The 123,364-nt window shown below is 36.4% G+C and overlaps 11 protein-coding genes and 2 long non-coding RNA genes across 17 annotated transcripts; 4 read left to right on the top strand and 9 right to left on the bottom strand.

Annotated features, from left to right (window-relative positions):
* Positions 1-25,715: 25,715 nt before the first annotated feature.
* HP6 (histidine phosphotransfer protein 6) lies at positions 25,716-26,956 on the bottom strand. The gene is made up of 5 exons (XM_086242310.1): positions 26,885-26,956; positions 26,628-26,758; positions 26,333-26,476; positions 25,909-25,981; positions 25,716-25,772 (listed from the first exon to the last, which is right to left on the bottom strand). The coding sequence occupies exons 1-5, from the start codon at positions 26,954-26,956 to the stop codon at positions 25,716-25,718; spliced, it is 477 nt and encodes a 158-aa protein (XP_086098436.1).
* Positions 26,957-30,837: 3,881 nt separating this feature from the next.
* FAD5 (fatty acid desaturase 5) lies at positions 30,838-33,025 on the bottom strand. Its single transcript, XM_086238885.1, has 5 exons — positions 32,226-33,025; positions 31,961-32,101; positions 31,702-31,842; positions 31,469-31,575; positions 30,838-31,290 (listed from the first exon to the last, which is right to left on the bottom strand). The coding sequence occupies exons 1-5, from the start codon at positions 32,832-32,834 to the stop codon at positions 31,095-31,097; spliced, it is 1,194 nt and encodes a 397-aa protein (XP_086095011.1). The 5' UTR covers positions 32,835-33,025; the 3' UTR covers positions 30,838-31,094.
* A 161-nt stretch (positions 33,026-33,186) lies between these two features.
* PIFI (post-illumination chlorophyll fluorescence increase) lies at positions 33,187-37,362 on the top strand. Its single transcript, XM_086238886.1, has 8 exons — positions 33,187-33,454; positions 34,379-34,511; positions 34,824-34,908; positions 34,992-35,070; positions 36,279-36,392; positions 36,473-36,585; positions 36,776-36,886; positions 36,988-37,362. The coding sequence occupies exons 1-8, from the start codon at positions 33,346-33,348 to the stop codon at positions 37,102-37,104; spliced, it is 861 nt and encodes a 286-aa protein (XP_086095012.1). The 5' UTR covers positions 33,187-33,345; the 3' UTR covers positions 37,105-37,362.
* Positions 37,363-42,967: 5,605 nt separating this feature from the next.
* LOC147287037 (phosphatidylcholine:diacylglycerol cholinephosphotransferase 1-like) lies at positions 42,968-45,029 on the bottom strand. The gene is made up of 3 exons (XM_086241837.1): positions 44,445-45,029; positions 43,861-43,998; positions 42,968-43,482 (listed from the first exon to the last, which is right to left on the bottom strand). Exons 1-3 carry the CDS (start codon positions 44,838-44,840, stop codon positions 43,162-43,164), a joined length of 855 nt encoding a protein of 284 aa, XP_086097963.1. The 5' UTR covers positions 44,841-45,029; the 3' UTR covers positions 42,968-43,161.
* A 7,140-nt stretch (positions 45,030-52,169) lies between these two features.
* LOC147287036 (SNF1-related protein kinase regulatory subunit gamma-like PV42a) lies at positions 52,170-54,826 on the bottom strand. Its single transcript, XM_086241475.1, has 3 exons — positions 54,271-54,826; positions 53,366-53,720; positions 52,170-52,683 (listed from the first exon to the last, which is right to left on the bottom strand). The coding sequence occupies exons 1-3, from the start codon at positions 54,768-54,770 to the stop codon at positions 52,357-52,359; spliced, it is 1,182 nt and encodes a 393-aa protein (XP_086097601.1). The 5' UTR covers positions 54,771-54,826; the 3' UTR covers positions 52,170-52,356.
* A 718-nt stretch (positions 54,827-55,544) lies between these two features.
* Positions 55,545-67,571, bottom strand: LOC147287035 (topless-related protein 4-like). Its single transcript, XM_086241916.1, has 26 exons — positions 67,473-67,571; positions 67,122-67,213; positions 66,652-66,831; positions 66,461-66,574; positions 64,581-64,739; positions 64,274-64,454; positions 64,059-64,182; positions 63,081-63,196; positions 62,553-62,721; positions 62,324-62,433; positions 62,157-62,226; positions 61,870-61,943; positions 61,615-61,710; positions 61,446-61,541; positions 60,657-60,784; positions 60,306-60,540; positions 60,046-60,210; positions 59,871-59,969; positions 59,492-59,635; positions 58,504-58,614; positions 58,187-58,366; positions 57,939-58,067; positions 57,728-57,823; positions 56,836-57,024; positions 56,366-56,532; positions 55,545-56,290 (listed from the first exon to the last, which is right to left on the bottom strand). Exons 2-26 carry the CDS (start codon positions 67,199-67,201, stop codon positions 56,098-56,100), a joined length of 3,405 nt encoding a protein of 1,134 aa, XP_086098042.1. The 5' UTR covers positions 67,202-67,213; positions 67,473-67,571; the 3' UTR covers positions 55,545-56,097.
* A 3,842-nt stretch (positions 67,572-71,413) lies between these two features.
* LOC147287034 (putative disease resistance protein RGA1) lies at positions 71,414-75,241 on the bottom strand. 5 transcript variants are annotated; one of them, XM_086241920.1, is made up of 4 exons: positions 72,295-75,241; positions 72,112-72,180; positions 71,867-71,953; positions 71,414-71,733 (listed from the first exon to the last, which is right to left on the bottom strand). In XM_086241920.1, exon 1 carries the CDS (start codon positions 75,235-75,237, stop codon positions 72,331-72,333), a length of 2,907 nt encoding a protein of 968 aa, XP_086098046.1. In that variant the 5' UTR covers positions 75,238-75,241; the 3' UTR covers positions 71,414-71,733; positions 71,867-71,953; positions 72,112-72,180; positions 72,295-72,330. The 5 variants fall into 5 exon arrangements, with proteins under 5 accessions (XP_086098046.1, XP_086098045.1, XP_086098044.1 ...); XM_086241919.1 differs by having other exon boundaries at positions 72,112-75,241; XM_086241918.1 differs by lacking the exon at positions 71,414-71,733 and having other exon boundaries at positions 71,874-71,958.
* A 5,010-nt stretch (positions 75,242-80,251) lies between these two features.
* TMM (Leucine-rich repeat (LRR) family protein) lies at positions 80,252-81,731 on the top strand. The gene has a single exon (XM_086242335.1). The coding sequence runs from the start codon at positions 80,351-80,353 to the stop codon at positions 81,689-81,691; it is 1,341 nt and encodes a 446-aa protein (XP_086098461.1). The 5' UTR covers positions 80,252-80,350; the 3' UTR covers positions 81,692-81,731.
* A 3,405-nt stretch (positions 81,732-85,136) lies between these two features.
* On the bottom strand, positions 85,137-91,998 carry LOC147287032 (cellulose synthase A catalytic subunit 1 [UDP-forming]-like). Its single transcript, XM_086239130.1, has 14 exons — positions 91,786-91,998; positions 90,891-91,086; positions 90,611-90,792; positions 90,317-90,401; positions 90,045-90,231; positions 89,451-89,717; positions 89,019-89,364; positions 88,626-88,763; positions 88,414-88,539; positions 87,714-87,926; positions 87,347-87,611; positions 86,788-86,981; positions 86,303-86,653; positions 85,137-86,127 (listed from the first exon to the last, which is right to left on the bottom strand). Exons 1-14 carry the CDS (start codon positions 91,864-91,866, stop codon positions 85,540-85,542), a joined length of 3,219 nt encoding a protein of 1,072 aa, XP_086095256.1. The 5' UTR covers positions 91,867-91,998; the 3' UTR covers positions 85,137-85,539.
* Positions 91,999-95,503: 3,505 nt separating this feature from the next.
* LOC147287031 (uncharacterized) lies at positions 95,504-97,208 on the bottom strand. The gene is made up of 4 exons (XR_015121659.1): positions 97,009-97,208; positions 96,876-96,921; positions 96,351-96,422; positions 95,504-95,710 (listed from the first exon to the last, which is right to left on the bottom strand). It is a non-coding gene; the product is annotated as an uncharacterized LOC147287031 (long non-coding RNA).
* Positions 97,209-102,902: 5,694 nt separating this feature from the next.
* LOC147287030 (uncharacterized) lies at positions 102,903-104,607 on the bottom strand. The gene is made up of 4 exons (XR_015122089.1): positions 104,408-104,607; positions 104,275-104,320; positions 103,750-103,821; positions 102,903-103,109 (listed from the first exon to the last, which is right to left on the bottom strand). It is a non-coding gene; the product is annotated as an uncharacterized LOC147287030 (long non-coding RNA).
* A 5,101-nt stretch (positions 104,608-109,708) lies between these two features.
* LOC147287029 (uncharacterized) lies at positions 109,709-110,185 on the top strand. Its single transcript, XM_086240871.1, has one exon. It carries the CDS (start codon positions 109,709-109,711, stop codon positions 110,183-110,185), a length of 477 nt encoding a protein of 158 aa, XP_086096997.1.
* Positions 110,186-115,056: 4,871 nt separating this feature from the next.
* Positions 115,057-120,069, top strand: LOC147287028 (PTI1-like tyrosine-protein kinase At3g15890). Its single transcript, XM_086242030.1, has 4 exons — positions 115,057-115,533; positions 116,424-116,571; positions 118,759-119,021; positions 119,095-120,069. Exons 1-4 carry the CDS (start codon positions 115,490-115,492, stop codon positions 119,702-119,704), a joined length of 1,065 nt encoding a protein of 354 aa, XP_086098156.1. The 5' UTR covers positions 115,057-115,489; the 3' UTR covers positions 119,705-120,069.
* The last annotated feature ends 3,295 nt before the right edge of the window (positions 120,070-123,364 follow it).

Here is a 123,364-nt window from a genome sequence, read left to right as displayed (position 1 = left end):
CGAATCTGGCCGGGACACATGGGAGGGAGGAAGACCGACTCGAGTGGGTATATATGACTTGGTTGCTTTTAATGCAACCGAGGAGTTTCCTGGGTTTAACTCGAGCGAGTTGCTTGTTTGTTGGGACCTGGGACACATACGTGAGCTGTCTGATTTTGATCGGTGGAGTTGATTATTTGATTGGCTTTGTGCATGGTGCTTCTCTCTAGTAACGTCGATTGCATACCCCATTTTGGTCTCGTATCCAGCTCTCTCTTTAATAAAAGTTGGGAGGGATCCACATCAATTGGGGTACTGTGTTTACGCAGTTGTGTTTGATCTCAGGCATTACTCATGCAAAAAATCAAAATGATTTGGTGAGATGGTTGCAAATAGGATAAAGCATAAATATATATACAGGCTTTATGGCCATAATTATGATATATGTGTGGTGCATGCATGGCTGCAGACTCACACTGTCACTTCAGTTCCTCACTTATAATTCGTTATAGGATACAGCAAAGGCCCCGCGTCCGTACGAATGAAATTGTGTGTGTGTGTGTGTTTTTTTTTTTCATTTATTAATTAACTTAAAATTTACTCTAATAAAAGAAGATTGAGTGCAATTTGTTAAACCAAATGATCATTAATATATCATGAAACTGTGTTTATGATGCACAATATCATCCATTAATAGGAAACTTTTGTGGGGGCGGACACCGCCAGATCCCGTTTTTAACTCTTTTAGATTTAGATCAGTTTATCTTTTCTATTTCTTTTAGATTTAGAGGAGTTTATCTTTTTTATTTTAGAATATATATATTTTTTATTCTAAGGTCTATTTAATTACTACAAAAATAGTCTCCATACTATAGATGTTCTCCATCAACTAACTATTAATTCGAGCATCTTCAATAATCAGGTTCGATCGATTTATAGTTTTATATCTATTTTTTAGAACATATTTGAAATCTTAAATGAAAAAAATGTTTACTTTTTTTTTAGTTGGTTCAATGATGAGTGCTACTTGAGGTGCTAGCTAGCTAGGCAATAGAATTGGAATCTCAAATAGAACTTTGCCATTCGAGATGCTCTCATACATAATTTTGAGGCTCAACTTCGTATATATACAAATAGTACGCCGACCCCATTCAACGATTCAGATTTTTTGAGGAAAACATGTGATTTTATTCAACTAATATCATAGTGCACAGCTTCATTTAGCATTCGATCAGGCTATTCATAGTATCATATAGGGTTTGAGATTTTAAATAGTAATTAGTGTACACATAGCACCCCAGATTTTAAATAGTAATTAGTATCATATAAAAAATTTCTCCATTTTTGAGTTCATATTTGAAAATAATTTTGAAACTCCGGCAAAATAGCACCCACATTTTCAGTGTATTTGAGCATGGTTTTGGACGTTGGATTTCAATCTCTATGAGAAAGCACTCCACTCTTTCAGTGCGTTGGAGATGCTCTTGCTAATAAAATTTTGAAGACAAATTTCAAAGAATATCTATAAGAGTGACGCTAATCCCATTAGAAATGGTTTTTTTTTTTTTTTTTGGGACGAATCCCATTAGAAGTGTTATATATATATATATATATATTCATATATCAGACATTATTGACCAGAAAGAATCAGACATTATACATAGAAAAAAATTTAGAATTAAGGTTAAGGTTATAGTTATTTTGGAAGTATCGGTACTCGGTAGGTGGATGTGCAGGGGGTTTTCTTAATATCTTTGTAAGGGACCTGGACTCTGGACAGTGAACTAGTGCTTTTTTTTTTTTTTAGTTTTTAATATTAATTTGGGGAAAGTAAGAAGTTTGGTGATGCGGCAACATCTCAGCTATTGAAGAAAACTGAAAGGCTTGGATTAAAAGCCTGGTATCAGTCTGGTATATTTTGCCTGGCAGAAGATCCAGGTCCTTTTGTAAGATGGGAAAAGTAGGCCAGTGAGTGGAAGTGTGGAACGAATAGATTGGGATAGTAATAGGTTCGCTAATTTCAAATGAAAAAAAACATCGTGTCAGCTGATTTGAAAATGATAAGAATGTATGTGTAATAATGTTGAGAGGATAATATTTCTATTTTTTTAATCGCGATAATATTTCTATATTTGAGAAAATATAACTTTACATACACAATAAAATTGAAGATCTTAAGAATTTTGATTGGATGTTCTAATTTTTTTCATGATACTATAGCGTAAGCAATACATGTGTAAGGCTCAATGACGTCTATGTATTTGACTTAATTGACGTCACACATGAAGGCTTCGTTTGAGATTGTGGTGGAGGACCCAAAAACTGTTGTGCATGACAATTCTCAATCACCTACAACAATTTTGGTGTTTGGTAAAAAAATTAAAAATTATTTTTCCCTACAATTCTCAACTCCCTACAACAAAAACAGAAAGCAGGTTTCTAGGTGCTTTTGAACGCTGCAGTGAATCACAACAATAATGGATATTTTATTTTACCCATAATACCCTTATTGATTTCTATAATTTTTATTTGTTTATTTTAAATTTAAAAATATGTTCATTGTTAGTTATATTTTATATTGTGATAATTAATTATAATATTTTATTTGTACGATTAAAATTATAATATACCTAAAAAATAACAAATCAATAAAAAAGTTATGACTGTTAGACAATCACAACTCGATATAACCATATTTTTAAAGTTTGTACCTAAATTGAAATTTAGTACTAAAGTGAAATGACATAAATGTTTTGGTATGTAAAAATGAAAAAATATTACAATTTGGTACCTAAAGTCAACAGACCTTATTATAAACCGAAGGTTGACCGTTGATTAAAGGTTTTTGTCATAAATCACTTGAATAACAATTTTACATGAAATTATACACAAAATTACATGTGCATTATTATGTTACATTCAACTATTACATCTTTCTGTATATATATAGAAAAAATATATATATAATATATTCCATGATTGTGCATTAATTTTTTTTTTTTTTTTTTGGTAAATAATTGTGCATTTTTTTATGCAAGAAAGTATTATTTAAATTAATAGGATTTACAAAAATCCTATGTTTTTGTGGATTAATATTCTAATCTTACTAAAGTGTTTGCCATCGTCTATATAGCTCAAGGTCTTGGACTTTTTCATTTCAATACTATTAGGGTTATCAAATTGTTCATAAATGATATATACCTCAGGGATCGTCACTACCCAAGGCAGCAAAATGAGCAGGCTTTTTAAATGTATGGGTTCCTATGCCTCGTTTTTTTTTTTTTAAGGCCTATGCTTATTTTGTCAAAGCATAACAAATCACATGTAAAACTTAGCGATATATACATACACCTAATTATTTTCAGGTTCAAATGTCTGGAACTTATTAATTTATGAACTCAATTCCGATTGATCGACATATGAGGTTGATCGATGTGTATTGTACAATTTACACTGATAGAAACTTCTTGGTGCAATATATTTTTTATTTTTTATTCCATTCCCGAAAAAGCTGCTTACTCTTGAAAGTAGAATCGTTATTACAGCTTAGATTAAGATTTTGATTGCTCTAAAATTAATTTATCTAAGAGTTACAATTTTAATTCTATATTGATAAATATGAACCGATTCGTATGAATTTAAGGTATGCCAAATTTTCAATTATTGATTGATCGGCGCCTACATCCGTATAATTGGTCTGTTTTTTTTTTTTTTTTTAATCTAAAGTTTAAATTGGAATGTCACATCCATGACAAGGCTGTGATATCTTTTCTTATCAACTAGCTAGTACGAAATTACTAGTGCTCGATCAACTACCATGTGACCTTGTTTCCACCTAAACTAATGCTATCATCTTTCACTGTATTCAAAGATGAAGGAAACATACATAGGAATATATATGAGTTGGTGAAACAATTAATACTCAATTGTCAAAACCGTGATCGACTACTAGTACTTCACAAAAATTCAATTCTGGTAACCTAGCCTTTTAAACACTCAAAAACAATGACAACATCAGTAGTACATCTATTTAAGTCATAAATCAAGATTCAATTGTGAAAATTCTATATTTTAGAGAAAGAAAAAAATGAACCCGTCAATATTTAATAATAAAAAATGTGATGAATAACATGAGATCACTGTAGTATATAAATTTTGCAAAACATAAGAAAATAGTGAAGAGAATGTTCAGTCGACCTCTGATGAGCTCCAATGTGGATCCAGATGTAAAACTAGTACGGTTCTATTATTTGATTTGAACCAATGACTTTAAGCCTATTTCTTAGGGTTTTCAAATAGTATACACGGTTGATCTATTTCCACCCCGAAAAGAAAAATGCCTTGTCTTGTAGTTGGGATTTGATTAATGCTCTAGCTTGGTCACAAGCTAGCTGATAGCCCGACCAATCCAAATCAATCTGAATTGATTGGTTTGTTTCTGTTGGTTTATACTTTATGGTTCTTGGCTTGATTCAGGTTCATTTGTATTGGAATACAACTCAAAGATAACGTACATGTCAATTTTGGAAAATAGTTTCTATGTCAATATAGTGTGTTTATACCCAGAAATAAAGGTCTCCATGTCGAAATTTCTCCTTAAATTAGAAACCACAACTAGATTCCACACAACATGAATCACTGGTTTTCCTCAAGAGTAACACCTATTGATAAGCCAATATTTGTAGCCCATCAAATATGAAAAAATGTTTGGCCAGGTAAAGAGCCATTCCTCCTTACTAGTCAATCATAATTTGACACATATTTAATTTTTTTTTATCATTTTTAATTAATGATTGATTTTTTTATAAAATAGAAGAATTCCTCCTGATGAGTAAGGACTAAGCATTGTTTAACTCATGTAAAAATATGAGAGAATAGAAGAATGATAAGTTAATATATATGTGTCAAATTGTGATTAGTAAAGAGGAATGACTCATTAACCGATACACCACTACGTGGTGTAACCAATTCAACGTGTCATAATATGGGTGAATGTTATTAATGATATACCCTACTATTATAAATATATCGTCCAATAATACCCTTACATGTTGAATTGATTATATTATGTAACTGTATATCTGATACACCCAATCATATTTCCATTATAGTTAATTAAGTAGCCAAACATTATTCAACTGATAAAAAACATGAGAACGGATCAATAAAAGATTTAAGAGAAGCTCTTGTGGCTGGCCATATATCCAAATGACTGAAAATGTGTAGGCTTTTGATCTTTAAAATTGGCTGGGTTATAAGCATTTTCTTGTATGAAAGAATTTGTATCATGGAAAGCAGCACCGGCTCTCCTTCTAGCCTTGTGGTTAAGTGCTTGCAACAATCCACATGGTTAGAGGTTCGAAAGCTGGTGGTGTGTGCTGTGTGGTGAATGGTGGTGGTGTGTGTTGATATTAATGAGGTATTCTAAAATACCTCTGTTTTATTCTGGATTTGTTTTTCACATTTTTACTCTCTTTTTTTTTTGGTCAAAACATTCTTACTCTTTTACAGTTTTACCTCTCCATTTTTAATTCATGGATCAGTCAAAATTGGCCACGTTGTCATGGATCAGTCTGCTATCTTGTCAGTCAAAATTGGCTAAATTGTTATGTAGTTGGGCTTTTATTAGCATGGTCCCAAACTGATAACCCAATCCATATCAATGGGAAATTGATTGGTTTGTGTTGGTTCAGTTCTTAGCTTGATTCAGGTTCATTTGTAATGAAATCATTGAAATCTAACTGGTCCCGAACCTTTTTCGACAATAAAGTAATTAATATATTTCCTTATAGTTTAATTAACTAACTAATATTTACCTTCAAAATTCAATTTAAATCTCTCATTATAATCCTTCTATCTAAATGGATCACAAAGAATTACTCCAATAAATAAATAAATAAAGCTTTGTTTTTTGGGTTACAATAAAGCTTTAAATAATATGGAAATAATAAAAAAGTTTTTGGATATGACCGTAATATCATAGTGTTATCAATTATAGTTATAATATAAGTTAATGATGAATTTATACTTTTATGATATAGTATTATTAAATATGCATGTCTTATATAATAAGTTGATTAATAACATTATATGGCAATGTTACACTCACACCAAAAAATTACTCAAAACTATACCTTAAATTTGGAAACCCCAACTAAACTCCCACAACACGAATGAACTTTTTTTTTTCCATTGGTCAACTCAGTTGCATTCAACTTATGTATTTATTTTTAGGCATAAATTCAATTTATACACATAACTATATAAGCTATTTCAACGGAGTCCATGAACTTTAAAATATTTCAAATATACACTCGATCTATTATCTAAATTGAAAAATGAATTTCTGTCCATTGATTCGTTGAGAGATCAGTTAAATGACAGCTTGGCTTTTACTGACCGGGATTACTTGACGACGTGGCACTATCTTAGCAAACATTTCCCGCCGAATGAGCTACATGGGCCCACAATTTAATAATAATAGAGAGAGTGAGAGTTTGTGGGCCCGTGTCAGGGGTTAGGTGGACCCATGTTGCTAATTTCCAGCCAAATAAGCGACACAGGTCTACCTAACCCCTGACACGGGTCCACAAACTCATTATCTCTTTCTCACTCGTTGAACACAAGTGAGAGATTTATATTCGAATTTGGGAGAAAACGTGATGTTTTTTGGAAACTAAATGGTCAGAAGAGCGTTCGACGAGCGGGAAGGAGGTGATGGGTGTGTGGGCCCGTGTCAAGTGAACATGTGTTGCTCATTTGGCGGGAAATGTATGCTGAGTTGGTGCCACGTCGCCAATTAATTCCCGTTAGCAAAAGCCAAGCTGAGATTTAACTGATCTCTCAATAAATTGATGGACGGAATTTCACTTTTCAATTTACATAATGAATCAGGTGTATATTTGAAATATTTGAAAGTTCGTGGACCCCGTTGAAATAGCATATATAATTATGTGTTTAAATTGAATTTATGCCTTATTTTTAATTTTATTTATTACATCGATACCCAGACTTAGAGCTTAAGCTTCTTCTATGAATAACATTTAAACTAGAGCTCATGGGAACCCATTTTCAATTCCAAGTAATTGAAATCAAACAAACATGATATATATATATATATATAGGGATTTTCTCTAGAGAGGATGTCCGCATTTTTAAATTTTGCGGATGTGTAGACTATCCGGTCGACAGGTGCTATAGCAAGTTCACGACGATCGGATAGTCCACACATCTGCAAAATTTGAAAAATGCGGACATCCTCTATAGAGAAGGATTGTATATATATACAAGCTCAGTCAGGTGCGGGCATTCGCACGTTCGCACCTAGTGTCGAGCACTCGGTGCAACGCTCGACCATTGTAAAAAACATGCTACCGAGCGCTCGGCAGCACGTTCGCACATCCATTCGTCCGCACCTGATCGAATATGTATATATATATATATATAGGACAACGCTTGGTAGTTGGGTCCTCATGTTTGAGAACCAACCTTGTTCTCATGGCCAATTAAATGAGCTCTACCATGAGAGAGAAAAGAGAGTTGAAATGGTGGACCTCATCATAGGCTCATTTGATTGATCATAAAAATAAGATTGGTACTCAAACAGGAAGACCCAAATATTGCTCATATATATATATAGATTTTTGAGATTAGTCTAAATACCGAGGGAGATCCAAGATGAGGAAATACATCGTACTAGGATTGACATAAGTTAAAGGTTCCAATCTTCTCAATATAAGTAAACATAAAAAAATATTTTAAAAAAATCATGGAGACTCAAGGTCTCATGCATGTGTACAAAATATGTAAGTGGGTCACGTATCAAATTGTTGAACTTCATTTGATTCAAGGGAAGGAGAGATCAAACTTGGTTGTATGAGAGCAAATTTTATGGCTTTTCTAACCGGGTTATCCGAGTAACTGCTCATTTGATACTTTATGTTTCATGATATAGAATGAATGTTTTAATTAAGAAGCATAGAATCTCATATCTCTCAATAGGGGCTTGGGCCTATAACCTATGTAAACTTGCTTTATTGCTCTCATATTTGTATTCTAACATCAAGACTAACGCAAGAGAGCGTATAGGAACCCATTATTGGATTGAAGCCCACGACGTACTTATTCCATTTTCATAGAGTGCTTAAAGAGTAATTCTACCACGTATTTAAAGGCTCAACTTGTTCTTATGACCAAATTAGAATTTTTTTTTTTTTTACCTTAATTTAAATATTTTTATAATATAAACACTCAATTGAGTTTTTTCTTTTAGATCAATAAAGGACATTGTTTTAGTTATAAACTTATAAGTGCATAATATGGCGGAAAATATATAACGAAATCCTATTTCGATCAGTCCAAATAAAATAACATAACATAAGTATATGAATTTCTACTAAATTTTGTCACGTATATATACATATACATATACATATCCAATGCCTCTATGCCTTGAACTTCTTCTTTTTTGGGGTTGAAGGGTGAAACTATGCCTTACATTGGAAAACTGAAAGAGGACCAGTATTATGTACGTAGCCTAGATGATACAGAACAAGAGAGAATGGATCATTAGCAGATTTACAAAGAAGGCCATGTCATGTGGCAGGCCCATATCCAAATGGTCGAATGTATATAAAGATATTTACAAAGAACTGACTTTCATTCTGGCCTAGTGATTAAGTGCTTGCATGAAACCTTAAGGGCAAGAAAACTTACTAGTATTTTACCCGGATGTGCTTTTTTTTTTTTTCTTTCACCTATTTACTCTTTTACTTTTTGGTAACTCATGCAACTGTCCCTATTATAAAATAAACTCGAGACAATCTGCCAAATGGTTGCCGATTTTCTCTCCTAAAATTTCACCACAGCTTTCTTTTTCATCCTTTGTCAGAACTCGATCATTCTACTTTTGAAAAGACTTAACTACATGGCCAAAATTTCCCCACAACATTTTCTTCACCCACCTCTTGTTTGTTTGTGAATTCATGATTTTCATTTCCAAGCAAACCAAAACATCATTATTAACATTTGTAAACTTGCCTTATTGCTCTCATATTACTTTCTTTGTTGAAATATCAAGACTAACACAAGTGTATATAAAACCCATTATTAGATTGAAGATAATGACTTATGACTATTTCTTATGGTGCTTAAAGGGTAATTCCACCACTTATTTGAAAGGCTCAACTGGATTCAACTCATGAATTAACCCACTATGAATTTACTTCATTTTATGTGGGCAAGTTAAGAGAAAAAAAAAAATGGGCTTGTCATGTATTTGGAATTTATATACTGCAGAGAGTACGTACCTATGCATAAAGTAAACAAAAATTTCTGGTAATGAAAATTATGGGGAAGTTGGGGGACCGCCTTTTCCTCAAGTTTAGTAGAGCCTAATGGGGTCTCTCAACAAGCAAAATAAAACCAATCCAGTGGGCTTGTAATGAAGAAAAGAAATTAACAAAATCATGAACCACTGATCGATGAAATCTAACCTATATTCTTACACGCAGATGCTATGCACAATTGTTTTCCTACTGATGTTGGGCTTGTAATCCAGTGGGCTTGTGTTTACGTTATGTTTTCCTAGTTAGCTAAGGTTTATTGTTTCCCTATATAAGTTTAAGCTTTAGGTTGTAATAATAGACAGTTTTCTTATCAATAAATTTGTGATGGCCGCTCCTAGAGCCCCCTTGAGGCTCCAATTGATGGAAAGACCTGGGGAACGTGTATATTGCGCAGTGGCGGACAAAGAAACCACAGACTTCCTACTCGGACTTGTTCATATCACTCTGGGAGGCCTAGCAACAATGCGGCCTGAAGCCAATCAGGGGTCTTTCGGAAATTTGCTACGGAGCATTGGTTCTTTGGAAGAAGCAGGGCAGCTAAACCCAGGAGTCGCCGCCAATATATCAAGAATAAATATACAGGCGCCACCCTCAGTGTCACAGACACTCCCAGGAATCGAAAGCCAGGAACTTTACATTTGTTGGTGCTGCAATAAAAATGCGGCAAAAAAAATTGGGAATTCAACCCCTGTAGCCGCAGCACTCTACACCATGTGCGCTGAATGTAGAAGTCCCATGAGTCACCGTCTCACACCTTTTCCGGCCGCAACCGAAGGTTTTGTCAAGGAGGGTCAGTACATTGTGAGGGACGACCTTCGCATCAAAACTCTGGATATCGCTGATATTGTTGCTGTGTGCGGTGGCCAGAACGGTATTGTTCCACGAAACGTGGACATCGGAGGTCCCGAGGTAATGGTTAATTAGCTTTTAATTATGCTGTTTTATTGTATTATCTGTTTTGTTTTGTAAAAAGGCATTATCTTTAATTTTTGTTCTTTGTTCAAATTAGGCCGTTGAATTAATCTGGAATGTACTTCGATCAGACACCGTGTTGAGCGACACTTTTATTCCCAACGCCGCAAGAGCATGCAAAAGAAGAGCAAAAGAAGAGCCCAGAGCCTAGAATTTACAACATTTGATTTGATTACCCTTTTGCTTACATTTTCGATTTAGTTTTTCATGAAAATTATATTTAGGGTTGAGAGACTAGAGGGCTGTGAATTACACACACAAGCAAAATTTGTATGCAGTTTTGATTAGATCTCTCTCTCACTTTTGACATGTAATAAGAGGAATTAATGTTTTGAATACCTTTTTGCACTATCAATTTGGTCATATATGTACCATCCATTAAGCATTAGCTTACCAAATTCGCAATGTAAAAGTGACAAAGTAAACAAAACCCACAATACTACCAAACCTTCCAAAATGTCTTACATGTTGCAATTAACAATACAACATTATGTAATACGTACCTATACATTACTATAAATTAATAATGTCACTGCCCCATCAACATAACGTACCATTGGCAAAAATAGACCATATGTAATTTGTATAGACCATATCATCATGTATTATGTACCTATCATCATGTATGTACAAAAATAGACCATATGTAATTAGTATAGAAGAAACCTCACCCTTAAATTATTGGTTAACAACTTAACATGATAACCTGTAGCCTCCTCATGTACGTACAAAAATAGACCATATGTAATTAGTATAGAAGTAACCTCACCCTCAAATTATTGGTTAACATCATAAATGACAATTGAGGGATGGAAGTTAAAAGTTTCAAATTCGCAATCTTTTGAAACTATAGCTTTGATAGCAATATAGCATATATGTTACACAGCCACTTCACTCTTAAATTATGAAAAATAAATCAGCAAACAATTTACATCATACTAACAAACATGCATGACCCCTCTTGAGAATAATTTGCATATCCCTATGATAGGGCCAGGCTTGTGTAACGGTAGAGAGAGAAAGAGAGAAGAAGGAAGAGAGAGAGAGGAGAGAGAGATAGAGATAGAGAGAGAGAGAGAGAGAGAGAGAGAGAGAGAGAGAGAGAGAGAGAGAGAGAGAGAGAGAGAGAGAGAGAGAGAGAGGGATACCACAACTAGTATCCCTGGGGCAGGTAAGTCCCTCTCCCCACTCATATGTGTGAAGCATATCCTACTTTTGTGACATGAGATCGCACATCAACTGTATGTCCCGCCAAAGACTCGGACTATAAACACTGGAGAATCAGACTACACAAGCAAATTGACCAGGAACTGGAAAGAGACAACACAAAGCTTGGACCATTGAAATGCTGCTTGTCCCTGCCTTGAGATTCAAAACAGCTATAGCATACATACCACATACAATATTCATCAGGTCTCTACTTCTTCTCTAGCCGCTTGCTGGTTTCATTTTCATGATGCATATAAATCATGATACTTGTGATTGTAATTGGAGATGTGGGTATGTTTGTTTTTGTTGTAGTTGATGTTTAGGGAGTGTTGGATGAGCAATTCTCGCAGCTGCAGCAGCTCCAAGATGAGAGGTCCCCAAACTTTGTTTCTGAAGTCTCTTAAGAAATCTCAGAGGACTATTGTGATACTCTGCTCCTCATACAACTGATTAATGCCACTGATCACGTCAAAGTTTAAGTACCAATATGGATTACAGAATTTTGAAATCTAGTCAACCAATCAACAAGTTTGAAAACTCTACCAAAACCTAAAATTAATATAGTTAATTTTTTAAAAGAATTTTGCATCAACATTTATAAAGAACGACAGTTTGAAGAGTATTTAGTTCATTAATAAACCATCAACAGTTCTGCACATCCTATAAATAAACCATGCAAGAGTTATATACTCGCATTTTCAACATGCATACTATGACTTATAAGCGTATGTACAATTTACCCACACTATAAACAAATTGTTTAACAGGGTTGACTAATATATTTGAGGACAACATCAAATCAAATGGTTGGGTATGGACAATTTAGTTTCGTAAATTCAAGAATCTTGCGAGAATTCGCAAGTGAGGCATGAAGTTAACAGAAAAGCTATACTTTAAATAGTTTTGGACTTTTAGTAATATTTTTACAATATAGAAAATATAAACTAATAATATTTTTAGACTTTTTTGCAATGATAACATTTAAATAGAAACCTAAAATAATATCTTCAATTCCAAATGAATGATATATAAAAAATATTTTATTTTATAATTTATAGAAAATTAAGATTAAATACCAAATATCAATAGTTTTTTAGTAAAACAGCAAAACACTAATTTTTTTTAGTTTAGGTACTAACCTAGAGTAAAACATTTTGGATTAGGTCACAAATCTGTTTGTTATACAGTTGTGACTATCGAACAGTTACAGTTGTAATTGTCGAACAGTCACAGTTGTGACTATTTAAAATTTATAAAAAATCAAACTTTTTAAGGGTTTCATAATTTTGATTTATGTTTGGGGGATGAAGTCCTATAACCCAAAGACTAAACATTAAAGTTTAAGCCTTGCAAATATTGAAAAAACAACAAATCAATAAAAAAGTTATGATTGTTAAACAGTCACAGTTCGATATAACCATGTTTTTTAAAGTTGGTACCTAAACTGAAATTTAGTACCTAAAGTGAAATGACATAAATGTTTTAGTAGTTGAAATGAAAAAACATTATAATTTGGTACCTAAAGTCAATGGACCTTATAATTTATTATATTTCAAGTATCAGTATGCCTATAAATACATTGCATGTATTTGAATATCACAAGTGGTTAAGTGGTATACTGAGAATTCACACTTTGACTCTTCTCAACAGCAAATTGGTCAGAGAAGAACCACGATTAGGCGGCATCGAGGCGATGCCTCCAAGGATCAGATGGAGTAGCCCTAATAAGAAATTGGTAGCATCTCTGTCAGCAACCGCACAGTGGACTCTATCCCCAAGTGTTTCCATCAACCGGAGCCTGAGAGCGGCCATAGGATTGGTCGGGGTTTCTGGGTTTTTGGGTTTTCTTGAGAAAATTTTTGAGATTTTCTCTGGAAGATTTGTATGATTTTCTCGCGTGGGCCGAGTTTGAGCATTTGGGTATAATTGTATTTATAAAAGGCCTAAATGGGCAAATTAAGACCAAAAAAAAAAAATTGTAACGGACAAATGACAGCGTTAAGATTTCAAATTTTTACTGCTTTTTTATAATAGTATTGTGCGTGTTTGAGAGAGAGAGAGAGAGAGAGAGAGAGAGAGAGAGAGAGAAATAGATTTAGTGTTACAAAATCTTTCCAATGTAACAAAATCTTTACAATGTAAGTCTCAACCTGGCCAACTGACTCTTTTTTTTTCTTTTTTTTTTTCAAACGGGCTAACTGAATTTCATATCTCTTAAAAGTGACAAAGTAAACAAAACCCACAATACTACCAAACCTTCCCAAATATGTTTACATTTTACAATTAATAATACTACATTATGTAATACGTACCTATACATTACTATAAATAATGACGTCACTGCCCCCATCAACTTAACCATTGGCAAAAATAGACCATATGTAATTAATATTAAGCATATCATCATGTATCTATCATGAATGTAACGTATCTATCATCATGTATGTATAAAAATAGACCATATGTAATGAGTATAGAAGTAACATATATCACCCTTAAATTATTGGTTAACAACTTAACATGATAACATGCAGCCTCATCATGTAATTAGTATAGAAGTAACTTCACCCTGAAATTAATTATTAGTTAACATGATAAATGACAATTGAGGGATGGAAGTTAAAAGTTTCAAATCTGCAATCTTTTGAAACTATAGCTTTGATAGCATATATGTTAGACAACCACTTCACTCTTAAATTATGAAACATAAATCAACAAACAATTTACATCATACTGACAAACATGCATGACCCACTCATATGTGTGAAGCATATCCTACTTTTGTGATATGAGATCGGACATTAACCATATGTCTTGCCAAAGACTCGGACTATAAACAGTGGAGAATCAAACTACACGTGCAAATTGACTGGGAACTAGAAAGAGGCAACACAGAGCTTGGTCTATTGAAATGCTCCTTGTCCCTGTCTTGAGATTCAAAACAGCTAGCATACATACCACATACAATATTCATCAGGTCTCTACTTCTTCTCTAGCTACTTGCTGGTTTCATTTTCATAATGCATATAAACATCAACATCTCGGCGAGAGAGAGAGAGAGAGAGAGAGAGAGAGAGAGAGAGAGAGAGAGAGAGAGAGAGAGAGAGAGAGAGAGAGAGAGAGAGAGAGAGAGAGAGAGAGAGAGAGAGAGGCGAGGTGGACAGTGCCAATGGGTATGGCTGCCGCCGAAGGTGGGTCGGGCTGGGTGAAGAGGGGGTGCGATCTGCACCTCCTCTTCTTTTTTCATTTTTCCTTCTTTCTTATTTTTTTTTGTTTTAATCTTTTTTATTATTTGTTTCACGTTCTCTATGTTTTCTAAATCAACCCAAAACATTATTTAACCGTTTTCTGAATTTACATTATATAAACTGGAAATTCCATTTTGCATTTTACAAAAATTATTTTCTCAATACGGCAACCAAACACATTTTTAACATGTTTTTGAATTTGTAAAATGAAAAACCGCTTTAGAAGACGTTACCAAACGCGGCCTTAAGTAATGAGGTATTCCAAAAGCTGATTTACTCTGATTTTTACTTAGTTACTCTACAAATGGGTCCCGATTTTATCTACATAAATTCCACCACAACTTTCTTTTTCATCTTTTGTCAACAACTCATTTTACTCTTCTCCTTTTTTTTGATCAAATCATTTTACTCTTCTTCAGTTCATCACCACTTGACTCTTGTTTGTGTTGTGAATTCATGATTTGATTTCCAAGGACAACAAATTAAATATCATCATTAACTCCCTCCATTTCTAGACAAAATCTTCTTCGAATCAACCAATTCAAGAATATCACATTTACAACAATTTTGGCCAAATTGTAAATGAGAAAACTACATGTCCTACATTGAATCAAATATTTATCATTTTTTTTTTCACATTGGGGGGTTGCAATGGAAGCCACAAGTTTCTGTATTTTGCTTTTCTTTTTAGGGTTAAGCATAGTGGAAGAAAGTATGGGTAGTTTGGGAATATTGATGAACTTCACTTGATGCTATTTCAAGGCATAGAATGAACGGATTTCAAGCGAGCATAGAATTTTTTTTTTTTGGCGTGAAACAAGCATAGAATTTAATATCTCTTAATAGGTTTTGGCCTATGTAAACTTGTCTTATTGCTCTCATATATATATTCTTTGCTGAAACATAAGACTAACACAAATACACAATGACTTGTGAAAACCCATTATTGGATTGAAGGCAATGATTTGTGCCTATGTCTTAGGGTGCCTAAAGAGTAATTCTACCACCTTTCAAAGAAAAAACAAAAAAGAAGAGAAATTCTACCACTTATTTGAAAGGGACATCTCATGCAATTCGATCATGACCTAGCTAGCCCACCATGAAGTTACTGCATTTCATATGAAGTTACCGCAACCTAAGGTCTTTTTTCGGCCATAGAGTTTACCCAATGTCAGAGTTTGAATTTACAATAAAAATCGGTTTGTCAAGTTTCTACAATCCAATGAGCCTAAAATGAAGAAAGAAATTTAACAAAAAAAAAAGCAAGTGAGAATTATTGAAATCACTTATGTATATAAAACGTTTATGTACATTTTCTTGAAAAATATTGTTCTTATGTCCCAAAACTACAATATTTTATGCCTTTATTTAATAATCATTCTAATATAAACACTGAATTCTAAATTTTAAAAGAAATTGTATTAGCTACAAGTATATAATGGGTCTGGCAAATATAAAATAGAAGTCATATGTCACTTCAAATAACAGAACAAAAGCATCGATCAGAATTTCCTCTATCTCTTATACACATACATGATACATGCATGCACACAGCACATACCTGGTCATAAAATATCTCATGCTATTGTGCCTTAAGATTTTCTTTTCTTCTTTCTTTTGGGCCTGAAACTGTCTTACATTGGGAAACAAGAATTACTGGTTTGTGATCAGTATTTGTAGCCAAAATGATATAAAACAAGAGACAATGGATCAAGAGCAGAATGCAAAGAGGGCCTTGTAGCAGGCCCAAATCCAATGTTCGAAATATGGTTTTATGGTATAAAATATTTGTTTCGCACAGATAGACACTGGCCTTCTGTCTAGCCTTGTAGTGAAGTGCTTCCAACTTAACTCATGGTCATAGGTTCGAAGACCGGTACTTCTTCTAGAAGCCGAACTACATCAAAATCATTGATTTGATGAGATCTCTGTTTTTACATTGATTCTCTTTTCACCAATATTCTTTTTTTACTTTTTGATAAGTTACACCAACGATATCAAATTGCATTCTAATTGAAGAGAGATTCCAAATTTTGGTTCAGGTTTTTTTGAAATTACAATTCGTCATTGTGAAATTTCAAGTCCCTTTGAAATTATTTTCTCACAAAGAGCCAAAAAAAAAAAAACCAATGGAAGGGAAACGGAAACCCAACATCCATATAATTTCCGATAGAAAGAATCAAAAAGGGAGATTTCTACTTTTCCCATCCAACCCTTCTTCTTTCCCTCTGCTCAGCAATAATAGTTCCCTTTGTAAGAAATTAATGGACTTACGCATTGTTCTTAATACCTTACCATTGCTTAATTGACAAGCAACAGAATTATTAATCAATACCAAGACTGTAAGCACAATCCAGCAAGGATTCCTAATCCTAATTGGATAAAGAAGACTCGGTTGACTACAGGCCTTTATGCATAAGCAAAGTTATATTCAGAATAGGATTTATATATGAGTTACATTAAGATAGAATTGCTAGAATCCCTTAATGGAAGGGACTAGGATTTCTCTGATTTCTCTATATAAGTAATAGTCCCCAGTCACACAGGAATCAAGTCATATTTCTAAGTTCCATTGTGAGAGAGGCTTTCAGTTTCCTGGCTGTGCTGACTGGAAGATTATTGCTGCACAACATCGTATTCAGACCCCCTGCATCATGTCGACATCTGGTTAGCTATTTCATATATGATGTGTTTACTTATTGATATAACAATGATACAATGCTTGAATCTGTTCATTACTGGTGTATGCTTACAGATGTTGGAAATACTAACATGTGGTATCAGAGCAATCATACACCAATTCAAGTTTACAGTATAATCATTGTTTTCAGTTTTAGTTTAATCAAACATAACTGTATTATTAATTTTTCTTTATGTATTTAAGTTTTGCCTGCTACATTTATTTCTTGTGCTGTAGTTGGTTTCGATTCTGGATGAATTTTTCCATTGCTCAAATTTTATATTGTTACTCAATTTCATATGTTATTTTGTGTGCATATACTAACACCTGATTTTTCCTGGTTCTGAGTATAAAATCAATTGTATGTACACTGTATTATATTACAATAGCAATTATATCCGCTGCAGAATTGTCAAAGTTCTAACAATTCTATTTAAGCATGTGATCTGGTGCTTACTCATTATTCTCATAATATCAGGAAACACAAATACTCCTATATTATGAGCACTATGATTAACACGAAAGCATCACCAGATTACTAAACAGTAGTTCTGCAATTTTAGGTGTTCTAATTTTTTTTGGATACTTAAGATTGCAAAACTAACATGCTTCAGTCTTCTTATGGGATCAAATTTCTTTTGGTTTTGTTTCTGTTAAACAAATTGCAGACACAAAGTCAAAATAAATGATCTTATAAAAGGGTGGAAGCATGATTCATGATACGAATTCTTGGCTGCATGCTCAACACAAATATGATCATGTAGCCAAAGAACACTTGCAGTACAGGGCATATATTTTCACACGAAATATATTATGATCAATTTATAGTGATTTTTGATTTATGCAGCATCCATGAGTTTCTCCAACATTGAGCCACTGAATGGACATAATTACAAAAAGTGGAAGCAAGACATAGAGATTGTCCTGGGGCTCAATGATTTGGACATGGCACTTAGGGAGAAACAACCAGCTGCACTTACAGCAACTAGCACTGCAGAAGAAAAACTTGAGTTTAAGAAATGGGAGAAAGCAAACAGGATGGCACTACTAATTATCAAAAGGAACATGGCTGATATTGTCAAGGGAGGAATTGATGAGAACGACAGTGCAAAGGCTTATTTTGATTCCATTGGGGAGAAGTACAAGGAATCAGAAAAGGCTGAGACAAGTAACCTGATGGCTGCATTAACAGGAAAGACCTTTGATGGCACTGGCAGTGTAAGGGAATATATTATGTCATTGATTGACATTGCAGCAAAGCTAAAAGCTTTGAAAATCCCTATTGCTGATGAATTTATTGTGCATCAAGTGTTAATGACCTTACCAGATCAGTATGAACACTTGATCTCCATTTATAGTGCACAGAAGGAAAAGTGGACTTTGAATGAACTCATTGGCATGTGTGTTCAAGAGGAAGAAAGGAGCAAGAAAGGAAAGGCAGTGGCAGATGTGAACTTTGTGCAGAGGACCAACAATGGTAAGAAATTTTTCAAAACCAACAAAAGGGACTTCACGAAACCTAAAGGTGCACCAGACAATGCAAGCAACTCAAAATCCACTCCTGATGGCCTCAAGACAGTGAAAACCTCTAAGTCTAAATGTTTTCACTGTCATAAGGCTGGCCATTTTAAGAAAAATTGTGAGAAGTGGAAAGCATGGATGATTAAGAAAGGTAATCCACATTGTTTTTACTTGGAAATTAATCTTGTTGATTCTCCTATTAATTCTTGGTGGTTAGATACAGGCTCACCCATTCATATTGCAAATTCTTTGCAGGGTATCACAAGAAGGAGGACACCAAGGAAGGATGAAGTCAACATCCGAGTAGGCAATGGAATGCAAGTAGCTGTCAAGGCTATAGGAGTTGCCAGCATTAGATTAGGATCTGGTCTTGACTTAGAATTAGATGAAGTTTTTGTTATACCTTCATTAAGAAGGAATTTGGTTTCGGTTGTTAAGTTGGTTAGGAAAAATTATGAATTTATCATTAATAAAGCTGGTTTGCAATTTTCTCTTAATTCTTCCATTGTTGGTACTGCTGCACTTGTTAATGATCACTGGAAATTAGTTTGTGCTGAACACAATGAAGTAAATGATATTAATATTTCATCTGCTGTTAAGAGAACAAGAAGCAATGAAAATTCATCAGTGTTATGGCACAAACGACTTGCTCATATATCCAAGGAAAGGATGCAGATTTTGATTAAAGAAAAACACATTCCAAACCTTGATTTTTCTGATTTTGGAGACTGTATTGAGTGCATCAAAGGAAAAACAACAAACTCCAGAAAAATAGGTGCTAACAGAAGCCATGAATTACTTGAAATAATCCACACTGACATTTGTGGACCATTTTCTTGTAAAACAATATGCAAGAACTCCTATTTTATCTTGTTTATTGATGATTTCTCAAGGTATTGCACTTTGTACCTTATCTCCGAAAAGTCACAGGCACTTGATTTCTTCAAGATTTTTAAATTAGAAGCAGAAAAACAACTTGGCAAGCAAATAAAAATTGTAAGGTCAGATCGAGGAGGAGAATTCTATGGCAAGTACAGTGAAACAGGGCAAAGTATGGGACCTTTTGCTAAGTATTTACAGGAAAATGGTATTCAGGCACAATATACAACACCAGGCACTCCACAGCAAAATGGAGTTGCTGAAAGGAGGAATAGAACCCTCATGGAGATGGTAAGATGTATGATGTGTACTACTAAACTTCCAAAATTCCTATGGGGAGAGGCCTTAAAGACTGCTAATTATGTGACCAACAGAACTCCAAGTAAGGTACTAGACAAAACCCCTTTTGAGCTTTGGACAGGAAGAAAACCAGGCTTGCTACATCTACACGTATGGGGATGCAAAGCAGAAGCAAGATTGTACAATCCAGATCAGAAAAAGCTAGATGCCAGGACAACAAGTGGTTTCTTCATTGGTTACCCCGAAAAATCTAAGGGATACAGATTCTTTTGCCCATCCAATTCTACTAGAATAGTAGAGACAAACATTGCAAAGTTTATAGAAGAAGCAACCTCGACAAGTGAATCTGCAGTGAGAGATTTTGAACTAGAAGAGGTTAAAAGTGATCAACAACCACTGAATGCTTGCTTACCACTTTTCAGATCAAAATTTTTTGGTACCTACAATTCAGACCACCTTGGAACCACAAGCTGCAGTGACGACTGAAGCAGCCCAGACTGAACCACAAACACAAGTGAATACACAACAAAATGACAATGACATTGAGCAACATACTGAGGACATTCCTAGAAGGCAATCTACCAGGCAAAGGAAATCAGCCTTGTCAGAGGATTATGTGCTTTATTTACAAGAAATCGATTTTGATGTAGGAGAAGAAACTGATCCTAGAAACTTCACACAAGCAATAAGCAGTACAAACTCACTGAAGTGGCAGGAAGCAATGAAAGCTGAGTTAGACTCGATGCAGGTAAATCAAGTATGGGAATTAACTGAAGTACCAAAAGGATTTAAACCAATTGGCTGCAAATGGATTTTTAAAACAAAGAAAAATCCTGATGGTAGCATAGAGAGGCATAAAGCAAGGTTGGTAGCAAAGGGGTTCACTCAAAAGGAAGGGATAGATTACACTGAGACATTTTCTCCAGTCTCAAGTAAGGATGCTTTTAGAGTCATTATGGCTTTAGTGGCACATTTTGACATGGAGCTGCACCAGATGGATGTTAAAACTGCGTTTCTGAATGGGGAATTGGAAGAAGAAATATACATGACTCAACCTGAAGGTTTTATAAAGGATGGACAGAATCATCTTGCTTGCAAATTAAGGAAGTCAATTTATGGACTCAAACAAGCATCAAGACAGTGGTATGTCAAGTTTGACTCAGTAATCACAACTTTTGGTTTTCAGGAAAATTCTGCAGATGAATGTATATATCTCAAATTTAGTGGGAGTGATTTCATCTTCCTAATTCTCTATGTAGACGATATTCTACTAGCCAGCAGCAATAAGAAACTCTTACATGAAACCAAGGACTTCTTATCAAATAATTTTGAAATGAAGGACCTTGGTGAGGCATCTTATGTTCTTGGGATAGAGATCAAGAGAGATAGAAAGAATTTTCTGTTGGGATTGTCACAACAAGCTTACATTAAACGAGTTCTTAAAAGATTTGACATGGTGAATTGTAAGTCAGGAGATTCACCAATGTCGAAAGGGGACAAATTTAGCAAGAAACAATGTCCCACAAATGAACAAGAAATTTTGTTCATGAAAGATAAACCTTATGCATCATTGGTTGGGTCCATAATGTATGCTCAGCTTTGTACCAGACCCGACTTGGCTTTTGCAGTAGGTATGTTGGGAAGGTATCAGATAAACCCAGGACAAGCTCACTGGGTTGCAGGGAAAAAGGTGCTCAGATATTTGAAAAGGACAATGGATCACATGCTGGTGTTCAGAAGGGTAAAAGACTTAGAGTTAATTGGATATTCTGATTCAGATTTTGCAGGATGTGTGGACAGTTTAAAGTCCACAACTGGATATGTATTCATGCTTGGAGGAGCAGCTGTCTCGTGGAAAAGTGTAAAACAAACATTAACCACAACATCCACTATGCAGGCTGAGTATGTAGCAGTGTATGAAGCAGCAACACATGCCATTTGGTTGAAGAGTTTTATGCAGGAAACAAAAATTATCCAGTCAGCATCTAATCCTATAAGGATTTTCTGTGATAACAGTGGGGCAGTCAATTTCTCTAAGAACAGTAAAAGGACATCCAAGTCTAAGCACATTGGAACAAAGTTTTTGATGGTAAGAGAGAATGTCAGAGCAGGAGAGTTGCAGATCGAGTATGTAAACACTAAAGAGCAGCTGGCAGATCCATTTACTAAAGCCTTAGCAGTAGGAATCTTCAAACAACATGTGATCAACATGGGAGTATTGGAGGATTTAAAGGCAGCAATTCAGTGGGAGTTTTAGTTATAGTGGGAGCATCCAAAAGTTGTATAATTTCCAAGTTTAAATCAGCGTGATAGTTGATTTCCTGCAGTATCAGTAGTAAATGCAGAACAATAAATGCCATTGGTTCAATTTTGAACATTTAAGTCAATTATGTTGTGTTAAGGTTGAACTGGTATAATCATGATTTCAGTTTTTGCTAGTTCAATTTTAATGCTTACATATAATTTTCATTTTCTGTTAAAAGTTCTAACAGTATTCATGTTTGTTGGTGTAATTTTCTATAGACTACAGACAATAACATTGTTATTCAGGTTATACCATATATGATAAAAGCATAATGTTTTTCACATATGCATATAGTTATCTTGCTTTTGAGTTTCAGAGATATTGTATTAAGGATAACAATATCATATAGGAGGACCAAGTTTACAAGTTAAGATACGACTAAGGCACTGGTATCTTGTAAACTAAATATTATACTTTGCTGATGACTTTGTCAAGTACAGTTGCGAATGTCAGTGATTATAAGGAGTTTGAGCATTTTTTCATAGCTCTGTTACACCTTGTAGTCTGATGTTTGACGATGTACTTAGACATAGTTGAATTGAGTCTAGTTTTGTAAATATTCTGAGCGCTATTGCAGATTGCTTGAAGTGATGAGTAAGCATATTGGTTAAGAACAATGCTTGTCCAAGTGGGAGAATGTAAGAAATTAATGGACTTACGCATTGTTCTTAATACCTTACCATTGCTTAATTGACAAGCAACAGAATTATTAATCAATACCAAGACTGTAAGCACAATCCAGCAAGGATTCCTAATCCTAATTGGATAAAGAAGACTCGGTTGACTACAGGCCTTTATGCATAAGCAAAGTTATATTCAGAATAGGATTTATATATGAGTTACATTAAGATAGAATTGCTAGAATCCCTTAATGGAAGGGACTAGGATTTCTCTGATTTCTCTATATAAGTAATAGTCCCCAGTCACACAGGAATCAAGTCATATTTCTAAGTTCCATTGTGAGAGAGGCTTTCAGTTTCCTGGCTGTGCTGACTGGAAGATTATTGCTGCACAACATCGTATTCAGACCCCCTGCATCATGTCGACATCTGGTTAGCTATTTCATATATGATGTGTTTACTTATTGATATAACAATGATACAATGCTTGAATCTGTTCATTACTGGTGTATGCTTACAGATGTTGGAAATACTAACACCCTTGCCATACCACTTTGGGAGCCAAAGAACATAACACAACCAAACTTAACAAATAAGATAAAGTAATTGCAAACCGGGTAGAGCCAAATCAACTCTCACTGTGTGAGATTCTATTGATGTGAAATTATTTCATTCTTTGTCGTCAAAATCTCTCTCAAATTTTGGGCATAAATACTATGACAACTGATAAATATTTGGTAGTATTTTACCTGTTAGAAATAAAAAAATAAAAAATTAATAGATAAATGAAATTTTATCACCTTAATCGATATTCAAAAAATTTGTATTTGGTTTGCTGCCTGTATCGGAACTCGGAAGCGATGACATTTACATTGGTCTGTGTCTTTTTCTACTTTTTTTTCTTTCTCATGATCGATTATTGGATATGCATATATCTCAGACAACCCCCACCCATGAATCAAATATGGAAGGAGGGTAAAGGACCAGGGAAGTCAAGTAAAGTGCCATTGCCCTTTGGTTAAAAGACATATCCCCTCTCCATAAGTACATATAAGTATAATACATCATAATTAAAAAGTGACTGAGGAGAGTTCCATTCAATACCATATCATAATTAGAAGTGGTATGAAAAATTACACTTATTTTAAAAGTTCAGATATTATCATCTAGCTAGTTGAATATATTATTGAAAAACTCTTATCATAATTACGAAGAAAGAAAATTTTGAATATTTTCTAATAACTGCTGTATGGTAAACACATATAATCATTTTTTAATCGCATTGGTATGGTAAACATATAATTAAATTTTAATGGCGTTGATATTGACGGGTTCACATTTTTATTATTACCATAAAAATTTTTGATCCATAGATTATTTTGTATGCCATATTATTTAGGCTTATTTACACCATTGTTCCCTGTAAGATACACTTTTTCACTTTGTCCCCTGAAACTTAAATCCTCTCAGTTTGCCACCTGAACTTCACAAAGTTATTGCAAAAGACCCTTTGCCGTTAACTCTGTCAATTTTTCCGTTAAAATAGCTGACGTGACACCTATATGGCATGAGTGAGACTTTTTTTTAGTTATGTAAAATCCATGTGGACAAAAAAAATAATTTTTAAACTAAAAATAATAAGATCCATGTCAATTTTTTATAATTTTGCTTGTCTACATGGATCTTACATAACTAAAAAAAGGTCTCACTCATGCCATATAAGTGCCATGTCAGCTATTTTAACGGAAAAATTGACAGAGTTAACGGCATAGGGTCTTTTGTAACAACTTTGTGAAGTTCAGTGGCAAACTGAGAGGATTTAAGTTTCAGGGGACAAAGTGAAAAAAAGTGTATCTTACAGGGACAACAGTGTGAATAAGCCTATTATTTATTTGAAACTTGAAAAAGGTTAGTGGAGGCTGTGGAGCATTCTAAAAGTACCACAGTTGGATGAGTGTATCAATCAAGCAGCCGCACATTTATCTGGCTAAGCAGTGCGAGTACAGTAGTACTCTGGCTGGGTGTGGAAACTTGGTCCACATTTTTGACTGCACTCTGTATGCTCAAAGATAGAGAAGCTTTCCCAGCTGACACATTGACAAGGCTCTCTTATTGAATTGATTGACTGATAGATTGAACCATCTTATCATATTAAAAACAGCATTCACAAAGCTAAAAGTACCATTCCCCAATTGATAGTTGGCCGGGCAAGATAAATATTTGCTCATTCAACTCAGATATTTTAAACTCATTATAACATGGATACGATGCTCAGAATCAGCAACAGCCACATATGAATATATGATATATGCATTTTCATTCAAAATTACAACCAGGCAAATTCATTCATTCATTCATTCATGCAGTACGTACAGGTGGGTAGATAACACCAAACAGTAGTGACATAAATTAACCATGCATGAAGCATGAAGCATGAAACATGATGATCATGAGCTCCATCTAACATCTAACATCTTTCTATTTTTCTTCTTCAGCAAGTACTGCAAGTACTACTAGCTCCTACTGCATGCCTAGTGCTGCTGCCTACTTGGGGTCATCAATATATATGCTTGGTTTTGAGCAAAACCTGAAACAACCAACAAGCTAGCTAGATGGGTGCATGGGGTTTAAATTAAGGCTCTCTTACTGCTTGCTTTAATTATTCTGCATTGGGTACCTAACCCCAGCTGCCAACACTCTTTGTTGCTCTATCTGCATTGTCAAACCAGGATAACAATAATTAATAAGAAAAGATGCTCATGCTCTTACAATCAGTTCTATATATATACATATGTGATCATTTTTCGATAACGGATCATTGGTGCTACTTTAATTAGTTTGTACTTACTTGGAATAATTCATGCAATTTGTTCTTGAGGTAGCAATATTCATGCTCTAGCAGCTCTAAAGCTCTCAAGCACCTACGTACACAAACCAACCCACACATATAAATATAATATCAAATACCTTGTTGGCTAGCAATATTCATGCTTTTTGTGAAATATATATAATATAATAATGTCTGTCATGCTATAATGTCAATTTGTACCATTGATTATTCAAATTTTTATTTTAATATCGGACTAAAATTATCATTTTGATAATATAACATGGCCTAAATAATTAGTTATTACTCATTAATAATTAAAAAGAGAGAGTTAAGGATATTTGAGAAGAGGAAGTTATGTTTGAGAGGAAGTGGGAAAGGAATGAAATAATTAAATGTGGGAAAACACGAGAAATGAGGAGAAGAAAAGGGTGACCAAACCGACCCAGCACGGTTGTTGTGCTCAGAAGCAGCGCGAAAAGCAATGCATACGTTTCTGAGTCTCTTGGCACCTATGCTTGAGCTGCTTCCCATGAACTGATTCAAATGGATTCCCACTTTCTTGTAGTCCGAAAACTCCCTATCCATCCTGCAACGCAACTCATCTTCATCATCATCATATTCACATTCATGGTCATCACCAACCCATCAACCCAAAAAGCCCCATTGCCCCATTATTCAGATATATACCAATTCACCAACCAAATGACTGAAAGAGAGAGAGAGAGAGAGAGACTCACAATAGTCCTCTGAGATTTCTTAAGAGCTTCTCAGACTCATGGAAGTATATGTTGACAACTTCAGAAACAAAGTTTGGGGAGCTCTCATCTTGGAGCTGCTGCAGCTGCAAGAATTGCTCATCCAACACTCCCTAAACATCAACACAAGAACAAAAACAAACATACCCACATCTCCAATTACAATCACAAGGACTACGATTTTATATGCATCATGAAAATGAAACCAGCAAGCAGCTAGCTAGAGAAGAAGTAGAGACCTGATGAAAGAGCATTGCGAGCAGACGATTCATGTCTGCTCGCAACTGATCAGCAGTCCCCAACCCCAACATCCACACTGGCAGACCCGTCTTGGCTAAACACGAACTCAACCCCAACAACAAACAAACAAGGAAATTAGAACCACAACCGCAACAATTAGACTTTGTTTGCTTCACCAGCTTCTGGGTTTAGGGTTTTGGTGCTCTTGCTGGGACTTAAATACCACCTGGGATTTAAAGGTTGGTGCCCACATTAAACAAACAGTTTATATTCAATTCAAATCAAAGCCTGAAATGAATAACATAACATAACATAACAGTGTTGTGGTTTCACAATTCACAGAGCGTGCAATGTGGGACATACCGAGGCGAATGTGGGGTATCAACCGGACCAGCCTACAAACCACAAACCCAATTCAGTAATTAAAACCCATTCAGACCGAGTGAGACTGTGAGTGTGAGGTGAGGGAGGTGGTGACCTGCTGTCCCCGTAACCAGTCACCGCGCATGCTGTCTGTTCTGCCAGGTTGGTGCGGCGGTGAAGCCTCACTCCCACCCGACAACTGCCTGCAGCCGGTAACTTGTCAGTCACTCACTCACTCCATTCCAGACACCCATACTATAACAACAAATTTAATATTTAAAAAATCAAATTGAAAGAAATGCAAACTACCTTTTTGGTTTATTTCCTTTTCCTTTTTTAAAAAATTAGTTGGTTCACATTTTCCCGTACTCTTTCTGTCTCTTTCTTGAGAAAACGTTGGCTGGTTGTTGTGCTCTTTTTGGGTCACTGCTACCTCTGCAGAATTGGAGTCTGCGATCTGCAAGTGAGACTTGGGAATGGGAGGTGAAACTTGAAAGAGTCCCCCGGTAAACAAGGCTATGAATGCACATAGAAAAAGTACGTTACCATGTGTATGGTACCAGTACCACCCCCAACAGTTATAATGTCATGCATTTTATTTGTGCAAAAAAATTATATTTGAATAAAAACGCATGCCGGGTATATTAATTAGGACCACATCATATACATGGTATGACTACTCCATTGAAAAATCTCTCATGCACATCTATTAGTGACAAATACAAATCTGGGCTTGATAGTTGGCAAAATGGGTAATGTTTGAGTTGGTTAATACTTAATAGTGCTCAACTCACTAAATTTCGTGTACTAAAATTTATTCACTCAAATATTAGTATATTACTTTATCCTTTATATGGGAATTGAAGAATGGGATTTGTAAGAGCATGATGAAGGGACTTTTGAAAAGGGGGTGATGACTGATGGGTATTGGCCCCCAGTCAGTACTCAGTAGCATGAAGCACACAATTAAAGGCCATCACCTCATTTTTGTTGTTTTCTTATTGCGTCACTTTATTTGTAGGAGAGAGAGAAAAGAGAACCACTCGTATATGCATCACTCGTATATGCATGTTGGTCCATTTGATTTGGCTAATTAGTTTCTGGTGATCTTTTTTAAAGTTGTAACTGGATCTTCTCTTTCATGTTCATTAGCTACCAATGAATTTCAAATTTCATAAAACTCCAAAAGTGTATATGATGCCTCTTTATTTTTTGGACCTATACATAATGCCGTAATGACTGCAAAGCTTTTTCAATAAATGTGACGGATGGTAATTATTTCAGTTTTTTATTTTGGATCCCCTAAATTAAATAAAAATTTTGAATTACCTAATAAAAGAAATATTACCAAACATTTCTCCCCTAAAATAAGTGGTAACATTAATGTGGTGCAATTCAGGATTCACTATTTCTTATCAGGTATAGTGACGCTTTATCCCTGTAATTTAACGTGGATGGATTGTTTTCGTGAATGGTGTTAGTTCTACTTCTACAAAGAAAAGAACTGAATGCACCAAAGAATGCCACCAAAAAAAAAATATATATAGACAAGGTACTATAAAAATGCAATGGACCATTCTAATGTTCACCCTTTTTCCTCTGTGTGTGCCTTCCAATTAAAGTTTCATTAAACTTTAATTAAGAAAAGGGTTTTATTCATTCAATGAAACTATAATTACCAAAACAAAACGGAAGAACAAAAGAGAATATATATAATTATTTTATGTTGCATATACATGTGTCTCGAAATGGTATACATAGTTTTTAGTTTTTACAAAGTGTGCACGAACCATGCATCCTATATAACCTAGATTATGGGTTAATGCTATTTTTATCAGAGAAGCATGTTAATTGATTAATTTGTTAATAACTACCTCGGATTGCTCACATGGAAAGCATGCTTTGACGTAAGCAAACTCTATCATATATTATTTAATCTTTGGATAGTACTTAGTCTTGTTAGATTATACCAAATTGGATTTTATAATTAGTTTCATCTATGCATAAATTATTTGGATTTTCTGCTTGTTTTATTTCTATTTATTTTAATTAATTGTTAAATAAAAAAATGCTAGTTACGAAAAATCTTAACTCCTGGAAAACAAAGCAAGGCATGAGGCAAATTATTATAGTTTCTCGTCTAGAACAATGTAGAGTTTTTAGCCTTTTTTTTAAATAAAAAATATGAGGATTTGAAACGGTTACACGACTTGATTCTCCTCAAGAACAATCATAATAGTATTTTATAGAGGCCTTCCTTTTTTTGAAAAATGAATTACATAAATTTTATTTAATTTTCGGAGTTTTTTTGTTTTTGTAAAGATATCTTTATTTTTACTTACCAAAAAAAAGATATTTTTATTTTTAGGAATAGAACCTTATGTTGTTTAGTTTGTTGGTTTAGTTTCCATTTTAGCAGTTTATTTTGTAATTTGGTTGTACTGTTTGGGCTTTGCCTTTATTAATAGAAGTATATACTACATTCCCTGGCCCAAAAGAGGAATAGTACGTACTAACATCACTCCCGAATCTCTGGTTCTTTTATAGGCAATGTTAATCTTGAGATACAAGAAAATTGGGATGATAAAAACTCTACAAGTACTTATCATTGTGCAGCCAATATTGTATATTGTATGAATGTGCAACACACCCTTTTGTACTGCTAACTAGCATGCCAACATTATTTATCACTTTACATGCCAAAATTAATCACTTTACAATACAATTCCAAATGCAATAGAATTAGAGCCTAGCTAAACCCATGAAAGCATTAGAAATGAAGAAAAAGGCATGCTTTTGCTTTGTATTGACGTAAGCAGAGCATTGGGTGAGGAACAGAAAATGCTTCTTTATAGGAAGCACTTTTTATGGGATTACTTCCCCCATGAAAACTTTAGCTTCTAGGTACAGAAAATGCTTCTTTATAGTATATAATATTTAAGCATAGACTTTATAACCATATAATAAGGAATTAAGGACCATGCTTCTTGTTCTCCCGTGCTTATTTAGTATGACCTTTATCCATTCAAGACACATTCTTCTTTTTTGTCTTATTACTAAAACTTTTTACACTTTCAGCTTTCAAGTACAAAAAGATTCCTAATTTCCCAATTAGTTGATATCGATAATAGAGCAAGCAACATATTACCTAGTGTACCTAAGCTTAGAGTACCACTTCATCAGAAAGCCATTGGGGTGGTCATTAGGGGATTTTATATTATAATAGAAATGAAACTCATTGCTCGAGATAGTGAAAAGTTCAATGATCCCTGTAGTCTACATGAATGATGAATGACACTCTTTTCTTTTGGAGTTGAAACAAATTAAATTGACCTATATTGGTACTCAAAATTGTATCACTTAAGACTCATCCATTTTGGGACGTATTAAAGAAAGAACAATGCTTGGCCAAAAACAAAAAGAAAGGACAATACTTAGGTAAATTGAGTACCAATCTTGTACTCAACAACAATCAAATAAATAAATGAGATCCATCATGAGAGAGAAGATAATAGATCTCATCATAAACTCATTTAATTAATTAATTACCCGAGCATTCTTCTTAACGACATAAAAAAATTATTGTATGGATGAATAATATCTCTCGTAATATTTACTTGAGTCCTTTGGACTTTAGTTAAAAAATGAAGAATATATATGCTTTTTCTTGAGTCCCTTTGGACTTTAGTCAATACTCAAACACACTCATGATCTACAAGAAACTCTGGCTGACTGAGTAACAACTGATCTGATGGTCATTAAAGGAGTCAACTTCAGGTTCAGCTGCACCTGAAGTTGAGCATGAACCTATCTGAAGCATGCTTTTAAATGGTCTACAAGCTTCCTTTAATTTAAAGCCATCCTTTGTTTCTGGACCTCTGTTGGTACCTTCACATCAGTTGCCAATCCAATAGCTTGGAGAAATCTCACAACATACCAAGTCATGTCAAACTGCCACCAATCCAAGCCATGTCTAGCTGAGTACTCAAAAGCATGGTGGTTGTTGTGCCAACCCTCTCCAAATGCTAGTAATGCAACCCACCTGAACAAATCAAGATTCTAAGAATAAACCATCTAACTAGGCAATTCAGCTCAAGAATTCTTGAACCTTGCCCAAATCCATGAACAAAAATGGGTGGATTAGCTACCAAAGGGTCCCACATAGACAATTATCCAACCAATTAGGTTGAGAAAATGCACAGAGATATAGATAGTAGTACCAATTGTTCCTGGACAAGTCACCAGTTCTCCATGCTTGCTTTCCCCAAACATGGCAAGCTGAGTTAACCAGCCAAGTAATGTGGTATACCCAAATAATCCTCACACCCTGCAATAGTAATTTGCAAAACGTTGATGTCTATGACTGTTAGATAATTTGAGGAACAAAATAGCTATCTGAACCAAAACTGGATGGGAGAGCTTTCAGCAAAAACCAAAGGACCATCATCCTTACCATTCCCCAAACTAGGAAAGGGAATCCTCCCATTGCATATAGTAGGACTCCAAGAGCAATAGGGTGAATAATGTAAGTTCTCTGAAAGAACCTATAGAAGGGCTGCTTCTCTAAATCTCCAACATTATTTGCTTCACCACACTGCAAATGTCAAATTAAACTAATAAAACTACTATATTTCATAAAGAACACATAGACTGTATCTGTATTTGTATAAAATCTAATGAAGAAAAAAAGAAAAAGCAACAGAATTGCATACCCTTTCAGCCACAGAATTAGTATCAAAGAGCCAACTCATGTGACTGTACCAGAAACCTTCAGTTGGGCTATGTGGGTCTCTCTCAGAATCACAAAATTGGTGGTGGTACCTATGTGTACTCACCCAATCAATCGGGCTCCCCTACAAACCCAAAAGCACAAACAATCACAGAACAGAACCATAAAGCTTCAGAAAAAAAATAAAATAAAATCTTTAAAAAAATAAAATGTTTTCTTCCTCACAATCAAATTCAAATTGCACCCACCTGAAGTGCTTGAACTCCACAATAAGCAAACAAGTACTCAAGCCACTTGGGGAGCTTGAAACTCCTGTGTGAAAGATTCCTATGAAATGACAGAGTGATACCAAATAGACCAGTCACAACATAAAGTGACACTGCCACCCAAAAAGCTCCCCAATTGAATTGAAAAGGTGCAAAAAGGCTGAGCAAATGCATTGCCACCACAACACCAGCTGTGGCAATATCCATTGAACTCCATTTTCTCCCCTTAAACACATTCCTAGGCCTCTTCACAATGACATCTGACAATAGAATTCTCTTGTACTTCACTGGCTCTGGCTCTGGCTCTGGCTCTGGGTTTGGTTCTGTGGTTTCTGCCAAAGCTGCATTGGCAACTATTGTTGGTACTGCTCTATTAGAATTGGTAAGCAAATGGGTGAAGAGCTTTGTGCTTGTTAAAAGCTTATTGGGTTCTGATTGTTTTGAATCATTATGAACAAAATTTAGGATCTTGGGACACTGAGGTAGCTGCCGGAGACCCAATACAGGCCGTCCTGGCCGGTGAAACGTGCGGTGAAGAGGGAAACAATGGTGGGTTTTGGGATTGGATGGTGGTGATTTGATCAAATCCATGGAGGAGGAGGCTTGAGTAGTTGTGTGGTTTGATACAGAATAAAGTTTTTAACAAAAACTAGCAAATATTTTTTTAAAATAAAAAGAATGTACAGAATTTGGGTTGGGGTTTCTGGTGGGGTAAGGGGTTCGTGACTTTGTGGTGGAGTCAAATTTCTTAGATTTTGTTGAAATCTAATTGTGGACTGAAAATGAGAGAAAGAGACAAGAAAGAAGGATTAGATAAGGCGGCGTTTTGGGTTTGGGCTTTTGGGCTGTGTTCAGATTGTGAGGTAACGAGGTTGTATAGGATCCAGATATTTTTTATCCCCATTTTAGATTTTTTTCTTTTTTGGAATCTCTGAAATTTGTGTCTGTAATTGATTGGCTTCCTATTTGTCTTTTTATCTTCATCTAAAGCTCTCTTTTTTTCTCCACTGTATTCTTGCCCAACTGATGAGTTAAGCTACAACTTTTTCTTTCTTCTTGGTGTGTGTATTGGCAGTTGGAGCAAGCAAGAAAGGTGTGATTCATGGCGGCAACAAATGGGTCAGTCTTTGCGTCTGCCACCCAATCTTTTCAGACCACCAGGCCATCCATCTTTGGCAGCAAAGCAAGTCCACCTACTTCAAACACTCTTGGTGGGTTATCCTTCTTTGTCTCTGCTAGTGCTTCTAATTATTTGGTTTTCCTCAAAGAAATGTGGATAGTGTGCACTATAATTATTCATGGGTTGGTGTCAAAAGCATGTGTAATGTGTGATTTCTGGAAGAGTGCTTGTCAAAAGCATCTGTATTGAAGTTGTGTACAAGCATCTCTTGCTAGTTTGCTACTCATAATAATTTTAACTTACCTTGGAGGGATAGCAATTAGAACATTACTTTTGAAAGCAGTTTTGAAGTGGGTCTGTGTGCATGTTTGCCTGTCTTTCAAATGATATCATTTATCTTATCTATACCTGAAATTTGAAAGAGAGATAACGATTAGTGTTTTTAACCTTACCTCAATCTCTTAGGTTTAGATGCCATTATAAATTCATCTAATATCAGCCCAATTGCTTGCCTATGATAAAATAGAAGAACAACAGGCCAAAAAGAAACTCAATTTACTAACCATCACAGAGTTTATCTGAATTTGAGCAGGTGTAATTGTTTACTCTTTTTTTTTGTTTTTTCTGTTTGTGAATGCCATATTAAACATGTTGCTATGTTCTTGATGCACCCGATTCTTCATTTCTTCTAACACAGTTTACTTTCCGTTTTTGATAAATATTACCATTTATCAGTTATTCCCTTCCTAACATATGACATTTAAACTTTGGAGATCATTTCATAAATATTTATAAGTATCTTGTATCTTCATTTGAGATGAGGTTTGGAGTTGTATTTTAATCCTCTGCATCGCAATAAATTTATGTTTTCTGTTCAAATCATTGCATCATAAGACTTAAGTTCAAGTTGGACAAGTGATTAATCCAATGGTCGTACCTCAATAATTGATAACAAAATAGCATGAGACTTTGTTTTAAGACTTCAAATGCATAACACTTCTACAATCTAATGCAGCTAGCAATTTTTGGGGTTCTTCATTTCCAAGGGGCCCTTTAAAAGGGAAGAAAGTTGTCAAGGTCAATGGGAAAGTTAGTGCTGCAGCAACTGTTGCAACTGTTGCAACAACTCCCGTGGAGGAAGTCAAAGAGTATGATTTTTTTTTTCTTTTGGGTAGATAGTATGAGTTTTCAATGTCCTTTAGCTGTAATTGCACAACTATATTCACTTATTATTAGTATTAATATAAAATCTTGAATTTTTAGTCCTTTTGAGCTAAAAATAATGAAATGAAGCATCCTCTGATAAAGTGTCATACAAGCAGCATGCTGAGGTTGAATTAACATACTGCTGGCCATGACCAACTGGATTTCTCTTTCTATCAAAACATTTCTTTGCCTCTTCCTTAAGAGGCTGAATTGGAATCATGTTAAGATTAAAAATGTAAACTCCCTTTTTTCAGCTTCTCACTTCCCTCATGGGCCATGTTTGAACTTGGGAGGGCTCCTGTATATTGGAAAACCACGAACGGTCTTCCTCCTACGGCTGTAAGTATGGCATTGGCGCAGAATTACTTGGGTTTTCTTAATTGTCATTTTCTTACAATAAATTCAATCACAAACTTTTGCAGGGTGAAAAGCTAAGGATTTTCTACAACCCAGCCGCAAATAAACTTGTTCCAAATGAAGAATTTGGGATTGCCTTTAATGGTACATTTCAATACACCATGTCCATGTGACCTATGAGTGCAAACCATATTATAGTCTATAGCTTCTTTTATAGATAGTAAATCATCCAATATAAAAATGGGAATTGGAAAATGTTACTTATCTTGAATTCCTTTAAAGCCTTATAAGATCTGAGCAGTTTTTTGTATTATATAAAATTCATTTTACTTGGTTAAAATACCCTGGAAAATGCAAATGAACTATGTTTTTGTTAGTCTAATATACGGGTGGGTGCATTCCCTAATAAATTAAGCTTTTGGGGTAGAAGGGTAATCTGATAGTTCTGTGTTTGAAACCTCTCATACCCACTCCCCTATCATTTGTTAACTATGTGCTATGTTTGCATCTTCACATTCCGAATGAGGCCCTACACGTTAAGTTCTTGTTTTACTACAATGGTAGTCTAAAACTAACAACTCCTTGATAAGTTCCTTTTCTTTCAGCATTGTTGTTCCCTCTTCTCTTCACCTATGGTTATAAGCTTTTGAACTACAATAGTAGTCTAAAACTAATAAGTCCTTGATATTTTTTTTTTTCCGTTCAAGCATTGTTGGAACTTCTGGGCTCCACTTATGTGCCATGGGCCCATGAGGGATTTATAACAATGCTCAAATTAATGATTTGGAGTATTGTCTTGGCTCCTTGTGATGCTTCTACGGGCTTTGGGGCTTCGAAATTCTCCCACATTTCAGTTACTTTATTCATGTTTTTCTGCTAGGTTACCCATTTCCTCACAGATTTAACTTTTGGAATACATTGGTAGTAAAACTATTAACTCCTTGATAAGGCCTTGTTTTTTTTTTTTTTTTTTTCAGCATTGTTGTTCCCTCTTGACTTCACTTATAAGCCATGAGAGATTTGTAAGAATGCTCAAATTAATGGTTCGGAGTTTTGTCTTGGTTCCTTGTGCTGCTTCTTTGGCTTTGGAGCTTCGAAATTCTCCCATATTTCATCCCCCCCGTGGCAACCTTCTTTTTCATTGTAAAGCTGATGTCCAGAATTTCATAATCATGTTTTAGTATATGAAAAGGGGCTGCAAGAGTACTCAACTGAATATTTCAGTATTGTAACTCATTGATTAGTTATGCACTTCTGGTTTTGGGGTTAAAAAGCACAGTTGGATTCGCCTCTGCTTTTGCAAGTGTTAAGTCACCCTTTCATTCCTTTTGACTTGGTTGTATTCTTCACAGGAGGTTTTAATCAGCCTATAATGTGTGGTGGTGAGCCAAGGGCAATGCTTAGGAAAAGTCGAGGCAAAGCTGATTCCCCAATTTATTCCATCCAAATATGCATTCCCAGGCATGGTTAGTATCCTTCAGTTAATTCACCTTCATTTCTTGGCCATATAACTTTGTTTCCTAACAGACAGTTCATCATTCTCTAGCTCTGAACTTGATCTTTTCATTTACAAATGGAGCTGATTGGGATGGTCCTTACAGACTACAATTTCAAGTGCCTAATGCTTTGAAAAACAAACCAATTGAATTCTTCAATGAGGTAAGAAATAAGACATTCAGTCAAATTTTTGAATCTGCTATATTCAGCTTCAAATTGTTTCTTGTATGGTGCTTAAAGCCAAGTTCTTGGTTAAAGGATAATGAACAAAACTGAAAGCATTCAAAAAAATTTTTTTTGCTGTAATTGTATGACCATCCTGAAAGTACTTAGAAGATGCATTTTATGGCAGGGTCTAACAGAAGAGTTGAGTAAAGATGGTGCATGCGAAAGAGCAATCTTTCCTGATACAAGCGTTGTTGTAACAAGATGCACTTTAATGGGGAATTTGACTGTTAAAGGAGTAAGCATTTTGTCTACATTCTCAACTTCATTCTTTTCTTTGTCCCAGTAGTCCCAGTGTTAAAACCATTTCTAAATTTAATGGATGGAATGCCATTGCAGGGTGATCGTTGCAACCTTAATCTCGTACTGGGCTGTACAGATCCGAGCTCACCCCTATATGACCCTCTAGCCAATGTAGATGATGGATCATGCCCAATTGATCTGGATTCTGAGTAGCATTGTGCATTCGGTACCTGCTCATAGTCTCACGCGTAAATATATCATGGTGTGTAATACTATGCGGTGTCAATGTAGTCTGGAAAGGCATGTGTTGAGGCATGGTGATGGAAACTTCTGAATTGTTGCTTTTATACTAGTCATAGTTGCAATCTCATCCATGCCATTCAAGTTAGCATTTTCTTCACTGTCTTGCTGCCACTTGCTGCTGATTTCCTAAAGAAATTTGAATGTATACTAGTTGGATCCCAACATGCACACATGGGTTTTCAACTTTCTTTTTATTTTTTCAAAAAACAAGGAGATTTAAACATAAAGATCTATCACTTTTTCATTCCACCCTAATGCCACTTGAATTAGAGTTCATGACCCAACATTTTCTACTTGAATGTCAATTATAGACTTGTGAGACCCATAATCATAGGCCATAAGTGAGAGTACTGGACTAATGTGTAGGAAATTTTGTTGGGTTAGATGGGATGTGATTGACACAGAGTCCAGAATGATAGCACGAGTACTAGAAAATGTAATATGGGAGAGTAATTGTGGTCCAAAAAGCTAGGAAGGATATCATTTTACTGTACTCGTGGCCATAAAGTGTAAAGTGGTGGGTCATTGGCATGGTTTTGTGTTGATTTGATATACATTCTTGGAGCATCTTCCAAGAGTGTTCTACTAAATTGAGCAAAAATGACGAGAAAATTATTTTGATTAACTATGGAAATTTTACTTCAACAATATTCTCTATTTTCTTTATTTAAAAACATCAACTAAATTCTCACCAAGGCTAAAAACAAAGGAAATTCTATTAACTATTTTCTCTCTCCTCCGAGCCATATTTAGCTAGCCGAAAAGTAAATTCTATAATAGCTAAGTTGATAGCTAATTTGTTGGAGCAGGTTCTTAAGACAAAATAATGGCTAAGAATAATGGTTTATATAATCTTTTGGACATGCTCTTAGTTCTTTTCTAACAATTTAAGTTTTTTTATTATAACTGTTGTTTAAAATGATACCATAAGAATTGTAGTTGTAGGTCCCGTTCAAAACCTTCAATTATCATTCTGACTTCCTTATTGATTTGCAAGGTGCAGGAGTTCCATTGTGATGGAGAGTGTTAACTCGGCTTCATAATTCAAATTTTTAAAATCCAATAAATGTCTAGTTCTTAGATTGAAGAAAAGTAAGCTGGGAAGTTCTTTACAAATAACCAAATCACATGAATTTAATCACTCGCAGCAAGGAATTAGGCATGTAAACAATATGATGCAAGCTAGGAAGTTCTTTACGAATAGCCAAATGACATGAATTTAATCACCTTGCAACAAGGACATCGGCATGTGAACAATGTGATGCATGTCATTTCTTCTTTTGATACTCCTTTAATGTTAGGTTCTTATTTCTTAAACAACTAAGGTTTAATGTGAAAATCTGACCAGCTTCTCCTTTACCCTTCTCATATACATAAATAAATGCAAGCATAGTGTGATGGTCATCTGTTGGAATAATAATCCAATTTCTCTATTATTATTCTCTTGAAACCAGAAAGGCAGTTTGCGCCCTTTGAGGCATTTGTCAGTTGTAGCCTTTTGAGGCATTTATGTTGGTTGGTTGGGTGCTGTATCCAGCTTCCTATTTGTACCAAGAGAGGCCCCTGTTCTCTCTATGACATTATTGAGTTTTTGTCTCTGTATGGAATATCTCCAGCTGAACCACATAAATACCTTTGTCGATCTTTGTTAGCTTAAATAGCTTCCTATTTTCTACATGGTATCAGAGCAATAAGATTCTTAAGGATCCCCAGTTATTTCTTCTGATCAAGTTCAAATGGAAGAATATCAAAGGAAGCTTGCCTCTGCTTCATCTTCCTCAATAGTCTGTGAGCAACAACCTTTCAAAGGCAAACGAATCCAAGTATCTTGTGATCATTGTGGACAGGCACGACACACCAAGGACAAGTGTTGGATTCTCCATCCACACTTGAAACCAAAGTTTGGAAAAGTCAACAAAACAGTGGGAATTACTACTAGTTCTTCAGCTTTAATAAGCCAGCTCACACAGCTACTTCAACAGCTTAAAAAAACTGAGAATGACACTTCTGAGGTTTACACCTCTTCTCTTGCGCCAGGTATTTTTCAAGCTTTTTCTTCTATTTCTCATAATGTGAAGTCTGACATCTGGATTGTGGACTCTGGAGCAACGGATCACATGACCAACAATAAAAGCTGCCTCCAAAATTTCCATACTACGAATCAGACAGTTTCTGTTGCTAACGGGCATTCAGTTCCCGTTCTTGGTCGAGGAAACATCAACCCACTTGGCTTTTCAACTACTGAAGCTCTCTTTGTTCCCTCTTTTCCTTTTCAATTACTATCAGTGGGGAAGCTAACCAATGAGCTAAACTGTGATGCAATTTTTACTCCACATTCTGTGATCTTTCAAGATCGAGTCACCAAGAAGAAGGTTGGTGAAGGAACTTATTCCAATGGTCTGTATTTGCTGAATCAGCAAATAAACAACTCAAGAGTTTTTCAAGTTAATTCTCAACAAATGGATAGCTTGTGGCATCAACGCTTAGGCCACCCCTCAGCTCGTGTTTTGAATTCATTGTTTCCCTCTCTAGAGTCTAGCTCTGCTAGTTGTGAAACCTGTCACTACTCCAAACAAGCACGACTGCCCTTTGCACCATCATCATCCACCACAGAGAAGCCTTTTGATTTAATTCATGTTGATTTATGGGGACCAGCTCCTGTTGATTCATTTGATGGTTTCAAATATTTTGTGATCTTTGTGGATGATTTCTCACGTGCAACCTGGCTGTATCTATTAAGATCAAAGAATGAAGCTTTCATTTGTTTCAAAGATTTTCATCATATGATTCTCACTCAGTTCAATGCGCCTATCAAGGTTTTAAGATCAGACAATGGGACAGAGTTTTTATCCAACAACTTCTCTGCATATCTAACTGAACATGGGATAATGCATGAAACAAGTTGTGTAGGCTCACCCCAACAAAATGGGGTGGCAGAAAGAAAAAACAGAGATCTTCTTGAAAAGACAAGATCAATTATGATTCAAATGAATGTTCCAAAACGTTTTTGGTCACAAGGGGTTCCCACTGCAACTTATCTCATCAATAGGCTTCCAAGCCGCATTCTGGGATTTAAGTCACCACTTGAGATCATTAAAAAGCGAAAGCTGAATTTATCTCATTTACGAGTCTTTGGCTGCCAATGCTTTGTTCATATTCAAGCTTCTCACAGAGATAAGCTAGAGCCTCGTGCCACCAAGTGTGCATTTCTTGGATACTCTTCTACTCAAAAAGGATATAAATGCTATGATCCAATCAACAAGAAGATTATGATTTCTCGTGATGTGATCTTTGATGAAACCAAGTCTTTCTTTGTGAAAACGCAGGAGATTGAACCTCAGGGGGAGCATTCCTTTGATCAAGTCCCATTGCCAATCATTGATGAAAGCTCCATGTCTTTACAACATAATCAAGGGGAAGCAGAACCACTAAGTCCTATTCCAGAAAATATGCATCAAGAAGCTCGTATCTCTAGTACATCTTCTAATGAAGGAGTAAGGAAATCAAATAGAATCAGACAACAGTCAACAAGGCTCAAGGACTTCGTTACTTATCAAGCTGCAAGGTACCCTATTGATATGTACCTTTCTTATGCTAATCTTTCAACTTCTCATGCTGCTTTTGTGAGCTGCATTAACAATACCACAGAACCAACAAGTTTTCAAGAAGCTGATACACAAACCATTTGGAAGAAGGCCATGAAGGAAGAATTGCAAGCTCTTGATGATAATCACACCTGGACTATTGTCAAGATTCCAAAAGGAAAAAGACCAGTGGGATGTCGTTGGGTTTACAAAACAAAATTTAACAGTGATGGGTCCATTGAACGACACAAAGCAAGGCTTGTGGCTAAGGGATTCACACAAACTTATGGGGTTGATTACAAAGAAACGTTTGCTCCCGTTGCTAAAATGAACTCTGTTCGTGTTCTCTTGTCCATTGCTATCAACCATAGTTGGTCATTACATCAAATGGACGTAAAAAACGCTTTCCTGCATGGAGAATTAGAGGAAGAGGTCTACATGACGATTCCTCCAGGACATCCTCAAGAAAACCAAAGAGGAATGGTTTGCAAACTTAACAAAGCTTTATATGGATTAAAGCAATCTTCACGAGCTTGGTATGCTAAGCTTAGCTCGGTTCTTGAGAGTACAGGATATAGACGAAGTAGTGCTGACTCCTCCTTGTTTGTTAAGAAAAGAGGCTCAGGAACTGTGGCTGTTCTTATTTACGTTGATGACATCATCATCACAGGAGACAATGAAATGGAGATAGCCAGGTTAAAGTCCTTTCTATCCAAGAAATTTTCTATTAAAGATTTGGGTCCTCTAAAGTTCTTCCTCGGTATAGAAGTTGCATCTTCCAGCAAAGGCTTATTCCTCAATCAGAGGAAATATGTCTTAGATCTCCTCAAGGAAACTGGAATGCTTCAAGTTAAGCCCATTGCTAATCCAGTTACCAGCAAAGGTAAACTTGATTTGTCTGGAGAGTTGCTAACCGATGTAAGCAAGTATCAACGAATTGTGGGAAGACTCATTTATCTCACAATCACTCGTCCTGACATCACCTTTTCCGTAAGCCAAGTAAGCCAATTTATGCATGCTCCTCGTACTTCTCACTGGACAGCAGTAAAGAGAATCCTTCGTTTTTTGAAAGGCTCTCCTGGTCAAGGAATTTTGATGAAGCATCATGGGCATTCTGAGATTAAAGGTTATTGCGATGCAGACTGGGCTGGAAACCCAATTGATCGCAAATCTACAACAGGATTTTGTATGTTTGTTGGAGGAAATTTGGTAACTTGGAAAAGCAAGAAACAAACTGTTGTTGCTCGATCCAGCGCTGAAGCTGAATACAGAGCAATGGCCTCAGCTTCAAGTGAGTTAATTTGGCTTCAATATCTTCTCAATGATTTGGGAATCAGAAAGTCTCTTCCTATGAAGTTGTTCTGTGACAATCAGGCTGCCATTCACATTGCCTCAAATCCTGTTTTCCATGAAAGAACTAAACATATTGAAGTGGATTGCCACTTTGTCCGTGAAAATGTGCAGGCGAATATTATCAAATCTGCATTTGTGAGAAGTGGTGAGCAACTTGCAGATATTCTCACCAAAGGAGTTCCCACTAACCAGTTTCAACAACTTATGTTCAAGCTTGGGTCTGTCAATCTTCTCGCCCAAGCTTGAGGGGGAGTGTTGGAATAATAATCCAATTTCTCTATTATTATTCTCTTGAAACCAGAAAGGCAGTTTGCGCCCTTTGAGGCATTTGTCAGTTGTAGCCTTTTGAGGCATTTATGTTGGTTGGTTGGGTGCTGTATCCAGCTTCCTATTTGTACCAAGAGAGGCCCCTGTTCTCTCTATGACATTATTGAGTTTTTGTCTCTGTATGGAATATCTCCAGCTGAACCACATAAATACCTTTGTCGATCTTTGTTAGCTTAAATAGCTTCCTATTTTCTACATCATCTGATTTCAAAAACAATTTAAGAATTAGTGCACAAGACTAGAAAGTAATCAACAAACTAAGAATGGGATCATTGAAAGTTCTTTCACAAAGAATAAAAAAAAAAAAAAAAAATTGCATCCTAGAGGAAGAAAAGAAAAGAAGAAAACTATTTGAATCATCTTAACTAACCACATTGCGGATGTATCTATCTAATAGAAGTAAGATGGGTCCTACATGAATGGATCCCACTTTTATTAAAGAGATGATCCACAAGGTGCTTAGTTGAAATGATCGCAAATCTCATAGCATTGCTCAAGAATAATAAATAGAAAGGGAAAAAGCATTGGACAACAAACCAACCACATTGAGGTCTCTCTCAGTATATGTACACTTTAAACACCCTAGTTCTAGTAGGCTAGCTACTTTCCTTTCATCATAGAACTCACTCTTCCACGTTTCAAAACATACCCAAATTCCTTCCTACCCCAAACTATCTATCTGCCATTGTTTTTCTCCATCTGTTTAGGGAAACAAAGCCTCTTTGGTTGCAGTTGTTGTAGTTGTAGCTGCTTTTCTCTTGCTTTCCTCATACTTGCCAGCCAGAGAATCAAAGAGAATACCAGCCCCAACCCCCACTGCCAAGTCTATTGTGTAGTGGCCTCTAGTCCCCAGCAACCTCACTGCCTGCAGCACATTGAGTGCATCAAATGTCCATGCCAATTCCCACCTCTGCATTCTTCTCATGTCTAGGGATGCAATCACAGACCCTGCTACATGCCCAGAGAAGAACAAGAAAAACGATACATTCCCAACCGGGAAGTCCACTCCTGACCCCAAAAACCCCTGTCAACAGAAAATTTCAATCACAATGCCCAAAATGTGAGATTGGTTATTGACAAATGTGGGATGCAAGCATGTTTGGAAGTGCATTTAGAAGTGTCAAATATGCTTTCATATAATTAAAACCAGTTCATTTGACAAAAATAACTAAAAGTGGTTTTTGGCTTTCCTTTCTTCAATGGGCGGAGTTAGCTTAGCATATATGTTAAGCACTTCCAAACAAGCCAACAATGTTACGAAGCACTTTTTATAGCGTTTGACAAAAATAATTTTAAAAGTATTTTTATTCACTCCAATGTAACAAAAAAATGTTAATTTCTTTCATGAACACTGCCAAACAAGCCCAAAAGCACTTGCAAACAAGGCTGCATTTGGGTTTACCTGAGGCAATGGGAGTTGGGTGGAGTAGCCAAGGATTCCCCTGCAAGTGAACATGAAGAGGGCTGAGATTGTGGCTCTTGGGCGGCCCTCTATTAGCCACGTCCATAGTATATATGTTGTCTGCATCCCCACAAACGCCTAGAAACACACACAAACCGCCATTCAATTTTGCAGAACTAAATGTGGCAATTAAATGCAATGCAGTCCGAAATCCAACGTCCCAAAAAAAAAAAATCCCAAATTTATGAAAGAGAATCAATGGCTTTGAAATCTAGCTACCCCAAATTTACCAAATGCAAATGCACAACAAATTGACCCACAATACCCAAAATGCACATAAATGTAAATGCAGCCCCGTCTCAGAAATGTGATTGTTGTTTCTTAATATGACAAAAATCAAATTGCCCAGAAGGCCAAAGCTGCCACATTGATTAAATTAATATAACAAGACAAGACAAGCTAGCTAACCCAGAACAAGAGGGACAAAGAAAATAAAATAAAAAACAAAACAAACCCAGAAAATAAAACAATGAGAATAAACCAAAACGAAAATGAAAATGGAAATGCAGTTAATTATATAATACCGTGTTGAGAGCAGCGAGCAAGGTATTGAGGTTGGGCTGGGAAGCCAGGAGGAGGTGGAGGGAGCGCGTGGTGACGAAGCCGATATCGAAGGGCGGCGACGACGACGGCACCATGCGGAGCGTGTACTCCACGCCCATGAAGAAGAGGAGCCCCAGGGCGAAGACGCAAGGTACCCAATGGTGCCTCGCCACGTGGAGCACGTCATGCACCGTCCACGTCATGAAGGAGGCCTTGGCCTTGAAGCTGCCGCAGTAGCCATTGACCAGGTTCTTAGACTTCATCGCAGCGTCCTCCTGGTGGTCCGGCTGGTGGGTTGTTGTGTGAACGACGCCAAGGGGTTTGCCGTTTAGGGCCCTTTTGTGCCTGGGCTTGAGAACCGAAACGGCGCCGTTCATTGTGGGATGATATAATTAGGAAAAAAAAAAAAACAGAAGAAGCAAGATTGTGGGCGAAGAAGGGGTGTGGATGATACTATTTAGAGTGAAATACAAAGGGTGAAGGGGTGGCGGAGTTACCAAAGAAATGTACAAGTGATGGGTTGGTACTTGGGAGTAGGAGGTTTTGGCCTTTGGAAAGTGTGTGCGTGTGACTTGTGAGAGTTGAAGTGAGATATGAGAATGTGTGAGTGGGAAAGGAGAGGGTTTATGGTGTAAAGAGCACACGTGGTGCTCAAGCATTGTCACGTGTGACTTGTGAGACTTTTACACTCGTGTATTAGATTTTTTTAGGGTTAATTTTATTTATATACCTTAATTATACATCACTTATCAACTGGGTACCTCTGATTCAAAAACTTTCATTCGGGTACCTCAACTTCAATATTTCGTCAACTTAGTACCTCCGTTAGGAAGACCGTTATATGCATACGTAGCGCTGACGTGGCACACGCAGACCCCACCATTAAATATTGACTTGGCATTTAAAAATAGCCACCTAAACCAAAATTAATAAAAAACTAATAAACCTTTAAAATAATATAATATATAAAACTTAAATAATTGAATTGAAAAAGAAAAAAAAATGGAAGCCCAAACACCCAGCAACACCACCGAACCCCCCTCCTCCGTCGTCCCTGCCTGGGGTCCGAAACACCAGGGACTCGCGGACCATGCCGAAGAGGTCTTGCATCGTTGTTAGGGGCTTTTCGGTCGGTTTCTGCAGCTCAGTGGTGAAGCTGTGCAGAGAGCAACGTTAGGATTCTGTGAGTGTGTGTGTGTGTGTGTGTGTGAGAGAGAGTGAGAGAGTGAGAGAGAGAGAGAGTGATGCGGCTCGGGTATGCGCTGGGCGGGGCGGGAAGGGGCTGCGTATGGGTTGGGTTGGTTTTCGGTGGTGATGTGGGGTCGGGGCTGGGGTAAGGCAGAGAGAAAGGAGAGGGACGAGGAGAGGCACGAACTGCTAGTGGCAGAGAGAAAGGAGAAGGACAAGGAGAGAGAGTGAGGCAGAGAGAGATCGAGTAAGGCAGAGAGAGAAAGTGAGGGCCTGGGGTTGGGGCTAGGGGTTCGGAAGGACGCAGGGGGGAGGGTGGCGGTCGGTGAGAGAGGCAGCAGTTGGGTGGCTGTGCAGGGGAGGCGGAGGTGTTGCTGGGTTTCTGGGCTTCCTCTTGAATGATGGTTAGTTCTTGTTTTTCAAATCAACTTTGATTTTAGCTAAAAAAAATTTTGGGGAAGAAAAATCGATTTTGGAGATGGGTTTTGGATGTTTGATGGTTTTGATTGATGGGTTTTCCTTAAATAATTAATTTTTTCAATCTTGGCAATGAGTTTTTGGTTTCTGTTTGGAAGAGTTTGGGAAAGAGTGGAAGAGAGGTTAGGGTTAGGTGGGAGAGGGGGTGCGACGGGACAGGGGGTTTGGGTTTGAGGTGGGGGGGGGTGGCCTGTGTTTGGGGGGGAGGGGCGGGGAAGGTGGAGGGGGTGGCCTGGGTGGGGGAGGAAGGAGGTTGCTAGGTGGGGGTTGGCTTTTTTTTTTTTTTTTTCAATTTTATATAATTTTAAGGGTTTTATTGATTTTTTTATTATTTTTTGTATATGTGTCTTTTTTTAAAAGACAAATCAACGTTTAATGGTGGGATCCGCGTGTGCCACGTCAGTGCCACGTATGCAGATAACGATCAGACTAACGGAGGTACTAAGTTGACGAAATATTGAAGTTGAAGTACCCGAATGAAAGTTTTTGAACCAGAGGTACCCAGTTGATAAGTGATATATAGTTGAGGTATATAAATAAAATTAATCCATTTTTTTACTTCACTTTCTTCCATGTTTAGCTCATTAATTAAGGAAAATATCTTGAGGGGTTATAGATCTATGAAATCGGCTCTTTAATATAAAAGTGTGATTCATTCGGATGAGTCTTGATAAGTAGATTCTACATGTATTAAAGAGGTGGGTTGGTCGTCAATAAAAACAATCTAAAATAAATAGAGGTATTTGATAAAAAAAAAAAAAAAAAGTTAGTAATAGATTAGGCAAGCTGTTAATTAGGTCAATCCAAGACGGATTTGATATATTAATTTGAATTCAAGACAACATGCACATAAGTGAATTTCAAACTACTAGCTAGCAAGTGCGAAGCTAAGATTATAGTTTGGGGTGGGTCATGGGCTTTCAGGCTGTTGAAGAATGAAGTTGGTCTTATTTGGTTGAACTTTTGGGTGAGTTATGGATTGATTCACTCTATTTTCACCAACTACAGGCTACAGCCCAGGTTAGTGAACATGAAGTTTAGCCACTGTCTATAGAAGTTGATACAAGTGTACCATTCCAATTTGGAAAATGTTTGGGTCACCCCTTGGGGTACCCCAAGGTCACCCCTTCCCCCAAAATAACAATTTCGGTAATGTCGGCGCATGATCGGAACCGTTCACTTTTAGATCACCTATTATAGATCATCTATGCAAAAAATCAAATCAATCGGAAATCGTTTGGTTATATAACTATTGTCAATTAAGTAGAAAAAATTGATGGTTTTCAATTAAAAGTAATTTTTTGACCAAACTGTTGATTTTCTCTATTTAATCAACAACAATTATATAATCAAACGATTTCTGATTGAGTTGATTTTTTGCAGAGATGATCTATAATAGGTGATCTAAAAAGTGAACGATTCCAATCATGCGCCGGCATTACCAAAATTGTTATTTTAAGGGGAGGGGTGACTCAAGTATTGTCCTTCCAATTTCCAAGTAACATTATCTTATAATAAATTAATGACAGAACAACGTGATCATCCAAATTTAGGACCGACCTTATATACTTGATCGGAATTCGAGACACTCGTTCAACTCGTTCAACTCAGGTCCCAATTGAAGCTTGGATTAGACTTGTAAAAGTGACTCAAACGTGATTGGTCGGACCCGAGCCAAACACTACATATAGATATAATAGATAGGAGATAGAAATTGTGAGAGGCTGAGAGCAATGTGTAATTTGGTTTTCATTTTTTGGTCAGGCAGTTTGGCACGTGGACGGTGATGCAGCTTTTGGACCTTTAATTTGGTACCAAAATTAGTTTACTTTGCCACGTAAGCTCACAGAACTCCATGGACAGTTGTGCACGCGCGTCTGATGGAGCGTGAGGAAACAAACCATGCGTGGATCAATCTGGGAGAGGCATCCAACGTTGTAAACTTCATTAATCCCATCATTTGCATGTCAATCACCGTCCATGGCTGAGAACGCTTCCAAATTACGCTGATTTGCAATGTGTGGGTCCCACTTGAACTTCAGATCTAAGAGGACCTTTCATGAAAATAACACATTTTTTGTGTTGAGTTCATACAATAGTGATTAAAAGGGCCCAAATTAAAGAGTTTGATCTATAGACACTAATCAAATCAATAACACTAAAGGAGAAAAAGTATATACACGCATGACTCATATGTCAATAACACGAATCAAACCAATATGACATAACAATTTCCTAGTTTAGTATAAATAAAAAAGTTCAAAGTGAATCAAGTTGTTGAACAAGTAAAATCTGCCATATGAATTGATATTCAAAAAAATTGGGATTGTTTTTGGTATATACGTATATGCATATATGTAGTCTAACTGTATCTGTGTGTTTGGATAAAGAAATTTAACTCGGTATTTCATTAAAAGTCAGAATTTGAGAAATGAAAATCTCCAATTCCCTTGTTTGGTCTCATTAACAGGAAAATCTTAGAATTCTATGCGGAAAAAAATTATGAAATTTGAGAGTCATAAATTCTGATTCCAAATTCCACCTAAATAGGTGTCATTTCCAAATTCCATGACATTTGAGATTTTAAGAAAAAAGACCCACCCACCACAACCACCATCCAGACTTGGATCCTTTACCAGTTTTTTTCCTACTAGACTATATCTGACTTTTGATCTCAGCTCTCTAATAATCATTTGTGACTTAGATCTTGCCACATTTACAAACTTTTTTTTCCACAAATAATATTAAGAAATTAAAAGGTTAGAAAAACAAAAAATCATAAAACCCACTGCCCACCCATCTCCACCCACGCCACCTCCAACCACCCTCATAACCTCCTCCCCTTTCTTTTTCTCTCTTATTTCTCTCTCTAAACTCTCTCTCACTTCCCTCCACCGACAGCCGTTGCAACTTTGCCATTCTTTTTTTTTTTTTGGTAACAGTTACGATTGCGATTGGAATATGTTGGGCTAATCTTTATTTGGTCTGCCATTTGGGATTCCCATCAATCTGATCCCAACCTGATTTCCAAGTTTATTATAAGAAAATGCAATTAATGGAGATGCTTTGTAATGTCCTAAAAACAAAATAATAATAATAATAAATAATAATAATAATAATAATAATAATAAATAGATAAATAAACATTGGGCTACATTTCTAATGTTTGATCTTTAGCTCAATTTTCTACAACATACAAAGCCCAACTTGAAAAAAAAAAAAAAAGAAAAAAAAAAAAAAGGAAGAAGGGATAACAACCAACGCCATCAGCCTTCTCAAATTAGAACACCTAAGCCTTGATCAAGGGTGATGATTCCTTTAGAGGGATGAGTCCTTATTTAAATAATGATTAGGTTCATCTCCTCTTAACTGAAAACATAAGCCAATTAGACTATAAAGTATGCTTAAGAATACTCTTGAGTAACAAAATTGAACAGAGGAAAAGAAGAGAGCGAGAGAGAGAGGAAGAGAAAGAGAGAGAGAGAGAGAGAGAGAGAGAGAGAGAGAGAGTGAGTGAGTGAACTGGAAAGGGACAGAAAGGGGAGGGAAGAAAATTGAGAAGGTTAGAGTTCAAAGTTAAACTCCATCTTTCTTGGTTGTTTAGACTTTGTTTAAATAATTGAACTAACATCTTTTAGTCTCTGTGTTTTTCTTTTTACTGTAGGAATCACAAGTTTTAGCCTCTTTTTAACTCCAAATGACAGGAAGGAAGGTGAGCTCAAGGAACCTTGGGTGTCCTTAGCAAATTTTCTTTTGAAACTTTTATTTTTTAAATTTTGTTTATACCTCTTTGTTTAATATTGTTAAACTAAAATTAGGTCATTTATAACCTTATTATAGCCATAGGAATAAGTTTTGAGGGTTGAAAATGAAAGAAAATGAAAAACCAAGAAAAATGAAAAATCTGGAAATTTTTCCAGAAAATTCGCATGTTCGTATGGTCTCCTTTCAAGCCTTATAACTTGAGTTTTAACCGTCCGTTTTTCATGTTCTTTATATGTTTTAAAGAGGGGATGTAGAGCTTTAAAACAAGTATAAGTTTGCTCAATTTGGTAAAGGTTTGATAGGTCAAAAGTCGAGTAAAAAATGAGATAAAAAAACTGAAAAATCTGGAAAATATGGGCTGTTTTAAATAGACGATGAACAGTGACCAGCCAGCCACCCCACTCGCACCGCCGGCGCGTGGTGGCGCGTGCGGCTGTTTCCGGCAACCGTTTTTGCCCAATTTTCACCCTCATTCTCTATTTTTCGATATGAATCCATTGGTACAAGTTTCGCGTCAATCCGACACCTCTAAGTTAGAGTGTGAGTTACATTCTCTTTAAAAAGAGAGTGAAATAAATTTAAATTTAATTAAGTTATATCTAAACTATATTTTTTAAACTTTTTAGACCCGAACACATAGGAACGGACCAAGAAGGAACTTGTGCTCAAGAAATTAAGGTAGGGTCTCTATTTCCCCAATGATTGGACTATATTACAATTAATCCTTGTGTCATGTTGTGTGATTTATTTTCTTGTGATAATTTATCTTTATTACTTGTGATGTTATTTCTTCATTAAATGTATCAAGTGCATTCTATTTGTGAATAAGCTTTTATTATTAATATTGTGTGTGCACTGTGAAATTCCTAAATCTGTGATACACTCAAATTGCGTAAGGTTAAATTATTATGCATGTACTATTTAATTTCTCTATACATGCATTAATGTTTATCTTTACATGCATAATCATAAGTGCATAAGGAAAGTGTGATTGTGAACAAGGTTAAAAAAAATGATTAATTGAGACACCAAGAAGAGAGGGAGATGAACTTGGTGGTCTCGTGATTTATTAGAGACACCATGGAGAAAGGGAGATGTACCTGGTGATCTCATGATTTGTGGAAGAATTATTGAAGAAAAAGTGGAATTAATTATATTCAAAATATTTGGGCTTAAGGGACGGACGAGTGTTGGCTCATACTTGGGACATTCGGGGCCACAGTGGAAGGATGCACGGTATGGGACGTGTAGGCCTGTTTGTCTTGGGTATGTGTCAACGGAAATGGTTAAGGAGTGAGTACACACATTCTCAATGCATATAATAGAAATCATTATCTGTATTTTTTTTTTCTTTTACTGAGACATTGATTAAATGTGATAACTAGCCATGAGGGATCACTATACCCTACTGAGCCTTAAAAGCTCACACCATAATAGATCGTGCAGGTGATGGAAATATGACCGATGATGTGGAATACCCAAGGAAAATTTAGAGAATTTTCTGAAGTACTATGTTTTGTTTGGTTACCAATACATTGTAATATATAAGAAGATGAACATCTAGTATGGTACTCTTGGAACAGTAGTTTTAAATAAAGTCTATTTTTTTATTTTCACTTTACTTAGTTTCTTCAATTTTTTTATATTATTTTCTTTTCTTTTCACGTCTTAATTGTAGAAATAATTTTATTAATCTGCGATTAGGACGTAAGTCACGCTTCACTTCTAGATATTAGATTTTATTCAGGATTGGGGCGTGACATGCTTTTTTTGTCTTTGGTTGCTAGGCTCTTGGAATTGGAAAAAAAAAAAATCAATCTTGTGAGGGAATTTTAATATGCAGAGAAGAGATGGGGAGTATATAGAGAGAAGAGAAGAGAGAATGGAAGAGAGAGACGAGTGTGGTCGGAGACTCAAAGGGAGGGGAAGGTGGTGGCGTGGGTGGGTAGTCGGTGGGGCTTTAATTAAAATTTGTAATTCATGTCATTTACAAAATTCTATATACATATATCAAAACAATAGAAAATGTAATTTATAGAAATTTAAATAACGGAGTTTTAAATTCTATCATTTATAAATTTCTGTGAAAATTAAAATTCCTTCATCCAAACTTACTGTATAAGTCGGACCAAATTAAAGTTACAATAAAGAAATAAAATTTTAATCGTCTGATTTTTTTCCCATTAGAATCTTTTGGGGTGAGTTGATCTTTTTGGCTGGTCCTTAATTATGTCCAGTATTTTGGCCATGAGATAAGATTAACACAAAGATATTAGTAGAAAACATAAGTTACACAACATATATGTATACACTTGAAGTGGATCTCATAGTGTTTTACATAGTAGCATCCATTGCTGAGGAAAACATAACATGTATATACAAACACTCCAAAAGTACGTACTACACAAAACCAGCCCCTCCTGAATGGCTACAATATCACATATATTCATTATTTCAGGGGTTTCATCCAGACAAAAGTGCGAGCCTCAACACCCTGATTATGTCTGTGAGGGAAATGAGCCCCATGAGCAAACCTTGTTGATCCACAACCCAAACTCTGTGCACATGTTTGGAGACCACCTTGTCGATCACTTCCCCAAGGGACGACTGAGCTTGACATGTCACCATTTCCCTTGCTGCTGGATTGGATGCTGCAGCCAATAGAGGGCTTGCTGAAACAATCTCAGTGAACTCGAGAGCGGTCAAAGGCAGCCATGTTTGCAGTGTTACAAGGTGGCAACCCCTCAAATCTGTTGCAGAAAATGTTCCTATAACCCTCCTGCCTCTGCCCTGCAGTTCAAGCCAAGGAATCGCATGTATTAATTAGTAAACCCTTTTACATAATGCTTCAAGAAATTATCAAATTAACAAGAAACTTAAGAGCTTATTTTCCTGATAGATCAGCACTATCATCACCGTTTTTATAATGTTATTATGTCCAAAATCACCTTGTTTTTCTTTTTGGTACAATGGCGGCAAAATCACCTGGTTTTGGAGTTTAACTTATTGAACAACACTACTAGAGTTACCAGATTTGTCTATCTATATCAGTATATTAGTATCTTAATTGTTATAAGGTTCAAAATACGCCTATATCTGAACAATATATTAATAAGGTTCAGAGTAAGTCTAGATTGAAAATAACTAGTGAAGTGTTGTGATATATCATTCAGTAAATTTGTTCAAGTATCTTACTTGTTATAATAGACATTTTAGAGTACAGGCCCAAATCTAAATATTTAAAGTAATGTAGCGCTATGATAGCTCATGAAATTTGGTGAACCTAGCACTATAGTAAAATGAAAATTTTCAAGCCAAAGACGATTCAATGTGTCTAAAACAACCTAATTTTAGACATTAGCATGATATCGCTCATAAATATATGACCAGTGATCCGGATCGATATCTCAGCTCACACAGAGACACATGTCAAGCCAATTAACATCAAATGATGAAGCTGAAAGAGACGTACATTTACAAGCTGGTGTTGGTCTTCTTCATTCACATCTGAAGTTCTAACAATCGGAACAGCATTGAGCAGAGCAATCCGCATGCACTTGATGGCATCTATGACCTTTGCGCGATCAGTAATGGCATAAACTCTCTCTGTCACCGCTCCCAAATCAGTTACAGTTCGCGATATGATGCCATCTAGCTCCGCGGAGGCATGTTCCTTGAGAAACCTCATCACATCCATCTGGGTCAGCATTCTATAGCTGGAAGCAGACTCTACAAGCTCCACTCCAGACACATTCTCCATGTGGCTGTCTACTGGTACCATTGCTCGGTGTATTCCTTTGCTGAACACTTCCATACAGTCTATGATGCTGAGTACATGGGAGTCAAAAACAGAACATTTAAAATGATGATGCTATTTGCCACAAGAGTGTTGCTATTTGAACCCTACACCGCCTCACATAGATAAAACTATTTGCACTACATTTTTGGTACAGTTGGTTGAGAGTTTGAGACTGCCTCTTTAAATTGGGACCCCATGTTGAAACAGATAAAACTATTTGTATTACAATTTTGGTACCACATACGTGAGTACCTAATAAGGTTGAGACTTAGAACACTATTTATACTACATTTTAGTAGAGCACTATATCTCTAATATAGGTGAGGTTAAAGTAGGCCCCTTTATTTGTCAGATATGCATAAAAAGTGATACATGTGACAGAATTAGACGGGATCCATGTACAAAAAAATGTGACAGTGTCTCACATTACTAGAGATAGAACTCATATAGGTGAGAGAACCCACATAATTAAATAAATCTCACTTGTGTTAAAAAAGTGAACTAATAATTAGATTACATACAAAGAAGCTAGAAATTAATTAACTTGTATTGTGAGCTTAGAGAGAAATTTAAGTCACCTTGTGTTGGGGTTTAGAGTCCACAAACTAAGACCCTCAGGGCAGTGCCCTATGATCGAGGACACCGGGACCGCCATCTTCTGATCAAGATCAAACCCAGCTGGATGATCCCCATCGTTCATCAACTGATCATCATTCCCTGCAATGTGAGCCAAGATGTCAAGCATGGTGACCATCCCTATATAGTGCTTCCGCACAGTCCCAGTGTGCTTGTCAGCTTCCATGATCATCGACCCGCCGGCTCCGATCCACTGGCCCGGAGGCGCCGCCACAGGAACAGCCAGCACATGGTTGGCCACCTGCGTGTTCATGGTGTCGGCCAGAGACGCCGTGTACGGCACCTCCACGAGCCTGCGCTTGCTTGCCATCAAGTCCCCCACCTTCTTGTCTCTCAGCCGTTGATTGCTGCCACTCTCAGTTGACTCAGAGGGCTGCTGGTGGTGGTGGTGGTGCTGCTGCTGCTGCATGGTGGCGGTGCTGTGCTCCTTTGTTTGCTGCATACTTGACTGCTTGATTTGGGAAGGAAACTTAATTGGGAAAGTGAAAGAGAGGGAGGTGTCGTAGTTGGTATATATATATATGATATATATGTAGACGGTGCTTGGAGTTGCTGCTACGTGTCAAAGCCAGGATTTGCCGCAGTTTCATGCCTATGTTTCGGTAGACACGTTATGGGAAAGGATAGGGCTTGTGGCATAACACGTGGGATATGGACAGATGCTACTACTTTCCTTTGAGAAGAGTCCATCTATTCTACTGAAATTGACTAATTTCTAAAAACTCACGATAATCATATAGTTTAATGGCACCCAGACTCTCTTTTGTCATTTTGTGGACGAAAGTCTCTACACGGACAAATACTTTTCTTTTAAGAGTCATATGCACATCAGGACACATTTTTATTTTTGGTCAAGTCATTCTGCTTGTCCGGCTTAACTATAAGGAAGGAATTATTATCTATGAGGAGAGCCATGATTAAATTAGTGAGCAAAATTATTCTATCAGTTAATGTATTTTCTTTTTCCTCTGATGAGGGCATAGGAATATAGGATTACAGGGGAAAAAAAAAACTGTGGTACACCCTACAAGGCATAAAAACTACTACTTTTTAGCCTTTAAGGTTAACAAATCAACTTTCCACTATTAGAGTATAAACTTTCCGCCATTAGAAATAGATGTACATCATACAACCACCAAAGATGTGAGTAATAGAAAAGAAACCCCCTCCAATTGATGACATATGCATTAATTTTAACATTCATTAGACCAGGAAATCATCATCATGGCAGGAATTCTGGAATATAAAATAAGAATTCAGGGATGGATGAAGGCCCCCTCGGCTGTAGCAGGAACATATGACCTTTACTATTGTTGTTCTTCAATACCTCAAATGGTATTGAAGAAAACTCTATTCTCCAATCACCTAAATATTGATTTAAAAATTGTTGAAATGGAAAAATTTGGAAAAGAAGATTTTACTTTTTCGCTGTACAATCATAGCTAAGCTCTGTAATGGCCAAATTCATTATTCTAAAGTAGAAACTAGGAAAGGCAAAGTACTCAAAGTCAGCCCTAACAGCTGCTGCTCTCGTCCTAATGTCTCTTCTATGTGATATGAATACCTCTGTACCTTCTCTCAATTTGGTATGTATGAAGGGAATTCCCCAGAATGTAATCACCGTTCATATGACCCTAGCTGAAACCTATCCACCGAACCTAAACCCTACACTGAAACCTAAAAATTTGTAGCTCTCCTTGAATCAAAATATGAACAGTGTTCATGTAAGGCATCAATTCGGTCATTTGTTGTATGCCTGAAGATCACTATCACCTTGGCAGTTGATCTGAACCACCCGCAGAGCTGGTGCCAGGTCCTCCGTTCTCAACTGGAGGCGCAATACCCCACTTTCCCTCTGATTCCAGTGGCTCCATAACGACGACTCCACCATCAGTAAGTCCAAGTGCAAATTGATTAGGATCAGATGGATGAGCTGCAACTACTGCTGGGTATACCTTTGTGCTGTCGAATAATTGAATAATCAGTAATAAGATGTCTGTGTGTGTGTTTAAAGGCTGCAGTAACCATATGACATACCTGGGAGTAGAAGGTATATATGCAGTAGGGTTTATCCGACATCTGAGTCGAAGCGTGGAGGCAGTTAGAATGCACACAGTTGCATCTTCAAAGCTCGCATAGATTGACTGGCTATCACATGAATATGTAGCATCTGTGATAGGACCGTTACATTCTCGCGGCACCCACTGTCACACCCAAAAGAATATTAGAAACCTCAGAAACAACACAAACAAAGTTGTAGCTATTCTTCAAACATTAGAAGATAAAATCTGAAACTTTATGCTGGTTATCCTCTATTGAAAAAAAAAACAAAAAAAAACTTGAAGCAGGCATTGTTCATGAAATGGTTCAATAGTAAAGCATTTCTATGATAGTGAAGTTAAATATGAGATACAAGATTGATGAGTAACCAAACATTAGATATATTTAATAACTGAAAATAAAGACAATCAGCCAAGAATAAACAAAGAAAAGAATGCCCGACAGACCTGCTTAAGGCACTCCAATTTCGGTGCTTCATATATGGCAATCTGAGTTTCATGTACAGCCAGCAGATGCATCTGATCTTGGTGAAATTGAACACGTGTCTGAGCAAGAGGTGTAGCCACACGGCCATTTGGCATCTGCAAGAACTTACCCGCCTGCTTTTCCCACCCATCCAGACTCCACACACACAGCTGAAGTAGAGTAGAGAAAATTTATCAACAATTCTTACTTCAAGCAACTCCACTGACAGGTATAATATATGCACAACAAAAGAAAAGTGGAAAACATTCCTCTTTCAGGTAAATCCTGCAAGCTCAGGTTATCGACAATATTGAATACATAAAGATGAATAGAAAATTACATATTCTATTGCCTATTGTGAATTTGGACAAATCTAAGCCACATGGCATAATTCACTGAGATTTTAGAAAAGTTGCTTCATGAGCTTTTATCCTAATAACAAAATCATGTAATGCCATCTTTTCACAATAAAAACAATCTTGGCTTAATCTACTAATAAATCTAGATAACTAGGCAATTTGGTATGATGATCACCATATTTTCAATTACTCTGTAGAAAACAACTACTAACATATTGAAGATAAAAGCTGCAAGAATTATAAGGATTAGCCTCCCTTCTCTACCAAACTATTCCATTGGAACAAATTTCTCTGATCTTATAGTGGGACTTGTCAACTTTGCCCACTTTCTTGTTCTTAAAGGCAGTAACAGCTACTTTACAAGCCAAAACATCCATTATTTAAAGCTCATGATACCACATTTTTTGTGATATATTTAGATTATATTTTTGTACTTATGCACGTGGGCACATGCACATACACACGCACGCAGAGGCAGAGCATATTTGTCCTTTCGTAGTGGTAAATAGCATACCTGAGAATCTGCTCCTGATGATACAAGAACATTTAGAACATTGGAGAAGGCTAGGCCAGTTACTCTCTTCTGATGACATATGATCTTTTTCTTGACCTGTGCAAAACATAGAAAAAAAAAAAAAAAAAAAAAAAACAGCTTCAAGGCTATTTAAAATTTGAAATGTACTAAAATTTCACACAAATCCTAAGTCACAGTTCATGATAAAGACCTCGTCAACTCGGACATTGTAGATTTGAATTGTAGAATCCTCCATGCCCATGGCAATTATGTTATTGTCCTGTGGATGGAAGGCAAGAAATGTTGCTGCAGGTGGTGGGGGCATAAAGGTTGTCATCGTCTGCAATTTTAGTAGGGGACAACATGGAGTTTATAAAATGAAGCAAAATGATCGGTCAAAGGATTACAACATGTAGCCCAACCAATTGTACACAAGGTACAAGCCTAATACACCATTACCTTGAATGTCATCATATTAAAAAGAGAAATTTTCCCTCCTGATGCTGACACAGCGTAAGAATCATTCTTTGAAAGAGCAAAGCAAGGAACAGAATCTTCAAGATTTGTATCAATTACTTCATTAGCCATCAATATTCCACTGGAAGGTTTCCATAAAAGTGGTGGCACAGTAACAGTTGCCTACAAGAAAAAAACATTTATACAGGAAAGATTATGGAAAAAAGAATTAAAAATGAAAAACAACTCATGGAAGATCAATGAAAAAATTAAAACGGAAAAGCTCAAAGAAAGATGTTGCCATAAAAGAAAACCCATACTTTTCCCGAAACATTCTGCTCATTACTCTGCCATTTCCAAAGTTTGTGCACCCCACTATGTGTCAAGGCCAATATAGACCCTCCTGAATTTGCATATATCAACCTAACAATCTGAATTGGAGAATAAAACATTTAAAGATGGAATACAAAAGCAAAAAACAAGTAATACATCATTCTATTTCACCAAGAAACATTTTTTGCCATATTGTAATTTGTAACCCTTAAAAACATTTCTAAAATTGAACTAGGCCTGAAAGCATTTCCTGTATTGCATTCCGTACACCATCCTCTCAAACCTCTAAAGACCCTCAGTGCCTAAACTGAGGTTGAAACTTGCTAAAAGTGGAACTGAACTATTTCTTATCATCATGAAAACTTATCAACTCACTTTGTACATAGAGATGACTCTTAAATGATAGAACTCAAAGAGAACGTACATATATGGGTCAATATATTCATACATAGTTACTGGTCCATGCACCAGGTTCATAGCATAAAAGGAAGCAAAAAGATTATTTTAGAATATGAAATTCAAAAAATTCAATTAGATACTACATCATTCCAAAATAAAACCAATAAAATGGAAAGAGTTACTACATCCACAGGCCAACAAAATCAAGCAGCTATTTTTTTTTTTTTTTTTTTTCCAAAAACATTCAAATTTACTTAAACTAGGAGTTGGATTTGTAAGTTTTCCAAAGATCAAAAGAACATTTTGTATCCTACATAGCAACAAATTAATATAAATAATTGGGTGTGTTTTAACAAATACTATGGTTGGAGGTACCAAAGTAATGAAAACCAGGTGGCAGGCATGCAGGGAAGCATATTCTGATATTCATTCAATGTAAGGATAGGTGAGTATGCTATACCCAAAGTTACCTTTACTGATGGACTTAGACTTGCATAGCTTAAAAAAATCAAAGGATTACCAATTTATTAAAGAATTTAGACCTTCAAACACATATGGCTATTAAATGATACTTACTCTATTTGGCAACCGGCTATCAGGAAGCAGTAGGGAACGAAGAAGAGGTGCTTCATTAATTTCTGTCGGCTTCCAAATTTTAGATTTCGCTAATTCATCAGCAACCCTAGGATTCACGTCTGCCAAACTTCGTCCATCTCCATTCTAAAAATTTTAAGAAGTTAATATTTGCTGACCTCCAAAAAAACTACAGATCAAATACGAATGTAAAGCATGTGCACAACATCAAAGTATACAAAGACTGTCCAGTAACAACTAACAATAATGCTTTTCGAAATCATGCAGAATTTACAAAGGAACATCACAGTTATGCCCTTTTTTCTTCTGTCGCGATAAATTACATCCCAGTTATGCACTTGAAAGAATCATCAAAACTTACCAGACCAACCACCATAGTCATTGATTGGCTTCTATCTGCAATCCCATTGTTTGTTCCAGGAGCAGAATTGGAAGCATTAAATGTGCCAATTATGGGTCCCTGCAGCATAAGTTATTCATTAAACAAGGCTGTTGACATTTTCGGTCACTTGAAAAATCTGAAAGAAACAGTTTACCTTCGCAGAAGTGCCAGAAGCAATCCTGGAGGCATCGACTGCACGATTCTCAACAGAACGCAAAAGTCGAACACCATCGGAATTTGCAAGTACTTTAATACCATTATCACTTGTTGAAACAGCTAGCAGAATTCCTTCCTTGTTAAATCGTACACAAGGAGAAGCCTAACACATATTAAAGGTAAAAATTGCTTCAACTTCAACAAGAATATTGAAATATGACAATGTAAATCAAGAAGATAGCCCTCTGTGGCCATTACCGGTAATCCACCCTCTGCATCAATGGTGGTCAACAGGTTTACATTGTCCATGTCCCAAAATTTGATTTGAAACTCATCACCAGCAGCCAAGAATCGGTTCTTGGTCGTATCAAACCGCACGACCCCTGCAGTCCGCTTCCCAAGCCCATTATATGTTCGCTTGACAGCCCCCTCACTTTCATTCCATTCCACAATGTATGACTCTCCTTCTTTACTTGTCCCACATGAGAAAAGCCTATATTTTGCATTAATCATAGGAATATTTGAGTAATCAAATAACGGTGTTGAAGGATTTACAAGAGCAAAAAAAAAATTAGAACACTGGATGAAAAAACAATGATAACATAGTACCTTGTTCCGTCAGCACTATAGGCCATTGTTGTGCAAGAATGGCCTGGAGCATCATAATCAACTCTCGAACCCACGTTATCATACAGCCATGCCTTGATTTTCCCATCAACGGATGTTGAGAATAGGAACTGATGCAGAAAAGAAAACATTCACCGCATTAAAACTAAAAACTGAAAATCAAAGGCGAGAAAGATGTCTAAGGACCAAAAACAATGGTTATGTTCGGGTAAAGTATGATTTGTATTACCCATGTTTTCAAATAGAACAGTTTCCAAACAATTCAGAATAGCACAAAATTACCCTTCTGGTTAAATAGAATGACAGGCCAAGTCAGCTGAAAGAACAAATAAAACAATTAATTTCTTCAATTTTTTTCTTTATTTGCAGGGGAGCATAGAGAAAGCCTCTTCCACAACCACAGCCTATTGGTAAAGTAGGACTGAATACAACATTAGGAAAGAATTGCCTTCATGTATTTCTTTCTCCATATGCCAATGGCATTAAAAGAATTTCTCTTTTTTTTCAGACAAAGAAAGAAAAGGGGAGAGCACAGAGAGTTTGTGAAAACCACAAAATGGTTTCCTTTCCTTTAAAAATTTCCCTACGCATACCAGTGCACAAATGCTAAGGTTAATAGGAAAAATGCTCCATGACCTTAAAACAAGACTAGCCAATAGAAGTAACCTTTCAATGCCTCTAAAAAATAAACAGAATAAACTGAAACCAAATACTTCAAGAAAAGCAATAACTGTCAAGGGTAAACATAACAGAAATAACCAAAATAAGTACCTGAATGTTTTCCTTCTGGTGTGGGCACACACAATAAACTGGTGCTTCATGGCCTTCAAAAATATACTGCTTATTACCAGTGCCGGCATCCCAGACCTGCAGAGAGATGAAACTTTATGATTGCAGGCCTTTCAATTAGCAGTGAAGGAAGATGATGAACAAACCAAACCTTAATAGTCTTGTCCTCTCCACAACTTATGATGCACAATTGTTTGTTTACATGAGAGAAAGCGAGATCATTAACATTACCATGATGAGCATCAATCTGTCAGAATTTCATTAAAAAACTCTAATCAGCATAGAGTTAGACAATCGTAAAAGAAACTAACAGTAGAAGGCCAAGAAAAACCTGTTAGAAATCACAATTTTAGAATTCCTAATAGTCATGTATATGAAATAAAAGAAAAATAGAGATAAAAAAAACCTCTAGGTGGTTCCGTAGATCATCACCTCCATGATAGGAATATATGTGCACTACGTGCTTGGAATATGCAATACCTGAAGTAGAAGTTTGGGGGGGAAAAAATATGAGCAATGACCTTATCTGTGAACTTCAACCATTTTCCCCCTACTTAATTAAGGAAACATCTATCTGACCCATGTCAAAAGTTGTAAGTTATTTTTTCTCATGTACGTACAGCATTTAGATACAAGTATTCTATCAATATAAAAATAAAATGAATATTGAGAAGTAAATCCCCTTGACTATACCAAAAAGGGAACCATCAGGACTCCAGATCACACGATTTACTGAAGCAGTGTATTCATTGGCCAAAGATGCCTATCATATGACATGAAAAATAACATTAGCCTTATGGTTGGTCCTTTGTTGTCCAAATGAACGATGGAAAAAGAACAATAAATCAAGTGAATTAAACCTGCAGAGCCATTGAACATGCAGCAAGGTCCCAAATCTTGAAATTCCGAAAAAGGAGCCTCTCCCTGCTGCCTACCTCCCAAATTGTTATATCACCAATATTTGTTCCGGCTGAAAATGGAAAGGAAACAAAGAATAAAAATTCAATCCAGAAACCATGCAACAATTAGACTTTGACCGGAGATAATAAGATCCAAAGAGAATAGATTCATTAAGCAGTATGAGCAAACCAAGAAGCAAAGTCCGTTGAACTGGGTGAAAATCCATGCTCTTGACAGCAGAACCCTGATTCAAATTGACAACAACAGTCTTGGGCAAGTCCTCAGAAGAGTAAAGGGTATGGGCATGGCTGTGGCCAGGATATGTGATTGGAAAGACACTAACGGGCATATTATTGACCTGAAAAGGGAAAAAAGGGAGGTCATTGATTATTTTGGTGATGATTTAGAAGATGTAAGATAAGAAAATTCAAACTGTGAAGGCACAAAGGAGATAGCAACAAATTTCTAGTTTCTCCAACAATATTGCACATAAAAAAGGCACACTTACCAATTTTGGCATAAGCTAGTTTCAGAATCTAATTTCAGTGAAAAAAAAGTGTGACAAGAAAAAAAAAACAAAGCTGATATGCTCACCAAAAAAAAAAATCTATAAAAGAGATTACTAAAAGGAATCATAATCACTTTATAGATTGATGTTACAAAGAGTGAGGCCACATAAAAATTAAGAGAAAGAAAATAAACATATTGATAAAATACCTCATCTGATATCCCAAAACCTCTTGGTCTCTTGAGCACATGTTCAGAATCTGCAGTTTGATAGCCCATTGCCGGATTATTAGTGGGAGGAGTCCTAGGGTGCTTTAGCAAAGATGCTACCGATATTGAATAAATGCAAAAAGGAATATAGGACTTAGTTGGAAAAGTGAAATTGGAATGAAAAGAAAACTAATAATGAATGGATGTTCCTCTTCCTCTTAAAGAAATTCAGCTGACATATTCAAAAGCAATATGAATGGATGTTCTACACTGTACAACGTCAAGTCAGATCCTAGATGTAGAAATACAAGAAGGTAGATCCCTTCAGATGTTCTACACTGTACAACCTATCTCAACACCAAACTTCTCAACTAATTCCTAAGTAACTCAAGGTCACCAAATGTCACCAATAAACCTAAGCAAGATATGGACCGCCAATTAGTTTCATTTAGAAGTTTTCTTGATGGTAAAACCTCCCCACATCAACCTCAAAATTTTCACTCACCCTAAACCTCATGCGCAGGTTGGAACTTCAGCAACACTACAACCAATGTCAATGCAATGAAGATTTTTGACATATTATTTCTACAAACTTACATGGCATAGAATTTAACGAGCAACATCAAAGCCACTGAATTAGAACCCATAGGGTCAATAATATGGGGTTTTTTATATCTCTATCAATAAAGCATGGGTTGAATTTAGAGGGAGATAATATTACGGGAATTCCATCACATACTGCTACATCGCTATAGATTTCCAATTACTATATTTAAAAAACTCTGTATATGTTTGACATTTACAATTGCGTAATGACTTGTCTAACCGAAAAACAACTTAAATATCAAATGATATGCATCTCATACCAATTATTCTGCAGCATTATAACTTTCCCTAGTCATATAGCACCATTAGTAATTTAGCCATAACTTCAGAAAAAATAGTATAAAGAAATTAACTATACAAAAGCAATCTTACATGTATTATTGGGTGCAGTTACACCGACTGATCCAGCAGAAACTGTTTGGTGTGGCACAGAGGATGGGTTAGCCATCCAGCCAGCGAGAGATGTTGTAAGAGGTGCTGGTGCAGGATGAAATGGCTGAAATCACATATAGTAATAAACATACACATAAGATTTCCACAGAAAATACTTCCTTGTACACCAAACTTATGTTTTTCTATTGACTTACACCATGAGCACCTATCGGTGGGAAGCCACCTACTTTAGGAATGGAGCCCATTAAAGTGTTGGGTACAGGGGAAGGAGCATGAAGAGGAGGATTTCCTTGCCCACACGTATGATCCACAAAGAGGGTTTTTATGTCAGGGTTTGCCTTAGGACTCTTGCAAAGTTGATGCTGCCAATTTAAACTGCAAGAAGAAAGATAACAACAGCAATGACTTCAGATGGAAAAAACAAAAAAAAAAAATTATTCCCATTAATTTAATTGAAAAATAAAAAAGAATGATTATACAGATAACTCTTGTTAAAATTACCTTTGATTGATTAAAGTCCTCAGCCTTGAGTTCTTAAAGCTGGGGAATTGAAGCTTATCACGGAAAAGTGGATTTGCCTCAATCAGCTTTTTTACTTCAGTAAGCATTATAGTCCTGGCAGACTTAGTATCACCATATTTTGATAGTTGCTCATTCTCCCTGGTTAAAAAAGAAGGTTACAAATAAACGTCAAAAAAATAATATTAAAGAACAAAGCACATTTGAAAAAACAACTAGGCAAAAAAGGAGCACATTACAAAACTTTTCGAGCAAGCATAATTCAAAGTAAGCACAAAATCCAAGGTACTTGTTGCCTTTCACCATGTCAGGTAAGAAAAAGCATTGTTATATGTAACAATGATGGAAGAACAAATGACTTACATCCTCATCAAGTCGTCATTTTAGGTCGATAATTCTTTTTCTATTGAAAAAATGTTTTCCTTCTCAAATATTTTAACATTTAATCATTATTTGTCAGACTCAATCATTGTCTATATTTGGGTAGCAAGCTACAATAAGCAATGTTGCCCACTTTGGTTTTGAATCCACAAGAAATAGCTAAGAAACAGCAATTACAATATGCAACAAATAGACGCCAAAACAACTTAAGGTGTCTACTATCCAAGCCTAAAAAATCATATTAAATACAGAGCATTAAGCACATACTTAACGTTAATTATTGATGACCCCTCCTTCATTCATTTTAGTTTCTTCCCATGCCAGAGCCCTGGAAGAGTGCTATGATTCTGCGCTATCGTGTCTAGCGCTTCAGAATTTGGCATTCAAAGTGTATAGAGATGGACACAAGTTAAATTATTTCATTCAAAACTCAAGTCAAGAGAGCCTGAATGCCAGCTATTTCAGGTCAGCAACCAAAATTTTGGCATTAATATTTTATTAAAAATGAAATCCAACAATCTGCAATTGAAATCACATGATTCTCACTTCTCTATAACTCTCAATTTCAATGACCCAGTGACTCCAATTCTTTCTATCTCTGTCATAGCTTCCTTAAGAATTATAAATATTTCCTACTTGGTCAAAAAACTGAGTTTAACAAATAGTGACAGACTTTATGAATGAAAAATTCAAGGCGCAAATAGGATACACTTTTCCATGTTTGGTAAGTGCAAACATAGAAATGGAAGGTGGGTTTCCCATTCCCGTGGCATCCAAAACCCACAAAACGGGGTTTTGCATTCCCAAAGGAGGAGGTGGGTTACCCATTCTTATTATGTACTAGTTTTAACTTTATAATAAATGAGAATGACAGTTATACCCGTATATTTATATTTCCAAAAAATAAATTCCATTGGTATCCTGATAACACCATTTCAAACATTAGAAAGACAATGTTGCATCCCATGGCCGGGTTTCTGGAAACCCTGGGAACCTTAAAACTACATTTGTAATTAATTATGTCTCCTAAGTAAGTGTGTGTCATCTTTTTATTAAAATTGATCTAGAGTTTGCTACTGATGAATTTTGAGACTATACAAGACTTTTCTTCTAAGGACCTCACCTTGCAAGTACAAACACTGCATAATAGTCCCAGTTTCTACAAATTACAAATAAAAATCATTACAAGAATCTATGTGAACCATCCAACTAATATAAATTAGTGATATAAATTAAAAATCATTACAACAATCTATGTGAACCATCCAACTAATATAAATTAGTGATATAAATGCACCAACTCTGTCACAGTACATTCCAAACTAAGAAAAGTAATTTCCCACATTCTTTGCCTGCCCGTGTCTCATATTCAGTAACAATCAATTATCCCTGGAATTGTTATGACTTATTCTACAAGAACATAAATTAGACACCACAACCAAATAAATCACAACAGTTGGAACAAGAAATCCTCAACTCACCTGAAATTCCCCAATGTCAGAAGCAGCGTTATTTCCTTAAAAATATCTTCATTAAATGTTGAAAACGCTTTCAAATCCTTCACAAGAATCTCGACAGCTTTAGCATGGTCATGGCTGCGTACAAGACAAAGTTATTACTAGGAGATTTCAGTCCATAAAAGTATATGGTACAAATCAAACAAAGAGCTTACCTGTCAAGTGCCTCGAGGTATTTTTGCTTCCGAATCTCAAAGAAAATCTTCATTGAGTATCTATTGTCATCAACCTTAGAAAACCCAGATAGGTACTTCTCCACCTCATCCCATTCGCCATTGGTCACAATCTCCTCAAAATACCTCATGTTGAAGTAAAACCCTGACTCTTTCTCCAACCTTCATTCAATCACACGTACACCATAAGTTAAAAAAAAAAAAAAAAAAAAAAATCATACAAAATAACTCCACTACATCATAAGTGAACAATATAATTTCCATTTGCTCTCTTCTTCCAAAATAGTGAAAACACAAGGCAGGAACATTATCTTCCTGACTTACCTTCATTTTCCTCAATTTTCTTGGCAACCAAGAAAGGCCAAAAAACGGCCTCCAAGAAATTAACAAACAAACACACATTTAAAATGAACGAATACACAAAATAGCAAGAAAAAAAAAAACACACTCACTTGTGAACAGTCTCTTTGAATTTCTCTTCGTCCAGGAACTGAAGTATGAGAAAAACGAGCTCTCTACTCAGCGACGTCATCGTTGCCGTTACCTGCGATCAACGGAACCAAAAAACCACCAAAATTAGGGTTCTAATTCCCCCTAAATTTCACTCACCGGTCCGATTCCTCAATTCTGAGTTCCAAATGCCACCGCCAAACAAATCACTCATACATACAGAGACAAACAAATATATACAACCACAAAACCAATATATATATATATATATATGGACACACACTCTAATACCTTTACACGCATATTTATACAACATATATGCATATAATATGTGAGTGTTTGTGCATATTTACCTTTTCTTGGTGAGAGTTGCAGATCGCGACTGAGAGAGAGAGAGAGAGAGTTGAAGATACAGAGACCGAGAAAGGAAGGTTTTGGGGGGTGGGTGGGGTTTTATAGGTGCGTCTCTTTCTCGCCTTCTCTCTCTGTGTGGGTGCGTGGGTGTGGGGTTTGCTTTGTCTTTATTGCTATTTATACGGAAAAGTTATTGTCAGAAATGAGCGTCGTCGTCGAGGCATATACTCTTCTCGCAAATTTCCATATATCGGTGGTTGCGTTGCCTGCCTAAGTGGCATTTTGGAGCAAATCTTTGATTTTTTAGGAGTCGGAAATCGGAATCTTTAGTGTGTTTTTTTGTTGGTCATAAGGAATCTCTTAAGTGTTATTTTTTTTTTGCCAGGAGGAATCTCAAGTGTTAAGTTTTGTACATTTGAGCTAAGATTTTAACAATGAGTTTGTACGATGAAGTTTGAAAATGCTAAGCAATTTTTTAGAATGACATAATTTTAAAAATAAAATATAAAGTTATTTAGTTTAAAAAGATTGTTGTTTGGCTAATTTATTTTGCACGATAAAATTTAAAAGTAATACAGGTGGTAGTGATTGTGGTAGAGATAGGATGGTGGTGGTACTGACAACAACAATGGAAGTTGAGATTATGATAATGATAACAGTGGTATGAAGGTAGTGCGGGTGGTGATGGTTGCAGTGATAGCGATGGTGACAAAGGTGTGGTGGTGGCGGCGACAACAATAAGGGTGGTGGTAATATCAAATATGTGATGTCATTGAGGGTGGTCATGGCGGTTTTGGTGTGGAGGTAGTGGCAGTGGTGTTGGTAATGACGATAGTGGTGGTGATGGTAGTGGTACGTGAGTAGTATTTTAGAATTTTGAAAATGATACCTATTTAAGAGCAATTTAAAGTTATAATTAGCCTTTAAAATTCCACAATTTTCCGCACACAAAAATTTAAGAATTTTTAGTTAATAATACTAAACAAAGGAATTGGAACTTGTCATGTATCAATTCAATTATGACTTTTAATGAAATCCCAAGTTTAATTTCTTCATATAATAACACATCTCGGATTTATAGATTTATAAATATATATAATATTTATGAAGTTTTTTTTAAGGAATAGTATTCGTTAAACCGTTACTTTAGGCAATTTTTATTTTATTAAATATATAGTTCATATTAACAATCTAATTAACAACGTAACATGTCATATATATATGTTAGGAAAACATTATCATATATACAAGATATTGTGTACTTTCTCAAAATAAAAGAGTGTGTGTAATGTTTAGACTTTAGACACAATATATAGATCGAGTACTTAATTTACACACATACCTAAGCTAGCTTACCGAAATATTGATATATAACACGTAATGAATAATATCATCAGCTTAACAACTTCATTCTGCTCCACAAAAGTAAATTCAGCTAATTTACGCTTAAAATATTAATTAATTAAGAGAGAAACCATTAATATTTGGTGAAAATAAATTCCAAAAGACAAATAAAAACAAAGAATAAAATAAGTTTGATCAATGATAGAATGAATAAATTATAAGTTTGCAGAAGTTGAAAACTCATACCCCAATTCCCTAATTTATATCTTAAGTTTTTGAAAATTTTTACTCATATGGAGATTGACAGACCAAAAAGCCTCAAAATTCAAGGATAAACAAAGCCATCAATGTTCCATTCAAGAGCCAAAGCTATCATTCTAAGCACATGCAAGCCCATACTCTTTTCTCAGTGGCGGATCCAGAAACATTCTGCTATGGGGGCAAGATTAAGTAGCAGGTTCGCAGCAGCCAAGCAGGGCAGGGCCAGCAGCAGCAGCCGCCGTGTCGCGTCGCGTCGCGAGGGAGAAGTAGCAGGTTCGCAGCAGCCAAGCAGAGCAGGGCCAGCAGGTGTCGGCGCTGGTAGAGGAGCAGGGGCGTCGCGTCGCGAGGGAGAAGTAGCCAAGCAGAGCAGCCGAGCAGGGCTAGCAGGCGTCGGCGCGGGTAGAGGAGCAGGGGCGAGTGGGCCACAGTGGTTTCAGAAATTCAGAATTCAGACCAAGTTTCAATTTTTGTCATTCTATGATGTGTGTGTGGCTGCCTGGCTGGTACTCAGAGGTTTAATTAACTTGCCAAAACGACGTCGTTTTGGCAAGTTTAGAATTCAAAAAACAGCATACGCATCTCACGTGACCGTTTACAGCTTCATCTTCCTCATCATTTTGTTCTTCATTTCTGTCAGCCATTTTCACAAACACTTGCGCCCTTCTCTTGCCCCTCTGCCTGCCACTGCTGCCAGTAAGTTCATGGGGTCAAAAATTTCTCTCAAGCCCAGCAATTCTGGGTTCATGGGGTCAATTGACCCCATTGTAGATCCGCCCCTGTCTGTTCTAGAATATCAACCATGGTTTTTTTATTTTCTGACTTTCATTTCAAATATTACAGGTTATAAAAGCGTTGGGTTTTAGAAAATAACCTCCACTCTAGTCGCGGATGGCTGTGTCGGAATTGAAGTTACTTTGGCTTGGAGAAGAGAAGATAAGAGAAGAGAAGACGTACTACAGAAGGTACTTTTAGGGTTCTATTCGGTGAATGTGAAAATTTTCTTTACGTTGGTAAGTTCTATTTTGTTTTTTTGTTTTTTGAAAAGAAAGACACATATATAATTGGTCCATATAAGTAAGGGTGGACAAGGAGGTGCTTCGTAGGGGTAGATCCAAGTATTGCCTTTCCACACGTAGTTTAGTAAAGAGTTAGTTACATCTACACCTTCTGAGATTTATTATATTTTCACATATATCCCTAGAGTTTCAAAAATTACACATACACCTCCTGAGGTTTCAAAACTATTGCATATAACCTTCTGCACAAGAGAAAAAAAAATAAAAAATATATATATTTGTATTGAGATTTGACCTTACACCTTGAGTAATCTTATTAGGCTATTTAACCCCTTAGTATGTCTTTTGTATAATTTCTCATCATTTTTCGTCTCACTATAGGGGGTTATATGCAATAGTTTTGAAACCTCAGGGGTTGTATGTATAATTGTTGAAACGCCAGGGAGTGTATGTGAAAAGACGATAAACTTCGGGGGGTGTAAGTGTAATTAATTAACTGTTTAGTGAACTTAATAATGACCATATTGTTATAATCTCTACTACTTTGCATGGCTGATAATTTCTTGATTTCTTCAAATTATTGATTTTTGAATATACAAAATCAATGGCCCACCATATAAATCTCTACATTTTATGCATGCCTAATGTTGTACATTATGCATCAATTTGGTCATTACAAATTTTTGAATCAATTAAGGAGGTATGATCTTGATCCAAAAAAATGATTATTACACAATTTTTTTTTTTTTTTGGGTCTGAGATTATTACACAACTTAACATGCCCAAACATATTCACATGACCTCAAACTTTCAGTTTAATTGCCATTATAGCTTTATAGCAAAATTTAATTGGACTTTCGGTAAAACAGGGATAAAAACTAATAGAGGTAAACAAAGTAAAGTGATCACTTCCACTGAGATCTGATGATTACTAAATATGAAGTCTTTAGTAACGAATTGTTTAGGAATTCAATGAACCTCTCTGAAAATGAAATATACATTAAATTATTAAAAGCGCCCCTAACTCACTAGGTAAGTGATACAAACCAGTTAATCCATGCAGCAGGGGATTCTCTATCATATGGAAAATTCGTAATTAAAATTATATTCATTACAGATTTGGATATGAAACTAGAATTGCACCTCCTAAAACTATTAGGGGATTCAAAAATTAAATCAAGTAGTGTACCTTTCAACGAGAAAAGTATATACCGCATGCAGATACATATAAATTAAGATCATCAAAAAATGATTCTAACCCAAATAGGTAGCATGAAATTTATATACTACTGAAATTATTTGTACAAATTAATATCTGTGAATGTGCAAGTACATATTTCCTCTTATCAGCAATAAGAAAAACATTAAATTAATACTCCTTGTGAGGGGCTGGAGGGTAAAATACAAGAGAAATGATGAAATCCTGGAGGGTGCTAATAATTACAGTTTATGTACAGATGGAGTTAACACAAGACAGAGAGTTCAATTGGGCATACGACTCATACTACAGTGCAGAGGTCAACATATGACAAGAAAATCTTGAAATAAGTTGATGATGATCGAATTCAAATGAGACTTTGGGGTCACTGAAAATCTGGGGCCGCTGAGATAAGAAAATCCCATGATGTCAAACCCATGGCTGTAGTAACAAATCTAGAATTAATTGACAATAAACGAGCTAGCAAGTGCAATTTCAAACCATTAAACATATATATTACATAAATATATAGGCATTACTAGAGATAGTGATGACATATAATTAATTAAGTTACCTGTAAAGTTTAGGTAAGAGCTTCATCATCAATCGGTCAAATTAATGGTGCATCAATCAGTTCACTTGTTGATAAATGAAAATCTTCCTGCACTGCATATGTATCGAATGCGTTTCTCAAATTAATCTCAAGAATTTACTCCTAATTCTACAGCAATTAGAAGATGCAATTAATTAATGGTAGCCAGTCTTAATTATGGCAATAAGTAGTTCAAGTTAATATATACAGAGAGGTATTGAACTTACCGACATATTACACAGCATCTCATTCATCAGCTTGACAACTCCAATCTCCTCCACAGAAAGGAAATTCAGCTAATTTACACATAAAATATGCAGAGGGAAAACAAAAAACAAAACAAGTTTGATCGATGATAGAATGAATAAATACATAAATTAATATAAGAGCTTAATTATTTAATTAATTACCAAAAAGAAGAGGAGGATGAGATTGCTGGGACGAGTTCAGCTAAACTCTGCATTCTCCTTGGCTTCGTGGTCTTGCTGGATCCAAACTCCGTCTTTTTGAACAGTCTTGTAATCGATTATGATGTTTGGAATGTGAGAAATCTTGGGCCACTCCTTTCCTCTGCCTTTCTGGCATCCTGCTGCTAGAATGTCGCAATCATTGATGCTCAAATTCTGCAGTGGTGTCTTCCGTAGAAACTCTGGCAGTGTTTGTAGGCTAGAGCAGCGGTACATTTCTAAGGAAGAAAGGCATGGCATTATTGTAATTTGAGAATCCTCCTCCTGCCCACCTGCCATTACTTCCCACTCTTCCCATTCCGCCATGTACTTGAATACAAGTTGTTTCAAATTTGGGAATAAAACGAGTGACGACGATGATGCCCTGCTTTCTAATTCTATTCTTGACAACCCAAATCCCACCTTTCTCGCATAATGCAAATGCTCAATTCTCAGCCATTCAAGGGACACCAATTTCCCCAAAAGAGTCACAACTTCACAAGAACCCCAATGGATCCGAAGCCTTGTCAAATTGTTTAAAGACATCATCCAATTGGGAGACGGTGTGGTGCCACTGTAACCAACGATATCTAAACATTCCAAATTTGGATTTGGTTGTAAGGCATTCAGTATTTTTTCATGGGTGTCGGGCAGCTCTTCTCCATCAAAATGAAGTCCCAAATAGAGAAGGTGTTTCTTATTCACCAATTGTGCTTTCTCAGCATCACTCGCATCTTTCACATTCCTCACAATTAAAGAAAGACGCCCCTGAAGCTGGTCCATGTTTCTCAGATCACTTAAGTTGAATGCTTCCTTGTCCTCATCACCATCAATTTCAAGCTCATCTAGCGTTCGCAGACTTGTTAACCTCCCAATCCCTTTTGGCAACTTCAATCGATAACTTCCAGCAACATGAAGATGCTTTAAGTTAATCAGCTTTCCCATGGCCTCAGGTAAGGTTTCCAGTTCACCGCAATTAATAAGTCGCAAAGTTTGCAGATTGAATAAATTACACACAGTGTCAGGTAACTTCTTCAAACCTGTGTTATTAGATAACTCTAGATACCTCAAGTGCACCAACTCACCAACCTCCTCTGGAACTTCTTGGATGGAGTTGTCACTCAGATTCAACGTCCTAAGACATTTCAATGGTAAAAACAACTCTGGGCCAAAACTAGTAATTTTTGAATTAAAAGTTGCGAGAGTCCGCAAACTTTTGCAATTCTGAAAAGAAACAGCAAGTGGACCCTCGGGTGCAAACATTAAGGAAAAATGACGAACCTTATCACCCGCCAACTCCATACTCTCATAGCCACCCTTAAACTCCATACTAAGGCATTCATTCTTGGTCAGAAATTGTAGAAAGTCATGCACAATATCATGCATTTTGCACCTTATAGTTATTCCATCATTCTCATCTTTCTTAAAATCTTGGAAGAAAGATCGCATTGACAAGTTATCAAAATACATTTGACCTACTATTTCCTTCTCTTTGTTTCCATTTGAATTAAGAAAATTTTGTGACATCCACAGTTCAATCAAATTGTCTTTCTCAATCACATAATCTTTTGGAAAAATTACACAATATAAAAGACAACGTTTGACCGTTGAAACCAAATCATAATAACTTAGTAACAATGGTTGGAATACTTGTTTCTGAACCACATCTAACTTCCATATTTTACTATTCAAAACATCTAGCCATTCTCTCCTTGTTCTCTTATAGCGCATGAGACCACCTAATGTCTTCGCAACAAGAGGCATGCCCTTACACTTTTTTACAAGTTCTTCACCAATATCTTCAAACACTTTGGACTCATCTCCTACCCTATCACCAAATGCAATGTGATAGAATAATGACCTACAATTTTGATCACTCAACCCCGTCAAACGGATACTATGAGTAGCTGCACCCATCATCCTAGCTACCTCATCTTTTCGTGTTGTCACCACTATCCTACTACCTATAGCACCACTTTGCAAAGGTAGCTTTAACTTATCCCACTCATTATTGTCTTCGGCCCACACATCATCCAAGACAAGGAGGAACTTCTTTCCCTTAATGTTTTCATCAATACATTTCAATAAAGATTCAAACTCATTTGAATTTAGAATACTATCATATTTATTGAGACTTTCAATGATTGCTTTTGCAATCTTGATCTCATCAAATGGGTCTGAGACACAAACCCATATTCTAGTGTCAAATTGGGTTTTCACCTTCTCATCATGATAGGCCAATTGGGCAAGAGTTGTCTTGCCAATTCCTCCCATCCCTACGATAGGGATGACAAGGGGGGCTGTACTTCCTTGACTACTCTCACTCAACAATTTGCTTACTAATATTTCCTTTTCGTCTACTCGACCAAATGTCGTATCGACAAAAGAAGTGCTTTTTGGTCGTTCAAGTTGTTCACTACCTCTTTTTGCGTATTGAAAGTTATAATTTTGTCTTTCACTAGCAATCAAAGATAACCTTTCATTTAGTTCCTTTATCTTATGACCAATGTCATAACGAAGAATTACTTGACTACTGACTTGGCCAAAATAAACCCAATGGGCAGGAATGCAGAAACATACCTGCTTCTTTTTAGCAACATGAGCATTTCCAGCTTCTTTCTCTTCTCTCTGAATACGTAGTTTCAGGATTTCAGTGTTCCACTCGTCCAACACGTCGTCCATCTCGTAGGATACTTCCTTCAAATTATCCAGCCAATATCTCACGTCAGCCTCCTTCACTTGCCTCTCCTCTGCATTCTGGAGCACAGCTTCAATAGCTATGAAATTGCTAGTGAGCTTTGCAACTTCTTTCTTAACATCCACGACTAGTTTCACCTTTTGTTCAACCTGTTGACCAATGATCGAACCCAACTGTTGCACTATTAGGGAAATGAACGCTTCAGCCATTGTTAACGTTCGAAATGAATTGATAGTGGGAAAAAGAAAAAGGAGCGATATGAAATGCAAATGATCACACAATATTTGGAAAAACAAGAAAGTAGTGTTGGTTTGCAGTACTAGAGTTATTCTCCCCAACCAGTTTTATAGTGATAAGGTTGAAGAATATTAATTGCTTCGATCAATTGCAATTTCGGCATCATAACTAATTCACTCTTAGCGATCAACAAGAATGGAATGCATTCCTTACTTGTTCCTTCTTTTTTTCTTTTCATTTTATTCCTTAATTATCACTTTTTTTTTTTTATTCATTCCTTCTTCTTTTGCACTTTAATCCCTCACTATTCTTTTCAATCAATAATTGATAAGGGAAAATGATTGACGGTTGATATACACAAAACAGATTGACAGTCCAAAGAAAAAGCAATCAACTCAGTCATTGTGGATCGATTACATCCAAAAAATAGTCATTGACATGGTTTTTTGGTACATTTACTTGTGGAGTATTATATACCATTAGAAGAAATTTATACCCACAAGCTCAAAAAAAAAAAATAAAACCTTTTTTTTTTTTGCCAGGGAAAAAAAAAACCTTAAAAAAAATGATTGTAATTGTATTTGTAAGTCACTAGCATGAATGCTAATTATGTGGACTGGTAATTTCAAGATTGTTTGAACTTTCGATTAAAAGGTGGACTGGATATATAAATGTGTGTTTTTAGTATATAGTAAAGTCTACAATGGGCTTTTTTAATAGTAACTATATTCTTTTTCATGTTGTTTAGTGTCGAAGCATCCTCCCAACAACCCCTTATTCAAAATATTATTTATATTTTATGGAATACGTACTATTCCTGATTACCTGTAGTGAAATTTAAGTCCACATGTTGTTTTCTAATAAGCTATAACATAAGAGGACTCCCTAGTTTTATAATAACAAAACTGTAAGAAGTTTTCTTGATGCTTTTCTTTCTTTGGTGGGACATCTGCATATCTTTGCTTAAGCATCTCCATTATTGGATGCTGAAAACCTTGAGAAAGAAAAGCACCATGTTCCACACATAGTTTAGTGAATTTAACAATGACCATATTGTTGTAATCCCTACTTTTGTTTGGCTTGCTTTCTTCAAATTATTGATTTTCTAATATACAAAATCAATGGCTCACCATATAAATCTCTACATTTTATGTATGTCTAATGTTGTACATTATGCTTCATTTTCGTCATATATATAAATTAACCATGTATGGTAGCATGAAGTACATACTGAAATTATATGTACAAATACATATTTTGGGAATGTTTAAGTACATATTTCCTCTCGGCAATAAATAAAAAAAATTTAAATATTCCTTTTAAATAAAAGCGAAATGATGAAATCCTGGAGGCTGCTAATTAAAGTTCTTTAAGATTATGAATTTATGAAATGCTTAAGCATTGAACAAGGTTACAAAACACAAAGACTTGGATGATTTTTCCTTACTGTACACACAAGTCAACATGTATGACAAAAAAATCTTGCTGAAAGTGAGACTTTGGGGTCACCTCGATCCACTCTTCTCCCTTTCCATGGGCATCTATACTTTTTCCATTCTCAAATCTCAAGAATGGAATTGTATTCTACAGCCAATTGAGAAGATTGGCATCTATACTTTTACTTAATTAATTGGATTGCAGCAAGAAGATGCGATTATTTAATAATTAAACAATGGTAGCTAGTCTTATTTAATTATGGCACATGATCGATGATGATTGGCCTATATATAGTCATGTTTTGTTACTTTAGCCTATATAGTCATGGTGTATTTTGTTACATGTTGAATTTCATTAGCACATTTTGCTTTTTTTCTTTTTTTTTGTCAAAACACATTTTGCTATTTCACATGCTGGTTAGTTGTTGGACTGATGAAAGGCCGCTTTGGCTTTCAAATACTGTGTATTCTGATTTGACTGAATAATAAAACTCCAGCATTTTCCTAAAATAAAAATATCCAGCGAATTAGAAAAATATACATAGGACTTGTTATACGAATATACTTCTATAAGGAAATAATTAATCGGTGTTGTGCATTTTAAGAAATATCTTATATATCTATATATATAAATCAATAAAATCTTGACAAAAAAAAGTAAGAAAATGATTCATGAATTAGGGTTTGAGTATTAAGTTTTGGTTTATATATTGTGGTTCTTGTAAGGAAAGAATTTATAGGCTAATATACCCTTCCAAGCCTCTATGGATTAGTCTCATGAAAATTGATAACTCTTTGACCGTGGAAATTAAGTTGAGTACTGCACAATGAATAACAGTTCTTTGAATTTTTCTTTTTCTTTTTTATTTGCTGAATAACAGTTCGAATGACCTAATACCTATGACATTACTGCATTTGTATTTTTCTTTTTTTTTTCTCCAATTAAAATTTCTATTTATCTTTTTTTCAATCTGGAATTTGTATTTATCTTGGAGTTCAAAGAAGATTGTGTAGTGGGAATTCAATTTGGGACTTATTCAAAATTATTGAGAAAATTATCATTATATCAATATATAGTTTTTTTTTTGAGAATAAGGCAAATCATTGTATTAAAACAGCCGAAAAGGCAGAGAGAATACAAAATATGAGCCTAAAGGCTTACAAGAAAACAAAAACCCACAAAAGTGGAGCAGAAAAGCCCACAGAAATTCGAAGATCTCATAACATCGGCATCGAGCAGATACTATAGCCATCAAACGGAGCCAGAGAGGCACCGTAGGAATTAGCGAACTAGTCGCGTTTGGGTTCACGATCCTACCAACATCTCTAAGTCGAGGCTGACAATAGCGCAAAGTGGCGGATGTGGCAATAGTAACCGGTGGAAATATGACCGGTACCGGCGAAAATAGTGACTCCCTAACACCTTGTGATGAGCGCCAGAGAAAACCTGAAAGCATCAAAACACAAAACAAACCAAAACAAACAAAATCTGAAAAACTCTCACGAAGAGAGGTGGAAAAACTCTCACAAGGAGAGATGAAAACACTCTCACTTATTGGGATGAGAGTATCCCAAAGGACAAAAATAAAAACACAGAAAAAGGAAAAGAAAAACAAAAGAGAGAGGGGCGAGGGGAGGAGCAGTCTGTGAGAACACAAGGGCCGCCCCTCCCCCATGGAGAGGTTAAGGAGAGGAGAGAGTTTTTCTTTTGGGATGGCGGCTAGGGTTAGGAAAGTGCTTAGTTAGTATCAATATATAGTTAGTTGGTAATATTACAACTACACTTGGATACATAATCGATGATCGAGTACATTCAGACCGGAAAAAAAAAAATGATAAGTACATGACTATAGACGCTTAACTTTACAATTTCACTTGCTCATAAAATGTTTGTTTTTAATCTTTTTACAGTATATAACTATATATAGAACAAGTTGTAGTGGTTTAATCCGGCCTTTTAATCTTTTTAATGGTAGGGGGTAAGTCCGTAAGTAGATGGTTGTGTTCTACAACTTCTACTTCTACATCATAATGGCCCACTAATTGATTGGAGCTAGTAATTGTGGAAATGGGTTTGGGTCATTACATTAGTCCATTTTATGTTATAGCCCTCTTTTTCTATTCTAGCAGCTTGGCACACATGAAGCTCATGGACGTGCAACACTATTGCGATTTTATACATAAAAAACATGTATAAAAAATAGGGAATTATGTAGCAATCTTACCTTAATTTGTCCAAATATGGCCTAAGTTAACCCAAAATTGTTTAGAAAGTGGGTGGTTGAGCGACTAGTGGCCAACTCAGGTTTAATATCCAATTTCCAAAAACTCCATTTTTATTTGGTAACCCATATACGTACACACTAACACACACAACAGAGCACAAAAGCATGCTTTTGATAAAAGATGGGTATTCATTTTATTTTCTCCAATAATGTATACCCCATCAAATACTGCTCATTATTGGGGTCTAAATTATGTAATAACATGGTTTTAAATGAATAAATAAAAAAGTTCAGATGGTTTCTAAGAGAGAATGAACCCACAAACCAATAATATGCCTCATTTAAATTAATTTTTTTGTTAAATTCATCACATAAAATACTGAGACATCATTTAAAATCTCTAACACTGCTGATTTTTATTTGACCAGAATATCCTATGTTCTGCCGAAGTCTAACATACAAACATCACATTCACAAATGTTTCACATAATCCTCAAATAATAAAATAAGAAAACAAACAGACAAACCTTTATTCTCCCAAAGAATATATAGTTTAAGAATTAAAATGAATCCCCACTCACTCCCCCATCCCCATGTGTTTCTAATTCTGCTGCTTTGAAAAATTGATATTGAAAAGAAAAATGACAACTACTGAACCAAAAATAATTTGAAAGACAAAGCAAACAAGGCCAAAGAAGATGCCACAAGGGTGTGGACAGTGGATAAAAAGACTATGCCTTCTTTGCTCTCTGAAAATCCTGTCTCTGTTTCGTTCTCCCCTTTTCATCTTCTTTAGCAGTTCGATCAGCTTTAACTTTTCTCTCTCCCCTCCACTCTGCAACAAGCTAGAGAGAGAGAGAGAGAGAGAGAGAGAGAGAGAGTTCAGGAAGACCCAGAAGAAGAAAGAAGCTGAAGGAGCTCAAAAAACTAGTAGACGAAGAAAAAGGAGCTGATTTGGGTTAGTGGGTCATTTTCTGCCTGACTAAATTAGAAGCAGGTTCGTTTTTATTGGTGGGTTTGGCCATGGCTTTTTGCCCAATGTTTTGTATATATTTCTGGGATATCATCAAAAGATGGTATTAAATTCTGCTAGAACTTGTGGTTAGAAACTAGAAAGTGAATTGGAATTCAGTTACCATGAAATTAATTTACCAGGTTGATGAGCTGATCGAGTCAGTGTGTGTAAATCCCGTGAAGCTCATTAATGCTCAAAAAATTCCATGTACATTTATTTTCCACTCTCCCATTTCCCGTGAACCCATAAATATTCCATACACAAACCAACCTCCTTTTTTGTCACTTAATAATTACCTCACCCACCAACCCGACCCGGATCCCATTAACTCCGATCCGATTCAGCCTCATATATAATCAACAACAAACCCACAGCACTCAATCCCATAACTAGTCCTAGTTTTCTCAAAATGACACTCATTTCCTCAGCCCCCAAAATGTTTCTACCACCACTCTTTCTTCTATCTTTCATGCACTTTTGGCTGCTGGCCACCCCCTTCACAGTCATTATGTCGGATTCGGGCGTCCCGGGGGCCCTCGTGGATGGCCCGCAAACCGGGTTCTCCATGAACAAAAAGGGGATCCGAACCGACACCCAGGAGCAAGAAGCGGTGTACGACATCATGCGGGCCACCGGTAACGACTGGGCCACCGACATTCCCGACGTGTGCCGGGGCCGTTGGCATGGCATTGAGTGCATGCCCGACAAGGACAACGTGTACCACGTCGTCTCCCTCTCGTTCGGGGCCTTATCCGACGACACCGCCTTCCCGACCTGCGACCCAACCCGGTCCCATATTTCACCCTCCATCACAAAACTTGCTTATCTTCGAACCTTGTTTTTCTACCGTTGTTTTAGTTACAATCCTCAGCCAATCCCGACGTTTTTGGGGCAATTGGGTCCCACACTCCAAACTTTAGTGCTTAGAGAAAATGGGCATGTGGGTCCCATTCCTATTGAGTTGGGCAATCTCACCCGTTTAAGGGTTCTTGACCTCCACAAAAATAATCTCAACGGTTCAATTCCGGTATCATTGGGCCGGATCACCGGTCTAAGGTCGTTAGACTTGAGCAGCAATAGACTAAACGGTTCAATCCCCAATTTCACCTTCCCAATTTTGAGCATTTTTGACCTGAGCCAAAACCTTCTAGTGGGCTCAATCCCACCCACCATTGGAGCCTGCCATGCCCTAATCAAAATGGACTTGGGCCACAACCGACTCACCGGCCTGATACCCGACTCCATTTCCGGCCTAGGAAACCTCATGCTCATGGATTTGAGCTACAACCACCTCATGGGTCCAATTCCCATCTGGCTTAGAACCTTAATTTCCCTCCAAACTTTGATCCTCAAAGGAAACCCAATGGGCCCATCACCAGTTCCTAGTGATGGGTTTGATGGTATGAAGGGACTAATGACCCTAATTTTATCAAACATGAATTTGCATGGTCCTATACCTCCATCTCTAGGTCACTTGCCAAGCCTTCGTGTGCTTCATCTTGATGGTAACCACTTGAATGGTTCAATCCCAATTAGCTTTCGAGAGCTGAAAGGTCTTAGTGAATTGAGATTAAACGATAACGGGCTAATTGGGCCAATCCCGTTTGGGAGAGAAATGGTTTGGAGGATGAGAAGGAAGCTTAGGCTTTATAATAATTCTGGGCTTTGTTACAATGCCAATAGTGGGTTGGAAGACAATTTGGACTCTGGCATTGTTGGGCCATGTGACACACCAAAGCTCGGTCCATGAAGAATCAATGTGTATCATCATCTGGTACAGTTTAGAAATTTTCAGTTTGTGTTGAGCTCTAATTTTTTTGTAACATAAAATAGGCCATGTATTGTACAGTGTAATGTATACTACTTCTGGGTATCCCATAAATAAGTTTGATACTTTAGTTGGGAAATTAAGGAGCTACTTTATGACTGTTTAGTCTAAGAATTACACACCGTCTTTCTTTGTTGGAATAAATTTAATTAAATTTAAAATTCAAGGACGTCAATTGATTAATCAAAAAATATACATAACCCTTTTTATCAAAATCAATTAGTATGTCAGTAGCAAAATTCGATTCCCTTAAAACATGCATTATTGAGTATTGAGTAAAAGAGAAAGACAATGCCATCAGTGACACTACTACAAACTAGCAAACAAATTGAGAACAAATAATGCATACATGAAATCCAAGAATGGCAGCGCATCCTTCTAGAACTGTCACTCCAAGTACTACAAACCTTAATCATCAACTTGCATATTTCCATGTCTTATATATACAGCCAATTTCTCAAAAAGCTCCATTCAAAGGTTTGTCTTCTAGGACTCACCAAAACCACTGCCACTCTGGTCTGACATCAATCATTGGTGGGTCATGAATCATGATCTACTTAGTAAGATAATTGGATCATAATGTCATGGATAGGCTAGCAATCTCAACCGGTTGTTCTTATGTTAGATGATGAAATGGTCGTCACTCATTCACAACCCGTTAAGATAACGAGTCGTATCAGTGCCAACCCGCAAAACTCATTAGATCCGTTAAAAATAAAGGCATTTAAGTAATTTTATCACTTAACAAAAACAACTCACCTAAACACTTCGCAGCCGCTCCCTCTCTAGCTCTCTCTCACTGTGCTCTTTCTTTGCCAGTTACCACTTACTAGTAGTCTGCTTGGGCGCGTAGGGGTGGGTGCGAGAGGGGCTGGGGGAGTGCCGTGTGCGGGGGGTTGGGCTGGGGAGGGAGGATGCCGGATCGGGGGGGAGAAGGGGAATTGCCGGAAAGGGGGAAGGGGATAAGGGGGATCACTAGAGGGGGGAGGAGGCTGGATCTGGGGGAGGGAGTGATGAGTGATAAATTTTTATTATTTAAATTATTTCTAACGGGTAAAATGGATTGGGTAATGTATACCCGTTATTTTTCAGGTCGTGTTTGGGTTGAAATTTTTGCCACTCGTAGATTAACGTATCGGGTTCACCTGTTAACACTAACGGGTCATGTCGAGTTTTAATCCGAACCCTCAAAACACGACTCATTTGTCAAGTCTAATATTGAAGCATTCAACCCATAAATAATTAGTTGTGGTAAGAGAAGCTCGTGACATTATACATGGTATCATAAGACTTTACATGCCTAGTGTAAAATATACACTCAACATTTACTTTTTAGTATTATTTCATTCAACAAGAATGAAGTTTTTTAACCTCCGAAAATAAGTAATTTTCATTTTAAAACATTTCACCATAAAACCCGAAAGATTAAACCAACCATGTTTTTGTTGCATTTTTCCGTAAGTTTACATTCATGTCCATGCACAAAGATAGGCCTCAGAGTCGCCAAGCCTGACTCCCCCACATCAAAGTCCCCATCTCAAAATGATTTTATATAATTTTAGTTTAGCTATTATCTATTGGGTTCTGTTATTTTTTTAATTTTATTGATCAATTATTTATTGGTAGAATCTTTGGTTCTGTTACTAGCTTTAGCGCATACCATCTTATTCCAACCACTTTGGCCTATTCTATTACCTATTTGATGTTTCTTCTTTGCTTAGTTTTGTAATTTCCATCACAAAAAACAGTCGAGAAGGGCTTTCATTTTAAAATGAAGGCTTAATATGGACAATTAAAAAGTTAAAAAATCACTGCTTTCAACCATCTGGCACAAATAGAATGGTCAATATTGTGTAAACCAATAGCTAATAGTCCCCCAATAGTGTGCAAATTTCACATTTCTAAACCTAACATGCACTCTGCCAGAAGAAAACAAGAAAACAAAGCAAAAAAAATTTCCATATTGATATTCCAAAATGAGAATTCGAATTTGAAACTTTAGTTATAAAGATAAATACTTTTAATTACTAAAGTTATAAGTCCCAAAAAACTATATAAACAAATTGATTTGTTATATAAATTCTTTTTGCTACCAATATTAGGAGCCATGATCATAGGCCACCTTAGGCCCACAGGTGACTTTGTCTATGCACCATGTTGGTCATTAGTTCTGAGCTTATGGCCACATCTTTTTGGGTAGCAAGAAAAGAAAAAAGATAGGATTATGAATTATGGGTATTTTGAAAATATTGATGGTTGGGTAAAAGATGAATGGGGTAGAACCGTAGAAGGATAAGATGACTATAGCATCCTCTTCCTTACATAGAGCTACTTTCTCTCCCATTCCTAATGAAAATGAGATTATCCAAATATCTCATATAACTTGGTAAATTTCACTAGCTAGCTAATAGCTAACTAGGCCCATTTATTGTGTTTTTAATAGTCAATTCCTTGTATATGAATTATAGTCTTTTTCAATTAGTGGATATGAAGTCATAATCCTTACAATGACTATATTAAAGCAATTAATACCACATTTATGCAAGAGGCTCTATAAGGTGTCAAACTAATAGGCACCATAGTGTCATGTCTATATCATTTGGGAAATTATGGTTACAGGTGACACACCTACTATATATTAAACATTTTAGTACTGTGGGAGTGGGACATTACCATTTGAAAATTATTTTAAGTTTTTAAAATTATTTTTTATTAATTTTTTGTACACTTGGCAAGCAAGGTAATGTCCCACTCCCACAGTACTAAAATGTCCCACTCCCATGAAAAACAAAGGCCGATAGTAGAAGGTGTTCTCCTTATCCTTATGTAAATGACTAAATGTCATGTATCTACTCTTATTTTCCGCTGAAATTTCTACACACCCTAAAGTTATTTTTCTGAACAAAATTTGGTAAACAATCTATTAAGTGAACCATAAAATGTTATAAAAGACATGTTTTTTTTTTCAATATTTGCAAGGCTTAAAGTTTAATGTTTAGTCTCTAGATTATAGAACTTCATCCCCCAAGCTTAAATCAAAAGCATTAAACTTTTATAAATTTTGAATTTTTATGAATTTGAAACAGTTACAATTGTATAGTAAACAAATTTGTGACCTAATTCAAAATGTCTTGCTCTAGGTTAGTACATAAATTTTTTTAAAAATAATGTCTTGCTACTTTACTGAAAGTCAATATTTCATGCACATTGAATCTCATATTATTTCGGTCAAAGAAAATATAATTATTTTTCTAAAAAATAAAATTCAGTTTAAAAAACAAACCAGATTGTCAGCCACTAAAAGATTTTACAGATTTTATAGAAATTGTGTTGAATGAATAATAACAGTGATATAATTCATATAGGCTTGTCAGGTGAAAAGAATCTTGTATTCAATTGTAGTTCCATCATGAGAACCCATAATAAGATTACATAGAACAAAACATACTCTGTCCTATCAGAGACCAAGTACTGCAATAAATAAATAAATAGCTCCTATATCCTCTCTTGACAACCATGACAATACTGCACAACAATGACTCAGATCAAAGTTCAAGAAACCGGTATTTCAGTATGGACTAATAATAAACACTTGTCAAAGGGACAACAAAAAAGATACACAAAGGGTTCTCAATTTTTCACCCACCAGACTCCGTTTTGGCCATGGAGACCGCCCATAGAAGTTCTGCAGACGACTTGATTTCTTGTTATATACACACACAGGTGGAGAAAGATGGTGTTTCCATGAAAAGATTATCTTCGAAATTGAACTAACAATTGATGCCACATTGACCTTTTGATGCAGCTTTTGTGGCGTCAGATGTGAAGGGGTCGATGCGCACCCATAGCAAGGAAAATATTGAAGCAAGGAGAATAGACCACACGATGACAATTGTGGGGGTACGATTTTGTCGACCCAATAGACCCTTCAGGAATGGATACAGATGTGCAATGACCCAAATGGCGAAAAACAGTTTGCCGAAGAGTGGACCCCAAGACTGGTATCCACTGTTTACGGCATATGAAACACCAGCCACAATACCTATCAAGTTCACAATAAGAACTGTGGTTGGAGGGATGAGAAGTGCTGTCCATTTGAACACATAAAGCTCTGCAAAATCCCCATCCTCGTCGGATGCCTTTGATGTGACAGTGAAGTTGGTATCAATCCCTGCAAGAACTTTTAGGAGACCTTGGAAGACAGCAAACAGATGAGCGGATGTGCCACCAATGACCCAGAACTGTTCGTTCCTCCACCAGTCATCAATGCTGACTCCACTCCACCTCAGCTCAAGAATTCCAGTTGTGAAAATGGAAACAAAGAGGAGGATAAACCACATGCTAGCAAAGTTGCTTATCTGCATAAACATTCAACAGACTCATTGGATGTAAAAATCTAGAGTGTCAAAAGACTAAAATTGAAGGGGAAAAGGTCTCATGGACAGCACATTTTTGGTGCACTTCAAAGAATCATTTAATATATACTTTTTTGTTTCTTTTTTTGAGTAAGATTGACACAGAACTAGTACTTACCTCAGGAATGATGAACTTCCCTGTGAGAAGGCAAAACGCAGGAAGCAAACAGTATGCAATCAGAGGTATAGATGTGAGGGGGTAAACAATGGTGTTGATGTATGCAATTCTCTCCAGAAGCCTCAACCTCCCATTGTAGCCATACCATATGGGGCAATGCCTGCTGAGCAAAATTTCAATCGACCCCAGGGCCCACCGAAGCACCTGGTTCAAACGATCAGAAAGATTGATAGGAGCAGACCCCTTAAATGCTGGGCGGGGAGGCATGCAATAGATTGATATCCAACCACGGGCATGCATCTTAAACCCGGTTAAAATATCTTCGGTCACAGAACCATAGATCCATCCAATCTGGTGACAAAAGAAGAAAATGTTCAATTACTGTGAAACAAAAATCACGTCCATCTAATAGGTGTAGATCAATGCTAAATATTTTATTTAGAGGAATGAGAGCTGCTAGATGCTAAATTGCTATACTAACTTACCTCTTTTCCCCATTCTGTCTTGTCTTCATATCCACAACTAATAACATGTATGGCTTCCTTCAAAAGAGTTGCAGGATTGGTTGTAGGCGGAATGCCTCCTTGTTCCATGAAGGTGGCTGCAATAAAAACTGGAGATTGACCAAAGCGCTTCTCTAAGCTCTTCTGAGACATAAGGGACCTCTCCTCATCATAACCTACAGAATATGAACAATCTAGTTAACAATGCACAGCAGGGATGCAGTAAAAACATCATTTCGATTTCGCTGTCAAATTGGTCAATATCAAATCTCAAATTAATAATTTATTTTTAAAAAGTTTTATCAAACAAATGGAATTGTTTACGAGGCTGACATTGGATCCAGAAAAAAAAAAAAAAAAAAAAAAAAAAAAAAAAAAAAAAAACAGAAATCTTTAAAAAAAAAAAATAGATGTTAGAAGTTTCTTGAATGCATGCAATAGACCCACCCTAATTCATAGATAAAGCAGAACATCAATATAAGTTGTAAGATGTTTGGAGGGAAAAACTTAAAAATTAAATATGTTAATAACAATAAACAACCTTCAACACCCTCCTCAATGTCTTCCATATTGAAAATGGGAATGGTGGATTCAGTTCTTTTAACTGCCCTCTTCTTGTCAATATACTTTTTATTGCTATGCTTTCCCTTCTTTCTTGAACCACAACAACTCTTGACGATAATGTTTGGTTGTAAATCTTCCTCGGTCAAAACTGGATCATACCCATATAGAGCTTGCCTGTTGAAACAGCAACCAGTTCCCACATAGACTGGACCCTGGATGCCATCCAGCCCTTTCAAGTTGATCTGCAAATAAAACGAAATAAGAACGAATTTTACTAGCCTAAGCACAAAATGTCGCATTGAGTGATATTTGTAATTGGTAATCATAAACCAAGTAGCACTTACATCGAAGAAGACAATGTTGCGATTGGCATATCGATCGTGCAAATCAATGCCATCAAAACGTTGTGGGAACTGTACATAGCAGGTCTTCTTCCCATAAGCTGGGTCCATCATGAAACACATGGCTTCCTTAAGAGCTTTACTGTTATTGAAGTAGTGATCACAATCGACATTCAAAAGATATGCACCATTTGTCAAGACAGCTGAAACTCGAATCTACATGGCACAAGGTGAAACAAGTTAGAATCAAAATGGCTTTGGCAGAGACTGCAAATCATCAGGGAACTGATCTTATCTAACAAAACCTTGTTTAAGAGATGTTGACTTTTTATTACCATAAAATAAGTATTTACCAACAATTTATTTCACCAAGCCAAAAAATGTCAGTAACCCTCCAACAATGTAGTTGGTCAAGGAAATATTGAGGACCCTAATTGGTCAAGGAACTACTGAGGATCCTAATTGGACAAGGAAATATTAAGAAGGGTCCTACCAGAGTGGTCTTAAAAAATGCTAGTGGTGTACATAGACCCCACATTTTTGCATTAATACTAGTGTATATCATCCAAAAATGGATGATTTTGAGCTGTTATCCAGCTTTAACAGAAATAATCCAGTAATCAAAATACAGTTCCAATTAAGTTGAACCACTGGCTACCCAGAAATAAAAATTAATCTAAAACAATTTCAGAGGATAACAAACCAATGCATTCATTGCTCCAGCTTTCTTGTGATGCTGGAAGCCAGGTCGCTTCTCACGAGAAACATAAACAAGTCGAGGCAGTTCATTTCCATCAGTATCAAGGCCCCCACTGTGGCCTAAGAAGACCTGTTTTTCCACATATAGAAAATTAAAATTATTATAAGAGCAAGAAGAGGCAGAAACCTAAATACACTGGATGAAAATGTGAGTACCTGGATCATTCCCGGATGATCCCTGGAATTGTTCCCAGGCCATGGAGTCCCATCCTGCATTGTCCAACCTTCTTCAGGCATTTTCTGTGCCTTGGCAACTAGGGCATTGATCCGTACCTTGAATTCTTCATACTCTCTCTGTGGGGGCAAAAAAAAAATGCATTTTTTACTCAACTTGTAGTGCTAAGCACATATGAAGTTACCACAATCTGCTCTCCAAACATCCTTTGAACTCTCACAGATAATCAAATACTATGACCTATAAACCTCTCAAGAGATTTCAATTCAAAAGCAGGTAACACATGCAGAGAATTGAAATGAGCACATAAGAGATAATCATGAATAAATTTTTTGAAAAACCCATGCAACATATTGAACTTGCATATCACTCACCTTCATTGCTCTACGCTCTTTTACAAAAGAAGGCTGTATCTTGTCTTTTAAGTAATCAATCTTTTGGGCAAAATAAAATTCAGGGGCCCTAGGTTCAATGTTGTGTTTCTTGCAAAAGGGCACCCACTTCCGAGCAAACTCCGCAGTTTCAGAAAGGGATTCAAATGTGAGCATTGCTGACCCATCATCTGATACATAGCAAGAGACTTTGTCCACAGGGTAGTCCACAGAAAGTATGGACAAAACAGTGTTAGCCGTAACCAAAGGAGGCTCTTTCATGGGATCCACTGTACTGACAAACACATCTACAGGAGCTAACTGTGATGGTTCCCCTTCACGATCATACCTGCATGGTGACAACTATGGTTATCCACGTAATCTTAAAAATGATATGAAACTATTTTTAATAACCACCACATCAAGTTGACCAACCTCAGTGCAAGCCTGTCAAGATAGGTCTCACGATTAATGGGAGACCATTTTGGAAACTGATCCAGAAGCCAGGATAAAGCAAACCAAATCTCACAGATAACTGATGTTAACCATAATGGGTATGCATCTTTCACTGGGTGAGTTGCTCGGTATTGCAAAAAGAAACACAGAATAATAAGCCGGAGTATGATCACAACACGATAAGGTGTCAGCTGAGATGAAGAAAGAGGCACCACGCAACTCATGGGTTGTCGAGCATCATCAGCCCTGAGACAAACAAAAAATAAGAACGATAAACTGTCATCTTCATGGAAAAATTGCACTATATTGACACTTGACTGTTGTAGACACTTTTCATTTCCATTCTTTATAATGTGAAGGAAAAAATGCATGCTCCAACACTGGATCATTGCACATAAATTTAGAAAGATGATTTAATAATATAACAGAAAACATTCTGAGATCCCAAGGATAATTTTCTGTATGCAAGCTAATACAGTACACCAATTTCAAAAGTCATCCAAACCAATAAACTCAGCATTCATAACCATTTAAATGAGCAAGCAAAATAAAGACTTTACTCAGGATGCTCACATTTGGAGTTCTTCTCCATTTGAACCAGTGCCTTCCATGTCCCCCTTTCCTTCAGTGTATCTACTAGTCATCTGCATCATATTTTTGTCCTGTTTGAGTTTCCAGCCTTCAACCCTTTCTTTCCAGTCAACATTTCCTAGCCCATAAGAATTCAAGTCCTTTGACGGATCCACTATTCTGACTGGAACTGTAACAATAAACAGCATAATCAAATGAAATTCAAACAAGTCAATTGTCAGAAGACTTTCTGTATCAATGTAATTAAGTTGTACCTGGCTGCCGCGGATCCAAAGGACCTGATGTAGTTCGCACAGATTGGTTGTCAGGTGTGGCACAGGGAATCTCACCAGACACTACCTGAAGGGGTTAAGAGCATTTTAGTTTAAAGGTAATATTTAACAAAATGCATATACCACTCATATAATACTTGCAAAGGAAGAGCTCAAGAACCAAAAAAAAAAAAAAACTCTCATCACTATGAAAATGAGAAGCTTTATGAATTAAATAAAGAATCATATTTAATGATAAATGAGTGATATTAAGAAGCCCAATTACTAATTGACTACCGACTGCCCATTGGTGAGAAGGGGAATTGGCTGTTGAGATTCATGTCTAGCGGAGGATGAGAGGTCAGCATCTTCTCCTTGCCACTGGCGTCTGGCATTGCTATTTCCTTGTGCATAATTGAACTCATTCTCCAGATCATCAACGTCATCCTCATCATCATCTCCGTCCACCCGGGGACTCCCTAAAGTAAATCAGTCTTGTTAACTTCATTGCAAAAATTGGCTACAAGCGAAGATAATGGAATTCAATTCAATAAAAATAATGAAAAAACAAGCTAACCTTTGTGCCTTTTGTATCTAGTCTTGCACTGTGGGCAAGCCTGGTTGCCATCTTTCCGCTCATACTCATAACAAGGCCGACAAACAGGGAAGGCACACTCATTGCAGGCAACAAAGACATCGCCAGTGGCTGTAAGTCCAACAGTATCACCACAGATCTGACATATCTGGCCGTTCAGATTCTTCAGGGGTTTGGGCTGCATTACCCAATGACAATGGTCAGAGAACAGTAAAAGTATGAACATCTCTCGGCTCAGTAAGTTCAAAGAACAAATCTCAGACATGCGTTATGTGTGAGTGAGTGAGTGAGTGAGTGAGTAAGTGAGTGAGTGAGTGAGTGAGTAAGTGAGTGAGTAAATGAGAACAAATAAGAAATAAGCTAAAATTTCGTGAGAGGAGTTTTGTTAAGTGGGTTTGAGCTGAAGTCAACTGAGATGTCCAAGAATAACTTAAATCCCCATTAGACTGAACTATCAAGATCTTAGATTCACTGTACACAGATAAAAGAACCATCAAACTGGAAAACAACCCTTGAAAAACTAATAAAAATTTAATTGGGTTGTCAAGAAGTGTCCCCAAATTCAATATACACATTGATCTGAGAGAAATTACACTTACCATTCCATTCCATAATTATTAAAAAGGAAAAGAAAATCAACAAGATCAGAGCTTTAACAAATCCAAACTTTACTGGAAAAAAATATATACATTTCGGACTGAAGATGCAAACCATGCTCAATTTCCAATCCCAACAACTACCCATTTCCGATTCAGTGAAAAAAATCACAAAATTTACTCAAAACTCAGATCCACACAGTACAGGAAAAAAATCCCAAATTAAAAAAACAAACAGCAACACAAGAAAACATCGAAATGGGCATTCTGGAATGACTCACCGCGCTATCGGAATCGTGGCGAATCCGAACGAGCTCGTTGCGGTTGTAAGAGCCAGCCACCAGTCCAGCATTGGCTTCCATGACTAGTTGCCAATTGCTTAGATTAGCTTCCTCGAATTGTGGTGTCAATGTTTATGGAATATCAGAAAGTAGATCTGTCGGCAAAGGCTCTGAACTCTTCGCCCATTCACCACGACATTTCTGATCTCTCACTACTCATTAGTCATTACAGCTCTCGCTTTGCTTGTCTTTTTATTACTATATTTTCTGTGAATTAATTATTTTTATATTTCTTTTTACCGGGTGAACCGGTTGCCCCTTTCCCAACTCAGCTCGCGCTTTTAGTTGTTACACAATCAGTGATAGCTTGTAGGCGCATCTCTACTCCTTTTGTCTTTTGTAACTAGTGTTGTGTTTTTTCTATTTTATTTTATTTTTTTGTTTTTTACTTGTTTTTTTGTCAAGGTTTTTATTTAATTTTTGGTTAGAGATCATTGTTAAAGGAAAGTAATAAATCTAGATAATATTTTTAGTAATATTCTCTTTAGGTACGCACTACTATACTTGATAAATTTATCTTATTAAATTTTCTCTACTCATGTGATGGTGCTTCTATACATCATTTTGAAGTAAATTTTTGGTATAATCGTAACATCATCAAGTAGTATTATTAATATATTTATATTACAACACATGTATTATTAATCTTGTCGTAGTTTTACGGTCAAATTTAAAAAAATATATATTATTTTAAGAGTAAATTTGGTGATCATAATATTATTATGTTATGTTGACTCATATCTAATATGTTTTACTATCAATTTCAATTTGGATCGCACACATTCAACAAATAACTTGCCAAATTATTTGGTAATTGGTAAAATAACAATTATGATATTTTTCTATTTCTCAATTTGCAATATTTATGTCAACATCTAAATTCAATATTTTAATTAGGTCACATTTACCTTCAATTAAATCCTACTAAATCCTCATAATTACTTTGATTATAGTGCTACAAAAACTTTGATGACAATTTGTTTTTTTAAGTTACATGGTTATAGCATATAGATATGTTAAAATGTGATGACATGCATGTATCCTATGAGAGAAATTGTAAGAAAATAGTCATCTTTGATGATGCTAAAAGCATGAAAAATCCCAAGTCATAATCTCAATGCAATTATGGACCATCCCATTATATAAGTACCTCCATTATGGTTTTTAATAGTAGTTGTCACCAAAGTTTTCAGAGTATTAGATATTTAGATGTCATAATTTGAGCCACTATAAAAATCTGTGATTAGTTTTAGTGATTATAACATCACTCTCATCTAACAACCACAATAATACAATATATAATAACAACCATGCAGTTGTTATGAGTTCAATAAGATATCAGAACTCAATTGAGCTTTCATTGTTGACTTGAGACCCGTTGTCTGCAATCATATTTGGACACGTGTAGGTTACCGGTTGAGGTGTCTCTATCAAGTAGAACAATGGTTGTATATTTTTATGTTTTAATTTTGTGATTTATTGTAGGGGTGGGCATAATAACCAACACACCGAAACACCGAACCAAACCAACCGAATAAAAACCGAAAATACTCCAAGTTGACCAAAAAAGTCAACACCATAAAAAAAAAACCGAACCAAACCATATATGGACGGTTCCGATTCTGGTTTCATACTCACTTTGCCCGAACCGCACCGTATAATTTTTAAAAAATATAATTATATATTTTTATGCACATTTTATACATTTTTTTAGACCCTAAAATATATTTTATATAACCTTATGAGTTTAATATTCTATATATATAATAATGTTTTAGTATATAATTTTAGTTATATCTTATATAATAAAATTAGTATATTATATTTCTATATACTCTATAGTCTATAGTCTATATAATAATGTTTTATGTATATAGAGTTATATATAAACTTAGTATATAATTATATAGTTAGTAACTTAGTATAGTTAGTTATATATAACTATATAGTTAGTAACTTAGTATATAATTGTATACATACTACAGTAGTTATATATAACTATATAAGTAATATATAGTTATAGTACTATACTAGTATATACTATAGTAGTATATAGTTATATATATATTATACTCATTACTCTATAGTAGTTATATATAATTTTATATATAGTTATAATTTATAACTTAAGCATGTTGTATTTATTTTAAAATTTTAAGTACTAAGTAAGTTAAGTAAAGTTCAAAGTTGTATTTGTATTTATTTAATTGATAGAATGATAATTCAAAAGGACCTGGATCCTCTACCAGGGTAATTGGTACCAGACTGTACCAGGCTTTTAATATTGACCCTTCAATTTCTATTGAAAAGATCTAAGGATTAAAATTGTGTCATGTGTTTAATAAACCATTTTATTTTTTCACCATCAATTTTAATGATTTATTCAAAAAAAAAATTAATAATAAATAAACTTCAGCTTTGATACCCTCTTTCCCCCAACGTCTTTCACCTTCCCCCACCGTCTTCACCTTCCTTCCGTGTGCCATGGCCGCCACTCTCTCATCTTTCGTCTACAACCCTTAATTTCTTTCTTGTTCTTACCTCCTGGGCATTCACCCTCTTTCCATGGTTAAGAACTTAAGATTGGCCATGGCTGCCATTGCTCCAACCCATTCCCTCCCTATTATCTGGCTTACCCAATGATTGATTTCAAAACCAGAGACCCAGCACAAAACTATTTCAGCCAAACGCAAAGGTTCTTGCACCAATGATTGTCGTCACAAAAACCCACTTCATGTTTTGGAATCAAAATCCGTTCATCCTTTTGCTTTCTCGATCTACAATAAAATTTTATAAACAATAAAAGAATTATACATAGTTGATTTTATACTCTCTGAATAACCCGAAAAGAAGGAAATTGAGAGTTGTGGATGACGGGATATGAGATAGTGGGTTGGAGTAGTGGCGGCCATGGCAGATCTGCGGGAATGGGGGGTCATCAGAGCTGAAGTTTATTTATTATCATTTTTTTCTTTTGAGAACTGATTAAAATTGATGGTGAAAAAATAAAATGGTTTATTATACACATGACAGAACCTTAACCATTAGATCTTTTTAATAGAGATCTAAGGGTTAATATTAAAAGCCTGGTACAGTCTGGTACCAATTAAGGTGGTAGAGGATCCAGGTCCAATTCAAAAACCCAATTGTGTGACCAAAAAATTCAAAAACCAAATGTGAGTACCAACAAAATAATTGGGCTTAGGCCTAAACTTTTGGGCCCAAAATCATGCACGTTGCACCGAACCAAACCGTCCTTGCAATTGTTTGGTTTGGTTTGGTTTTTCTTCATTTTGTCCGGTTCACAACACCAAATCACATCGTTAAAATACTTCTAGCGCGGTTTGGTTAAGGATGATGTGACGCCCCGAAACTGGGAACACCACAGCGGCACCCGTCTTAAAGATCCTGAGACTATAATACCCCTTACCCCGAGTATTATATTCCCAAGCTCTCTAAAACGAGTTAAGCCCTTTTTATTGAAGAACCCGGGTTGGATCAGAGTAGTAAAAATACAGCGAAAGAAATTACTGAAAATACCTCATATTATAAATAACAGTAAAGAGTACCAACCCGTGAGGGTTATGTGTTTCAAATACACTAACCCTAATGCTACAAAATAAAACAGTAGATAAACAGATATGTCAGGATAGTCCAACCCACGCCAGAGTAATTCAGTCTTCAACAAAGTGGTGCAACAAATTGGACTCATGGATAGCCATTGGGATATGCCACCTACGAGGATGAAAGAGAAACACCACCACAGATCCAAAGAAAGGATCTAAACTAGATAGCAAGACTGAAACTGACAAGCTGCAAGTGCCACACCCACGACCTCAATCTTGGTCTCCAACAACTGGATTATCTGCACTCACAAGAGTACAGTAGGGGGTAAGCGTCACATACGTTCATCGCTTCCCCTCGAGGGAAAATCCTGGTTAGGTTTGAAAGCAATACTCGAAGATATAGGATTTCAAGGAAAACAGTTTAAAAGCAATGCACACCCAAAAACAGGGTATCAATATCAATAATATTGTAACCAAAGCCAGTAATGATAAAGATAATTATGCCAATAATCAGTGAGTAAAGCCTTTGCATGCTCATACATCTTTTTCAGTGAAAATCCTTCCTGTCACGTGACATAGTTCAGAAACATACCTGCGACCGATCACATACAGGCCAACCACCAGTATCGGAAATTCAACCACCACCTCGATACTGTGGTGAGAGTATCCATTTACCTGGTAATACCACATTGGTTAGCCTCCCCAGAAGGACATTCGACTAACCAGTCCGTACTTACCCCTCCAGAGGTTTAGGGGATCGAAACCCAAGGTCACAACACGTGCCCGTTACTCTCAGGTCGTCCAAGGTATCACACAGAAAATCACACAAATATGCCATACAAAAATCATGCACATTCTCTGTGAAAGGCATTTTCATATACATATAGTACGAAAATAGGCAGGAAATCCAATAACCGGGATATGAAACTTTCCCCCTACCTGTTTTACCAAAGTGTGTCCCTTGCCTGATCCCTTTCCTGTGTCTGGGTCCCACTTGTACCTGTTGGGAAACTGGAGATCCGAATCCGACGACAGCTATTAGGAACGTACTAAACGTACTCTCGGCCTTGTCTATTAAGACCAGGTAAAATTTAGAGGTTTGGCACTAGCGTAACTTGCTAGGCTTCTCTAAATTCTTGATCCGGCATGACCCTGCTCCCCGAGGCAGACAGTCATGTCAGACCGTGTGGTTTCTAAGTTTATTTTAATTTATTGTCGAGGAGGTTGATCAGATATGAACCTTACAACGTGACCAGGTCAGTGCATGGGGAAACTGAGGGAGCTCTGGCTCAGTACCCAACGCTTGTATGCTCATGGACTGACCTTAGTCATCACGTTATTTGGTTACCACTGATATGGCCTCAATATTTATTAAGTTCATTTAATAACAACAGTTAAACGGTATTTCGTCTATAACCACCACTTAAACAACAGCAAATCAAATAAGCTGGGTTAAGGGTATACCTGTTGAAGACTTCCCACGAGCAGAGTCTCGGTACTACTAGACTTGCTAAATAATAAGATTAAAATAGCCTAATTAACAAGAGATTTATTTAACAAAATTTTAGCAGAAATTCGACAGGGATCAAGAAATTACCTATGGAGCTCAGAAATGATTTTTTTTAAAACTTCACCAAAACATAGCCTTCACACTACTAGAATTGAAGAGCTCGTCGCCACGATCGCGTAGGCGAAATCGGATCGTCGATCGGAGCTCCAGAACTCAAGATAAACTCAAAACAAGATTGAAGAAGAGAGAGAAAGGAGGAGAGAGGAGAGAGAAGCTCTCTCTTGGGAAGCGTGCGGCTGAATTTGTGAGGATCAGCTGGGGTTCACGCCACTATTTATAGGGTGAGTGAGTGAGTCAACTCGGTTGACTCATCCGAGTTGACTGGGTTGACTCAAGTCAACCGTCATAACTTTGACTAATGAGAAATTGACACGTGGCGAAGGCTTTGACACTTGGCTGCACATGCAGCCATCAGATCTTGCTGCCATGCATCGTTAGACGCTCCAGATCGTGCCACGTGGCGCGATCTGGTGTTTTTCCTATTTTATTTTCTTTTTCCTATTTTTCTCAACTTCAAAAATTAATTAAAAATAGCTCGGGACTCGGAAAAATACCCCGAAAAATACTACGGACTCGTATCGACTAGTACTAATTAACTATGAGGTCAAATTACCAATTTTCCCTTTAGAAAAATTTCGAAAATTTCAAGCTCCACAAACTAAGATAAAATGCTTTTAAAAATGAAATTTTGGGAAATTCATAAAATAATCTCCCGGACTCGGAATAATACGAGACTTGCTCCGTTGGGTTCGTGAGTAAAAGTACCACCTTCTAAAGGTCTAACTTGGGTCAAAACTCTAGTCAAAGTTGGTCAAACAATTAAAGCTTAAGGTGAAAAATACGATTTTCCGCCAAACAAATTTCTAGAAAAATTCTAGAAATTAAAGAAAAATTCCAAAATAAATTTGGAAAATTTTGGGTCTCACATCCTCCCCTACTTAGAAAAAATCTCGTCCTCGAGATTACCTGAGTTCACTGAAGAGATGCGGGTATCTCTTCCTCATGTCGGATTCCAGTTCCCATGTCGCTTCCTCGACTCCATGGCGCTGCCACTGAACTTTTACAAGTGGTACCTTCCTATTCCTGAGTTGTTTCGTCTCGTAAGCTAAAATAGAAACAGGTCCTTCCACATAAGACACGTTTGGTTCGAGCGGTAAACCAATCCAAGGCATCACTTGAGGGATGTCAGGCACACTCTTTTTCAACTGGGACACATGGAATACGTTATGTATGTATGCTAACTGAGGCGGCAACTCCAACCTGTAAGCAACTTTCCCGACACGTTCCAAAACCTTGAACGGTCCAATATACCTGGGTGCCAACTTGCCTCGCATACCAAACCGAAATGTACCCTTCAAAGGACTAACTTTTAGAAACACCAAGTCCTCAACTTGAAATTCCAAAGGCTTCCTCCTTCGATCAGCGTACGATTTCTGCCTACTCTGGGCGGTTTCTAGTCGTTTCTTGACTATCTTGACCTTTTCGGTCGTTTCTTTAATCACTTCAGGACCTAGAACAACTCGGTCCTCAACATCGGCCCAACAGAGTGGCGAACGACATGGCCTTCCGTAAAGTGCTTCGTACGGTGCCATCTTGAGACTGCTTTGATAACTATTGTTATACACGAACTCGGCGAGCGGTAAGTACTCACTCCACTTACCTCTGAAATCTAGAACACAGGCTCGCAACATATCTTCCAGTATCTGAATAACTCTTTCAGATTGCCCATCCGTCTGCGGATGATAGGCACTGCTAAGATTCAACTGAGTGCCTAATTCAGATTGTAACTTCCGCCATAATCGAGACGTAAATCGGGGATCTCGATCGGAAACAATCGTCTTCGGGATACCATGCAATCGAACAATCCATTCGATATAGAGATCAGCAAAATAATCAACAGGTGAGTTCATCTTGACCGGCAAGAAATGAGCTGACTTCGTGAGTCTGTCCACGATAACCCAAATACCATTGTGCCCTTTTGTATTTCTCGGCAGATCTGTGATGAAATCCATAGTAACACAATCCCACTTCCACTCTGGAGTAGGTAACGGTTGCAACAATCCAGACGGCTTCTGGTGTTCGGCTTTCACTTGTTGGCAGGTCACACAGTGATTAACAAAATCAGCCACGTCTCTTTTCATACCTTTCCACCAGTATCTTCGTTTCAAATCTTGATACATTTTCGTTCCTCCAGGGTGCATAGCAAAACTGGTAGAATGAGCTTCGTTCAGAATCCGTTGTCTTGTTTCTTTCCTGTTTGGCACAACTATTCGGCCTCTGTATCTCAAACTTCCATCAGAATGTACCTTCCATTCCCCAGGTGCATCTCCTGAGTATACCTCTTTCTTTTTCTGTTGTATCTCTAGATCCTCTTCTTGTTCTTGAACTAATTCTTGCTCCAATTGGGGCTCAATCTGCATACTTGCAATCCTTCCATCATGGCGTACGTTGACTTTGTACTGATCCAAAGTCTGTAGGATCTCCCGTTCAGCCATCAATAAACTGGCTAGAGTGTTTTTCTTCCTGCTCAGTGCATCAGCTACTTTGTTGGCTTTTCCTGGATGATACTGTAATTCAAAATCATAATCTTTAAGATACTCCATCCAGCGTCGTTGTCGCAAATTCAGATCTCTCTGAGTGAATATATGCTTGAGGCTCTTGTGATCTGAGAAAACAGTGAATCGGCCTCCATACAAGTAGCATCTCCAGATTTTTAGAGCGTGTACAACAGCGGCTAACTCCAAATCATGAGTTGGATAATTCTTTTCATATTCCTTCAACTGTCTTGAGGCATAGGCTATCACTCGCCCATTCTGCATCAGTACACATCCGACTCCTATTATGGACGCGTCGGTGTAGACTTCATAAGGATCTTCATTGTTGGGTAAGACTAACACTGGGGCAGTTGTCAGTCGTTTCTTGAGCTCTTGGAATGCTTCTTCACACTTCTCGTTCCATTCAAACTTGAATCCTTTTCTGAGTAGTCGAGTCATCGGGGTAGCAATCTTGGAAAAACCTTCTACAAACCTTCTGTAATAACCTGCTAATCCAAGAAAACTACGGACTTCTGTCATGCTCTTCGGTTGTTCCCAATTCAGAACTGCTTCGATCTTCTTGGGATCAGGAGATAATCCTTTTTCTGAGATGATGTGGCCAAGGAACTGTACCTCTTTCAGCCAAAATTCACATTTTGACTTCTTGGCGTAAAGTTGCTTTTGAAGTAATGTCTGTAGAACAATTCTCAGATGCTCTTCATGCTCTTCCTTACTCTTGGAGTAAATCAGGATGTCGTCGATGAAGACAATAACAAATTTGTCCAAGTATGGACGGAATGCTCGGTTCATCAGGTCCATGAATGCGGCAGGTGCATTTGTCAATCCAAACGGCATCACAACGAACTCATAATGTCCGTATCTGGTACGAAAAGCAGTCTTTGGGACGTCTTCGTCTCGAACTCTGAGTTGATGGTAGCCGGATCTGAGATCAATCTTTGAGAAGTACTTCGCTCCACTAAGTTGATCAAATAGCTCGTCAATTCTAGGCAATGGATACTTGTTCTTTATTGTGACTTGGTTCAGCTTCCGGTAGTCTATGCAGAGTCGCAATGTTCCATCATACTTTTTGGCGAATAGAACAGGGGCTCCCCATGGTGATATACTTTCTCTGATAAAGCCCTTCTCCTTCAAGTCGTCTAATTGCTTCTTCAGCTCCACCATCTCAGCTGGTGCCATGCGGTAGGGCGGGATTGAAATAGGTTGAGTGCCTGGTACAAGTTCAATCTTGAATTCTACTTCTCTTGTTGGTGGGATTCCGGGCAGATCTTCTGGAAAAACGTCTGGGTATTCGTCTACCACTGGTATTGGTTTATCTTCCTTCTGCTTGGCTTGTGTGGAAATGATGAGTGAATAGCATAGCATAACTCTCTTGCTTTTGAAACAAACTCTCAGCAATGGGTTGATGGGTTGTAGCGGTTTGTGCAATCGGATGATCACCTCTTCTCTGTTACTCGTGACTACCTTCACTTTTCTTTTCTCACAATCGATCTGTGCCTGATTTTCTTGTAACCAATCCATTCCTAGAATAAGGTCGTAGTAATCCATGTTCAAAGGGTATAGGTTTGCTGTCAAGACTCGGTTTTGGACTACTAGTTGGCAAGATTGGTAAATTCTATCTACTTCGGTTGTTGTTCCAATGGGTGTACTCATGTGGATGGTTTCAGCTAAAGGTTCAGCATGCAATCCTAATTCCTCAGTAAAGCTAACAGAGACAAATGAATGTGAAGCACCCGTATCAAACAAAATTCTAACTTCAGTATTAAAGAGCAGTATAGTACCGTCAAGTGGGGCTTCTTCCTGGTTAGCTCTTACTGCAAAAACTCGTCCTCCTCTAGCTGGTTGTGGTCTTCCTCCGCCACCTCTTCCTTGTCCTCCACGATTGTTGGGTTGTGGTGGTGCATGTTGCAATGGTTGAGCTCTAAATGGTTGTGGTGCAGCCTGTATCTGTGGTTGTGGCCTGGGGGCATTCTGCTGTGTTCTAGTAGGACAATCATTTCTGTAGTGACCTTCACCTCTACACTGGAAACAAATTTGAAGTCTAGTCCTCTTCCAGTTTCTTTGGTTTCGGGAGGGTCCTCCCCTCTGAAAATTTCTTCTTTTTCCTAGTCTTGTTCCCTCAGACCTCGCAATTTCCCCTTTCTGTCTAGTTGCAAGGAAATCCTGCTCCTGAGCATAAGCAGCATTGACCACATCTTTGAAAACTGTAAACCTTTGACTTGCCAAGTATTGGCGAATCCCGTTCTTCAGACCTTGCAGAAATCTGACAGTCTTTGCCTTCTCATCATTCATGGTAGATGGGACGAAACGTCCAAGTTCAGTAAACTTTCCCACGTATTCAGAAACAGTCATGTTTCCCTGCTCTAGATCCATGAATTCCTTCATCTTTGTCATTTGCAGTGGCTCGGGAAAATATCTGTCGTAGAACAATTCCCTAAATCCTTCCCAAGTCATAGTGTTAATATTTTCTCGGTGCCTAATGCATCTCCACCATCCGTCAGCTTCGCCTTCAAACACATGTGTAGCTAGCCAGATCTTGTACTCATCTGGTGCGTTAATCGACTCGAGCTTCTTCTCGATGTGCGTAACCCAATTCTCAGCTAAATCGGGTTCGGAACTTCCGTGAAACTTCATCGGCTTAGTCCTAAGGAAACGATCTAAGTACTCGCCTCGTCGCTTATCTTCACGTTCAGCGGGAGTGAGACGGTTACCAGCTTGTTGAGCAAAGAAAGCCTGCATAAATTCAGCCATTTGCTGCGGGTCGAACCGATTATTGGCATTACTGTTAGTTCGATCGAAACGGGGCGGCATCTTGTCAGCAAGACTGAAAACAAATAAGGGAATGATTGACACAAATGATACAAGGAACAAAAGTGTTTCAAGGGAAAGACTTATCGAAGAATGTGTTTGGTTGGAAACTTCGAAAGAATCTGCTGAATCGGCTCTGGGTTGGCATATCCTGCATATTAGTAAAAATAATCTACTAACAATCTTACAAAGTTATTTATTTATTTATTATTGTTATTATTATTATTATTTTAGGTCGTACCGCTCTGATACCACTTTTTCTGTGACGCCCCGAAACTGGGAACACCACAGCGGCACCCGTCTTAAAGATCCTGAGACTATAATACCCCTTACCCCGAGTATTATATTCCCAAGCTCTCTAAAACGAGTTAAGCCCTTTTTATTGAAGAACCCGGGTTGGATCAGAGTAGTAAAAATACAGCGAAAGAAATTACTGAAAATACCTCATATTATAAATAACAGTAAAGAGTACCAACCCGTGAGGGTTATGTGTTTCAAATACACTAACCCTAATGCTACAAAATAAAACAGTAGATAAACAGATATGTCAGGATAGTCCAACCCACGCCAGAGTAATTCAGTCTTCAACAAAGTGGTGCAACAAATTGGACTCATGGATAGCCATTGGGATATGCCACCTACGAGGATGAAAGAGAAACACCACCACAGATCCAAAGAAAGGATCTAAACTAGATAGCAAGACTGAAACTGACAAGCTGCAAGTGCCACACCCACGACCTCAATCTTGGTCTCCAACAACTGGATTATCTGCACTCACAAGAGTACAGTAGGGGGTAAGCGTCACATACGTTCATCGCTTCCCCTCGAGGGAAAATCCTGGTTAGGTTTGAAAGCAATACTCGAAGATATAGGATTTCAAGGAAAACAGTTTAAAAGCAATGCACACCCAAAAACAGGGTATCAATATCAATAATATTGTAACCAAAGCCAGTAATGATAAAGATAATTATGCCAATAATCAGTGAGTAAAGCCTTTGCATGCTCATACATCTTTTTCAGTGAAAATCCTTCCTGTCACGTGACATAGTTCAGAAACATACCTGCGACCGATCACATACAGGCCAACCACCAGTATCGGAAATTCAACCACCACCTCGATACTGTGGTGAGAGTATCCATTTACCTGGTAATACCACATTGGTTAGCCTCCCCAGAAGGACATTCGACTAACCAGTCCGTACTTACCCCTCCAGAGGTTTAGGGGATCGAAACCCAAGGTCACAACACGTGCCCGTTACTCTCAGGTCGTCCAAGGTATCACACAGAAAATCACACAAATATGCCATACAAAAATCATGCACATTCTCTGTGAAAGGCATTTTCATATACATATAGTACGAAAATAGGCAGGAAATCCAATAACCGGGATATGAAACTTTCCCCCTACCTGTTTTACCAAAGTGTGTCCCTTGCCTGATCCCTTTCCTGTGTCTGGGTCCCACTTGTACCTGTTGGGAAACTGGAGATCCGAATCCGACGACAGCTATTAGGAACGTACTAAACGTACTCTCGGCCTTGTCTATTAAGACCAGGTAAAATTTAGAGGTTTGGCACTAGCGTAACTTGCTAGGCTTCTCTAAATTCTTGATCCGGCATGACCCTGCTCCCCGAGGCAGACAGTCATGTCAGACCGTGTGGTTTCTAAGTTTATTTTAATTTATTGTCGAGGAGGTTGATCAGATATGAACCTTACAACGTGACCAGGTCAGTGCATGGGGAAACTGAGGGAGCTCTGGCTCAGTACCCAACGCTTGTATGCTCATGGACTGACCTTAGTCATCACGTTATTTGGTTACCACTGATATGGCCTCAATATTTATTAAGTTCATTTAATAACAACAGTTAAACGGTATTTCGTCTATAACCACCACTTAAACAACAGCAAATCAAATAAGCTGGGTTAAGGGTATACCTGTTGAAGACTTCCCACGAGCAGAGTCTCGGTACTACTAGACTTGCTAAATAATAAGATTAAAATAGCCTAATTAACAAGAGATTTATTTAACAAAATTTTAGCAGAAATTCGACAGGGATCAAGAAATTACCTATGGAGCTCAGAAATGATTTTTTTTAAAACTTCACCAAAACATAGCCTTCACACTACTAGAATTGAAGAGCTCGTCGCCACGATCGCGTAGGCGAAATCGGATCGTCGATCGGAGCTCCAGAACTCAAGATAAACTCAAAACAAGATTGAAGAAGAGAGAGAAAGGAGGAGAGAGGAGAGAGAAGCTCTCTCTTGGGAAGCGTGCGGCTGAATTTGTGAGGATCAGCTGGGGTTCACGCCACTATTTATAGGGTGAGTGAGTGAGTCAACTCGGTTGACTCATCCGAGTTGACTGGGTTGACTCAAGTCAACCGTCATAACTTTGACTAATGAGAAATTGACACGTGGCGAAGGCTTTGACACTTGGCTGCACATGCAGCCATCAGATCTTGCTGCCATGCATCGTTAGACGCTCCAGATCGTGCCACGTGGCGCGATCTGGTGTTTTTCCTATTTTATTTTCTTTTTCCTATTTTTCTCAACTTCAAAAATTAATTAAAAATAGCTCGGGACTCGGAAAAATACCCCGAAAAATACTACGGACTCGTATCGACTAGTACTAATTAACTATGAGGTCAAATTACCAATTTTCCCTTTAGAAAAATTTCGAAAATTTCAAGCTCCACAAACTAAGATAAAATGCTTTTAAAAATGAAATTTTGGGAAATTCATAAAATAATCTCCCGGACTCGGAATAATACGAGACTTGCTCCGTTGGGTTCGTGAGTAAAAGTACCACCTTCTAAAGGTCTAACTTGGGTCAAAACTCTAGTCAAAGTTGGTCAAACAATTAAAGCTTAAGGTGAAAAATACGATTTTCCGCCAAACAAATTTCTAGAAAAATTCTAGAAATTAAAGAAAAATTCCAAAATAAATTTGGAAAATTTTGGGTCTCACAGATGATCTATTAGGCTAGTCAAAAACTAAGGCAGTTTTCCCCCTTTCACTCTGTTCGGCTTAGCCTACGTCTACGGAGCAGCAGGAAAAAATCCACTAATTGAAATGGAGGTTACAAAATACAAAATAGCTCTAGGCTATTACAAATGACAACAACTCATACAAAGCAACAATCAGAATAATAGATAAAGAATCAAAAAACAGATGCGGCACCTTTTTCTCTTAGCAATCGCCCAACAAACAGTACAAAAAAAAAAAAAAAAACCACGTACACTCTTACAGCCGACCCTCTCTTTGGTCTCTTATCTATTCCCTCTCTTACACACCGAAGCAAAAAGCTTCTTTTGTCTTGATAAGTTGCTGCCAGCATACCCTAATGGGTCCCATGTACGCCCACATAAAAGACATCAAATGGACTTGTAAATTAAGCCACAACCCATAAGCCCAAATTGAGATATAAATCAACACATAACAATTTAGGCCGCACAAAGATACTTATTATATGGTCTAAATCCAAACTTACTTGAACCGTTGGATTCCAGCCTAAAATATATTTTAACCAATGAAAAAATATTGGTTCAAAAGTATACATAAAAGCAGTAAAGCACAAGGATCGACTTATGTGATATATGATCGAAAGTTGTCCACCAACTTTGAAAGGTATGTTGAAAGTTGACCACCAACCAATAAATTATGAGGGTTTTCAGTAGTCGTATACCTCACACCCACAGTATCAAAACTCACAGTCGTCCTAACATACTTTGTAATTTCTTGGGATATGAAATTAATTACATTATTAATTATCTCTAATTAAAGTATGATGTCAAGGTTGTTATAGAAGAGCAAAGGCTGCAAAGCTAGGCCCATTCCAGTGCAAAGCTTCTTCGTAGCTCTTCGATCATCTGGTACTATGATTTGGCAGATGAAAATGATTGCATATATATTTACATGACCAAATATATATGATATATGATCTATGGCCTGACATGTTGTTGCTTGAAAATCAGCTGTCATCTTCATTGTTGAGGATCTGTTTGAACCAGCAGAAAGATTTCCAGTCCCTTCTAATTCTAACAGTTCTGAGAGACTTTCAATAATTGGTCTTTCTCACCATTTTTTCAAATATTATCTTATAAAGGATGCAGTGGGAACGGAAGAAAGTTTGAAGACAATAGCTTCTTTTGAAGTAAAGGTAGAACATCTTGTTGATCTTTTAATAAAGCTATATATAGCACCACTATTGTAATCAAAATCTCGAGAGAAATGCAGAGCTCTAATCACATCCAGCATGACAGAGCTACACCAAGCAGGAGTTAAGTTTCAGGTGAGATCAAAGGAAAGCTTTTTTGACATACGATTCATCAATGGGATCCTTGAAATTCCAAAATTGCAAATATGGGATCAAACAGAGTCTACAATCAGAAATATGATTGCCTTCGAACAATGTCATGGCAATTTCATGGACAACTACTTAAGTGATTACGTTGTCATTATGGATATTTTTGTGAACACTCCAAAGGATGTGGAGTTGCTTATTGAGTATGGAATTGTAGAAAATTTTCTAGGCGACAACAGTAAGTTGTCTACTAAGATTAACAAATTTTCCATTTTTCTGATTTTAATGAATAATAAAACGAATAAATTAACATAGGATACATGACAAATATTTTATTTAATCTCTACTACACCTATTGTTCAAATTTAACACTACAGAGACCCTTTGTAAGTATTAATCACATAGCAGATGGTCATATTGTTCATGTCAAATCCTTTCACATGTCATTTTGCCTTGTTGTCTCTGGGTGGAAAAATTATTAGTTGCCTTTGACTTTAACCATACAATATTTAATAATTTAATAATAAAGAATGTTGAATTAATGGATTGAAACATTAATATTAGCTTGCCGAGTACCTTTTGAGTTAAGTTTCAGTTTACACACAGAGAAATCGAGAGTAGGTGGAGAGACAAAAAGCAGCAGAAGCAAGAAGAAGAAAAAAACAAACCAGCAACCAAGTCTCATTCTCATTCTCTCTCTCTCTCTCTCTGAAATAATGCTTTGCCTGTAAATGTGTCAGAGACTATGACCGTCCTTCCTTTTTGTTTCATAGCAACTTTCGTTTTCAATTTTATAGTTTGTTTGATTTATTGCAGATCCATATTTATCTTTATTTTGAGCTCAGATCTATAGTTGATTGCATTGAAATCGATTTTTCAGTTCGCAGTTTCAATTTTAGTTCGTAGTTGTAGTTTGTAGTTTCAGTTCACAATTGCAGTTTGCAGTTGCAGTTTCATTTCATAGTTTCAATTTCAGTTTGCAGTTTCAGTTCACAGTTTCAGTTTGCAGTTTCAGTTGAAATCTCAATTGTAGTTTCAATTTCAATTGTAATTTCATTTATGAAAATTCTCAAATTTGATGTACTAGTTTGAATTTGAGGTCTCATAATTTTTAAATTCTTCATTACAATAACATTTTCATAAAGGCTTTCTTATTATGTGTGTGTGTGTGTGTTTTTTTTTTTTTTTTTTTTTTCATTTTTTTGGGTTTGCATATCTTTTTATGAAATATAGAGTCCTCCTTTTAATGTTTTTATATTTGGGTGCGCACTCTAAGAAATTTGTTTGCATGTGTCGTTAATTTGCAGGTAGTGTTCATCACTTCCCACTTTCATGGTTGCCTAGATTCAATTTTAAAGTTGAAATTGGGTTAATATATATTACTTAGAAGTTAGTTTTTGTGGGCTTGTGCATTTTTGTGTCTTTTTTTTAGGCTAATATACCCATCCAAGCCTTTATGGAATTTAGTCTCATGAAAATTGATAACTCCTTGACTATGGAAATTAAGTTGAGTACTGCACAATGAATAACAGTTCTTTGAATTTTTTTTTTCTTTTTTATTTGCTGAATAACAGTTCTAATGACCTATCGGCTATCATCTATGACATTACTGCATTTGTATTTTTTTTTTCTCCAATTAAAATTTCTATGTATCTTTTTTTAATCTAGAATTTGTATATATGTTGGAGTTCAACGAAGATTGTGTAGTGGGAATTCAATTTGGGACTTATTCAAAATTATTGAGAAAATTATCATTATATCAATATATAGTTAGTTGGTAATATTACAACTACACTTGGATACATAATTGATGAGTACATTCAGACCAGAAAAAAAAAATGATGAGTACATGACTATAGACGTTTAACTTTCCAATTTCACTTGCTCATAAAATGTTTGTTTTTAATCTTTTTACAGTATAGAACTATATATAGACACAAGTTGTAGTGGTTTAATCCGGCCTTTTAATCTTTTTATTTTTTTAATGGTAGGGGGTAAGTAGATGGTTGTGTTCTACAACTTCTACTTCTACATCATAAAGGCCCACTAATTGATTGGAGCTAGTAATTGTGGAAATGTGTTTGGGTCATTACATTAGTCCATTTTATGTTATAGCCCTCTTTTTCTATTCTAGCTAGCAGCTTGGTACACATGAAGCTAAAGGACGTGCAACACTATTGTGATTTTATACATAAAAAACATGTATAAAAAATAGGGAATTATATAGCAATCTTACCTTAATTTGTCCAAATATGGCCTAAGTTAACCCAAAATAGTTTAGAAAGTGGGTGGTTAAGCGACTAGTGGCCAACTCAGGTTTTAATATCCAATTTCCAAAAACTCCATTTTTTTTTCTTTTGCTAATAACTCCCATTTTTATTTGATAACCCATATACATACACACTAACACACACAACAGAGCACAAAAGCATGCTTTTGATAAAAGATGGGTATTCGTTTTATCTTCTCCAATAATGTATACCCCATCAAATACTGCTCATCATTGGGGTCTAAATTATGACATGTGATAACATGGTTTTAAATGAATACATAAAAAAGTTCACATGGTTTGGTTTCTAAGAGAGAATGAACCCACATACCAATAATATGCCTCATTTAATTTTTTTTCTTTTTTGAATTCATCACATAAAATATTGACACATCATTTAGAATCTCTAACACTGCTCATTTTTATTTGACTAGGATATCCTATGTTTTGCCCAAGTCTAACATACACACATCACATTCACAAATGTTTCACGTAATCCTCAAATAATAAAATAAGAAAACAAACAGACAAACCTTTATTCTCCCAAAGAATATATAGTTTAAGAATTAAAATGAATCCCCACTCACTCCCCCATCCCCATGTGTTTCCAATTCTGCTGCTTTGAAAATTGAGATTGAAAAGAAAAATGACAACTACTGAACCAAAAATGAATCCCCACTCACTCCCCCATCCCCACCATTGGAGCCTGCCATGCCCTCATCAAAAAGGACTTGGGCCACAACCGACTCACCGGCCTGATACCCGACTCCATTTCCGGCCTAGGAAACCTCATGCTCATGGATTTGAGCTACAACCACCTCATGGGTCCAATTCCCATCTGGCTTAGAACCTTAATTTCCCTCCAAACTTTGATCCTCAAAGGAAACCCAATGGGCCCATCACCAGTTCCTAGTGATGGGTTTGATGGTATGAAGGGACTAATGACCCTAATTTTATCAAACATGAATTTGCATGGTCCTATACCTCCATCTCTAGGTCACTTGCCAAGCCTTCGTGTGCTTCATCTTGATGGTAACCACTTGAATGGTTCAATCCCAATTAGCTTTCGAGAGCTGAAAGGTCTTAGTGAATTGAGATTAAACGATAACGGGCTAATTGGGCCAATCCCGTTTGGGAGAGAAATGGTTTGGAGGATGAGAAGGAAGCTTAGGCTTTATAATAATTCTGGGCTTTGTTACAATGCCAATAGTGGGTTGGAAGACAATTTGGACTCTGGCATTGGGCCATGTGACACACCAAAGCTCGGTCCCTGAAGAATCAATGTGTATCATCATCTGGTACAGTTTAGAAACTTTCAGTTTGTGTTGAGCTCTAATTTTTTTGTAACATAAAATAGGCCATGTGTACAGTGTAATGTATACTACTTCTGGGTATCCCATAAATAAGTTTGATACTTTGGTTGGGAAATTAAGGAGCTACTTTATGACTGTTTAGTCTAAGAATTACACACCGTCTTTCTTTGTTGGAATAAATTTAATTAAATTTAAAATTCATGGAATTAATCAAAAAATATACATAACCCTTTTTATCAAAATCAATTAGTATGTCAGTAGCAAAATTCGATTCCCTTAAAACATGCATTATTGAGTATTGAGTAAAAGAGAAAGACAATGCTATCAGTGACACTACTACAAACTAGCAAACAAATTGAGAACAAATAATGCATACATGAAATCCAAGAATGGCAGCGTATCCTTCTAGAACTGTCACTCCAAGTACTACAAACCTTAATCATCAACTTGCATATTTCCATGTCTTATATATACAGCCAATTTCTCAAAAAGCTCCATTCAAAGGTTTGTCTTCTAGGACTCACCAAAACCACTGCCACTCTGGTCTGACATCAATCATTGGCGGGTCATGAATCATGATCTACTTAGTAAGATAATTGGATCATAATGTCATGGATAGGCTAGCAATCTCAACCCGTTGTTCTTATGTTAGATGATGAAATGGTCCTCACTCATTAATCTTATCACCTTTAGCTGTACTAGTATCCCCAAATTGCTTCTGTGCTACATATGAGAGAAAAAAAAATATTTATAAAAACATTAAAAATGAATGAGGTACAAAGGTTTACACAAAGATAATTAAAAAAAACACACAATCCAAAAATAACTCATTTTTTAATGCAAAAGAAGCCAAAGAGGAGTGAGAACGAATTTGAATTTTGGAATTTGGTGTGGAGGTAAATAGTCTCTACCTACTAGCACCCAACCTAGATAAACATATATTCTAAGTTGCAACACACCCAACTCATATCATTATATATTCTGATGTAAGATTTTACATTCTTAATACAGGATATATTCTCAACACATACGTTCACTCATGTGTAAAATAACTTCAATTATATTTATAATTTATATTGGGTGACATGTGATGTGTAGTCGTTCTACCTAACACATGAAATGTTTGTTTTGATAATATGTCAATATTAAATAGACCTGTCAAAACATCCCACGACCCGTAAATTTTCGGGTTTGGATTGGAGGTTATTGGGTCGTATCAAAATCGTGTTGACCCGATAACAACCCGTTAAGATAACAAGTCGTATCAGTGCCAACCCGCGAAACCCATTAGATCGGTTAAAAATAAGGGCATTTAAGTAATTTTATCACTTAACAAAAACAACTCACCTAAACACTTCACAGCCGCTCTCTCTCTCTAGCTCTCTCTCTATGTGCTCTTTCTTTGCCAGTTACCACTTATCAGTAGTTTGCCTGGGCGAGCAGGGGTGGGTGTGGGAGGGGCTGGGGGAGTGCTGAGCGAGGGGGGTTGGGCTGGGGAGGGAGGAGGCCAGATCGGAGGGGGGGGGGGAGAAGGGGGGAATTGCAGGAAAGGGGGAAGGGGGATCACCAGAGGAGGGAGGAGGTTGGATCTAGGGGAGGGAGTGAATGAGTGATAAATTTTTATTATTTAAATTATTTCTAACATGTAAAACGGATTGGGTAATGTATATCCGTTATTTTTCGGGTCGTGTTTGGGTTGGAGTTTTTGCCACTTGTAGATTAACGTATCGGGTTCACCCGTTAACACTAACAGGTTATGTCGGGTTTAACCCGAACCCCCATAACACGATCTGTTTATCAGGTCTAATATTAAAGCATTCAACCCATAAATAATTAGTTGTGATAAGAAAAGCTCATGACATTATATATGGTATCATAAGACTTTACATGCCTAGCGTAAAATATACACTCAACATATATTTTTTAGTATTATTTCATACAACAAGAATTAAGTTTTTTAACCTCCGAAAATAAGTAATTTTCATTTTTAAAACATTTCACCATAAAACCCGAAAGATTAAACCAACCATGTTTTTGTTGCATTTTTCCTTAAGTTTACATTCATGTCCATGCACAAAGATAGGCCTCAGAGTCGCCAAGCCTGACTCCCCCACATCAAGTCCCCATCTCAAAATGATTTTATATAATTTTAGTTTAGCTATTATCAATTGGGTTCTGTTATTTTTTTTATTTTATTGATCAATTATTTATTGGTAGAATCTTGGGTTCTGTTACGAGCTTTAGCGCGTACCCATCTTATTCCAACCACTTTGGCCTATTCTACTACCTATTTGATGTTTCTTCTTTGCACAGTTTTGTAATTTCCATCACAAACACCAGTCAAGAAGGGCTTTCATTTTAAAATGAAGGCTTAATATGGACAATTAAAAAGTTAAAAAATCACTGCTTTCAACCATCTGGCACAAATAGAATGGTCTATATTGTGTAAACCAATAGCTAATAGTCCCCTAATAATGAGCAAATTTCCCATTTCTAAACCTAACATGCACTCTGCCCGAAGAAAACAAGAAAACAAAGCAAAAAAAATTTCCATATTGATATTCAAAAATGAGAATTCGAATTTGAAACCTTAGTTATAAAAATAAATACTCTTAATCATGAGTTATAAGTCCCAAAAAACTATATAAACAAATTGATTTGTTATATAAGTTCTTTTTGCTACCAATATTAGGAGCCATGATCATAGGCCACCTTAGACCCACAGGTGACTTTGTCTATGCACCATGTTGGTCATTAGTTCTGAGCTTATGGCCACATCTTTTTGGGTAGCAAGAAAAGAAAAAAGATAGGATTATGAATTATGGGTATTTTGAAAATATTGATGGTTGGGTAAAAGATGAATGGGGTAGAACCGTAGAAGGATAAGATGACTATAGCATCCTCTTCCTTTTGAGTACATAGGGCTACTTTCTCTCCCATTCCTAATGAAAATGAGATTATCCAAACATCTCATATAACTTGGTAAATTTCACTAGCTAGCTAATAGCTAACCAGGCCTATTTATTGTGTTTTTAATAGTCAATTCCTTGTATATGAATTATAGTCTTTTTCAATTAGTGGATATGAAGTCATAATCCTTACAATGACTATATTAAAGCAATTAATACCACATTTATGCAAGAGGCTCTATAAGGTGTCAAACTAATAGGCACCATAGTGTCATGTCTATATCATCTGGGAAATTATGGTTACAGGTGACACACCTACTATATATTAAACATTTTAGTACTGTGGGAGTGGGACATTACCTTTTATAAATTTTCTATGTTGGTCACAATTGCAATCAATGGAAACCCCACTAAATATGTGGACGGTTTAAAGCCAAAGTCAGCACAATAATAATATTATAGTTTAATGCAATTACTAATCACAAACCCCATAATTAATTATTTTATTGATTCCCAAATTAATGAAGTCCCTGTTTAAGTTTAACCATGAGTTAGAAGTAGGAGCATAATGAAACTATACCCACATGTTATTCTAGTTAATTCATCGATTTTATCTCTAACTAATAGCATTTGGCAACCTTCCATGCATCGAGAAATGTTACAAGAATTTTAAATTTCTTTGACGTTGATCATAGTCATTGAGATCAGAGTTAAGCTCACAGGTCCATTTAGTTTTGGGGAAAAACTGGAGGCTGAGCTGGAGAGGTTAGAGACGAAGGTCAAGTACGGCGTCCAAGGGAGAGAGAGAGAGAGTGAAGGGAGTGAGACAAAGAGTAATTAAAAAAACACGGAAGGAAAATAATGTAATTTAAAAAGCAGAATATTAAAGGGCTTTATTAACTGGGCTGAGCCATTGACTTTTATGGTATTGAAATATACATCTAGGTGATCATTATGGGAAATGAAATTACATATCGACTGTTATGAAATTTTCAAATGTCTTGTTGATTTATTTTTAATTTGCTATAAATGTTAACGGTGTGCATGTTGCTCTTTCTTCATGTTTTAAGTCTTTATTTAAAATGGGACTAATTGAATTCAAATACATTTCCAAGACAATACCATTTTTCAGAATTTAACAATTATTCATTTTGTTGAAAAATTGAATAATTTTTATATTTTATTTAGAGGAAATTACATAAATTTTTACATATTATTCATTTCGTTGAGTCTCGTTTTGATCTATAAATTTTTTTGAGTTATATATTGGTCCAAAATGAATAATTTTATCTCTCAAAGTCAACTCATTGGTACAAAATTAAGGGTTCAATTTTGCCCGATTTGAATAAAAATGAAACATTTCAGATAATTCATGAATCAATATGGCACTTAAAAACATTTGTAGACTAAAACGAGATTTAACGAATAATTAATGGATGATTTATGTAATTACCTTTTCTATTTATGTACAAACCAAACATTGGAATTGAAATAAAAAAAAAGTATTTCTTGATGATATATTACAAGAATGATAATCTAAAATTTTGTTTCTTGGGAAAATATAGAAATTGATTTAGGATTGAATTTACTTCAAAGAAGCCCTTGAATTAATGGACTCATAAAATCACCTTTAGTTTTATTGGGGAGATAGTGGGAGAGGATGGATGGTTTGGGAGTTACAATTTCAAACCCATCTATGACTATTGACTAGTGACTACCTTTCTTCTCTTATTTGTTTTTTTCTCATCTTATCGACCTATTTGTTTAAAAATTGGCAAAACTGTTTGTTTAGTGAGAAAATACTCAAAACAGTAAAAACTGTTAATAAATTCAACACAATTATTATTTATATATGCAAACCGTAAAAAACCGATAATATGATTAAAGAAATTGAAATGGGTCCCAAACTGTGTGTGCGCTTTGAAAATCGAAATTGAAAAAAAATGTTACCAGCTGGACCAAAAACTCGAAACAGAGCAACAAGAGAAAGCTTAAGGAAGAAGGGTGTGGACTTTTGGCTTTGAGCTTAACAATTATTCTGTGATTGGTCCCTTCAAATCTCCTCTGTTTTTCGGTTCTCAAAGCGCAACATTCGCCTAAAAGACTGTAGCTTTGCCCACAAAACTGAACCAAATGACCAAAGCAGCAAGCTTGGAATCTCACCCTCTTCGTCTTTTTGGGCTTTGCCTTTTCTCTCAGCTTCACTTCGCAACGAGCTAACAAGGGAGTTCAGGAAGACCCAGAAGAGCAAAAAGAGCTTGAGAATCTAGGAGGAGAAGAAAAAGGAGCTGATTTGGCTTAGTGGGTCGTTGCTTGATTGACTAAGAAGTGGGTTTCATTGGCGGGGGGTTTGGCAATGGCTTTTTGTCCAATGTTTTTCTGTGGAAAGGGCTTGGATCGGTACGTAAATCATTGTTTATTTCTAAGTTAAATTTGAAAATTTTTGGGTTTGATGATTTGCTGCTGTTTTTTATTTTATTTTATTTTATATTATGCATTATTTAACTAATAATGGACTCTAACTTGAAGAAATCTTCTGCTGTGGTTTTCTGGGTGATTAATGAGAACTGAAGTGGGTGTAGATTCTGGGTTTAGCTCTGATTTTAAGGACAAGCTCATCGGTGTTAATTAAATTGATGTTTATAATTTTCTGTTAGCTGGTCTTCATGGGTAAGGGTTGCGACCCTCTCTTACCACTTTTTGATTAGCAAAACAAAAAGAAAAATTGATTTGCATTCTGGGTTTATCTCAGATTAAAATATTCTGGCTTTTATCTGGAGAATATCCAACAATAGAAAAAATTCTTTCACAAAATAATCCATCTTTTTCAGGAAACAGAGAAGGAAAATGGGTGTTAGCAAGTGGAATTTGTCAGAAAAGGAAAGACAGAGTAAATAATTAATATTGGAGTGGAATCTTAATGACCCAGTTGAAGTTTACTGTTAAACAGATTCCAAACACGCATCAATGAACTGAGCATACTTGGCCTTTTGTTTTGTCCTATTTCTAATTACCTATCCACTTACAAAGATTTAATAGCCAATGCATCTTTTTAATACCATTTTCTTCATCAACCAAGAAAAGAGTTTCAACTTGAATTGACCCATTCTTCTTGATTAGGTTGTTGGTTTCTTTGATGCGGGTTTTCTGGTTGTTCTTGGTTTTTGGTTTGCTGCTGTTGTATTTCTGCTACTGATTAGTATTTTTCTATTTCTTCTTCATTAAATGAAAAAAATATTGTAATATTATATCCCTCATGCTATATGATTTAATGGAAATCTGATTTACAGAAAACAACGAGGAAAGAAGCAGCCAACATGGAGGATCTTTTCCTTGAAGGAACTGCACGCAGCAACAAACAATTTTAATTATGATAACAAACTTGGAGAGGGAGGATTTGGCAGTGTTTACTGGGGTCAGCTTTGGGATGGATCACAAGTAATCACCCTAATATTTTCAATTTCCATTTTTCTTTTATTCAGAATTCTACTGGTTATTCAGCTAATTTTAACAGTTTATAATTAATTGATCATGGCAGATTGCTTATTTTGTGAAAGAAAAAAGTTATCATTCTTGATTTTACTAAAAAAAGTTATAAAAGAAAAGTGTCTCGTTATTTATATTTCTGAACTCTCACTCTTATTTTATTTACTGGTTCATCATTTAACTTTAAATCTCCAAAATATCATTTTTTTTCTTATTTTTGCTTGATTCATGTTCTTTAGATTATGGATTAGTTTCAAATTCTCAATTGATATGATTATCAGATTGCATAAAGATGGATAATATGGTTAGAATCTGTCCTTGTTGTTTCAGTGCTGGTTTTAGATCACCTGTTTGTGAGGCATTAAAAATTAGTATGCCCGATGAAGTGACCTTCAGTGTTCTAGAGCACGTAGGTACATTTAATTTCATAGAGCTGTGCCATAATTTTTAAAAGGGATGGTTATAGTATGAATTTGTACCTTTTCCTTATAGGAGGATTATGTGGTCAGACACAGCAGTAGGTATGAGATGATTTGGATTCTTCTTCTTGTAATGGTAATACACCTGTTTGGTCTAGTCATGAACCACTTGTGTCATTTTGTCGAGGATACGGTTTCCAATTATAAAAGTTTTTAGGTAGGTATATCCTTTTGCAACAAGTAACGAACATCTGAAGCTTACTAGCTGTCCAGTTAAGATCCTGTTTATGTGGTTGTAGGTAGTTTGTAAGGGAATAGGATTTATTCTTTCACTTTCAAGCCAGGTCTTGCATTTTAGGTTGGTTCCAACTTCATGTTATATTAGTTTTTTATTTTTAATAATCACTTATAGTATAATTTGAGGTTGTCCATAGATCTATACGGTCATATAAATTTTCTTGTTTCCTCATTTTATAGAAGGTATACACAAACTAGTATTTTAATGTACCAAATATTTATGGAAAATTTTTAGTGATACGACAAGAAAACATTTCCTCTGTCAAATTCTGTGAGAAATGCATTGCATGTTGGAATATAGTGAAGATATTAGATTGTGAAAGAGAAGACTAATTGGAAAGTTAGGAGTCATAGTGTTGATTAGTTCTCAAAAGAATTGAAACCACCAATAGTGTAGTGTTTTGGATGTTAGAATCAACCATCTGAGTGGAAGATATATTGTGGAGATACTATTTAATTAAGTATGAAGGATGGGGCATACCTATCCAAATTTCACAGAAGAACACGAGGCAAGATCATTTGCAGCTACATTATTGAAACTTAAAAGAGAAACATAAGATGACAGAGTGCTAATGCTGCAAAGTGCAAACTCTCAAGCTTGACTGATAGCTGCTAAATGATATAAGGAAACAATGAATATTAATTTCATAATTTTCTACCTTTCATTCTCACGTCCCAATTGGGAACCACTGCCAGATCAGCAGTACCCAATATATTTGGGCATATTAGATATACATACTGCTGTCTATAAGGAGGAACCAGTGCACAGGGCTTCCACCAGGCACCAACATGTGCTGGGGAGGGTAAAATTTATGCAGCCATTTCACTAGTACTAGGGGCTATTTCTGCAACTTGAACCTATGACCACTGGATCCCTTGGGGCAAGCCATACTAAGGTGCACCCTCATACATACTGCTGGTTAAAAGCATTATTTCAATTTGTTGATGAATTGCATCACTGTCACGACTTACGAGGATCTTGAAATCAGAGCGAGGACATGCTTCTACGAAATCATGCATTAATTTAGTTAGTAAAGTCCATTACTTTTTCGTATAGATTAGGAAAAAGATAAAAGTAACCCATTATAATTTCATGTAGAATTAGTTATAGTCACTCTAGTATTCGTTAATATGTATTATATCCAACTTTTTACCACTTGCTAGAGATAAAACCTCAGAGTAGGGTGCTTAAAAGATTGGTTTCATATTTATGTGTTCTTCTTGTACATTGAGACTTCTGCGCATTATTAAAATTTTGTGATGTGCTTGATTAAAATAGTTCTTTGCTTGATCGTAAATGGTGCGGTTGCATATAATGCTCCATCTTCTGTTGTTGTAAAATCTTAAGGCTGTTTGTCTGCCTATATTTACCCAAATTGTCTTTCATATAAAGTAGATATAATTCTGAATGATATGCATGCAGATTGCAGTTAAAAGGTTAAAGGTCTGGAGTAACAAAGCAGAGATGGAATTTGCAGTAGAGGTTGAGATACTGGCACGAGTTCGGCACAAGAATCTGCTCAGTTTACGTGGCTATTGTGCAGAAGGGCAAGAGCGTTTAATTGTATATGACTACATGCCAAATTTGAGCTTACTTTCTCATCTTCATGGGCAGCACTCAGCTGAATGCCTTCTTGATTGGACCCGGCGGATGAATATTGCAATTGGGTCTGCTGAGGGAATTGCGTAAGTGCTGAACCTAAGTTTCTCTTCTTTCTGTAACTCTCTCATATTGACCTCTTAATTTTATTTCATCCAGCTATCTTCACCACCATGCAACCCCACATATAATCCATAGAGACATCAAAGCTAGCAATGTGTTGGTGGACTCTAATTTCCAGGCTCAAGTTGCTGATTTTGGTTTTGCAAAGCTAATCCCTGATGGTGCTACACATGTGACCACAAGAGTTAAGGGTACCCTTGGCTACCTTGCACCTGAATATGCTATGTTAGGGAAAGCATCAGAGAGTTGTGATGTCTACAGCTTTGGCATTCTCCTGCTAGAACTTGCCAGTGGTAAGAAACCCATTGAGAAACTGAGTGCAACAATGAAACGCACAATTACTGATTGGGCACTGCCATTGGCTTGTGAGAGGAAGTTTGATGAATTAGCAGATCCCAAGCTCAATGGAAAGTATGTAGAGGATGAGCTGAAAAGAGTTGTCTTTGTGGCTGTACTATGTGCTCGCAGTCAGCCTGAAAGAAGACCTACTATGCTGGAGGTGGTAGAGCTACTAAAGGGAGAATCAAAAGAGAAGTTAGCTCAACTTGAAAATGATGAACTATTTAAGAAATCGCAGGCTGCAGACTATACTGATGGGACGTTGGCTGCTGAAGACAGCTCTGATTTCATCTCAGAGGAAAGATGAAAAACTGGATTGAAAGAGGGCGTTGTGCCTGGGATTGCACATAATTGCTGAGAAAATTAGAAAAAATGTAGATGTGGGTTTGGATTTACTCTTAACGTAAGGTGGCACTGGCTGTCAATTTATAAGAATTGCCAGGGATGATAGCTGCCTTTTCATTTAAAAGCATTGTTTTGGTGAGTGCCGTGTTATCTGTGTGCATTCCTCTTTTGCCTTTTCCCCTTGTTTTTAGGTTTGTTTTGTTTTGAGCATCTGAATGACATGAAAACTGTTTTTAGTGTTTATTGGCTGTCATCAGTCCTCACTATGGCTTTATTAGTTTGGTGACCTAGTGCTGCAATAGACAAAAGAAACTGAGTATATTGTCTGTTGATCCTGAGTTCCTATCCAATTATTAATTTACTTTTTACATCATCATGGACATGATCATCACATTGGTTGCCTCTAACCTGCACCATGAACCAAGACATATTGCTCCAGGTGCTATGTGGATTTTGGTCCCTAGCAACTAGCTTGGTACTGGGTTGGCCAAAACGGGTAGGGGTGGGCACGGTACGGTATGGTACGGTATGAGCCTCATACCGATACCATACCGAAATTTTTATTCGGTACGGTATCGGTACGACATTTTTAAAACTTGTACCATACCATACCAGTGTTTTATGAATTCGGTATGGTTCGGTATGGTTTCGGTATATACCAACATTTTAAACTTCTTTTTTTTTTTGTCAAAAAACAATATTTAACAACAAAAAAGAAATACTTTTTTTCCAACCAAAAGATAAAACAAAACCCAACTTGTACGTTCCTTTCATTTCTGTTGTGAACTATGACCGATGGTATTGATCTTTAATTAACCATCAAACGACTAATTAAGCACATATATAATTCTAACCCAATTCATCATCAACCAGTGTAAACACAGACTTAGAAAAGAAAGCAACTGATCATAAATCACACACCATTCTATATATATATATATATATCAATGCCAAAGAAACTACAACAATGACAAAAGGAAGAGTAAAACAGTAAAACACAACAGCAACTCAGACCCAAGTATATAAAGCATATGCTTTCTATTATAGTCTATAGACTTGCCCAAATAGCCACTAATATGGCAACACTTAATTAAAAAACTATTAAATAATTAAATTAAAAATATATCGGTACGGTACGGTATTTCACGGTATTGAAAGTTTCATACCTATACCATACCGATTTAGACTCGGTACGGTACGGTATCGGTACGGTATATAATTGATATTGTTTTTCGGTATAACATTGACACGGTACGATATGGTACGGGTTCAGTTTCGGTATTTCGGTAATAAATGCCCACCCCTAAAAACGGGTCGATGCATATTCACATAAAAACAAGTTTTATTTGGTTATTTGGGTTTTGGCCCTTTTGGGAGGGATCTTTCTTTTTGTATCAAGTTGAAGGATAGAATTCTTGAGTATGTGAGTGATGGTTTTAGGAAAATTTAAAGGGTCCTTCCAATGCCTCATAGGATGCACGACACAACTCACATCCTCGTGATCTTTGTTTATGAAGGAAGAAAAAAACTCAGAATATTTTTCATTCCATTTTGCACTCAACCCATCTATAAGAGAGCTGACATGAATGTATTCCTAACCCAGAATCTTTAGAATTGTGATAGATTACTGTTTAATTCAATTCCACTGTAACAAGAAAAAAATTAAGGCTTATTCGCGCCAATGCTCCCTGAAAGTAATTTCGATTTTCAATTTGCCTCATGAAACTTCATTCCTCCCACTTTGCCTCCCGAACTTTACAAAATACCATATTCCGTCAAGTCCGTTACAAGCTCCGTCAAAGAAGCTGACGTGTCGCTTACATGGATGTGCATTTTGGTGTGTAAGATGCCAAGTGTACAAAAAATTAATAAAAAATAATTTTAAAACTCAAATGGTTTTAAAAACTTAAAACAAAAATTAAAACTTATTTTTTTTAATTTTCAGATCCCCCATTGGCAAAAAAAAAAAAAAAAAAAAATTTAGATCCGCCACCCCAAACGCAACCGCCGACCCCACCACCAACGAGTCCTCTTTCCGGTGCAACACCCCACCCAGCCATCGGCCAGCATCCCATCCCTCTCTCTGTCTTTCCCTCTCTGCCTCTCCTTCCCTTTCTCCTTCTCTCTTTCTCTTTCTCTCTCTCTTTCTTCTTCCCTCTCTCCTTCTTTATCTCTCGTCTCGGCCTCAGATCGGAGTCGCCTATCGGAGGTCGACGACTTCCATAATCTGCGACTTACTTGAAGGCGAGCTACTTTGGGTTTCTGGCGATAGAGAAAGAGAGGAAGAGATCGAGGGGAAGAGAGAGATAGAGAAGAGATGGGAAGAGAGAGAGAGAGAGGGAAGGAGAGGGAGAGAGAGAGAGAGAGACAAAGACAGAGAAAGGGAAAAGAGGTTGGCCGGTGTCTGGATGGGGTGGGGTAGGGTGCTGCGTCGGAAAGAGGAGCTGGTGGTGGGCCGGCGGCTGGGTTTGAAGGGTGGGATATTCAAAGGAAGTTTCAGAGAAAGAAAGAGAGAGAGAGGAAGAGAAAGAGATATTCAAAGGGGTCCCACTTAACGCTGATGTGGAGCTGATTTGGCATCTTGTCAGTCTGATTCAGCTTTGCGTCAAGTAAAAAACCTAATTGCCTTTTCCACGTAAGCGCCACGTAGGCTATTTTGACGGACCCATAGACGAACTTGACGGAATATGGTATTTTGTAAAGTTTGGGGGACAAAGTGGGAGGAATGAAGTTTCAGAGGGCAAATTGAAAATCGAAGTTACTTTCAGGGGGCATTGACGCGAATAAGCCAAAAAGTAATTTGATGAATGTAATATAGTAAAATGGAATGAATGAGAAAAATTGGAAAAAAAATTAAAAAAACATACCAGGCAGTAGTTTCTTTTTGTTAACTGCAATTCACACCAAGTAAAAGTGTTTATGCAATAGAAAATGAAGCAGGATGAGAGAATAATGAGAAGTGAGAAGAGAGATGTTAAATTGACTGAGGGTGAGAAAATGTATATGAAATCATTTATGAAATAAAAATTAAGAAAGCAAAAAGCAAAAATAGTGTTAATAGTTTTTTCTAAGTTGTAGTTTTATGTATTCTTTCTTATATTTTCCTCACACCCTGTTGGTATATGATTTTTTCAAAGAAAAAAATTAACAATCTTCTAGTGTTAATAGTTTTTTCTAAGTTGTAGTTTTATGTATTCTTTCTTATATTTTCCTCACACCCTGTTGGTATATGATTTTTTCAAAGAAAAAAATTAACAATCTTCTTCAATTGAGTGTGAGAAGTGGGCACTATCTTCGGGTTGGCAACAAAATAAAGAAAACACTTCAATTTTTTTACAAATACGTTTTCTTTAAATGCTCAAGTCAGTTTTCTATTTGAATGTGTCTAAATTGTAGGAAGAGTTTCATACCTTGAATTGTAGATTGATATGCCTATTTATAGGCTCGTACGGGTTGGAATTCAAGTCCCATAGACTCTTTATTGGCTGAACATGTACCCAACATCATACATGAATAGTTTCAAAAAAAAAAAAAAATTTCATACATGAATGGATTTGTATATTCTATTTGTTTTGTTTTAATCTTGTATAATATAAATAAGAGTTTATATAATTTCATTCAT

This window comes from Dryas octopetala, chromosome 4 (genome assembly GCF_963921425.1).
Source record: "Dryas octopetala chromosome 4, drDryOcto1.1, whole genome shotgun sequence".
NCBI lineage: Eukaryota > Viridiplantae > Streptophyta > Magnoliopsida > Rosales > Rosaceae > Dryas > Dryas octopetala.
This window is presented reverse-complemented; position numbering and strand designations above follow the sequence as displayed.

Coding starts and splice junctions, on each gene's coding strand:
- HP6 (XM_086242310.1), bottom strand. CDS start 26,956: ATGTTGGGGTTGGGGACTGCTGATCAGTTGCGAGCAGACATGAATCGT. Junction 26,477..26,627: donor AGAAATCTCAGAGGACTATT/GTGAGTCTCTCT, acceptor GTTGCGTTGCAG/GATGGATAGGGAGTTTTCGG. Junction 25,982..26,332: donor GAGCACAACAACCGTGCTGG/GTCGGTTTGGTC, acceptor TTGTGTACGTAG/GTGCTTGAGAGCTTTAGAGC.
- FAD5 (XM_086238885.1), bottom strand. CDS start 32,834: ATGGATTTGATCAAATCACCACCATCCAATCCCAAAACCCACCATTGT. Junction 32,102..32,225: donor GTGGAGTTCAAGCACTTCAG/GTGGGTGCAATT, acceptor TTGGGTTTGTAG/GGGAGCCCGATTGATTGGGT. Junction 31,291..31,468: donor GACTTGTCCAGGAACAATTG/GTACTACTATCT, acceptor TGATTTGTTCAG/GTGGGTTGCATTACTAGCAT.
- PIFI (XM_086238886.1), top strand. CDS start 33,346: ATGGCGGCAACAAATGGGTCAGTCTTTGCGTCTGCCACCCAATCTTTT. Junction 34,512..34,823: donor CCCGTGGAGGAAGTCAAAGA/GTATGATTTTTT, acceptor CCCTTTTTTCAG/CTTCTCACTTCCCTCATGGG. Junction 36,393..36,472: donor AATATGCATTCCCAGGCATG/GTTAGTATCCTT, acceptor ATCATTCTCTAG/CTCTGAACTTGATCTTTTCA.
- LOC147287037 (XM_086241837.1), bottom strand. CDS start 44,840: ATGAACGGCGCCGTTTCGGTTCTCAAGCCCAGGCACAAAAGGGCCCTA. Junction 43,999..44,444: donor TGCTCGCTGCTCTCAACACG/GTATTATATAAT, acceptor GTGTGTTTCTAG/GCGTTTGTGGGGATGCAGAC. Junction 43,483..43,860: donor CCCAACTCCCATTGCCTCAG/GTAAACCCAAAT, acceptor TTCTGTTGACAG/GGGTTTTTGGGGTCAGGAGT.
- LOC147287036 (XM_086241475.1), bottom strand. CDS start 54,770: ATGCAGCAAACAAAGGAGCACAGCACCGCCACCATGCAGCAGCAGCAG. Junction 53,721..54,270: donor ACTCTAAACCCCAACACAAG/GTGACTTAAATT, acceptor CCATGTACTCAG/CATCATAGACTGTATGGAAG. Junction 52,684..53,365: donor ACCAACACCAGCTTGTAAAT/GTACGTCTCTTT, acceptor CTTGAACTGCAG/GGCAGAGGCAGGAGGGTTAT.
- LOC147287035 (XM_086241916.1), bottom strand. CDS start 67,201: ATGACGTCGCTGAGTAGAGAGCTCGTTTTTCTCATACTTCAGTTCCTG. Junction 60,785..61,445: donor ACCAGAAGGAAAACATTCAG/GTACTTATTTTG, acceptor TTTCTGCATCAG/TTCCTATTCTCAACATCCGT. Junction 59,636..59,870: donor TGACTATGGTGGTTGGTCTG/GTAAGTTTTGAT, acceptor TAAAATTTTTAG/AATGGAGATGGACGAAGTTT.
- LOC147287034 (XM_086241919.1), bottom strand. CDS start 75,237: ATGGCTGAAGCGTTCATTTCCCTAATAGTGCAACAGTTGGGTTCGATC.
- TMM (XM_086242335.1), top strand. CDS start 80,351: ATGACACTCATTTCCTCAGCCCCCAAAATGTTTCTACCACCACTCTTT.
- LOC147287032 (XM_086239130.1), bottom strand. CDS start 91,866: ATGGAAGCCAATGCTGGACTGGTGGCTGGCTCTTACAACCGCAACGAG. Junction 88,764..89,018: donor AAGAGCGTAGAGCAATGAAG/GTGAGTGATATG, acceptor TTGCCCCCACAG/AGAGAGTATGAAGAATTCAA. Junction 87,927..88,413: donor CTGGAGCAATGAATGCATTG/GTTTGTTATCCT, acceptor TGTGCCATGTAG/ATTCGAGTTTCAGCTGTCTT.
- LOC147287029 (XM_086240871.1), top strand. CDS start 109,709: ATGGATTTGAGCTACAACCACCTCATGGGTCCAATTCCCATCTGGCTT.
- LOC147287028 (XM_086242030.1), top strand. CDS start 115,490: ATGGCTTTTTGTCCAATGTTTTTCTGTGGAAAGGGCTTGGATCG. Junction 116,572..118,758: donor AGCTTTGGGATGGATCACAA/GTAATCACCCTA, acceptor ATATGCATGCAG/ATTGCAGTTAAAAGGTTAAA. Junction 119,022..119,094: donor GGGTCTGCTGAGGGAATTGC/GTAAGTGCTGAA, acceptor TATTTCATCCAG/CTATCTTCACCACCATGCAA.